The sequence below is a fragment of the Pezoporus wallicus genome, unplaced genomic scaffold, assembly GCF_028554395.1.
Source record: "Pezoporus wallicus isolate ANWC-B61680 ecotype Strahan unplaced genomic scaffold, APGP_CSIRO_Pwel_v1 contig_5958, whole genome shotgun sequence".
Classification (NCBI taxonomy): Eukaryota; Metazoa; Chordata; class Aves; order Psittaciformes; family Psittacidae; genus Pezoporus; species Pezoporus wallicus.
In genome coordinates, this window is record NW_026638491.1 from 2762009 (window position 1) to 2906187 (window position 144179).

At 40.1% G+C, this 144179-nt stretch overlaps 1 protein-coding gene and 1 long non-coding RNA gene across 5 annotated transcripts; one reads left to right on the forward strand and one right to left on the reverse strand.

Annotated features, from left to right (window-relative positions):
• Positions 1–615: 615 nt before the first annotated feature.
• On the forward strand, positions 616–33693 carry WT1 (WT1 transcription factor). Of its 4 annotated transcripts, XR_008972351.1 has the most exons (10): positions 616–1302; positions 5095–5217; positions 5380–5482; positions 10985–11062; positions 19935–20037; positions 21362–21512; positions 27776–27865; positions 29459–29542; positions 31617–31701; positions 32877–33007. XR_008972351.1 is itself a non-coding variant. In XM_057410976.1 (9 exons), exons 1-9 carry the CDS (start codon positions 879–881, stop codon positions 32996–32998), a joined length of 1287 nt encoding a protein of 428 aa, XP_057266959.1. In that variant the 5' UTR covers positions 620–878; the 3' UTR covers positions 32999–33693. The 4 variants fall into 4 exon arrangements, 3 of the variants coding, with proteins under 3 accessions (XP_057266959.1, XP_057266960.1, XP_057266961.1); XM_057410976.1 differs by lacking the exon at positions 31617–31701 and having other exon boundaries at positions 620–1302; positions 29459–29551; positions 32877–33693; XM_057410977.1 differs by lacking the exon at positions 31617–31701 and having other exon boundaries at positions 620–1302; positions 32877–33693.
• Positions 23915–55285, reverse strand: LOC130600033 (uncharacterized). Its single transcript, XR_008972352.1, has 5 exons — positions 55089–55285; positions 51674–51777; positions 44459–44609; positions 25639–25742; positions 23915–23962 (listed from the first exon to the last, which is right to left on the reverse strand). It is a non-coding gene; the product is annotated as an uncharacterized LOC130600033 (long non-coding RNA).
• Between the last annotated feature and the right edge of the window lie 88894 nt (positions 55286–144179).

Sequence of the window (144179 nt, forward strand, 5' to 3'; positions counted from 1 at the left end):
GCTGGCTCGGAGCCCCCTGAGGCGAGCGCCTGGTGAGCGATCGGAAAGACACTTTCCCCTTGCAGGGACGGGTCCGCCCGCTCCGGCCCGGATCACTTTCCCCACCTATTGCAAGGGCGGAGGCTTATCCGCCCGGTCCCGGGGCTTGCGACACGGCCACCCTCGGGAGTCCCGACAGACACGGCCGGACCTGGTGGGGAAGTCATCCACACGTACTTACTGGCCACCTGGATCCCGCTAACGGTCTCTCCTAAAGAGAAGGGACGTTAGGGTGAGATTTAGTGGCACTCGCACCAGAAGGGTGGGAGTGATGTGTAGGAAGATATATTCTCCCACAGTAACCTCTCCCCCTCCATCCCCGGCTCTCCTTGTCCCCCTTTCTCCTCCCCCACGTGTCTGTCCGGCTGGGTTCAGCAGAGCTGGCTGTGGGCAGCCCCTTGGCGGAGGTTGTGTGAATGGAGGATCGGCGTGGCTGACTCCTCCTCCCCTGCAAGCGCCTCTATTTGAGCTTTGCAAAGTTGAGGACGGGCAAGCATCCGAAGTTAGGCGTGCGAGGAGGCTGTGCCCCCCTTGCACAGACAGACAGACGGACACACGCGCAGGCAGGCAGACACGCGGACGCACAGGCACACGCACACACGGCCCTGCCCGGCCCTGCGCTGGGAGCGGGTGCAGCCCCGGAGGCGATCCTGGAGAACAACCTTTCCCTGTCGCTGTTGCCAGCTCCCGCCGGGCTGGACCCGGGGAGCTCCGTGCCGGATCAAACCTCTCCCAAAGGGCTGAGCTCGCCAGCCTGGTGCCTGCAGCCGGAGCCGGCCTCCGGCTTGGCGGGCAGAGGCCAGGTGTCCTGGAACAAGTACGGCCCGGGGACAGACTGGATGCCTGGCGGCAGGCAGAAGGTCTGCGAGCAGATGAGCTCCGATGTCCGCGACCTCAACGCGCTGCTGCCCTCCGTGCCCTCTCTGCCGGGCAACAGCAACTGCACCATGCCGGTGAGCAGCGCGGCGCAGTGGGCTCCCGTCCTGGACTTCCCCCCGGGGGCCTCCTACGGCTCGCTGGGGGCGCATTCCTTCATCAAGCAAGAGCCGAGCTGGAACGGGTCGGACCCGCACGAGGAGCAATACTTGAGCGCCTTCACCGTCCACTTTTCCGGTCAGTTCACGGGCACGGCCGGGGCTTGCCGCTATGGGCCCTTCGGCGCCCCGCCGCCCAGCCAGCCGCCCTCCGGCCAGGCGAGGATGTTCCCCAACGCTCCCTACCTGCCCAACTGCCTGGAGAGCCAGCAAGCGATCCGCAACCAGGGTAAGGGCAGAGCTGCCGGGCTCGGGGGGCAGCCCTCGGAGACCCCGCTTGGCCGGGCCGGGGAGCGCTGAATGTAAGCACCGAGCTCAGCCTTTCTCCGCAGGGGCCGAGCAGGGTTAAGCGAGACAGCCCTTCCGTGCGTCCTTTCCTTCCCTGGGCGGTAGCCACTTCACTCCGAGGGGGCTGTAGAAGCCACGACTTGCTCGCCCGCAGCCCGCTGCTCTGCCAGGCAGGCTGGACCCCCCGGGCCTTCCCCGGGTCGGAGCAGCCTCTCGCCTGGTTGTTCGGGCTGGGGATGGCACCGGTGCTGGAGTGGATGTGAGGCTGGTGCCCCAAGACAATTCCCTCAGCAAGTCTATGCGGGGGTGGGAAGAGGGTGTACCTCCAAACCCCATCCCGAATCCGAAAACCGCTGTCCTCACGTTAGTGCTTTCAAGTCCTTTAGAGAATTATGCACTGAATGCCCCAGGCCGTGATTTATCTTCATCATCCCCGTGGCCGAAATCGACTGCGCTGTCGCTCGCGGCGGCTGAGAAATTCCCGTGGGCTGCAGGGCAGGGCGATGGATGGGTCATTCCCTGACTGTGGCCCCGGGATCACCGTCTAGTCGTTTTTCTTCCCGTGGCTGCAGTACAAATATCTGCGGGTGCAAGGGGAGGAGGAGGAGGAAGGAAAGGGGGACAGCTTGCGGAGAGCTTGGCCGGGGCCTTTTGGGTCTGTTTCCCTCTCCTTCAGCTGCCCCAGGGTCGTCTGACCGAGGGGGGTCGGGCCTTCGCGCCTGCAGGCGGAGGGAAGCACGGCGAAGGGCCGGAGCGGAGGCCTAGGCTGTGTGTCAGCCGAGGCCGGCGAGGCGGCCCGGGGCGACGTTTGCAGTGCGGAGAGGTAACGGCGACCGTGGGGAAGTGTTTGTTCAGCTGCACGGCCGAATACGGGCCTCCTTCGGGCAGTGCATCCCTGTGCCACCGCTCCGCTGCCTTCGTTTCCAGGCCCCGCTGGCCGCCCGGCGCCTGGCTCACAGTTAATGTGAGGAACCGCAGAGCGGGGCTCCGGGGTCTTGCCGCCGAGACCGGCTGAGGAGATGAGCAGCAGCCCTGGCACTCCACGACAGAGTCGGCCTCGCCGGGTTGGCGGCGGGGCGCCGGAGCCTCTGCGTACCCTGCGGGGCTCTGAGATCCGCTCGGGAGCGTCCTGTGATCGCGCCAACACAGAGCGCGGTGGATCAGGGAGCTCTGCCGGGGAAATCTTTGACATATGAAAGGATTTTAGATATCGCAGAGGATTTTAATGGCTGGGCAGAAATAGCTACGGGAAGGTGCAGAGGAGGGTAATGGAATAGCTCGGCCCTGGGTGTGTGTGCGCGGGTAGGAGAGGGAAAAAATACCTGCCACCCCGCCCCATCCTGTAGCCTGAGTTTAACCACCCCAGAGAGAAACAGAGCCTTTAACGCGCCACTGAGCCGGTGCTCCGATTTACTTGGTCCCCAGCTCTCTGCGGGAGGCGCTCGGTCTGCGGCTCAAGGTCCCGCACACAGACCCCTTTGCGTGCCCGGGAGCCGGGGCCCAGTGGCCGTACACTTCTTTGCACCTCCCGGGCCCGGTCGGTTGGATCGAGACCCTGCGAGAGTGGAGTCCCGCTCCTCCCGTGATTCGCCGGGCCTGGGGGCTCCGCTAAGTTCGGGGCTGCTCCCCGCATGAACAGCGCCGCTGCTTAGCCATAGTTATGTTCGGCGGCAACACGCAGCGAACTCCTTCGGCAAGGAGGAATTCGGCAAAGAGCGTTTGATTTCCTTTTTTATGTGTGTGCGTATGGATAAAGTGTTCTTCCTTTGGATCTCCTCAAGGCTGAACTCCTGGGTTGTTTCTTTTAAGCCGGTTGCTCCGACCGTGGGAAAGATGCTACCTTGGCTCTGCGGTAACACTTCTGCCAAGTCTGGAGTGGTGTGGGGGTTAGGGAACCAAAGCTTTGAAACCTCTGCCCAGTTTTCCTCTCCTCGTTCGCCTGTCTCTTTCATCCAGCTGGGCTCCTCCAACAAATGGACGCCTCCAGTTCTCCACCAGATGTACAACTTTCAATTATTTTCAGCACATCTTAATCAGGACTGTCTCTGATAACGCCCTAATTAAAGAGACCTCACTATCGGCAGCTCGGTTCAGAACTCTACTTTCTTATCACATTCCTGAAGCTTTGGGTCAGGCAACACCGGAAAACGCGGCCAAAACCTCGTTCTGCTCCGAGCTGAGTTTTGAAGGTCACCGAAAGTCTGCGCCGGGCCAGAAGTAACGTGGAAAGTGTTAGCGCTTGCTGAAAGTTAAAAAAGAATCAGGAAAACGGCGAAAAGGGAGTTGAGGGTTGAGGCTCTACTCTGAGGGCTAAGGGAGGAGATAAGGAGCGAGAAGCAGCTGTGGGATGGGAGCCCTTGAGGTACCGGTCTGTCATCGCTGCCGCAGCGAGGCAGAGCTGGGCTCCTGGGGCGAGGGGATGTGGGACAAGACAGCCCCACATCTACCCCAGCCCCGCAGCCTCAGCGCCGGCTTACATTCCTCGCGAAGGGGAATGTTTCAAAGGATTATTTCTTCCTCCCTCATTCCCTCATCCCCCACCCCTCGTTGCCCCTGTCGTTGCTCCCTCGCAAGGTTAATGAAGTTCTGTAATGTCGCTAGATCCAGGCTGTCTGCAAAGAGAATGAAATCGAGAAGCAACAGTTGCACCGCTTTTTTGCCTCTCCTCTTCCCCCCCCCGTGATATATATCCATAGATCGGCGGTTGCGATGCAGACCCCAGCACCCGGGACCCAAGGGAGCTGAGAGGGGAGACTGAAAACAGCCCAGGAGTGGACTGACAAAATCCTTCCCGGCCACACGCCACATCCCGACGGGCAGGGAGGGTGTGCCCCGGCTGGATAAGTGGGGTTCGGGGGGACGAGCAGGGCTGCGTTTGGTTTCTTTTCCCAGCCCGGGCAGGAATTTTTGGTTTGTTGTTTTGGAAGAATGACTCTGAGAGGAGCTCGGCTCTCGGGGTAAACGCTGATGAGCCGAGAAGCCTCCGAGATAATATTACTTTGTAATTACTTTTTTAGCTGAGTTGTTTAGCCAGCTCCAAGTCATTAATGAGAGCTGGTGTCCAAACACCTGATTTACGGTTTGGTGTTGGCCCGGGGTCAGCAGAGGTGGGTGCTTTCCATCTAAATCTGCTCGGTGTAGGAAACAAAACAAGCTGTTTATTATTTGGGAGAGTAATTTTCGCTGAAAGAAGGAGTTTTATTTTTGCATGTAACATTCCGCCTTATTGCAGACTCTTCAGAAAGCGGCCTTAAAAAAAAAGAGAAGATTAAAGGGTAACTTCTAAATTGGAAACGGCAGAGGAGTACACTGAGCAGATGGGAACCTTCCTCTTTAATATGAGCATCAATTAATGAAAACATCCTTTTTATTACCGAAGCCAATCTGTTCTCTTTAAACACGGACGAGACTTCCGACTTTCCGCCCGTCGGAGAGGGCTTCCCGGCGCGCCACTCTCCACCGCGCGGGGGTTCCATCGGGGTCCATGGTGATCCCACCGGGCTTCCACCGCTGCGGCTCGGCCCGGTCCGCAGCCTTGCAAAGTTCAGGTGCTGGGAGATGAACGGAGGGACACTCGTTGTCGTTTTTCTCATGGTGGGCGGGCAGCAGCACCGGGGGAGATGAGCGTCTCTCTCGACGCCCGCCCGAGGAGGCTTGGCGGGAGGAAGGGGGGACTGTCAGCCGAGCGAACCCAAGGCACGTCCTAACCCCTCAATGCTCGCTCCCTCGGCAGGTTACAGCACCGTGGCGTTTGACGGGACCCCCAGCTATGGCCACACGCCGTCGCACCACGCCGCCCAGTTTACAAACCACTCCTTCAAACACGAGGACCCCATCAGCCAGCAGCCTTCGCTAGGTAATGTCAGCCCCGCGGTGGCCCGGCCCGCAGGGCAATCCGGTGTCATGCCGCTGTCTCACTGCAGTGCTGTCGCGGAGCTAGAGCTGCCCAGGCCCGGGGGACGGAGCCCTGCAGCCCCCTCCGTAGCGCGGGGTTGACTCTGTGCCGCTCTCTCCGCAGGGGAACAGCAGTACTCGGTGCCTGCTCCTGTGTACGGCTGTCACACCCCCACCGACAGCTGCACTGGCAGCCAAGCCTTGCTCCTCCGGACCCCTTACAACAGGTACCTTGCCTTGCCTTCTCCTGCGCGAGTCGTGGTCTCCTCCCTGCGTGCCGTCCCAACAGCTTTCTCCTTCCGTCAATGAAACAGATCTGGGGTTTCCTTTCTCAAAAGAAACAAAGATTCACGCGTTAAAAACAAACACCGACCCAAAACAAATCCCCACAAAACAAAAAAGGACACTGCGCCTCCCACCCTGAGCCACATCATGTCTCAGAGCTTTACGGGGCCTCCTACCCACCCCGGGCCAGGGTTTGCCGGGGTCCGTGGCCTCTCGGCGTGGGCACTACATCAAGCCCCCCGGGGGTCGGGCACTAGGCTACCGGTTCGGGGATCCTCGCTCCGGCGGCAGGTACTGACTGCCTTCGGAAAGCGGGAGCCGGGCTGCCCCGCCTGTGTTCTCTCTTCATCCGCGCCGGGGGGAAACGCCCGGGGTAGCCCAAACGCTGCTCCAGGGCATCTCTCACTGCCCGGGCCAGACGGGGGCTCTGCAACTGCCCTTGGCTTACGCTGCACAGTGGGGATAGCCCGCTCAGGCCACGGGATCCCTGCTCCTTCACCCACTCCACCCTGGGATTCTCCCAGCCGCTCTTCCTCCAGGCCGGGAAGATGTGAGAGCGCTCGCTGGTGAGCAGCAGCGATGGACAGAGAGTGGTACAGGCAATTAAAAAGCAGCCGCGTCCAGGGGCTTCGGCTTGCAGAGCAAGAGCTCTTCCGATGGCTCCCAGGAGCCACGGGGAATGACCTGCAGGGAGGTTATTTATTGAAAACGGGACAATAAACCCGTCGGGTTTCCCTGCGGGGAGAAAGGTGCGCTTGGAGCCTTGCTGCAGGCGCTAGCGCTCCCGGCCAGTAGACGGGTCCCTTGAAGCATGGCTTCCCGCTCTCTTCGGTCTGGCATGGGGGCTGCGAGTGTCTCTCGCGGTTTTACAATGTGTTTAGTGACCAAAGAAGTTCCCCAAAAATTATTCTTCAACTTTTTGTGAACTTGGAGCCAGTCCCGTAGCTCGGCGTTGCTAAGTGACCCTCGCATACAAAACAATGTGCCTCCGTGAAGGAAGCGGCGAGCGGCTCCTCTTGTAGGCCGGTTATATCATCTCTGATTAATCAACACTGGATGTGGGACAACAAAATTGTCACTTCCAGAAGCCACTTTGCTAATGAACTTGAGCTGACGTCAAGGGAAGGAGGGAATGAGGTAATGAAGGAAGGAAAGAAGCCTATCCAGAGAGATTAGCTTGCCGAATAATTGGCCGGGGGAGCTCCTGCGCTGGAACGGCAGAGATTGCTCGGGGAAATCTATAAATAAGGTTTGCAGGGGCGCTTGGGCTGGCCGCTCCCCCGCCCCTTCGGCCCTTGCCCAGCTCCCGTGTCGGGGCTCCCGGCTGCCGCGGCACCTCGGGCGCTGTCCCCTGCGGCGTTTGTACTTTCAGCTGTGCGGGCCCCGTTCCGGCACGTGTGATTCCGATAGAAAAGCGCTGCTTGTGCCGAGAGCTCCCTCCTCCGTGTGTATGTCCGTCGGTGGCGTCAGAGGGGGGGAAAAGCATCGCCCCCGGGCCGCCGCCTCCCGCCTAGGGCTCCTGCATCCCAGCACGAACGGGCAGAGCGGCGATACCGGAACGGTTTCTGCCCGACCTTGGCCTTGGTCTGCTCCCCTCCCTTGGTGGTTTGCTACTTCCTTCGGTAGGATAAGGGTTTAAGCCCTTAAATCTCACACCTGCACCGTGTGGAGGGCAGCTCCCGTTACACAGAGCTTCAGCACTGAAGCCCGAGCACAGGGTGACTCCCTTATCCCCTTCCGCATACATTCAGAAGCATCTTGAAAAACGGTGTTCCTACTACAAGTGCACTTCCTAGGAAGTGATATCGAGAAAGGAGACTAGCAGTTAAGGTGCAGAAACGGACGCGACTCCTTAGCCACTTCTCCAGCGGCCTGAAAACCGACCTCCTGTGTTAATACACATATATTGATTTGGCCAAACCGTTATTATTTTTTAAAAGACTGTACTTATTCCGTACCCATTCTCTGAAGTTTTCCCTCGCTTTTCGCCGTTCAGGCCGTTTGCCAGCTCTGCTTCGACAGTGGATGGCTCGGTGGCCGCGTCTGAACGGCGAGGCCGGCAGGGATGAATGGGATAGGGATGCGGACGGCACTGCTGCGCGGGGTGCGCAGGGGATGGTGCTAACTCCCGGCGTGACGCCCCTGTCCCTCCTTTCACCGGCTAAGGACGGCAGCCGTCGCCGCTCGCTTTTAGCAGTGTGGCGAGCTCGGGAACCGGAGGTGTTTGGAACCCGAGGTGCTGCCTCTTTCCGCGGCGGGATGCAACAGGCGGTGTTCACCCTGTACCAGCCTCCTCGGGTAGCTCACGGGAGTCCTTTGAGATCCCTATCCACCCCATTGTGGCAGAGGCTTGGAGTTCGCCGGCTCCCGCAGGGCCATTCCTCCCATATCCCCGTCTCCCTGATGAGCCAACCCGAGGAGACGAGGGAGGGACCCATCTCCTCGTGATGTTCTTTCTTCCCCCTCCTCGTCGCCCCACCGCTGCAAGGGACCGCCGCGAAGCCTGCCTGCTTCCCCGCCAGGGAGTAACGTGGGTGAGCGGCAGGGTCCTTGGGCCGGGGTAGCAGGCGGTAACCTAGGGCTGGAGAGCTTTTACTTTCCCCCATATCCAGGCAAAAGCGCTCGGGAAGGGAGCAGCTTGAAAGACGGTTAAATGATCGTAATTCTTTTACTAGGAAGGAAAAGTGTCTCCGAAATCTCTCGTCTCGGCAACTACTTGCTCTCGGTTTATAATGCAGTCCGCTCCTCTGCCAAGGAGCGCTGCGGCGTTGGTTGATAGCTGGATACGGATGACAAACCCGCGCAGATTGCAAGTGTGCATTAGATGACTAGCGTTTGTGGGACTATTAAAACGGTGATGTGAACTTTTCTACCTCGCGCTGTTTAATGTAGTAAACATGCTCGATGTTGAAAATTTACTGTGAGTCACACAAAGACTTTAGAAGTGGAGGAGTCTCGGTACAGATTATAGCTCTTTCTGTGCAGAGGTCAAGAACTCGGTAATACTGCAATGCAGGCCAAAACAAACTCTATATGATCTACTACTGGTTTCCTTTTGAGTTCCCTTTTTGCTCAGCGTTGACTTCCTTTTATTCCACTCCAATTTACATTAATCCCCGTTGCAGAAATGCCCCCCCCCCCCCCCCCCCCCCCCCCCCTTCCTCTCGTTTCTCTTTAAAAGGATCTCTGTAATGAAAATGTTATTTTTAGTGTCTTCTCTGTGGCCGTTTGGAGGGCCAAGGATTCAGATTGGAATTGGGGCAGGCGGATCCCTGGGGACACCGCTTTCCTTCTCATCATTCAAACTTCGTCCGAAGACGAGATTTCGAGAGGAGCAGTTAATTCCGTGAGATGATCTCACGGTACTGTCAATAACAAAGCATGTCGAGGCGTAAATGGAGACAGGGATGTCCTGCTTTCTGTCCCGTGCTAGATGTGAGATGTTTAGCCCCGATGGCCCCGGGCATGGTTTACAGCTACTGCTTGGGCTATCCAGGTTTTTTGAGGTGTAAACCTCGGAGGGCCGTGTGCTCAGCATCTCCACAGAAAACAGATCTCTCCCCTTGGCCACTGCGGGCAGCAGAGCTGGCACCGGTCCCCTCTGCACCCGGGTGAGGGGTATGGGGATGCCCCTCTGGGGACACCCAAGTGCCAGGGCACATCCCACCCGGGGCGTGCCGAAAGGCCCCAGCGCATCCCGCAGGGCCACAGGTCAAACCTCTCCTTCTCCCCAGCCTGAAGAGCGCCTCGCCCGGCCCTGGCGCCAGGGGGGGTCTAAGCGAGGCTGGCGTGGGGTCTGAACCGGCAGCTTACTGCGCCGGCACTAGCTCCTCCGACTGCTGCCTCACCGCAACTGCCGCGGGCGGCCGGGGAGGGCCGAGGGCTGCGGGTCTTTCCTGAGGCCACCCGAGCCGGAGGGACCGAGTGCGACAGAGCAGGGTTCGGCCGCCCCGGGCGCCTCCAAAGGCTGCAGCCAGCCCAGGCTCCGCCGCTGAGCTGCCATCGGAGCTGTAGACCCAGGGGCAAACCGGGCAGAGCGTGCGTTAGACGGGGCGGGGTGAGCAGCGGCTTCCCCTCGCCACTGGACAGGCGCTGGTTTCGGAGCTGTGCGGTGCGGTTCGGTTCGGTTCGGACGCCGTCACCCGAAGGCGGCAATGCAATACAGTGGCTGCGAGGTCGTGACAAGATGAATAAGTGTATTGCTTTATGAAAAAGCAAAGGAGGGGGAAAAGTGGATATTGTGGAGGAGGCTCTTATAAATGGACTGTCAAGCGAAAGAAAGTTAAAGGGAAATCTCCTGCTGTAAATGCATCGGGCGGGCACTTCTAATAAAAATCAGGGTCCTGGAGGAATTAATTACAGCAGCATTACAGGAAGAATTTGTGGAATTGCAAAACGTGGTTGGCACAGACCAGCACGGGTTGCTATTGCGAATGGGGAAACTGCAGGAGAGTTGAACAATTCCTGGGCTGATATGCGGGACATTGTAGTAGCATAATAGCACTTCAGACACACGGATGAATAATAGCGTCCAGTGATACTGACAAATGATATTGTGCATACTTCGAGATTGAAGTCACTTAATTTGTTTTTATATGCAAAAGCTTCCCACTGGAATCTGACTTTTTTAGGTCGCTTCTACCTGCCATGAAGAAAAAAAAAATAAGGGGAAAGAAAATATCTTTCTCTACTACCAGAGTGACAGAAATTCGCCGCGTAAGGCCAGCGAGCGGAGATGTCATTAATCAACCTATGGGGAGACCTGCATGGGCCGCGGGCCGCCGTTCCGGGAGCGCTCCCAGAGTCCGCCGCGGGCAGGGCGCGGAGCTGGGCCCCCCGAACAGCGGCCACGGCCCCTGCTCGGCAACGGGGGCTCCGCTGGGCTCCTGCTGCCCGCGTTTGGAACGCGCCCTCTCCAGCGGCGAGCTCCGCTTATCGCCCAGCCACTCCATTTTTCTCCGGCTTGTCAAGCCCCTCTGTGTAGCAACATCCATCAGGAGTCACGATAGCTGTTCCGCTCCATTAGCCGCGTGGTCCCTCTCCCTCCCGGTTACACCCGCTAACGGAGCTGCCCCTTTCGAAAAGATAACCAACGCCGCGAGCCAGCCGGGCCGCCGGTAGTCGTTTTATCCATTTCAATATGTCAATATCCGGTACGGCTTTTCTGCAAGGAAAATTTGTATGTCCCCACTCCCATCTATTTCCAAATCAACAGGATTGCTGATCCAAAGAGGCTTCTCTAGCCGCAGCCATTCTTTTCTTCTCTGTTTCCTTTTATTTTATTTTTTAAATTCACAATACATCGATAAAATGAATTATATAAAATATATTAACTTTCTGCTATTATATACTGAAAACCAATAACAAAATGTTGCTGTCTTGGCAAATTGGTTTTTATTTGACCGATGTGACGTTAGTTCTAATTTTCTGTACTTTCGCAACAGTGACAATTTGTACCAAATGACCTCGCAGCTTGAGTGCATGACATGGAATCAAATGAACTTGGGATCCACGCTGAAGGGGTAAGGTGTTCTATTCCTTTTTAATCTCTTGCCCTCGCATAGCTGTGTTGCTGAGCTAACTCCATCTTTTATTTCACAACCTGGATCCGATCACTAGCATGAAGAGCTACGGACAGTCCCGGCAGGGGCGCACCCCCTGGCCCGAGTGACTGCGGTTTTCAGAAACGGGAAGTGGGGCGTTGGGGTGCTGCCTGGTCCAGGGTTACGAAGTGAAGCCATAGGTACGAGCGAGCTGTTTTGCTCTGCCACGGGGCTCCACTGGGGCAGGGCCGGTCCCCGATGGGACAGCAGAGGCCCCTCCGTGCTCTCCTCGTCGAGTTGTCGCCTGTTCCTACCATCCCTCTTCCCTTTCCCTCCCTTCGCCAGGCCCTGCGTCCTGTGTCCCGGCCCTGCCGCCTCCCGGCTTCCTTCCTCCAGGCCATTGTCGCCCTCCCACCTGCCGGGAAGAGGCTCCGGCCCGCCTCCCCCGCGGGGCTTCCTGCCTCTGGGCGGGCAGGAAAGGCCCCGAGGCGCCGCGGGGCCCCGCCGGGGTGGCGGCAGCGGGGCCGGGGGGAACCGTGCTACGGGCTGCCCCAGCCTACCGCTGCCCCGGGCCCGGCGCTGAGGCCACGGCGTGGTGCTGGGGAGGACAGGGAAGGGGTCAGCAGGGCGGCAAAGAGCTCTCGGGCCGGGGCTGGGGCCGCTTCGCTCGGCAGCCGGTGCCCGGTGCCTCCAGTAACCCTGGCGCTAGGGGAGCGCGAGAGAGGACCGAGCTGGTCTGGTGCGCTACCGAATCTTCACCTTGGTTCATCTACCATGAGCAAAAGCCACCTTTTGTCCTTAGCCAAGGTAAAGCCAAAGATTGCCTGCTCTGCTCCGAGTAGGTAATTGGCCTTGAGCCCCTCTACCAAAGGTAGGTATCACCAACTTGCTGTGAGATCTCAGTGTCTAAGTGGTGCAGCCTCAAGTGTACAACAGGAGAGGTCTAGAAAAGCCTGTACAGACCTATGCTTTCATGTAGTTATCCTTAAACATGGAATGCTGCTTCAAGATGGAGTTGGTGTACCATGCTGTAGTGTGATAAAGGAAAAAATATTATGGGTCTGCTTGTAGTTCATTCACAAATGCTCCTTGAAGGTTAGAGGGAGAAGATAGTGGCATATTAAACTGTCTGTATTTAAATGAATGGGAGAATTAAGCCTGCAGAGCTCTCTCAAGGAGCCCTCTGGTCAGAGAAGATCCCAAAGTCCTTCAGCTGTGTACAGTTCAGTGTCTTTGTTGCCAATCCTCTCTTTTTAAAGTTTATTTCCTACTTTATTTTTTCCAAAAGTTTTTTTGATTTCCTTTTTAAGCTGTACCCTTTAAAGATCAGTCATTACAATATTAGACACTGTTTTGTCTCTTCTGAAGAAAATGTCCTGCAGAATGGAGAAACATATCAACCTTGACTGAGGTCCAAGTTATTAAGGCAAGGAAGACATTATTCTTTGGGGAACTCAGTGAAAAAAAAAAATAAAGACACAATAGAAATATTAAAGGAGTACTGAACAAAATAAATGGCTTCTTACTTGTCCAGATGTCAGACTGTTAGCAGTGTAAAGTATGTGACCTAGGATGCATAAAAAGGGAGGGGGAAGAAATCAAGATGAATGATCTATGGTAAAGCAAAGCTGAAAGTTTTGGTATAGGCCAAGATTGTAGAATCTGTGGAAAATCAGTGCTAGACATAGCCTCATCACTAGTAATATGAGCCAAAATAGTTATCTGTCTTTTCTGGCTGAGAGTTACAACACGCAGTACCTCCAATCTCAGTTGCCATGAACATAAGGTATTCTTCCCAAGATTTACATCTTTAAAATATATGAACTGTTCATAAGTGATTCCCAGGCGTTTAGTATTTCAGATGCTTTCCTCAATCTTGTAGTTGTAATTTAAGAATTTTGGAATCTATCTTTCTGTTGAAATATGGAGCTTCTAGATTGTGTCCAACGATGATGGTCCTTGTTTAGTTCCTTGCTTTGGGTTCTCCCCAGCACTTCTTCCTGGCCTTGTTAAGACTTTTGTGCATCATAAGAAGGTTGAAAACATTACCAGGAGGTTCTGCAAATCGCTAGAGAACTCTACAATTACATGAAACTTCTGGGTCATACACTTTACACTTGTTAGCAGACCAGCTCAGCAGCTTGCTTTCTGCGTTCCTCTTCAGCATAAATTTAATATACGGGAATGAATCTGTTGCCATCCATTTCAGGTAGAGTTAGCTAGCGGCTTCTGTACTTGAGTTATCTAGCAATTTATCTGGGAGCATTCTGGGTTTTAGCTGTTTACATTCTTGCCAATGTTTGCCTCATCTCCTCACTCCAGATTCTAAGTTTGGAATTTGGCAAGGAATACTGTCAGGTGGCCAAAGTTGTGTCCTTCTCAGGTATTGTGAAGGTCATTCCCACTGAGCTGCAAGCTTATGAACAGTCTGTTTGTGTGTGTTCAGAAGCAAGAGTCTGGCACCTAACCTATCGAATTAATTTATCTGCTCAGAGCCTTCTTTAGCCCATGGCTTTAAGGCTTTAGAAGACTGTTCATCCTGATTGTTTTTCCCTCTAGGGATATTTTCATGTTTAAACATCTAGGGATGTTTTAATGTTTCTTCATCTTGGTTTTAGTCTTCGAGTGCTTTCAGCAGGTGTAAGCATAAGAAAGCGCAGAAGGCATGGCTGGAATGACAGAAGTGGGCAGTAAAAGGTATGGAGTAGAGTGCCTGTCCAGCCGCTGCTAAGTGATGGAGAGAGACATGTAAGGTGATTAGAGGTGTCTCCTGGCAGAGTACATCCACGTGATAGACTGGCAGGGGAGGGAGAGAGAGGTGTAAATGTGGAAGAAGATAGAAAAGGCTGCATCCATGAATTCTAGAGGTTTCTATGTGATGGCAAACCAGCATGAGGTCTGGTGGCTCAAACTGAGCTCCTCTCTGTGAGGAGTTGTCCCTGGAGAAGAAAACCCACCACTGCCATCCTGTAGTCCAAGTGACTTGAATCTGTGTTATAGACTGTCACTTAGGTTCTGAATGCCAAAGACTGAGCTCAAGTTACACTTGTAAGTCATGTGAGGAAAGAAGAGTTCTGTGTGAGCTACGGTGTTGGTTATGTGCCTGTTTGTCCAGGGACTTCTCTGCCATCTTCTGAACTTGGGGTAGATGAGGGAGAGCTGGCTTGTCTGCCAGAGCTGTCACACAACCTGGCAGCTTTAAGGATCTGAAAAGAAAGTGGTGTGGTTATGGCAGTGAACATCACCATAGGACTGAATTTTATCTCCTCAGACTGTTTGAAGTTTGTTCCTCATTCTGTGGTATTTTGTTTGGAGCAGCTGAGATCAGATTTATACTATGGCAGGAAAGTCGCTGGATCCTTTGCTTATTACCCTGAGAACTCAGGTCCCAGACATCTCAAAACGGATGTCCCACACTGGTGGACGCCTTTCTGTCCTTAATATTTTGGTGTTGCTTTCTTATTTGTTCAGTGTGGAAAACACTGCTTCCCTTCATAGTGGTGTTGTCGAGGTAGACCTCGGGACTATAAAACCCTCCTTGATATGTCAAGAGCTCTTTATAAAAGTGACATGGAAAAAAACTTAGATCAAGAAGGAAATGATATGGCATGGTAGACAAGGAGCACAGCCACATACCCAACAGCAAGACTTAGCAGAAATATTGCCTAGTGGTCTCTTTAGCTGCTCAAGTAAAAAGGTTTGATCCGTACTTCCCACAGTCAAACAGTCATTTGAGATTGAGTATCTAGCCAGACAAATTTTGTTTGTTCCCCCCCCCCCTTTTGTGTTTGCTTGGATGTTAAATAGTTGTCACATTCCTTGAAACTTTATATTTGTTGCTGTTTGGAAAGAAGATTAGGCATGATTTGTATCGAACACTATTAAGGCTGTATCTAAAACAAGACAGTGAATGCTTATTTTGTCTAGGAGTGAATTGTAAAGTTTTTTCTGTTTAGCTTTGCTGGTATTGTTAGTAAAATTTGGAGGTTCAAAACTTCCTACTTGGGTTCAGTTCTGCAGTCAAGATGAATTGGAAGTGGACAATAACCTATTGTCTCTAATACTGAATTTCCCCTTTCCCACTGATAGCTGAGGGTCTCATTTGAAGGGAAGTGTTGGGTGAAATCCTTATTCCACTCAGGTCAATGGTAAAAAAAAACCAAATCGAACAAAGACTATTGAAGTCAGAGAGACAAGGGTCCCCTGAAGATGCAGTGCTTTCCTTTCCTCAGCCAGCTGGTTTTCTCATTGGAGATGGCAGAGGGGCTGTAATCTGTGAAATCACATGTTTTAATATTCCTTTGCCTTGGAAAGTGCAGATAAAAATGCAGCTTTCTACTCCACCCTCCATAATAGTATTAGACAAAAAACAGGCAGAAACATGATCTTCTCTATAACTAATCAGAATCTTTTTGCTGTCTCCGTACATATTTTTCCCAGGGTGCTAGGATGGTAAATATTTTAGCAGAGGGAATTAACTCTACTTCTCTTCCTTTATGTTCTGTTATCAACGGGACTAGCCCACACCCTCACTTTGCCTCATTTTTGGCTCTGTTTCTAAACCCTAAAATTCCTGTTCCTGCATTGAAACACAATTAAATTGAGGCTTAATGTGGTGCCTGGTTTATGTAATCTTGCTTTCTGGCTTTTTTTTTTTTCTCTTCCAAGTCTGAATCTCATGAATCAATGTGCATTCACATTTCATTTGAAATTTTCTAACTCTCCTCAGTGTACCTTAAAGCTTCCCTTTTTTGGTTTATGAAATAATAATAAAAAGCTTAACTCTTCAGATTGAGTTGTAACTGCTTTATATGTTAGACAGGCAGTTTCAGTTTAGCAAAGTAAAAATGGTGTGAGAGAGAAATTGCAGCTTGATTGTTTTTTAAAATATTCAGATTAGAATGTCATCTTTTATGAGTTTTTTTATAACCACTTAGATTGATACAGCTCTCTAAAGCTGTTCTGTTTTCCATCACACATTCTCATCTGTAAAACCTTCATTTTTATTAATCTTTGTACGATCTGTACAACTCTGAGATTAATCATTTTAAAAGAGCTGCTCTCCGAGTGTTAAGGATTTGCTGGGCTAATGGTAAATGTGAGCACTTTTAAACCCTCTGCAGCACATTGCTCCTGCTTAGCGGGTGCTGTTGCAGAAGTATCAGTCTTTGTTTCCCAGTTATCTAGAGACAGGGTTTGTGGCCAGGTTTCCAGGTCTGCTTCTGGCTGCCTAGAACAAGAGAACAAAATATAGTGAGCCCTTTTTTCACCAGCTAACTCCAGTTCTGTGTATTTATAGTCCAGTTCTGCCTTTGTGCATTTCCCATTGAAGCCGAAGGGAGCTGTGTACTTACAAGTAAAGGTGGAACTAGACTGTGAGGCTATGTCCTTTAGTCTTTGTTCCAGCAAAGATTTCTGTCAGATCCTGGTAGGCCAGTTTGGCTGCATCTGGCCTTGATTAGTTTTTACTCCTTTTAGGACTTGTGGCGGGATCGGTTTAATGTCTCTCCGAACTATAACTCTGGGCCTTACTGGGGATTTTTTGTTTTTCTCCTTTGTTTAATTCAGCCGTGTTTTCCCCCTGGCTTTAGCTGAGTTCCTCCTGGGGCCTGCTCAGCCCTTGAAGCAGGGGAAGGTGCAGTGTAGGAGCTTTGGCCATGCTCTCAGCCATGCTCTGAGTGCACTCACAGCAGGGCAGTGAGGGGCTCTGCTGGCAGTTCTCCAGACTGCTCTGATGTTGCCTGAGCAGCCCATCCTGCTGGGAGAGAGCTCATGTGTTCCGGTCCCAGAAGCCTGTCTCTCCCCAAGTATCAGTGTTTACCTACCCTGGATTATCAGTGTTCATGCGAACAGCACAGTGTAATCTTCTTGGCTGTCTTGGAGGTTGGACTAGATGATCTTTAGGGTCCCTTCAAACTCAAAACATTCTGTGATTCTATGGTTCTTTTTAATTTATAATGCATGTATTATTTGTGGATGTCGGGTGGGCACATTGCACTGCTTTGGTGGAGGTCTAGTCTGTTACCTAGTCCTGAGAGCCTATCAGGGTAATTTTTCATTATTATAATTACAGATTTGGTGGCCTAAGTGTATAAGGCATCATCTCTTTGCCTAGTTAAACATTGAATACCTTGAATAGAAAAGATGAAAGTTAAGGCATCTCCTACCTGCTTAAGATTTTCATTTAGTTAATGTACTGTTAAATTCATCAGTGACTGCTATTGCTCATGTATGTGGTATTGCATCTGATCATTACCTCTTGTATGCAGAATTTCAGTAATGTAGTTAAGAGATTTATAAATCAATTTTTCTATCAATGCTTTTATTTTAGCGCATAAATTTTAGCAGCAACATGCAATAAGCCAACTGAGCAACAGCGTTTGTGGCAGACATCTGGCTGCATTGGGCAAAGAAGCTGGAAGAAAAAGATTGTATTTCAGTGAGGTGACTATCAGGTGGAGAGTGAAGGTTGAAGTTCAAGGGAGCAGTGGTGAAAACTCCAGCACTCCTGTTTCTCCACCGACTGGAAAGAGGATTCACCTGTAATTTCTGTTACAGGTGAAGGCCAGATTATTCCATAGTGCTTCATAGTGAACAAATAGCATTTTATCCAAGAAATCTCATGTGATCCATTTTGCTGTCATCATCCGTATGAGCATGCTGAGTACCAGCCAATGTTGATGGAAATGTGCTCAGCATAACATGGGAACTGATTATTGATGCGTTTTTCCTAGGGGACTCGTTAAGCACTTAGCATGTGATGGGTCAAAAGGCTCAGAAAACAGGTTTTACTCTTCAAGGCTTTGCAGTTGTGTGTACAGTTTTAGTGAAGTATGACTAGAAATAATGGGAGGAAATGTGAAAAAGGCTGAATGCTGAGGAGGGCTTCCCAACTGTGTAATAAAATGGGAGGTGAAGTTTATCTGGAGGATACTTCCCATTCATAGAGCCATTCCTTAGGGCACAGACAGGGTCTTTGTCTGCTTCTTATTCCTGGGACGGATTATTTCAGAACTGACTGGTCTTTGCAGAAATAGTTATCACTGAAAGATAAAAACCATGTGAATCTGGAGGGAGAGTTAGGCTGTGTTTTATGGCATCAGTTTTTACTACACCTTCCTTCCAAAGTTTCTGCTCTGGGAAATCCTCTTATCTAGCTATGTGTCTCTTGTTTGTTGTAATGTGTAGGGTGGCTGGTACAGGCATGAATGAGAGGTTACGCTGTTAGGGTGACTAATGATGAAATTCATGGTACATATCTGGAGTTTAATCTGATAATGGCATCTTCCTTTATCTGTTATTACATGAGAGAGAATTTCCTGCTTCTGCCCTATAACTTAATTCAGTATGATCACCTGTTTGCTACTTAAAACTGAAATAATCAGAGAGTACCTTCCTAAAAGGTGTAGCCTTTGATTTGAATAGCCAGCTGAAGCCAGGGTTTGAAACTGGTATTTTAAGCAGCACAGGGATTGATGTAAAGGAAGTCATTTGCCAGGTGGCAGCCTGCAAGCCACTATGGGGACAACTACTGAGGAACACAACCTACAGGCTGCAGTGGGAGCTGTTCACAAGCTCTGCTCCCTCCTCCTTAGTCAGGTTCACAAACCATTTAGACATCTCCTGCATTCCAGTTCCTCTGACTGCTCTGCAAATCATGTAAGAGGTTTAAGACTTCCTTGTAATTCTACTCTGCACATGACCTTTGAGTGAAGAGAAAGGAAGGACCAGTGAAATGAGAGCCTGGGCCTCAGGGACCCTTTTAAATTGCTATTGCAAGCATTTGGCAAAGACTGGGATAACATCCTATGTATCCATCTCTGTCCCTAGCTGTGTGCCCCTGGGCTTTGTTCTGGCCTTTCTGATTTCTAGTGCAGTATAAAACATGAACACGTACCGCTGCCAATGTATATTAATGCGCGTGTCAATGTCCGCACTAATGTAACATGCACATTTAAAATTAAACTCTCAAATTTATTTGCGTAATTTTGACATTAAGAAGGTTGCACACAGGAAGCACAGCAATGATGCTAACATTCTGGGCAGGAGAAGACAGGTTTTTGAAGAATGTAACTAGATAGAACACATGGTTGTGACAGCCCCAGAACACAACAAGGGCTACAGACATTTTAAACTATTGTGATTATGCTGCATGAGCAATCTTGAAAATTTACCCCTAGAAGGATATATAAATACCTGGTAGGCAGAGGCTGGTTTGTTTTTTTAATTGTATTTTTATAAGGGGGTAATTTGTAACGTATCCTGCAAGTTGATATGTGGGATAAATAGTTTGGACACTGATTTGTAATCTCTGTTTATGAGTACATGACCGCTATTCTTATAAATGTCATCACTTTCTTGGTAGTATGTGGTAATATCTCAGTCATGAGGTGCTGACAAAAATCCACTGCACTTAATGTGAAACTTGAGGCATTTTGCTCATTCCAAAAGATATTAGCAATAGGCAGCCCCACATTTAACTGAAAAATAATGTGTACATGTGCACATTACACAGTCATGCTGCTGTGTGGATTTTTCCCTCTTACCTAAAATCTTCGTGGAAATACATCGGAGTTCAAATCATGACAATTTTTAAATTTTTTCTTTTACTGTGCTGTCATAGTGGATACTAATAGGTGTAGGGATGGAGTCAGGGCATAGAGCCAGTGGAAGCAGAGCTATCTGAAGGTAGAACAGGCTTCCTTTGGTGAATTGCATTTGAACTTGGATATCCAGGCTATGAAAGCAAACTCTGCATGTGTTATTACTGACTTAAGAAATGAAACCTCTCACATGGAGCTGAGTACTGAAAAATATCACATTTTCCCATTATTCCCCTCTTTATTTACAGCCATACGGCAGGATATGAAAATGAGAACCACAGTGCTCCCATGTTGTACAGCTGTGGGGCCCAATACAGAATACATACCCATGGAGTTTTTAGAGGCATACAAGTGAGTATAGTAGGATATTCTTCCTCGGGAAGTAAAACTGCTGCTTGTTTATAATGTTTGTGTACTATTTCACTTGTATTTATAAATCCATCCTTGGCTTGCGGTTTCCCTGTGTTATCGAGAAATGCTTTACATAGTGTCCTGACTCCACTGAAGCCATTGAAGTACAGTGTAAGATTTCTTTCTGAGAGTCATTTAAAATTGTTTATTTCTTCTTCTAAAGTATGCCTGTAGGGCAATATTCCTTACCAGACTCTCAGGATGTTCCAAAACATGTGACCCAATTTCTACCTCCTAGCTCTAGTCACTGTGGTTGTGTGAAGCTTCCATGGTTACAATGGACTACGTCTGATAACTATATAGAAAAAAGTGTTAGGCAACATTTATCTTTTACGGATTTCTGAGGCTTTACTAATGCAAATATATTTCCTTAAAACAAAATATACTAAGTGGTTGTTTCCTAATGACTAAGTAATCAGTGAATATTTGGGAAGAACTTACCATTCAAGGAAGTTAATTTCCTCCTTTTCTGAAAGTCATATAATCATAATCAATAAATACCACTGTAGAAGCTATACGTTCTTAAAACTGATGGCAAAGTCATTAAGAAGTATCTGTCTCTTCTGCATTGCTCTCTGTTGTCAACATACACCAGTGTTTGTAGATAGCATCTTCTTTTCCTTTTCTGTACAGTTTAATAAGTCATTATTCAGTGGCAAGCTCTCAGAAATAGGCTCGTGAGGCAGCTTTGTGGAGTGAGTAAAAGTAAGGTGTTGACATTCTTTAAGGAAGTTAATTGTTCCAGAAGGAGGAGATCATCTTTGATGGAACATTGTGACAGTGGTCAAAATGCATTAAGGCTGAGCTACTCACCAGCTCCACCTAGATGGGCTTTCTTGTTTTGTTTTTACCAGTTTGAATTAAGATAATACATTAATTTCCTTGTCCTTAAACTTCATGTGAGTATTTAAAATAAAGAGGATAATGCTACCCTGGCTCATGCTCATACCTCTTACACTACTGTAAGCCTGAAACTGCTTTATATGCCTACGAGTGTTCTTGCAGAATTAATTGTGTGGTTATATGTGAAGTCAGAACGTGGCCTACTTAAACTTGCACATAAATATTTGGTGAGAATTTAATAAACAGAGTTTAACAGATTAAAGGTATAGTAAGGTTGTACTTTGTTAAAGTAGAGTTTTACAGTTTGCAGTGTATTTAAATATCTCTGTCCTGGAGAAGTGCCTCTGATTGTTTGTCTTTGAATATGTTAGTAAAAGCTTGAGAACATGCACGTTACATTAGCAAGTCTCTGTCATTGTAGGATGTCCGACGGGTGCCAGGAGTAGCTCCGACTATTGTCCGATCAGCAAGTGAGACAAATGAAAAACGTCCCTTCATGTGTGCGTACCCTGGCTGCAACAAGAGATACTTTAAGTTGTCCCATTTACAGATGCACAGCAGAAAGCACACTGGTGAGTGTCAGCATTGGATGGTATAAATCACGTCACAGCACTGGACAGCAGAGTGGGTAGGGTGGTTTTAAAATAGCATAAGGTGCAAGAAATGATCTGCCAGGTCAGGGGCAGACAGAGTCTGTCAGCTGGGCAATCCCTCTTTTTGATGCAGAAGACTGAAACGAGTGAGTAAAAATGCAGAGCAGTGCTGACAGCAGGAAGATCACCTCCCTCCCTCTCTTACTGTTACAGGGCACCATTCAGAGCTGTGAATTGTCCCTGTCTCTGTTCCCTCCATTTGGCAGCATCAAGGCTTGCTCCATATCTTAACTGTTGTTAACTATTCAGAAGTTTCCTCTGCAAGAGGAACCTAGACATTAGCAGCCTCTTGTCCTCCTGAGGAAGTCTTTTCTGGCTGGGGGTAAGAGGCAGGGATTGGCAAATGAGTTTCCTCAAACGGCATTTTTCCATGAAGAATAGAGCCTGAAGCCAGTCATTTGTAGGCTAAGATCTGAATTCTCTTTGAGCTCAGGCAATATATGTTCCACCTCAAAATGTGAAAATCAAATGCTCTGATGCACCTTGCCGAAGAGTAAACAAAGTTATTTTCCCTATTGGGAGATTGATTCTGTTGGAAATGTAGAATTATGATAAAACTTTATATATGCTCCTTGTACATTTTTTGGACTGCCTATCATATTTTCATTTAGACAGTTCTTTCTGTGCTAGAAATCTGTGGATAAAATCTGTAAATATGGATGTTCACTTGCAATTAACCTGATAGGAAGTCAGAAGGGTGAAATGGATGAGGGCAGAGCAACTAATTCTGTGTGACCTGGCAGCTTGTCTGATGTTTCATAATAACTTTTCTTTTTGGAGACCATGTAGTGACATTAGTTAATTGTGTAAAATTCTACAGGTGAGAAATGAGCATTACAAAGGATTTTCAATCTCTGAATGGGCCAGTCACAAAATATTCAGATAGACATCTTCAGCATTGCTCAGATAAGAGCAATTCAAGATAATTTAAATTGTAACTGGAGTCTAATCTTTGGAGATGAAGATCTACAGAAATGCTATTCTGTTATCTGTAAATAAACTGGAAACAAGAAAATGTGTTCATCTTTTGGGGTCCATTAACTGCAGTATTTTTCTTGAGTATGGCTAAACAGTTTTGTTTTTTTTTCTCATAATCACAATTTCTTTCATTCCTAAATTGTACTTTAACAGTCATAATTTATTTGTCCTGGTCCTGTATTTTATTCCCTTTAGTTGCTTGGCTTTTGCAGTGTTATTCCTGGATGTATCACAAGGACTTCAGCTTAGATATTTTTTTTTTCTTAACTGAAGATTTGCAGAATTACACCACATTATGATCTAGGCACGCAGAGTCACGAAAGGCCCAAAACACACAGGGAGTAGGGGATTAGGACTACAGCCATCTGACACCCCTGGAGAGATTCCTCCCATTGTCTTTGAGGTCATACATGCCCCTCCTTTGGCTTATGCTAAAGTGGAACAAGGTAGGGGAAGAACTTTTCTTTCCTTCAAACATCTCTTCTGTACAGGTGGGCCCAGATTTTTCTGCCACTGTATTTTGGTGTGTTGACAACCTTTGCAAGCTACTTTCCATACCAAATAGGGCATCTTGATTTCCAAGCCTTGTATTTGCTGATACAAGCATTGCTATTAATAAGGCCATGTAAGCTTTTGAAGTTGGTTGCAGCTAAAGAGAGTAAAGCATGTGATAGTGCACTGCTGGTATGAGAGCTGCTTGGAAACTCACCTAGCTGATGCATTCAGATTTAGGAATAGAAAGAAGATTTCCTCTTCATCATCCTAGCAGGGTTTTGTCCTCAGGCTGTTGAATGGTTGCTAGACATTTCATATGATTATGGTCTGGAAATTTTACTTATCAATTTCCAACTCCTGTAGAGATTTTAGAATATGATTATTTCTATTTCTTGTCTCCTCCTGTGGTCTGTTAGTCCTAATTTTAAGGAGTGCTTGTCTTGTTGATAACAGTTAGGGTAGTAGTTGGCAGTCAGAACACCTGATACTCTTAATAAAAAAAAGGATGTTTCTTCTTCTTATGCTTCAGTGTTTTGATGGGGAGGAATCCTGACAAGCCAGTCTGAAGTCAGGAGAGCTGTCAGATGTCAGCTCAAATGGAGGACAATTTGTTTGTGTTTGGTATACCTCTCTACAGCCCTCCCGTACTGTGGTTAAGGATGCACTCGTGGGCTTGAAGCTCTTGCACCTTTCTTAGCGTAGTGGTAGGGCAGTTTTTAAAATTATGACCACAGGATCTGAAAACAAGCTGTTACATACATCCAATACAGCAGATAGTATCTTTGCAGGGCAATGTTGGCTCTTGATTTTTTTCCTTACTGTAACAGATACTTGCAGAGGGCCAGCTCGATTGTCTATTCTTCACTAGTTGCAGTATTGCAAAATCAAGCAAGGCCCTGAAACACAAAGCTGGATTCTGTAATCAGTTTTACCAATGTTTCAACATTGCATTCGTTGAAAATATGTTGACATTTTGTACCCTCCATGACTGCTTATCCATTGTTAACAATGCCTTTATTGAAACATGTTCAGCCAAAAAAGCTTTTTTTCTTATCTTGGTGTATTTCGCTGCAGTAGATAGGCCTCTGAAAGGAAATGCAAAAATACATCTAATTTTTCAACAGTACAGCAAATAATTTGAGTTGTCAGCCTGTGGCAGACTTCAGAAACTTCTTTGCAGAAACAAATTGATGTCTGGACCTCCATAAATTTCATTTACAGTGGAAACAATATTCTTGCCAGAGATCCTTTGGGTTCAGTGCCACACACTGGAAAAACTGGATTTATCTTGATGGAAAACAGCATTTTTGCAGAGAAAATACCCTCTGCCTGCTTGCCATGGATATTCCTCAGCCTAAATATGCACAACTGTGGGTGTGAACTTCTAACAGTGAGGTGTGAGAATCTGTAACTGATGAAGGTTGTCTTTTGTGTGTCAGGGACTCAGGTCTTGGTGGTGATTTTCTGGGGCTCTGGGGGGTGTAAGTAACGCAGTCTAATCATGACTTTTATCCTAATCATCTAACAATGATTTCTTTGCTTTGAAAAAAATAATTTTACTATGGCACGTGCCACTGTGCTGCTAAGTGCTTTACAGTCATTAGTGCAGTTCATCATTACACCCCCTTTGAAAGACAGAGCTATGTCCTCTGTGTACAGATATGGTAAACAAGATTAGTTTCAAAACAATAATGACATCTCACATCTGCCCTATGGTGTGACAATGACAGAAAACGTTACCTATAAAGGCTCCCTACTAAATAGAGACACACATTTTATCTGTGTTTGCTGAAACAAATTATTTTGAATAGAAATATATTATATTATTGAGGTAAAGTTGTGATTACAGGGTTGTACTCATGTGCTTAGGTGTGTATACAAGAAAAGGGGCTTAAATTGGTGCAGGGTGTATAGATTCTCATTCAGGCTTGCAGCCTCTGGTTTCAAAATCAGCCCGGTCTCCTCATGCTTTCTTGTTAGCAGCGGGCTTTTGCTCTTGTAGCACTCTGTAATTAAATGCAATGATTGTGAATATTTTGTGCAGCTGCTACAGCAGTAGGAATTTCTCTTTTCCCATGTGTCTGGGCAAATGAGTTTGCTCCAGAGAAAATGTGCAGGTTCCTCTGATTTAACCATTTTTGAACAAATAGGTTTATTTTATTTGAAGCATTTATTATGATACCTGCAAAGGCTGATTCATACTTGTTTGCCATTGTTGACCTTTAGTTTTTCCAAATATTTCCCTAAATATTAAAGAACTGCTATTCCCTTTGTCCTCTCCCAACTGCTTCATTATGCACTGAGTTTAGCCTTTTGTGTGCCCTCTCTCAATAATGAAATATAAGTAATCCTGGAAGCCTGCGAGTTGCAGGTGGAAGGACTGGGGAAGCTCCATCTTCACGTCCTGTTTTGTTTTGAAATTGTATGTGGTCCTGTAGGAAGGTGACAGCATTATGGAATAGTTTCCATACATTAAGAGACTTTAGTCTTTTACTGGAGAGGATTTAATAGGGCTGGGGAACTAGACAGTGCTCCACTCCCTCTTGGTATAGTGATTTAATGAGGTACTCACAGACTTTCAATCTGGGTCATTCATGTTGTGCTGTTCTGATGCAAGTTCTGGGCGGTAACAGGTATGTGACAGTTGGCTTTGGCAGGCATTTTGCTTGGCACTAGCTGATGTGGAAGGAGTAGAAGGAAAAGAAAATTAGGATTTCTGTCCAAATATTGTGCCTTTTTTGTTTCTTTGCTTTTTGTTTTCTATGCAGTGTCACCGTATATTTGTGTAAGCATCTTGGACCGATTCCTTTAATATATGCATTGGGCAAATTTGTCCTTAATTTAATCAAGGTTGTATTTCAAAGTATTTAAATAAATGCTTTTGTGTGCATGCCATTAGACCCGTGATACTGTTTTATCCAAATACCTCCTTAACCATCTTCTGAGTTTATATTGCAATTAGCAGACAATCATCCTGTCACTGCATTCTGCTCTGCTGACATTCCTCCTCTTAAATCTGCCAAAGGGCTGAATTCCTTGGAAGTAAGTGATTTCTGAAAAGCAGGCACCCCCTGGGAAGTCCACACGGTCAAAGTGTACGGAGCTATTTCAAACACCTGTGGCAACTTTAATCCCTTACTCTAATAAATTAAGCACAGCAGACATGGAAATTGTCCACACCTAGGTCTGAGAATCAGTAAACTCCTTTGGGTGACTGGCACAGGAAGTCAGCTTGTTCTTGCAGATTAATTTGCTTTTGTAAGATTTTGATTTTAGCTACACAGTATTTGAAATGTTGTCCTTAACATGCTACTTATGCTCTGTTGCCTAGGTCAGAAGGCTTCTGCTTTAAACTAAACTAGTTTGCGCCGGTATCTCAGAATACCAGTGCAACCAGAACACATGTCATCATAATAAAATCAGAAATGCAGACACTTCTGTGGAGATTTATGAAACTGATAGGTTTTTAAAAACATACCTGGAGAAATTAACCCCACTAAGCACCTCAGCTGGTGTTTTTCCTTAGGTCCTTCCTCCTGGACCTTTGTTTTAGATCTCAGCTTTCCACAGTAGACAAAAGCAGGTCCCAGCTGGTCTTGTGTGTAGCTTCCAGATAAAACCCAGGATTCTCCCAGCTTTGAAGCAAGAGATGTTTCATTACTTCTTGTCCTGAGGCCTCTGTGCAGGGCTGTGGCTCTGTCCCCAGACCTTATGTAGGGACAAAGGTGATTATATCTGAGGCTTTTGCAGGATTCCAGTGTGTGAATCAGATCTGAAAGATCATACAGCTACTTCTGTAGCAGCATGAGGACTATTGTTTTGTGTGCTGGCTGAATTTCACCAACTGTGTGGTACACTACATGCAGGCAGTGTTTCTCTCTTTCTTCAAGCTCCTTGATCACTGCATTTGTTTTTGCATGTGTATATTGCATGTGTATATTGTTGGTCCTTTTCCTTGGTTGAAAGCCACATTCATTTGAGACACTATCTTGTAGGCGGTTCATTTGTTTGAAAAGCCAGAATCTCACTTATTGTCCCAAAGAAAAGCCATCTCAATGGTCTCTGCTGAGCTGCATGGGAGGTGGAGGAGTTTATGTTTACAGGGGGCTTTGCAATAATTCACGGGCTTGCCTGCAGGAGGTGTGCAGCTACATGAGAAATGCTATTTAATGGTGCTTTATAAGAGAAACATCATTTGTGTTTTGGGGAAGAACATGTCTTTTTCTGTAGTTGAATTTTGCGCTGTTTCTTTTAATTAGTTTTAATTTAGAGTGGTTAAAATTGCCACCTACATGGATGCCATTTATTTAGGTTTTGCTTTAAAATAAAGTTGTTCCTTTGTACAGAATATGTATTACTGAAACAGGTGGAAAGGCCTTAATATGGTTTTCAGAGAAATATAAACCAAGAGATTTCTGTTCTTTTCATGTAGAAAACAGCACCAAAAACCATGCAGCTGGAAATTTTTTGTAGCTTTCACCTAATGGTTTGGTCGTTTTTTAGGATGAGCAGATTCATTATCAGTGCAGATGCAGTAGAATGATGCCAGCCTTTCCCCACTGATCCCAACACAGCTGTATGGGTTTATAGTACATGAGTCCTGTGGTACCACTAAGCTGCTTTAGGCAAGAGAGAAGTCTACATCTCATTCTAGCTGATGTGTTCCCTCATCTAGCCACATGTTCTGATAAACTGTTTGTCTTTTACAGGTGAAAAGCCTTATCAGTGTGATTTTAAGGACTGTGAACGAAGATTTTCTCGTTCAGACCAACTCAAACGCCACCAAAGACGACACACAGGTTTGTTGACACCACATCTCTACTCACTGGAGTTCATCTTTAGATGTGAATTGTGATCTAAAAAGTCTACTTCTGAACCTCTCTTTTTATGATGTGTCTGCTCATAAACAATGCCCATAGTGCCAAACAGCATTGCAACACTTTCATCCTGCTGCTGAAACAGCTTTCTTAATTTAACTGTTTGCTTTATACTGTACCCCCAATGTAGGGAATCAGTTATTTAAAAAAAACAAACAGTTCTATAAGAACTTGCCTGATAAACACTACTGTTGTTATTCTGATGCTTGTGTGGCAACGCTAACAGGTGAATGCTGCATGTGCCTCATCTGAAAGGCTGGCAGAATTACTGTGCGTGTCTGCATGGACAGAAGTGGAAAAAGAAAAGCCGTACTGTCTATAATGCTTAAGATCTTAATTCAGCAAACCACTTCATCATAGATTTGAACCTTTTCTGAACTCTGCCAACTAAAGAAGGATTCCAGGGGCAGCAAGGAGAGAAATGTCAAAGATCTGGCTGGTTGGATTGCAAAAATAGCCTGGAAAGTGTATAGCAGTTTATGTACGGCAGAGAGGGCGGAGCAGTCATGAGGGTCTGGGTCCTATCTAGGCTTGTGTCCAGGACCTGTCTTTCTCAGTGGATCATTGACAGGGTGAAATGTTCTGAGACAGCTGAAATTGCTTGTGAGTTCAGTCCAAATTCAGTACGTTGTTTTTTTGCACAGACACCATTTTCTGGAGATGTCAGGACAGCCTATTTCAGCATTTCAGGAGCTCTTGGAAGTCTAGATTAGATTGACAAGGAAGGCAGCAGCCTTTCTCTAAGTCACAGAATATGAGATGGTGATGAGTTCAGCCTCCTAGCCAAGAGTGGAACCATGAGGGAACAGTCTATGGAACATGAGAAAGGGCTTCAGAGTGCTCCTCTGAGTTGCAGCAAGAAATTGCATTTGGGTCTCCTATATTTCGGGGAGTGGCCTGACAGCTGGTTTACTCACTGTTGTGTGGTGGATTTCTGCCTACCACTTTTCTTGCTCAAGATGTTCTATCTCATTTAAATGGTATTACTGGGACAGGTAGGAAGTGTTTTTTAAAGCTGGTATAGAAATACTCTCTTGTTATGATAGTTTTTAGCAACTGCCTGCTAGAACGTATCTGTGATAAGCAGTCCCCAAGACTTCTCTGTAGTGTGTAAAGTAGTAGTAGAAGTGTAAGCCTATTTGGAGCATGTAAATATATACCTTCGTACTTCTATTTTTATGTCATAGTTGCTCATACATGATAGTGCTGGTGCCAAGCCACAGGATCAGAATTCACAACATTTGCAGATCCTGCTTAGTCCAACAGTGGGTGTTTGTTCATAATGGTACTGTTTGGATGCTTCTGACCCAAACATCAGAAGAAGAGGTTACAAAGGGATGGTAGCCTAATTAATGACTTTCTATCATTTGTAGGCATGAAGTTAGGAGGCGCAGTTACAGTAGCTAGTACAAACGCCCCAGGCTTTTCAAAATTCAGAAATAGCTGATTTCTTTCACTCTTCCAAAAGGTGTTGGGATATAAGATAGATTTTATTTTTTTCTTTGGTCTCTTCAGGTGTGAAGCCCTTCCAATGTAAAACCTGTCAGAGAAAGTTCTCCAGATCTGATCATCTGAAGACTCATACCAGGACTCATACAGGTAAAACAAGTGCGTAAACTTTTCTTCACATTTATATTTCATTATTTTTAAAGTTTAAATCCAATGTTGTTGTAAATTATATGATTAGAAAGTATCTTAACCAGGAGTTAAATATACAAAATAACAGAAAGAATTTCAGACTGTGTTGGTTTTTCAATATGACTACATTCCCCAGGTGCTGCAGTCACTTTTCACAAAGGGCTTTAGATGATTTTGGAAACTAGGCTTTCTTCATGTTTAAAGACATTTCTGCTTGGCAAAATCTATTCTGTCAGCTATTGTGAAATGAAAATCATAGTCTCAGCCCACAGATGTCAAGTTGATCTATTGCCTTTACTGAAAAAGCCCTACAAGACAGAAATTTTAATTCCAGCTTCAGCCGAAGGTCTGTAATCTAAAGTATTCATGCCTACTCATGCTTAAGTGTCTGCTGAGCCTAATGCAGGATAGCATGGCAAAGCTCTTGCTCTTGCTGCTTGTACTGTAATCTCCCCAGAAGATAAAAGGAGTGCCTTTTGCAAACTCACACTGGCAGACACTAAAGTAAAAGCTTACTCAAATATTCAAGGACGTTTTTGTGGAAAACACAGTAGTTTGTATAAATGCAGGGAAAAAATAGGAGGCCATTTTAGTCTACTCTGCTCTCATGTAAGTGTAAACACCGCTAAGGAGCAACTGCAGCAACCTCTGCATTTTAGTTTCAAGTTTCAGAATTATTCCTGTGAACTGACATTTTCTATTCCCTTCCACTATATCTGCAGTATTTTTACTAAGTAATTGTTTACCGAGCACTTTGACATGTTATTAGATGTCACAGGGTTTTCTATACTGGTGTTAACCTTTTAAATTCAGTCTCTGCACAGATGGACAAGGAGCCTGAAAATCTTTTTCTCCCTGCTAAGGATTCTTATTTCTCTTCTGGACCGTAAAACACATATTTAATACTTTCAAAAATAAAAGAGAAATTTTAATAAAACAAATGATTCACTTGAGAACATGGCATTTTCTGCGGCACTGGCCAAATAGATGCTTCAAGTAACGGCCAAATATATACTTGCAACCTGAAAATGGTGAAGTGCATGGCTGTGTTCCTGGGCTCACCCCATGGTCTCATGATGAGTTGCAGGGCCTTTCTTCATCAGCAAGAGGTAACATTCTGGTAGAAACAAATGGCAAGTGGTTGTCACATGCTAGCAAGCCAGGATAAGCTACATTTCCCATCACAGTTCTTTGCTACCTGATCTGCCAGTTCAACACTTTTGTGACTCCAGTAATTTTTTACCCCAGGTTAGCTAAATCAGTGAAGAACTCGCTCTTTTTTTAATAAGGAGGCTCATATCCCTGTTCTAGTTGTTCCTTGCTGCAAGCCCACACTGCTGTCATTGCTGAAAGCAGCGTCCCTTGCACACTGATGCCCTCACAGCACAGACCTTTGGGTGGTCTCACTGCCTGCCACAGGCTTAGGTTCTGAGGAAGCTCTGCAGCTCAGCTGTGTGCTGCTGTGATGTTCTGTTGGCTGTTTTGGATGTGTCAGGCTCTGACTGTAAAATACACATATTCCAAAGGGAATGAGCACAAGTGGTGGGTGGGGACTTTCCATCTCCATCTTGCCCTGTAGCTTTGTTCCCCTTTCTTTCTTGTACCCCCTGAATTTTGCCATGCTTGCAACATGACCACCTTGCTCAAGTTAACAGGCTCCATGTTAAATCTCAATGAAGGAAAGCATAGGTGACTTCCATCTAATTCCATCCTAATTTTAAGTCAACTGCCAAACTATTTCTTAGGCTAAAAATTCAGGGGGTTTTGTCTCCACAAGCAATTTTACTCTGACAGCAATCTTTGCTGTAGAAAAAATGAGTCAAAAAACAACTCCATACATCTATATACATTGTTAGAAATGGAAATGTGATTTCTGATATCTGTACAGAGAAGCTGTGCAAAGGAATTTGTGCCCAGCACAGAACTAATAGAGATAGCTGCCTCCTGTTGTGAGAGGACAACCAGAATTGCTTGTGAAACAGCCAAACTCTGCTGCTTTTACTGTGGTGGTTCAGTGATAGGTAACTCACATCAGTTCACAGGATGGTTTTGCTAATGCTGCCGAGATGAAAGAAGACCTCTTTATACAATCTGTGATTTTTATCAGTAGCCCTGACCAGGTAATTTTTTTTCTCATACTGTTTTATGCACTCATGTGAGATAGCTGATGCTTTTGCCAGCATGTGTGTTAAGTGGATAAAGTAGATTTTAAACACCCTTAAATATATTGCATGAAATTTTGCAAACAGAAATACATATTTACTCCAACCCCAGATCCCCTTTTGTCTGAGTTTGATGTTTGTGAGGCACAATGTGAGGCAAGGAAGAGGAGAAGATGCCTGGGTGAGCTCGTACCACCCCAGGGTGTCTTGAATTGGAGAGTACAAGGTGTGTAGACAGCACTGAAGAGCCCAGCCCAGAGCTGAACCTACTTTAAAATATTTTTGGGGAAATAAGAGAAAATGCAATTCTAGAAGAAACATGAATCACTGGGCACTGCTCTGAGCTAATGAAAGCATTCCATCAGCATTCCTGCAGCGTCACAAACATGGCCTGATATTCCACGTAAACATTGTAGAAAATCAAGAGACCAGATTAAACTGTAAAAAGGTGGTGGCAGTTCTTGTTAAAATTGAATTGTCTTTTTTAGCGATTATGCTCATGGGAATGTTTGAGCCTGTAACACCTCCTGTAGATGTGCATCTACTTTATTTAGACAGTAGTGGGAAAGTTTCAGTCTGGCTCAGCAGACTTCGTGCTGAACTCTATTGCTTCTACCATATTCACTTACACTCACCAGTTTCAAAGAACTTCAGCCAAAACTCATTGAACTAGCTGGAAAAACTCTCCTTGACTTGAGGTCAAGTTCTAAATAGTCACTGACAATTTTCACAGTGACTAACAGTATGTCTGCACCACAGTCCAAGGTGTGACTGAAGCTTGTGCAAATGCCAGAGTGACTTTTAAACTAGCTCCTTCAAGAGCTGAGAGTAGCACAGACATGGCGATGCGATGTTCAGTAAGGGCCTGTCATCAGGAATGAAACACTGCAAAAAGTTCTACATCATCTGAAAAGGCTGTTGTTAGAGATCAGCCGAGGGAGGTGTAGGAAAGCCCTGAGTGCTGATGGGATCAGGGATTGAGGGCTCTCCCACACTCTCTTAGGACAGCCCGGGATGCCTTTGCTCCTGACAGGGGCTCTGCCTGACCCCTTACAGCCCTGCAGAAAGAAAACAAATAGCAGTGTCTGAGGCAAGCTGTATACCCAGTTAATAACAGGGTGTTTTGTTAACAGGTGAAAAGCCTTTCAGTTGCCGGTGGCCCAGCTGTCAAAAAAAATTTGCCAGGTCTGATGAATTAGTTCGTCATCACAACATGCACCAGAGGAACATGACTAAGCTGCAGCTGGCCCTTTAGGCAGTCCAAACAAGTGAATAAACCAGTGGGACATTATGGGCTATTGCAAACTTTATCAGCCATCTTCGATCACCTCTGTCAGAAAGCCGCATCTGTCTTCGCATCCCATTTGACACAAGTTAACTGAACTGTAGGATTCTGCTCAGCCTTGTCTTTCATTTGGACTTACACAAGTTCCCATTCAATAAGTTCAAGAGATTTTTATTTGTACTTTTGTTAAAAAGTAAGCAAGGTTGCCACAGTTATAGAATACTATAAGCTATGCTTAACCTTTCTCATCTGTCTCTAGTTTTCTGGTTTTATTTTCACTTGAAGTTTTCTAGGTGCAAAGTCTTGTGCCTTTTTAAGTCCTACAGTGGGTGGGTGGATCCTCCCTGTTGAAGGTAAGCTTTATGCTTACTTCATCTGTGCATACACTGAGGTTTCCCAATGCTAGTACAGCTATCCTCACAAAATGAGATGGACCAATCACCTGAGATACTTCAGGTAAACTTTGTACTTGTACTACCAAAGGGCAAGTTTTTTAAATTGGAAAATCAGCTTTTGAATTTCACAAATCAAACGTTTTTAAAGGACATATTTCTAGAGCAGCTAAAGATAGATGACCCAGAGCCTCTCTGTACAGAAAATAAGAATCTTACCATTAAGTTAACTTGTTTTTAAAATAATCATATAATTGATCCTCCCCAAACTGTTTGTTTTTTTTTTTTTGTCAATTAACTCTCTCCCTTTCTCTGTCTCTGCTTAATGTATTGGTTTAAATTTATTCTGTTGTAAGATGCATAGATCTTCTTTACACAAACCTAATTGCAATCATTGTAGACATTTGGGATTTGTTTACAATGTAAAGCCACACTGGTTATGTGGCTGGCGAGCTGTATAAACTTAAAACTGAACTTTTAATGGGGCTGGTCCAGGATCTCCATTAGCAGATTACTCTTAAGATAAGTAACTTAAAAAGATTCTTTGTCAAGTATATGTGAAAAAGACATTATTAGTGTAACAAAATATATTGTTTCAGGGGTTTGGGAGGAGGGATTTATTATTTACTTTTAATTGCTTGAAATTGTGTGTATATGTATATCTGATAATGTATTGCTCTTAGACATCTAAAATTAGAAAGTGTATAAATATTAGATGCATCACTGTTCTGATGTTGTTGCTGTTACAAACTATTGATAACACTAAGAATGTAACCTGCATTTTTCACTGAGCTTTCAATTAAAGCCCATTCAAAGAGAAACAAGTGAGCGTCCAGCAGATGTCTTGTTTCATGTCTGGTATTAAATTTCAAATGCCCTGTCCAATAGTATCTTTTCATTTTTTTTTCCCTGTATATAAAGGTACCACCATCACTGATGACCACTAGTTAACCTGTCCAGGTCCTGACCACAATTTATCCATCTCACTTGGGAATCATACTGGCAGGAGCAAACAGTGTCAAGTTTCGTATTGTACTATAAAGCAGTTGCTTCAATCCCTCATCTGCTTACCAAACTGCTCCTTTTCTTTTGACCTGTAAGATTTGCGTAAGAACTTTATAGAACAGTAAAATCCCATTTATAAATAGCAGTGCTGGCCTTCTGTAGGACCAAGCTGAAACTCAGCGCACAGAGAGCTTCGTAGGTTAGGATGTCACAGGATGACTTTTAAGTAAAAGTTAACTTCTTAGAGTCGGGGTGGCTTAAATCAGTTCAGCAGGTTGAAAAAGTCTCTCTGAGATGATGAAGTGTGAAAATGCAGATAAAAAAATATTTCTGTTTCTTTGTCATACTGCCTGCTTTCCTTTGGATGTAAGTACAGCCTGCCTCAGTGCCCTCTGACCTTGCAAAATATTTGTATCTCTTTAGCAAAAATCTTTAATGTATCTTGCCAAGCTCTTTTCTCTAATGTACACAATGGAGTTCTATGATGGGTTGAGCTTTCTATCTTAAAGAGCAGCTGCATCATCAAGAAAACTCAACAGTTAATTCTTCAAGTCCTCTTTTTCGCATGGGTATTGCATCACTGTTAATTAACAGTAATTACTGTTGGGGTACTGTGACTCATTTGTATCAGTCAGCTTTATCTTTGGCTGCCAAAAGACAGCATCTCTCTGGAGAAACTCATAACAAGTGGGGCAAACATCTAATATTTGGAGCGAACGGTGTACATAAAACTACACAGAATTAAAAAATGAAGCAACTCTTCTTGCTTTCTTCAGAGAAAGCTCAGTCGCAATAACAACGTCCTCTGATTTACCCAGCAGCAGTCTGCAACAGCTACAAAACAGTCTGTTTTTCAGCCTGCACCCAAACCAGAGAGCTGCCACGAGTGCTTGTACTGAAAGCCAAAAAAAAGAAAAAGCAGCCTCCCATTGTGTCTGCATTAGTCAAACGTAAATAAAACTATTTCCTGTGAACTCCAACCAGAACTCCACTGCAGCACGGCCGCACTTCCAGTGACATGTAAGTAACTACAGCCAGGGGTTTGCTGCTTGGTGAGTCGTGTGCCAAAAGCAAAAAAGTAGGTGGCTACCAGAAACAAAGCAGGGCTGATGAGTGACAGAGCTTGTCCTTTTGTAGCTGCTGTCGCCACTTTTTCAATGAATGCATTTACTGCTATGCCACTAGTTGATGACTGTCACATCCCCCACCCCACCGCGTACAGTGAGGACAGTGTGAAATGATTCTTATTAGATATTATTTTTATTCCTAGTTATTTTACAGCCTTTGTCATGGGAGACACTTTATGTGATTCCCTTTCATTTCCTGGTTTTCAGGATTTCTATCAGCAAGGTAAGCCACCTTTATGGCAATGCTTTACTCCATGAATTTCTCAGAAGCAGCCCCCAGACACTGGTTCTTGCAGCATGCAATACCTCATTTTGCAGCAAGCAGGCTGAGTTTCTGTGAGCTTGACCTCCATATAAAAGATGAGGGGGCTGTGCTCTGTTGTATCTTACACGTACCCTTAGCTCTCTGGAAAATTTTCAGTCCCGCAATTAATTGAGCAAATTTTTTATAGCTCTGCCCTCTGTTCTTAAGCTGGAAATGTTATTTTGGCTGATGGTTAATATTGTATCATGATAGGCATGCTACTCCTGTCCTGTAGCTTTCACAGCCCCCCAGGATGGAGAATGTTAATTCTATCTACTTTTTCTTTGTGGTGTACAAGATGTGTTAGGTTGGAAAGGGAATGTGGTCTCTTCTCTCTCTGGTGGTGTCAGCTAGGATTCAGGGGTTTACCTGCACCAATTATTTTAAGGCAGGTGAATGCAGCAGTGTCCCTTCTGCTTTGGGAAAATGTGAGCTAACGTGTCTGAATGGTAACCATGTGCTCTGCTGCTGGTGCATGTGAGGTTCTTTAAGGGTACAGACTGTACTGACCTCAGAGAAGGCACAAAGGTGTTATCTTGCTGCAGTTAGGCACCCAACCTGGAGCTAGTTCATCCTTCAGGTTCCTGTAAGGAAAGGGGGGACTTGCAAAGATATAGCTCTTTCCTTCTCTTTCCACGGTGGATTAGGTGAACTGTTCATTTTAGGAGCCACTCCAACCAAGCCTATCTATTTCAGGATGTCAGTAGGATTCATTTCACTGTGCCACCAACCAGCCTTACAGAGGCTGGGAACAGTTCCTGAAGGTGCAGGTAGGTGACTTAAACCAGTGTTTCTTCCTCCTTCCCTTTCCCCAGACAGGAACTGGGAAAACCTTGTCATGCAGTCTTTTCCCATTATCAGTGTGACCTGACAGCAAATCCAATATGGTGACCTTGTCCAAAAGTCCGACAAGGCTCTGGCATGGATTGAGGGGCTTTGGGAAGGTGCCTGCAGCCCCACACCTTAGAGCCACCTGGACATGAGGTAGGTACAAAAAGGCAACCAGCAGGCACATGTTTGCTACTGCCAGAGGGCAAGAAAAAGTTCTGCTGCTCAGTCCCACTCAAGCCTTGTTTGTACCTTCCCCATGGGATAAGTATGGGCAGGGGGAGTCACTCAGTTTTTTAGGTGGGGAACTCTTCCTTCCTTGGGGAAAATCCTCCTTCCCTCTCCCTCCCCTCCAATTAATAACAAAGTAATTAAAGGCAGTGTATGTAGTTCAGAATGGCACTAATGGATGAGAAATCCCAGCTGCAATATTTGGGAAGATTCAATAAAAGATTCATTTGGATTCTTTTAGTTATTGGAAATCCTGGTGACACAGAGGAGCCTAATGAAACAGAAGAACGATGAGTTAAAAAAAGCCCAAACCCAAATCCCAACCTCACTGACACCATACTAAAAATTAGACAATTAAGAGTAAAACCAGGAATGTAGCCAGAACTGTTTCACCTCAAATAATAAACACAAGGATAAGTTGCCAAGTGAGGTCAAAGAAGCAAATGGTAAAGTGAGTTTAAGAGACAGATAGACACTTTTATGGGGAGAGAGGGGATTGAAGGATACAGTGACAAAACCGGGGGTAGAGCTGAGATAAACCTGGAGGACAGTGGTGGGCCAATAGCCTCAGAGAGTACTCTGAGTCCCGGTGCTCAGCAGAGGAGCAGAGCGGCTCTTGGTGCTTGCAGAGAATTACCCGGCTGTCGGCAGCCTCCTGCAAGGGATGAGGGGCAACTGCCAGAGCAGTCTGAGGGGAAGGTGAGCCTGGCAGACAGCAGTGGGTGTGCTCTCACTGTGCTGCTCCCAAAAGTTACCCTTGGTTTCACAGGTGAGATGACTGCCAGGCTTGCTGAAAGTCAGGTTTTTGAAGAACTTCCACCCAAGCAGCTTGTCTTCTTGCAAGTTACCAGTGGAAAGCACAGAAACACTGGAACACCGGAAGAAAAAACAGAAAGGAAAGAAACTTTGGGTTGTTTTGTTTATTTGTTTTGTGTATTTATTTATTTTTTTTTTTTTTAAGACTGCTTGTAATATGGGAAAGAAAAGTTTGGGTAGAATATGAGTCAAATGAAGCAAAGACAATATATACAAAGGTTATGTTGTTCTCTGTTTGTAGGAAGCTTTGAATACTTTCATGATGTCAGCATAGCTTGATTCCTATAGGAAAAGCTGGCAGAACTTCTGTGGCTTCAAACAGTGGCATGAAGAAGCCTGGTTTTACGTGCTTGGTTTTCCCATCTCTGCCCTGACAAGCAGGTGTGGTTCCACTAGCCCAGTAAGGCTGTTAGATGGTGGTGGTGAGGGAACCAAGGCCAGCATGGCCACTGGAATCAAGCCAGCACATTAGATACACAAAGTCCTGTTTTCTATGTAAGATTGCAATCCAAACACAAACACCAGCTTCTGCTGCTAAAAAAGTTTGCTGTGATGCCTCAAAGGGCTCTGAGCAGTGAGGACGGTGTGAAAGGATGTATTCTCCTGTCCTCTAAAACACATAATTTGGACAGCTCTTGTGCTAGGTGCTGTAGAAACCACGAATACCAGGAATACTCTGCCCTGAATAAGTTGCCAGCCACAGGTGAGGGTTTAAAAGACCAAGTGTATAAAGGCACTGAAAGTCTCGAATGAGAAAGTCTAGTCCCCAGCAGGGCTTTCCCGTTCCTAATGACTAAATGCCAATCCCATAGGTATTAATATGATTTAATAGCATGAAATATGATTTAATATGATTTAATATGTGAAACAGGCAAGTTATGTTCTGATGAACTCGGGCAGAACCAACATCCTAATCTGCAAATGAGAATGGAAAGACCTGGCTGATCATCCTGGCTTGAATGACTAGGTAAATCTAATATAAAACTAGTTGCCGCTCCCCAGCAATGAAAGAAGCCCTTTTGGCACAAGGGGATTATAAAAAACCCCAGGGCTCTGAGACACCTTATTATGGAGGTGCGGGAAAGAACTAGAACTGTGTTTACTCTCAGGCTGGTACTTTTTATGCCTTATTCTCATCTGAGTCATGCCCCATAACTGCCATTCATTTGAATAAAATGCTGAAAAACATCTACCAAAAAAAAAAAAGAAAAAAGAAAAAGTATCCTCACTGCCTGGAAAAAGTCCTTCCCAGGAGTTTTTTGGGAAACAGCATGTCCTTGCACACGTACTGTACTCGCACAATAATCATGTCTGCTCAGTGTTTCCTCCCAGGAAGGTCTCTGACATTTTTAACCATATTGCTGAGGTTTTTAGGTGAAGTTATCGGTCTAGCTGCACAATAGAAGTACATTGTAAAGTCAAATAAAGAGGTTTTTATCTACTCCAGCCCAACAAAGACCCACATTTAGAGCAGGAGAGTTGTTTCGCTCTCAGCCACTAGACGGCTTGGCCTGGCGGGTTTGCTCACTTGTGCGACTGCTGCATCTCAGGCCAAGCCACTGCTGGAGGAATTGCCTAACCTGCAACAGAAAGTTACAGGACTTACAAAGCAGCAGTCAGAGCTGAAGACTGTCATGTAACGACTTCAGATACAGTTCAGTAGCCTGAGTATGGTATTGTGCTGTTATTGTAATTGCAGCATTTATCCAAGTGGATTGGGGAGCTATTGAGAACCAGAGTTTTAAACATCTGGTAGCCTGGGGCATTCTTCAAAGGCCAAGCACTTGCTGTCCTTCAGGTTGCCTTGGACACTGCTGGGGAGAGGTGTGCTTTAAATCACTCACTATTCTGTTACCTCAGAACTATGGAGATGCGTGTTTCTGGTATTAGAAGGAAGAATTAAAAGAGAATCAAAGAAAGGAAAGGTCACATGGCAGCAGGATTTGAATTGCCTGCAGTGAATATTGCCCTGGTGAATGTCCTCTGGACTGTCTGAATTACAAATCTCAAATTAGCTTTGGTACTGCTGTGGGATGAATGAAACCCTCTACTGGCGGAGCCACTTCCTCAGCCTGCTAAGAGCTGCCAGACTTCAGTGCGCCTTGCTGCAGGCTTCCCCTTTGTGAATCCAGTCTGAAGAGGATGAGCTGCAGTTCCCAATACTGAAGATTATCACACAGTACAAACAACCTAACAACAGCTTAATATTTCTAAGCTGTATAAATTCCTAGTGTCTGCTACAGGCAGAATCCAAACACTTGTGTCAATTCTGTACCATGCCCCAGACTGCCAAAAAACATTAATATAAGCATATTTATCTGGGCTGCAGTGTGTTACCAGAATTCATTAGGACAATATGTGATATGGTGCTGAAACAGAAGGCTGGGTTTCTCTGGCCAGAGATGAGGAAGTCTAGTCCCTGTTGAACTTTTTCTACTGATAAAGACAATGTCTGCTGGCAGCATTCATTTTTTACTAGGCCATCTGCATCTAGTCAAGGATAACTTGACTTTGTGAAAAAGCCGTTCATCAGAATCAACCCTGTACAACTTTCTCTTGATGCGTAAAGCAACACAAAGAAAGAGCAAGATGGTTAATAAACTTCTTTGGGAGCAAAAGGTCAATGCTGGTGTAAACAAAGCAGTGTCATAGTACTATACAGAAGCATTGAAGTTTCCTGCATGTTTATATGGCTGATGCCCTGTTTCTTTTTTTGTCAGTGTTTGTTATCATTTATTTTGCTCTGCTTTAGCTGATCTATAAATCTTTATAACAGTGTTCTTTATTTTCTTAATTTTGTCATCTCTCTTAGTGCCTTTTATCACCTGTTTGTGTCCAGTATGTTTGCTACTCTCTGCTGCTTGATGGCTGCCTACCATTAGTTTTTTTAACCCTTTAGTTCTCATCTACCGCACACATCCAGTAATTAAATCTTTCAGAACATTCCTTTTCTTTTTCTAAAGCTGAATCAAACACTGAAGACATTCCCATTTTCTCCTTTACAAATCATTAACTATTAAAGGCAAAAAATGAATATGAGATGGGGAAATACTCCTTACCCAAGTGGTAGACCCTTGCTTTTAGCTATGCAACACAGACAGACTAGGTCGTAGCTGTATATTTTTCACACCAGGCCTTTATCATTGTTCTTCAGATCCAAACTGGAGAGTCCTGGACTCGCATCCTATGGAGAGGCAGCAGGTTCCTCCTCCTGCTCTCCCAGTTTTTGGTTTTCATGCTTCACAGCCTCACATGTGGAGAGCACAGCTGCTAGAAACTGGACCAAAGGCCCCAGGCTCCCTTCATTTCAGTCACAGATCACCTAGCCAAGCATTTTATTATGGTCTAAATTAATGACAGCCAGCTAACAGGAGGATATTCCATATCCACAATGACAAACATGAAGCAGCTGATACCTTGGTAGTGTTATTTGGCTGTTCAGAGGTACTTGCTTTAGAACCACAACGCTTAAAACCTCATAGATAGACAGATGGCATTTGCCTAGAGAACAGGTATTTTCTTGAGCATACAAGAGTTAAAATTCTTCATTAAAGAATGCCAAAGAAAAAAATGATGTGAGTTTTTCTTAGTGAAGAGCCTCTAGACTTCACATTTTTTCCTTTGACCTGCTTCGTGTTTTGAATGGGCTAGACATCCAAATCATACAAAATATGGAATTGGCCCCAAACATTTCTTGGGGAATGTCCTCAACAAAATGTATATTGCCCTTTTTAAGAGATTACATCTTGAAATGTTTTGTTTGGTAGAGACTTATGCAATGTAATGTAATGGCACCAGAATATTTATTGAAACTGGGTACTACAGGGAACCAAAAAATACTAAAGACTCTGAATGTCACAATTAACAATGAATTTTGAGACCACCCAGTTAAAACATTAATCTCCCTTGTTAGTAAATGTAATATAAAGTAATGCACTTCTAATATTATGAGCCTCTGCTGAATCTGCAGTATTAGACTCTTAGTTAGAAAAGCCCCATGGTCCTGAAGCTAATACAAGTAAGACTTTTACCTGACCAAAAATTGCTGGGTTAGGTTCAAAACCCACAGTTTATTCCAAATTTATTATCCTAGTTATACAGTTAAAGGGTGTTCTGTCACATTGATAACAAGAGTACAGGAAGGTCTATGTTGGGATTATATTCTGTGTATCATGTAGTTCAGGTGGATTCCAGCACTTCTGTGTAAGTAGAATGAAAATGCAGGTGACAAGGAAACCTAAGGCAGTTGCTTTGATGGGTTTTAGCTTTTATTTTGTTTAACTTCCACTCTTTGTATAGAATGAGCATTTAGTTTCAGAGATTTAATTACTTTAATAGAAGATAGGAGTGAGCTAATCTTGAGACTCAGTTGAAATACTGGCCCCAAACATGAACTCACTTCAGGAGCAATATAGAGAATAATCATGAATTGTGTAACACTGTAGTCAGGGGAAATTTTGTCATTGTGCATTATTTAACTTGGCCATTTGCTGGAAATATTTAGTACATTCCTGGCTCTTTTTGCAGAGATCCATCTTTAAAAGCAGGGCTGTCGTTTTACATTTTAAATGTAAAAAAATACCCTAAAAATATAGTAAACTCAGAAAAAAAATCTCAAGTTACCCTGCTGGATTTTTCAATTGCATTTTTAAATCAAAGATTATTGGGATTGAATGGTTTAATTCTTCTCTTTTATATCAGTGCATTTAGAATTCTGACCTTTTCTGAGAACATTAATAACTGGTGAAAACTATTGTGCCTTCTAGTTGAAATGCTGATTTCTGTACAATGTGCAGATTGCTTGAGCTGACTGGTATGAAATTTGATTTGCATTAATCAGCCACAGGCAAGGGCAAAATAAAATGACTGTGACCCATGAGAATTTAGAATATTTACAAAATTATGCTTCTGAGCAGCATGGAAGGCAACAGCTAACGTAGGGCATGTTCTGTCTGATTCATGAAGTGAATCACCGTAATCCAACCTGGTTGTCAGAAGAATTTGGGCTGTGTTCCTTGAGTAAGAGGCCCTTCAGCTGTGATTTGACAAGGAACATAGGGTGTGATACTGAGAAAGAATATGCCGTAGTGAATAGGAATTTAAATATTCCAGCTTCAGCAGGTGTGTGGGTCCTGGCCCCAAACACCCACCTAACCAACCAGCCAGTGCTAATGCTGCACTGAGCATTGTCCAGATAAGGAGCAGTCCCGAGGGTCTTGGCCACCTCTGCACACCATTGCCTATGGCAGTGGTTACCTTTGACTAAACAGCGACTAAACTTTCCCCTTCTGTGTGCTGTAGCCTGTAGCTGGGTGTGAATGAAGCACTTCAGGAATTCTGCAAAAGGTATCTTTGAGGGTGTAATTTTGGCTTACATAGGTGAGCCACTGAAATCAGAGTTTGAGGTTTCCTTGTGCCAGATGGGTTGCAGAAATGTGTCTGTGGAATGGCAGGTTCTCTCTTGGGCTTTTCTGCTCAAAACCCAGAAGGTGGTTAGTCTAGACTTGAAGTTTTCCACCATATCCCTGTGCTAAATCCAGCCAATAATTATACTACAGGTAAAAGTACTTGCCTGACTAAACTGTTCCATGAGAACGTTTTCAACCATGGTTTTGTTTCTATGCTTTACTTAAGTCTGCACTAGTCACAGAGTTGGTAACAAGTGGTGGATAAAGAGTGTTTTTAAGACACAGAAGGTAATTATGCACTGTCAAAGTTATGTATACCTTTCTTTCCAGCTGAGCTTTGTGAACACTTAACACAGCTAAATGTTATGATGATTGTAAATTGCATGTGATATTGCATTTGGTGCTGCTCGGCATAGCTGTGCAAGTAAAAAATATCACCGCTATGTTACTATCGGGACATACTAATTTTCTCCATAATGTTAGTTCATCTTGGTTTCTTGTGTGGAGTTAACCCATTCTGATTATGTTGATGTGGCTTTGAACTCTGAAATATTGCAGTATAAGGCACACTGCTAAGTTAATTAAAAATATGAATTGATTTTTCATATGGGCAGCTAAACTTAGGTATCTGTCCCAGATTTCAATGTCACTGGGCCATGTTTACATTTAATCTTTTGGGTCTTTTTTTGTAGAAATAAAATGCTGAAAACTGTGAAGGCAACTTGAATGTGTTTCTCTCAAACCGCAACTGGAATGTTTCATTTCAGTATCTTGTGAGAAAAGCAAAGGGGTTGAAGAGTACAGATCTGCCTAAAGAAGAAGTCTTGTACTCAGCACTGTGGAATAAGAGCATTTGGGCTGCAGGAAACACAAGTTCAATTTTCTCCTTTGCCTGATGTAATCCCAGTGAATGTTTTTCATAACAAGCAAGTACAACATGGAGATTTTCATCAGGCAAGCAAATCACATTTTTATCTGCAGATCCAGTAATGCTGCTTTTGGGTTTCTTTGTTTTTTTTTTTATCATTACACCAGATAAATCAGAAACACTGATACTGGTGGCACTGGATGAGGTTGGCCAGTAATGACCTACTACAGACCTGATGGGTGCTGAATCTGTCAGGTAACAAGACTGTACTCACTCATGGTATAGTTAGTGAATTATACCTTAAATCACTTAGTTTGAGTTTACTAGTTGAAACCTCAGTCAGAACAAAGATGAACAGAAGTTGCTGCTGTTAGTGATGTGCCTGAAATGAGGCTTATAGTCTATGCTGAATTCTTCACACCTGGTTGTTAATACAATGAAAACTGCATACCTGAAGAATTATAGAAGTAGCCAGGATCTCAGTCCATCTACACCTGTAGTTAAGAAACTATCTCAATGATCAAAATATGAAAGATGCAAAATTAACACCCATGGAACAGTAATGTTTCACTTGTCAGAGATCTACTGTTTCCTGCAATAAACTAACAAAAATAGATCATGGTAAAACATAGATATGTGATACAATGGGAGAAATCTCTACTACAGAAAACTTTGGATATGGGTCACTAACTTGAGGGAAGTGCTTATCTCCTTTATTTATTTCCATTATGTAATGAGCACCACAAGATAGTATCCCATTATCCCATTGTGCCTTAATTTTTTTCAGAATAGGGCTAGGAGATGTTTTTATATGCCAGTTCTCTGCAGGGAACATATTTTTCTTGTGTAGGAAATATATTGTTTAATGTATATGAACATTTTAATAAAAACATAACTGATGGTCTGAAAGGCTGTTTCCCTTTACATGAAAAAACCTCCCTCTGAAGCAAACAATTTTTGTATATTACATCTCTCGTTGCACTCTGCTCTGGTAATTTATAAAGGCTCACAGTCATCGTTATTTCAAAAGATTAATCCTGTTTAACTAGTTGATTGAGCAGAGCAAGACATTAGTGGGATAGTTAGCTCTGTGTCACAATATACTAGATAAAGGATTATGCCCCACTTAAGAATTAATAATATTTTAAACCTCTACATAAACTATTTTTTTATCAATAAACATGTCTCTGTCAAAGGGCCAGATGCACTCACAGGTCTTAATTGTTCAATCCAGTGTCTAATCCCCACTTGATCAAGTTTTTACCGACTTAGCAGCTGTCTGGAGAGTGACAAATTTATGATTCAATTGCAATTTCATCTTAAACTTGAGACTGCATGATCATTTGTGGGAATTAGCTACCTGATAAGATAACAAGGGTGGAAGAAGTGCACATAATTCTGTGCAGCAGAATTGGAGTGTTGCAGAACTCCTTAGGATGCATTGGAAAGACACAAATGGCCATTAAGGGATTAGCCCATCACTGATTGAGTGGCTGCACAGAGTTGAGGTTTGCTAAATCACTGGAGCGGTAGGTCATTATCCTTGGATACAGGAGACAGTTGAATCTGTGTCCAAATGCATGAGCTGTAAATTGGAGCAAACAGAGTGTGCCAAAAAAGAAAAATAAAAAATGCTGAACCCTCGTTCTTCAACTGTTCAAATTTCCAGGTCATACCCCAAGCTTTTTTTCTCTCTTGGCATAAAAAATATTTTTTCACTGCCTTTAGTATCAGCATATTCTTGTCTCTGTAATATCTTTTGAGTGTATTGCTTCCCCTTCAGTGCTATCAAATTTGTGCTTAGTTAACAAATCCTGAAACCTAGATAACATTTTAGAAACTGATTAGGAAAGCAATGTTAGGAGTTTCCCTCTCCAGTTTTGATGTGTTGCACACAGTCACTGCTAAATGTGTAACTAAAACAAATGAGTTTTTCTCATTTGGGTTTTGTAATGACAATATTTTGTAAGGTCTCTTTTCTCCAATAGTTTTACGAGCTATTGAGGTAAATCAGCAGTGTTCTGTTATAGTTTTATTTTCAAGAACTGTGAGTAAAGTAATGTCTTTGTTAAAAATAAATACAAATCCTTTTTTATTTTTTTCATGAAAAATCATAAAAAGCTGCAGGAATAACCCAACATTCCTGCCTTCCTTGAACATGTGTTGATGCAGCTGATGAGTAAAACTAATCACTGAGCAATTCCACTTCAGAGCTCTGTAATAATATGTCTAAAGACTATTTGGCAGTTCAAGTTAATAGCTTAAATATGTCAAATTTTGGAATTTCTGCTGTGCTGACTATGGCTTTTGGCTAGCCTGAATAAGCCCAAGATCCCTTGCAGCTATTTCTCTGAGAATTGAATGTAATGATCTCTTTTCCCAAGCTATAGATGCGTCTAATATTGTTCAATTTATCTGAATCTAGAAGAGCACTAACTTTAGAGGGACTCGTTTCCTGAAGCATAAAGTATTTTACTAGAAACGCGTGAGCTGGTACCAGCTCCAGAGAAACATGGTTAATTTTTATCATGCGATGAACAATGTTACCTTCCTAACACAACAATAAAATCAGCAATACAGAACAGAGATGGAGCTGGAGGCCAAAGCTGAATACTGTACTCACCTGTAAGTAAATGTTTTTAATATAATTATACTTCACTGAAATTAGCAGAGAAGGCAGGTGAATGTGTTCAGCAGTAAAGGTTTTAAGCCAGGTAAACTTATGCAACCCCAAACAAATGTCCTGTTTTGCCCAACACTCATCAGGTGGTATGAGGAATATTATTTCCCACATCTTTTACGCTCTACCAGTCTCAGTCTAACTGCTGAAAAACTACTGAGGCACCTGGGTCTTTGGAAAATGCCCATACCTAATATAGAAAGTAGAAGAATTGGGACAGTGTAGCTGTCTTCAGTGGGACTGGGAACAAGATAAAGCGGGGGCTAACATAAGTTTGGGGGAAATAAACTGAAAGGCAAAATAAATTGAAAGCAAAAATAGATAGATAGATAGATAGGTAGATATGAAAAAAAAAATCAGAGAGGAAACGACAGTTTTCTAGATTTGGAGTTAACTCTAATGGCAAGCCCAAGAGTTTGAATTACCTCAAAAGCTTTATCAACCTTTTAAATGTTGAAATCCTTGGCCAGCTCTACTTTCTAACGTTCAGCTGATGTCCAGAAGTTTGGACAAGGAGATGGTGAGTAGAACTGTGAGAACTAAAAGGAAGGAAAGTGCAAGAAGAAAATCAATCTGCCAAATTAGACAGAGCAAAGGAACAGGAAGAAAAACAGGAAATAACCTAATAAAATCTATTGGAAAATAGATAACTTCCAGTGCCCCAACAATTTCCTCTCACAAAAAGTATTGGCAGTATAAAACAAATTAGAGGCACATTTCTATCTGGCTATAGAAAGTAAGCTATTTAGGGATGACATATGGCATTTTGCTCCCTGAAAAGTGCAAATAACTGTGTCAGGCATGAGTCTGAAAGCCCCATAGGTGAAGACGAGAGCACAAATATGACCAAAACAATGCAAGCTGAAAAAAGAACCAGACGGTTAATGAAAATGAACTTCTTCACATGCAGTCATGTGTATCTCTACCCATTTTTATTAGTTCTGCCATAGAGACTGGGATCACAGGGAATATAGGAAACCTGAAGGAATAAGGGTAATGCCTCTGTGCCACAGCACCCTGTATTTCTGGAGATCTCCTAGGCAGCCAGGCATAATAGCTGTTTGGGACCAGAGCAGAGAAGGGGACATGTAAGCTAGTCAGTTTTATTAACTCACTAGGTTCTGATCTTCACTCTATTAGGTAGCAAAGAGGCCAAAGAGACTTACTGTCCCACAGTGGGTGGGCTCTCAAAGATGGCATTTGTTCAGGAACGATATCACCGCACCAGTTGCTCAGTGCTACTGAGTTCTTGCAACAGTTTTCCCAGCAGTTACCTATAAAGACACCTTACAGAGAGTAGCAAGTCCTCCCCCATTTGCATAAAGTTTGGCAAATAAGTAATGAACCTATTTGCAAGTGGAACACTCATTCTGCGGTGTTTAAAGTTTTTGCACGCTACAGAGTATTATTTTAAAGAGGCTCAGAGCTTACTTCAGCTTATTAAAGTAAATATTGTAGCATTAGTTGTTAGCCAAAACCAACAGAAATATAATTAACTTGAGTAACTCTGTACTGAGCAATAACACACATGATTTACTTCACTGTGTTTAAACTGATCTTCCCTAGAAGCAGAAAGTGTATTGGAAGCCCAGCTCAATCGTGTGAAAGTTAAAATGTGCACTTAAAATAAAAAAAAAAATTCTTATGCAGGATTCCACAGGTGAATGAAAACACTGTGTTAATAGTGTGACTTATTTATGTGTGTTTTTGTCCTGTGCATATATACTATGGGATATAGAAGAAAGCAAATTAATCACAATTAAAGTGAATCCAGACTATGGAATGTACTTTATAGAATCAGAATGTTTAAAAACACACATGTATTTTCAGCTTCAAATTTATAATTGATTTTAGTGGAATAAAATTAGTATCTTTCACAATACTATATAAAAAAAGAAATCTGCTTTTTTGTTTACATCATTTCCAGCTTTAGAATGACAAAATGAACCAGGGCGTACCATGCAATGATTTCACCCGTTGACACAAATGAAAAGGATAGAACAGACATAATACATCTGGTTTAAGACTTTTAATTGCCTTTGTGACCCAGTTCATACCAAATCCTCTCAAGGCAAAGTCTTTTTCTTTGTATGCATCATGGGGCTAAATCTCTATCTGAAATATGTTGCTTAAAAAAACATCACCATGTTAAAAAGTAACAATATTTCTTGCTCACATAAATCTTTAGTACTTGCAGGTGACCTGAGAAAGTGAGAAGTGGAGAGTTCAGTTGTCTGGTGAATGAGTATGTTAAACTTTCCAAATAAAAGCTATTCCTAAAGCACCAGATTCTTTTGGCAATTAATCACTATACTGTTGTTTATTAGGAAGACAAGCCTGGAATTTTTTAGTAACTCAGGTAACCTTTCATGGTTTGATGGATACAAAAGATAATTGTGTCTGGAGTGATTTAATGAGGCTCTCTGATGTAATATAGTAGTCTGTGACTACTGAGTTGGTGTCTCTGTCCTGGGAATAGGGAAAGGGTATTGGAGGAGGGCATGTGTACAGGAACACACTGTTATAAAAACAGTCTATTGCTAATCAGTTACTAGAAATATTTTCTATGTCGCATAGCAAGCCAGAACAGACTGCTGGGATAACAGCTCTGAACTTCACTGGTAGACTGGAAATCCTGGCGCAATGTTGAGTGGCTTCAACAAGGGAGATCTTATAGAATCAAGAAATGAACAATATGCTCAGCACAATATCCTTTAGAAGCACAATACTTTGACTTCCCTGAAGTCTGAGTATTTGCACTTTTTCAATGGATGGAAGTATGGATCCTAAAAACTTTGCTGTAATCAGGGGCTGAATCACTGTGTATACTGTGGAATTGGCATCAGATAATGCTGATGGTGTTTATTTTTGTAAGAAATACACAGGCTTCTGAAATGTAAATAGTATCTTCCTTCATGGCAACTGTCCTTTCTACAGGGCAAGCACTAGACCACTCCCTCACACACATCACAGATGGGATTTAACTGCGCACTGTGTCCTCAGTGCTGGTTTCCTAACAGCAGTGTCACTCACTACCACTCAGGCTATGAGAATGTCAAACATAAGTTAGCAAGATCTTACTGTCTCCACCAGAAAGTCTGTTTAAAATTAATTCTTAACTCCCAGTTTTATAATGTCTTCATTCAAGTAATTCCTGCTTTTTTCCCAACTGTTCAACTCCAGTCTGACTTTCAAGAATGGCAATGTAAAATTGCTTGTTCAAGGAACCTGTTCCTTCAGTTGTATCTAATAACTTCATTTCCAAACATGTTTGGTTTTGTTATTTTGGATTTTTTGTATTCCGCGAACAGTTAACCCCAGGAAGATTTGATATAAATTTGATATAAGATTTGATATAAAACTTCCTCATGTTGCATGACAATATGTATTTGGTGGGCTCCAGATGTATGATCTATAAGAAAACATTCCCATTCAGAAAAATGTCTGTAGTCTACACACTGCTTAGAAATGATGGATTTGCTGAAGTGCATTCCTGAATTAGAACTGGAGAGCCTGAAATGAAGGTAGCGAGCTCTCACAGATGTATCCGAGCAATTACCATCTGTGATAATGTGAAAAGCATGAAAAGTCTTTCTTGTAAATATTAAGATCCAAATGAGCTTAGAAAACCGACAGTAAGGGAAGATGAAGTTCCTATTTACAAACGGAGCACTTTTGGACGTGGAACAAGAAGCAGCATAAGAATCCAGAGTGATTTTATGCATGCCCAGCTTATCCATAGAAACTAAAAACTTTGCTTCCATTTTTAAGTAATCAAGTGGGGGCACACTGAAGTTCTATTGTTTTCTAAAGGGAAAATGTATTGTTTTCTGAAACTACTCATCTGTCTTCTGAAAAATCACAACCTTTTCAAGGTATTTCATATTGCAGAACCAAAATCATGTCCAATATTAGGAACTTTGGAGAAATCAGCTTTTACAGAGGAAATACATTTCAAGTTATCTACATGTGCTCTGTAAAAACTTTTTCACTTTTAGTTTCTTCAGAAAATGAAGTATTTCTGAATATTTAGGATGTGTATTCAGAAATGAAAACTTAAACGGTCTGCAAATATCCCAAAATTCACAGTGCTAGTGAATCCAGGAAATGGGACATACATCAAAGCACTGGTATTTTAGAGGCAGCAGGAGCATTAAACCCACTGGGGTTTAGGAATTCTGCAGATTCCAAGGATTCTCAGCCTTTGCAGAATATATGTCCTCAGTTGCAAAGTCATGATTTGCCAGTGTTTTCCCAGGTTTGTCATTTTAGAGCATCCTTAAAGCCAAGAATACCAGTTCCAGATCTCAGTAAATTGATAATGAGTCTAAAATACTATGTAGAGGAAGAAAAGCTGAAAAAAATAATGTGGTCTGAGAGCAAAATTGAGAGAAACAGTGTGTCACAAAGCAAAAATGAGAATAAAACCTTAAATTAAATGCAGTATAAAATGAGATCTATCCTATTGAATGCATGACAGAACAACTGCTGTCCACAGAATTTTCTAGAAAATACAGGAGAATTTGAAGTTAACGATATAAAAAATTTGCAAGAATTCCCAGTGTGATCTTTTGATACTCCAGAACTGACAATTATTATTATATATAAAAAAAATTAAAAACTTAAATGCTTATCTCTATTTTTCTTGTCTCATTTAGATATTTAACATAGATTTTCAATGCTAAAGATTTTTGTTTTGATTTCAAACAAACATGAATTTATTCTGCAAGATGCTGTACACCATCCGTTCCCATTCATATTTCACAGAAGTTGGAACCTCTCAAGTTTTGCTTTCTTGTGTGGATAAAATCTTTGCAGACAAGAAGATGGCTTTCGGATCTATTGCTACTGTCTTTCACATAGCAGCAATAAGTGCTGAAGATGCAGATCTACTTCCAAGAAACGCTCATTACTTTGCTATTACAACCCATACAACCTCTTTGCCCTATGCCAGGATTTTTTTTTTTCTGAGAAATCTCTACTCACATGGGTAAAGTTGTCATGTCCCAGAAGATATTTTTGAGGGTGCATCCAGGCCACAGCTGATACTAGATCCACATGTGTTAACATACAGGGTAGGATTCTGCACACTCTGCACACTATGGGCAACGAAAATGGCAGTCAGTCACCACTGTACTCTTGTAAGGTATGCATTATAATTTCTACTTTACAGAATAGTAATTTCAGTTTACAGAGGAAAGCTAATCTAAGTCAACAGCCTGAGCAAGCAAAGCTTCCTTCCCTTTTTCCATGTAAACTGTGCAAGTGTTACAGTAGTTGGGAACTTGGAAACACTGGATGAACTATTTGTACATAGGTCACCTTCCATGTCTTTTCCAAAGTGCTGTTATGTGACAAAATGGTTTATATCTTAATTCATGAAATTTATTTTTTACTGTAAAACAAATGATAATGAGTAGCTCTTTAAACTAATGTTTTATTTCCAGTGAGTCAAAGTTTTGGCATTAGTTTCATGGAAAAAAACATTAATCTTCACAATTGAAATGAAGAGCTGTTGACTGAACATGTCCTGACAAAATTCATATTCAAAACTGCTCACAGATCTTTCTCATCAAATTTTAAGCAATTCATATCTGTTATTGACTGTTAAGGACTAATAACTATTCTTCCTACTCAGGTTCCTTTCCTGTGTCATTTGAAATATTCACTTCCAGAAGCAAGAAGAAAGGCATGTTTAAATATCTGCTGAGATGCTTGTGTATGTGTAAGGATCTGTCGGGTGTAATAGGAACAAACATTTGTTTCTTACCCTTAACCTCTGGTTAACTAATAATGTTGTGAGTTGTAGTTCACAGGAGGGAAAGATGTTTGTTCCCAGCTGTGTAATACAGACAAGCCTTGAGGGCTGTTGTGAAGTTCTTTGAATAATTTTTTCTCCTCTGTCCTTCTGGGAAATGTACAGAAATTGATACAAGACCCTGCTATCATTCATATGGCAGCAGACTAGGAATGACTGCTAGAACATCCGGGACATGCTTTATGTTTAGCACTGACAATCTAAGCAAGACAAATATGATTTATGGGACAACAGTTCAGATGGGGAATGAATGGAGATGTCTTGGTGAAAATATCAGCATAAATAGGCTGTGTGAAGGAAGTAGGTTTTAAAGAAGGATCTAAAGGAGATTTGGCATGTGGCAGATGGGAAGTTATTCAAACTATAAGAGGCAGCATGGAAAAAAAAGTGAAGCTGAGAGCGGGAGAAAGACATGAAAGGAAGGGTAGGACAAGAGGGGCACTGGAAAAGTCTGCTGATCCTTTCCATATAAATCTAAACAAATACATCTTCATAGCCTGAAAAAGGTGACTAATGAACTTCTGGTGAATTCTGGTGTATTCCTATGGATAATCCTTAATAACATTTCAGAAAATGTCATCAAGTCTTTCAAATCTGGATATTTTGTCTTAGTAAAGCAAGAATTTGCAGTTTGAAAAAAACTCAGAAATTATTATTTTCATTGCTGCAGCACTTTTGTGCAAGAGACTATGCTTCTTCAGAGAGTTTATAGCCTGCTTAGACAAAAAATGGGCAAAGGGAAATATTTCCAACAGATTTGTATTACAGAAGGAGACCTGCCAGCATCAAGTGATTTGCTCAATGACCTAAAGGAAGCTAAAATGGTGGCAAAAATGAGTCAGTCAGTTCCCGCAATGCTTCCATCAAGATATAATGGCAGCACCAGATTCCTAAAAGCTAAAGATTCATATTCATTCCTGTTTTGAATAATGGACTCAATTCGCTCACACTATACACCTTAGGAGTGTCCTAGAACATTTTTGAAGGCTGATCCATTGTCAGGTCTGTAAGAAACTTAATACAGTTTCTCAATTGCTCTGGTAGATTTTTATTCTACTTTAATTTTCTTTGTTGGCTTAAAAACCATGTATAGCTTTGTTTGCCTTTTTCCTAACTAATCGTGTTCTCAGTCCTTCTTCCCTGCCTTTTTTTTTGCCAGTGATACAAGCCTTGTCAACCCATCTGTTTGCTGCTTCTCCAGTTAATTTGCAGTGCATGCAATGCTTATCAGAAAGCAAGGAATTATTTTCTTGAGCTGGCTCCTGTTGTCCAGGACTTTTCCTTCCCAAGATCTCCTTCTCCAATGTATTAACTAATTATCATCTTTAGGCCAAGATATACCTGGGTAGAAATGATATGTATGCAATGAAAAAATGAAAGAAAGTTAACATTATTTGTATGTAAGAGGTTACGTGGTTACCACCCTCTTTGTGGTTATTTCCTTTTCTTGAGGGAGAGCTAAATACCAAGTGACTGAGGTAAAAAACGTACAGTAATGAATAAATTTAATGTCCATGTAGATGAAATCAGAGAGGGAAATGTAAAGAATACAAAAATTGAATTCTACCACAACTCCAGAATAAAGGCTGCCAGAATCCCAGCACTGTGAATGTGCGAGGATTTACATCCCACAGCAGCACACAGTGTGTACCATAAATACTGTGGTTCCATTTACCCTATTACTTAACTCAGTAAGAAATTTTCTGGTTTGGGGTTAGTGTAGCCGTAAAATCTTTCTGTGCGCTACCCTGAGATTGAACTTTAATCTATATCTTATCTTCTGCTTGAAAATGAACATCCTTTCTATTCTTATCAAGTTTCTGCTTTTTGTGAATTGTTGAGCGTCAGCCATATTCTGCTTGGCAGTTACATGACGTTGTTGCTGCTCAGCCGTTTGTTGTGCTGTGTTACCTTTGAAATTCATCCCTCTTTTTATGACTGCACTCCAGAGGCCCTGTTAAATAACCTGCCCAGGGCTAATGTTTTCTTGAATTTTGGGCTGGCTCTCATACACTCACTGCTTTCTCATTAGATTGTACAAATCTCTCACTGTGATACAACATAATTTATAGAGAAGAAAACCCCAGATTACCACGTACTACAGATCTCCTTCTTACTGTTGGCGAAACTAGCCTTGGACCAGGTGATAGGAGACTATCTTCTTACTATCTAGACTAGATAAAATAAGTGTCCTTTTTTCTTCATAGGCACATCACGGATCTCAGCACCATTGTATGAACTGGATTCATCAGGTGGACAGTGTTGTAGTGTAACATACCAGCTACTGTGTAATAAAAGTGAATGGTTTGGAACACTCTTATTCGATTTACTTATCAGTCCGTCATACTGATGATGACACGTATTTAGAACAAACTATCCTTGAAAACAAAAGTGCAGTCCTTCAGATTATAGCATTTTCCTCATATAAGGAAGACAAATGCAAGGCCTAAAAAGACTGCCCCTTTCTTTTTAAAACACACACTGCAAGGTTAAGACCTTTCCTCTACCCCCAGCCATTTATCAGCCCTCTCTGGCAGTGGTTCCCCTGTGCTCCCCCTTATGCCTCAGGCACCATGTCCATACCCATGGGAGGCGATGGTATTTCTGAAGAAAAATGCTGGGTCTTCTGCACAAAAATGCTGAGAAACAACCTGTGAATGACGCAGGAAGCAATGTCATGTGTGTATGGCACAGCCAGAGCCTCAAACACCAGGCTGTCTGAGCCCCCTTGCCTGGGGCTGTGCCCTGAAGGGGCACAAAATGGCTGCCCTGCCCTGGGGGCTTCACCACCACCAGAGTCCCCTGGGGTGCTTGGAGCTTTTCCCCGTCCTTGGGGAAAGGTGTGTGTTTGTGTTGGGCAGTGAGCATAAGGTTAAAAGAGAGAATAAATTCCAAAGGAAATGTTTTATTTTCTTTAAAAAAAGGAAAAAAAAAATTATGGATAGATTTCCTTGCTTACTGGTAGAAAGCACATCTCTTGGCAAGCTGGGCCCTGTCAAGGGTTTACTTGGAACTTCAAACAGATACTTTGGTTAAAAAACCTTAAATCTTTCCTTCTAATAACTTTGTGCAGTAAGTGAAAAAGAACAGTGTGGATTTAAATGAGAGAAGTTTTTCTTCCAGATGAAAATCTTCATGGAACCTACAGAAGTAAGAATACAGTTTACGTTCACTTTATTCTGAGGGAAGATGGTAACTAATTGGCCTATCTGTAATGTTTTTGGAATGATTCCACTCTAAATATCCTTTATAATTAAACTAACTGGCTGATTTATTGGACCTGCATTTCAGATTCTGCTGTGCTGAAGGGATTCTGTTACATTACTTTCAATGATGATCATGGTCTTCTCATCTGGTGAAACAAATTCAGCAATTCTGTGCAGATAAAACTTGCTTGCAGGTGTTGCCGAGTAATGGTTTTCAAGTATTTAGAGTAAATTATCCTATGAGGGTAGTCCCTCAGATTATAGAATTTTTCTAGGGTGGAGAGGTCAAGTCCGAGGTCTAAACAAACTGAGGTAATGATCCTTTCAATTTATGAAAGAGCTTGCATAAAACTGATTGGAAGGATTAAAAAGGTATGGGTTGCTTCGGTTTTTTTTTGTATCCTACCTGAGTATGAAGCTCTAGTATTTTAGTGCATTTCAAAATGTTAATGGACAGATTGCGGTCTGTGGTGTAGTGAACAATGTGAAGCTGGTGAAGCTCACTCAGTTTCTGTGGAAACAATCACCTTGGTTTCTGTGGAATTGAGGTGGGGTTTTGCACGTATGAATTTATTTTATAAAGCTATCTAAAATGTGGAATAATCACTAGTAAAATGGCTGGATGGAGGATTTTTCTGTCTGGTATTTGCAGTTTTCTTTCTCAGAATTATGAAGACTTAAATATAATAATAGTACAAATTAATTTATGAAAGATATCTCTTACGTAGAAAGCAGTTATTGATTGAAGCTCTGGATTAGAAGTGAACTCTGACTGTCTGATTCACTGCTTCTAATCTGTTTGCTTGATGATTTTTGTTTTTCCTTAAAATCAGTTTTCATTTGGCACTTCAGTATGAATGGTTACCTCTTTTATAGAGATAATTATTTTTTCAGTTTTTGTTCTAAATGGTGTTTATCTGTAGTAGCAAAGATTGCTAGTCATGGACAGAAGGTGGTTGTGTCTAATTCTGTGCTTTACAAATATGAAACTAAAAGAATTCAGAGTCCTTATAGAGCATACAGTCCTGGGTATTGGAGAAGGTGGTTTCCAGACAGCTAACACAGGAAGTGCCACAGCTGTGTTAATCTGTAAGAACATCACGGTAGACTGTGACAGTGAACATGGACTGAGGATCTCCTTCCAGATATCTCCAGAGGGATTGCTCACAGGGCCAATGATTTACAGAGTCCTTTTAATATATTTCAATGTGTGCTGCAACTAACTAGCTCCCTCAGGGTGGAGTAAAAGCCGACATTTGGTATTTCCTTATAACATTTGAAATTAATTGAAATGCAGGAGCACACAGAGACTGACATGATACTCTCTGATGTCTTGTAATTCACTTGATTTGCAGTGTTGCTGTATTACCAAAATGAAATAATTGTATGGAAGTTCTCCCCAACAAACATTTGGGTATTGAAGCTAAGGGAGAAACAGAAACCAATTGCAGCTGTGATTACTCATTTTGACTTTTAGAAAACAGGTGCAAACATTGCATCAGGCATTGCCATTGCCAAAGCTGTTTTGGAGTACTCATATGGAGAGGATGGTTGTGACAAAGTGAGCTTTCTGGTTCTTTTGGTAGGTGCTCTTCCGAGGGCATGTCAGCTAGTCCGAAGGCTGAGTCAGCCTGCGAGCAGGCTCTGCAAACCTGAATCTTGAGCCTTTCCAAGGGGGGTCACAAGCCTTGTTAATATTACCCGACTGCTCCCCCTTGTGCCAGCTACCACGGGCTTTGCTTGCACACCTTCGGATGCCTAGGCATAAAGGTTCTAAAGTACTAAATAGCCTTAATACTTGATTTATGCAATATACATAGCTCATTTTCAGCCTTGTTGCCTTCTGTAAGTTCATGTGGAGGGGTTCACTGAGTAAATATACTTCAGATTCTATGTATTGAAACGTTTGATGGACTTTGGTTTTGCAGTCTGCAATTGACATGAATTTCTGATAGACAATAGTTTTGTATCCTTACACATATGCATGTACTTACTGAGGTGAAAAGCACATTGAAAAAGATGTTATTTTAAAAAACAGTTAGATGCTGTGAAGGCATACGTACTTGTCTTATTCTCTTGTTCCTCAGCAATGCCGCAGTTAAATGACCTTACGTATTTCTAGTTACATTGAGTAGTCTTGATGTGCCTGTATATGTTGAAAATGTGGTACTGAGATTATTCATGTAAAAATGAATGACAAAAAATTTCCTTCTTGTATTTAGAGGGTTGCATGCATGGGAAACCTGTCTTATAATATTTACTGTTATTATTCTATTACTGTCTTATATTATATACTATTACTATTACCTGTCATACTATTTACAGTTTTTACTAAGCATTAGATTAATCGTCTCTATTTTAATGATATTTTATTGTAATGTCTTTTAGAAGATTGGATGTTTCTTAATACTGCATGAAATACTTTTTATTTTTCTTCTACTGCAGGTTATTGAGGTATACAAGATTTTTATGAACATATCATATATTTTGAGTAAAATTGATTTGAACTCCAGTCCTTTTGTATTTGATCTGATAAACATATGTTAGAGTTAACAAACATTTGTGAATATGCCAGATGGTTCTAACGTATGAAACTGGTGTTTTTAAAGACTGTTGGGTTTTGTTATTTTTACTTGTGTCTGCAAGAAGTTGCTCCTGATGATCGTCATGTTTTTGCATTTTTACTTAGTAGAATATATGTGTATTGTATAAAAACACATAAGCTCAGTCCCTAAGTGGTTTTATGAAAGGTTTCATGACAGATTTTTGTTTAAAGTGTCAGCATTTTATTTATGGAAGTGGCTTTTAAATATATCCATTTTTTGCTGCTAAATGTTTCATGTTGTTTAATGTGACTGGTTACAACCTTTAAGAGGTAACATTAGACAGAAGGCAATGCAGATTAACGCAGGTGCATAGGAACCTTTGCATGGTAGTCTGCCACAAACCAAGGCAAATATTCACTACTACAGTGAGGTCTGCCATCTGATGGTGTGTGGTTAACATTTTGGTTGCTCACAGCTGAAGTAATTTAGTAAATAGAATTCTTCAATGTTTTCAATGTATTAATGGAATGGATTTCTTTGTTAAAAGGTTAAGGGGATACTGCATCCATTTAGTGTCTTTATTGCTGGAAAAATAATGACAAGCAGAAGTTTTTTGTGTTACCTTGGTAAAAGATCCTCTGGAAGTCAAACACTATTAACTTTAATGAAGTAGCTTTGTTGGCAGGGAAGAGACAGCTGATACTACACTTCCCTAACAATAAACCATGTTGACAGATAAAAACAAGCATATGTGAAGTAATATATAACATTTGAGAGAATGGAGCCAGAAACTAATGTAGACTGATGGGATCTTTGTTTTCTTTTAAAGTCTGTTACTACTTTTGAAATGGTTAATTCTGAAAAGAATTACAAAATAATTCTGTTTTTATGGAAAACTTGTATCATACTGCTGAAGTAGTTGAACATAAGTAGCTACATGTGCCTCATATTTTATTGAGCTGTAATTTTTTAAATTGGTTTTAATCATTTTGCCTAAAACTGTATGCAAGGGCTGGTAACTTAATCAGAAGAAACAGTCTATTCTTTTATTGCGATGCTGTGCTTATTCCTTCCTCTCTAGATACTGCTCAATTTTTGAACTCAACTCTGGACAAACTAGAATTGCTTTTTGTCATTTTTTCCCAAGGTGAAGTACCATTGTAGTTTTCAGTTGTGTCTTTATATTGAGGACAAACAGACATAGTGCACTTGCTTATATAAATAATACTAAGAAAGGAGGAGGAAAATGGTATTTTGGGCTTCTGATGTTCAGAACCTGTGTATGTGCAGAGATGCGCTGTCATAGAGCTGGCAGATGTCTTTGCTGTACTATTGCCTGCAACCTAATGGTTAGGGCAGTCTTGTGGAAAGTGTTTTGAAATCTTTTCACTGAGGGAGTAGTACACTCAGGTTTCTTGCTTTTTGGACACAGTGATTCCTGTTAGAGTGTTGTTTTCACTGAGCTTACTTTCAAAGAAAAGTGAGCCAGTCATCTACATCCAACAAGATGACAAAGGTATCTGAGATACAGGATGGGGTTTTGGGATGTAAGAAAATGTCTCTCCTAGGAAGAGGGTAGAGTTTCAGACACTTCTGAGCACTTACAGCCAAGCTTCTTGATACTGAGCTTTGCCATGTGTAAGTCCTGTTCTGAATTGAACCACGTTATCTGATGTCTCATAGGCAGTCATGTCTGACAGGGGTGTCTTTCCAGTCCAGTTCTTGCTTCTTAAAATTTTAATAGTAAAAGCAAAGTATTTACTCACGAAAAAAAGTGTACTAAGATCAACAATGTAAAAAAGGTTTTAAATCTTATAGCCAAAGCTGTTTTCAGATTTGTGATATACCATAGAAACTATGGAATTTGTATGGAATCTCTGCTCTAATCAGGTATGTATGTTATAGCACTTTTTAGAGCATATTTCCACTGTAGAGTTGATGTCAGCCCCTATTTCCATTTGCATGTTCCTTGTGAGCTGCTTTTCAGACTGCATCTTTCTCATTCAGATCTCACAGTGGATTTCCTTAGCCTTTACCTTCCTCTTGAAGACAGGTGCTTTTAAGCTAAGAAGACAGAGCAGTTTGTCGCTTATATGAATTGTCCACACGCATAAAAAACAGAAGTTGCCTGCATCTGCTAATAATGTTACCATGTGTTGTAAAAGCACCATTCTTTGGCAAGGTAAATTTATGTGCTTGACTCCTCCAAAGGCAGGAGTGACTCTGTAAATAATGCAGTTTTATGGGAGGTGTGCTGTATCAGGTGCAGGGTCTTAGTAGGTGGGTGAGGAGATAGCCAAATACCTGGTGGCATTTACCTGTCTGATTCTGCTTTGGGAGAAAGCGTTTGCGAGAAAGTGCTTGAGCTGTGAGTGGAAGCACCCCTGTTAATAGTCAGCTCTGAATGGTATTTCTTGTCAGCCCCTGACTTCTGATTAGCTTCTTGGTGCTTGCACGTAGTCTCTGACTGTATGTGTGGCTTACCTGCACTACAGAGTTTTTCCCTTTTTCCCTGTAACTTCAACAAAGGCTAGTTCTGTTACTATTACCTAATTAATAATGTATTTAATTATTGCTGAGCACAGAAACTAGCAAGTCTTCCAATCTCACCCTTTTTTAATCATTATGTTAAAAATAAACTGATAAGCTTAGCCTCAAAGGATTAACGCAGGGAAGAATTCTATACTCTCACTTTGCTTCCCTTCTGTTATCAGGCTGATTCTTTTACTGAGTCATTCCATATTTCCTTTTCCAGGATGCTTTATATTCAGGATCTTTAGGTGTTAGTTGAATCAGTGTCATATTTCCTGAAACAAATATTTTAAGTTGTACATGCTACATGTTGCTTTTTGGGGTTCTGATTTACCTTTATCACATGGTAATCTTATTTCACGTACAGCATTTTAGTTTTTGTATAGTATCTGAAATTATTTGTACATAAGATTTTTTTGGTCTTCTGCTCTGCCTTATTTTGGCATTTAGGCATTCCACGGGGGAATCCTTTGCATGTAAGAGGAAGTGATTTTAATTTGGCGTATGCTGAATACAAACACAGGCTGCACAAGAGCTGTGCCCTCTTGTGTTCGCTCGGAAAAGCAACAGAAGTATAAGGAGAAGAACAAGCCTAATGAAATTAAGTTAGTAGGAGTTGGTGGATCATACATCCTCCGTCTCAAATCCTCGTAAGAGTCTACAACTGTGGGAACACTGCATTTGAGGATTCCAGAATTTGGTGGTTTCTCTTCTTCCTTGTCCTGGGCAGTACAACTTAGATCACTTTCATTTAATCTCAAATAAAAAATAAGGCAGAGTGCGAGAGCACAAAAGAAGAGAGTGCAGCAATAAGTAAAAAGTAAATATCTACAAATTCATAATTGAATCAGTTATGAACCTCAAGAAAGTAATGTGCAGTAACCAAAATTTTGCAACCTAAATCTTACTGATCTTGTTCTGTCAGGCTTTAGAAGGTGGTTGCTATGTTTTGTGCTTGGCCTGTGAAATTATTTGATTATACAGAAGCATTCTGTTAATTAAATCCTTATTACAAAGTAACAAATATGGATATGAATCTAAAATGTATTGAAGTGTGAGTTCAGCCTGTTTTCACTGGGGCTGTATTTTGAACTTGTCTCTATTAGGCTAAAATCTGCAGTATTACTAATGACATTCTTCTCACATTCATCAACATGCCAATTTAGTTTATCCACAGCTGCAGTGGAATACACTTATGGATTTTTCCTATGCATTTTTAAAGTACTAACTTTATATTGATGCATCTACCGTGTACCTCTTTCCACATTTTTAGGTTTCTTTCCTGTAAAAATTTGCAATACATGTAAGTTATGTCTTAGGTTGACCTCTTCTTTTGCATGGAAAATATATTTTGGTTTGCATGAAGTAGAATTTCTGAAGCAGTATGGTTATGCTCTGCGAGCATGAGGCTTTTCACTTGTGATTTTTTTGAGAGAATTACGATTATAGTACAGGGTTTTTGTGAATGTTGTGACATTGCCAAATATGTATCTAACAGTGTAATTTTATATGTAATATTTATAACACCTCAGTAAGGATCTGTTTATTGCAGATCAGTTGTTGCCTTGCTGGTTTGTGGTGCTGTGGGAGGAAACTGGTCTGGGTCTGGAAAAGAAGTGGCTTTGCTTCAGCTGGAGTGGCTCAAACATGATTTTAGGTGTCATTAAAAATCAGAAACAGCCAATTTGGCTAAGTCTTTGTGAACCTTTTGCCGAATCTAATCTGAGTTTCTTGTCACACTGACTGATTTCAGAGGTTTTCTTTTGCAGGAAATAGCATTGTATACTCGCCTTGTAGGGACTTGGACGCAGATAGAGAATGTGCGTATGAAATGAGATCATTTACTGGCTTGGAACGAGTATTGTTCCATGGCTTTAGCTGGTACTCTGGTAAAAACCTGAGGTGTAGGCTGTATAAAGAACAGATAAATCTTGAAGTCTGAGTGAGCTGTCAAATACTACAGAGGGCAATAGTTTAAGGAAGAGTGAGGCTTTTGAAGTAAACATGCAGGATTTTGCATGCTTTTATAGAAAACAAAATATATATATACCTGACATATTAAAAAAACATGTCCAGATTGAGAATGTGTTTTGAGCAGTATATATATGAAAACCCTTTCCCATTTCAAGTATAATCAATGAAGCAATGTGTAAAAATCCTTAGTCAAGAACAAGAATAGAAACTTGGATGGCATAAACTTGATAGTTAACTTTCCTTAATGATACCCAAGACAGATGAAATAGCTGCAACAAGAAGATAAGAGTTTTTGATAGGGCTACCCCTTTTCCCTCATCTTGGCTGGTGTAACATATGTAGTCAGGTCAAAACAAAGCTCTTTGCTTCATGTTTGTTTTCTTTAATTGTGGGACAGCTTTGCTGTATCTTATTAAAGTGACAGTCCAGCTCTGAGAAAACCATTGTGTTTAGTAGAATACTGTGCAGAACAAATCCTTACAGATTATACTTGTAGATCACACATACTGCAACAAAACAACCCAAAAAATCGAGTAACTTGCAGTCATTGGTGAAAACATCCCCTGTGGCTTAATACTAAGGATATGCTGAGGACAAATCTTTTGTGATCTTTGCTTTTGTAACTGAGAGCAGAGGCTAGTTTGAGGAATTTGTTTCCTACCAAAGCCTGGAAACAATAACGTTTTTTGGAAATTTGAGTGAAATGTAAGACTGTTTCAGCTCTGTGTCTGGTCTGGGTTATCCGTTTATATTGCCAGTTGATATTGGTTTGTGGCATAACACCTTGGAGACTGAGGTGATGACAGACCTCAGTTTAGAACTGCAATTATTTTTGCAACCTGTCTATAAGCTGTATCTCATCTGAGAGCTCAGGGTGTCCCACTCGCTCATAGTGTGGGAGGACACCACCTTCTACAATTCTCAGGGACAAGTTTTCCAGGAGAGGAAGACTGGTTCGCATAGATCTGTGTCTATGTCCATGCTTTCCAAAGCTTAGCATTTTCTGTGGAGGCATGGGCTTACTGATAAGGCAAGATTTGTAGTCCTTTGGGCAGACTGGTCTTCAGTTGTCTTACTGTGCTGGATCCAGTGTGGCCACTTCCCAAGGCAATTATGCCTGCCCAGCCTTCTCTTGACTATGTTCCTCACCTTGGCTGATGTTTTCATTCTCTTGCTTGAGCTGGTCAGATCCTGCTGTGGTACCTGCCAGATGGCTGTGGTACCTGCCAGAATGAATGGTGAGTTTTACATCTTTACTGCCAAGATGTTTCTGCCCGAGATTGTTTAAGTGTCCCTAAGTAAAGGCAGTGAATTGCTGTCAACAGGAATACAGAGTGCCACGTGGTATCAGTGTGGAATTAGAGCACTCAAAAAAAACCTAATTTCCTGTATAGATCTGCTTTTTGCTTCTTCAGATATTTCAAGGCACATTAGCTACAGATAAGTGTCAAAGCACATTAGCTACAGGTAAGTGTATTTTCTCTTCAGGTATCCAACATAACGTATTGCCCATGTGTGGTTAAAATGTTCTTATAACCCTTTGTTGTGATCTTCCTTGTCCTGTAACTGATAGCATTTGGAATTGCTCTGTAGTTGGGTGAGTATCTAAAGCTTCTGTGCTTGCTCAAAAGACAAAAATGCTGCTGAGTTCCAGAACTGGGGTTCAGCTCCCATGCTTTTGAAGAAGGACTGTTAGCCTGTAAAGTGATAATCACTGACGCTGGTAAGTGAACATTGTCAAGACCATGCTCTGTAACTTCAATGGCAGCAAAGTTGCAGGACCTTGAAAAAGGATACATTGAGAATGTGAGTTGGGAAATACCATTTTATATTGCAGATTTTCATGGGCAGAGGAGGTTTTGACAAGTTTAGAAAGGACTGATATAAGCTGCTTGATGAAAATTTTTATTGAAAAATCTGTTTTCATTGCCTCTGGATTGTAGTTAATCAGTTAATTTGAGTATTTCTAAGGTAGAGTGAAAAGAAATAGTCTTACTTATGAAGTATTATCAGAGATATGTGAAAACACTTTGGTAGTTTAAGGCTGGACTAAGTGACCCAGGAGTCTATATATCCTTAAACACTGTGTATGCTTTGGGCATATAGATCATTTCAGATCTAATACTCAACATTGTTATATGGTTTCAATAGAAACCCCAAGGGTCCTTTTAACCTTTATGCTCTGAAATAACTTTTTCTGTGTTTTAGATTTAAGGGTTGGTTTGTTTGCATTTTATTTTGTAGGGAGAAAGTTATATACGAGAACACCTTAAATTTTTTATTAGTTCTGAGGCTTTCTTAGTACTGTGGCATATTCTCAATCTGTTCAGAGTTCTTGCTTTATTTAAGCATAAACATATCAAGTAGGAGTTAGAGTAATACTCTCCTGTAATTTCTGAGTTGACATTAATCATGATTGGCTTTTTGCTGGTGACACATGTGTGATCCCTCAGAGTAAGCAGAAATGAAAACACAAAGAGAAGATAAGATTGGATCATGCCTTAAAAAAAAAAAAAGTGTAAATGGGTTCTCAAGAACAAAACTGTGATCTTGAAAACCCCAGCACATGTGCTGCTTTATTTCAGTTAGATTTTAGCAGTTTTATTCCAGTTTGATTTTTGAAGTTCTGCAGATATGAGCATTGAATATTTCTGCATCGCCCAAACTGCCTCCTCTTCACTGGTCTGAAGAATTTAAGGCTGACTGGATCTAAGGTGAAGGATCTGACAGGTATGCTTTGGGAGCTCCTGGTGAGTGGCTGGGTGATCAAGCTCTTTGCTACATACAGAGGTCAATATCAGTGTCTTTTGAAATATAACCGAAGGAGATGAAAACCAATTTATTTTATCAATCCTAATAGCTGGAGCCAGTGACCTAAAAATAGAAGACCCAGCTTCAGTTTCCTGTGCTGCTTGACAGTAATGTGAGGTTCTAGACCTGGCTTTCAAGTCCAAGTGTTTACAGGATTAGTGCTTTAGTGCATAACTTCTAGGCACATTTTGTGTGGGATCTAATTGTAACTCTATTCCCAGTATGCTACTAGTTTATCCTCTTTTTTCATATGCAGGTCTGTAAGAAATCAAAACATGTACATTGGTGTTAGCGGCAGCTTTCTTTTTGCCTGCATACCCAGGTTTGATTTATAATCTTGATGTTGTCAGCATCTGACTCTAATTAACTGGATAAATGAAGCTGAGATCTTGACTGAATTAGCAGTTGAAGAATGCATCTTACTAGAAGCAGATGGAGAGAAAAAACAGTGTATTTAGTTTATGGCCATTTCCCTGGTTTATGGCCATTTCCTTTTTTTAAGGGAAAAAGTTCTGCCAAATCAATTCTTGTCAAATACTAATTAAATTATAGTGATGATTAATCCTGATGTAAACACATTATTTAAGTGTTTAGGAGAGTTATAAATAGTTTGAAGACTTAAGAGCCATTGTGAATACATACTTGATCTGGAGTGCATTTGGCAGAGTGAAAACGCTAATTAGATAGTTCAGTAACAGTTTATATAGTTTAATTCAGACTTTATAAATAATGTTTGTTGTTGTTAGCCTCTGTTGTAGATAGAACTCAACTAAATCTTTTTTCTGGTAAAAATATTCCTTATAGTGACAAATACAGAATCCTTTGTAGCATCTTTCTTTTCTTACTAGAAATCTTAGTTTTATTAAAGAAAAAAAAAAAGCGAGTGTTGCTATTTCTAGGCTGTGGAAAAAGAAATTGAAACAGGAAGGTACTCAATAGGCTCACTGAAGAGGCTGAGAATAAAATCCATGTCTGCTAGCTAGCTCCATACAGTGCCTTAAATGCTGTGGAAGGAAAATTCTTTCATGATGTTTTCTACTGCATATGTTAAGAAAGCAAGAAAGCAGCTTCAGTGGTTGCATTACCCAGTGTGTGGTCTGATTCTTAACTGTGATTTAATATGTGAACGATGCTGGGGAAAAAAAACACTACGTGAAAATGCTGTACTATTAACTAAAAAAAATAAAATAATATCCCAAGCCTTGCTTTCAGCGTATGTTATCTGCTTCAAGGACAGGTCAGCCCCTTGCTCAGTGCTGGTGAACTCCCCTAAAGAGGAAGCGGCTCTGGTCACCAGTCAGTGCTCCTCAGGAATGCATTTGGAGCCAGCCTTCAGGGAAAGCTGCATTCGGGTTCCAGATTGATGAGGTAAAGCAACAGACCTTAGCATTTCCTTAGTCCATCACAATGGCGCCTGCAACACCTCAGTTCACCGCTGTGCTGGCAGATGTATAAAACAAAGTTGGAGGTTAATTTATTGGTAGCAGAGAAAAGAGATCTCTGCTCCTTCATCTCTGGTATTCTATGAATTACATTCTTCTGCAAGGTGAAATGCACCATGATTTATGATGCATTTGCCGCTAACAGATAAGAAAGATTTGCCAATTTTTAGTCATACACATTATATATACAAGCTGAAAATTAGGTTTTTTTTTTTGTTTGTTTGTTTGTTTTTTTTTTTTTTGTTCTTGTTGGAATGTTCAAATTTATCTGGAAGTGAAATATAAGATAATATTATACATCACCAGTATCTGTAGCCTTTTGAAAAGGTTTATCTTTTTTGCCGCAGTGAAGAAATAACTTGACATTAGAAGAAGAGTTGTTTCTAATAAACAAACAAGAACTCCTGGCAGTAGACTATTGCATGTGCCGTAGCTTGGAGACAAATAGTGTGTGTGTGAAAGTGACAGCTAATGCAGAGAACACAACAGTATCCTGTTACACATTTGCATCAATTATGCAGGGCAAAACACTGTGTCACTGAAGGAGTGTTCTGTGGTGGCCACCAGTGTTTTCCTAGGTGAAAGGGTAATTATTTTGCTGTTAGTTCTTAATTTATTAATAGTCAGCACCAAATGTTGGGGTAAAGGATTATTCTAAACAGTGACAGATCAGCTGGGTGGAAGATGTAGTGATTTTGCTGCTGATAAGAAAAGCTATTAGTGTAAAGATAAAGGGTCAGTTTGGGATCTGAATGCTGTTGAGTGGCATTTAAGAAAAAAAAAAGAGAAGTGAAATGAAATTCTGTATTGAGTATAAACTGGCACACATCTATAGAGGCAAGGCAAGTGAAACTAGGTTGCCATTCCAGGTAACCATTTTGGTCACACTAGTATTATAAAAGAAACAGTCAAGAGCCTCATCCATTTTACATCTAAACCAAAAAACCCCCAACTCTGAGAATTTGGGTTAGCTCTTGTTAGGCCAAAGTATATGTACTTTGGCTAAAACAGATGTTTCTAAAGAAGGTAGATGCTGTCTTTTATTGAGTTTATGCTGTTTTTTTCAGAGAGACTAATCAACTTTGAGGTTTGCTTTTTTGAAAATTGTTGACTTTTGAATGTGAAATGGGAGATGCTTTGCTTTGAAAAACAAGACTACAAACCACAGTACTTTTGTTACTGGAATTCATTGCACCAGTAAGGATTTTCCTAAGTTGTTCTGGATGCTTCTGCAAGTAGTAATCATGTTTTTCCATCTGTTTTTGAAAGTGCAGCCTGACTAGTGGCGATTTTACAGGGGAATGGAAGGTTTAAAATATGTATTTGTCCTTGATACGTTATGTCTGAAGATCAGATGAGCCACTTTCTTGAGATAATATGCTTCAAAGTGCCTGGGAAACCAACTGCTTCTAATTTTGTGCTAAACTTAGGTGTCTGTGTAAAGCATACAGGATCGTATTGAGGCTTGTCTAAAAGGACAGCAGGTTCACTGTGTTCTTCCAGGGGTGAATTTTGAAGCCAAGATTACTCCTGTAGTGCACTTCCTTTTAGCCATCTCTCATTTGAACCAAGAGTGCTCCAGCAATGCAGCTTTTTCTGCTGGAGAAAATCTGTGTTCAATGAACTGGCTTTCACTTTACAGATAAAGAAAACCTGAGAAAATAGTTTCACATTTAGCCAAATGTCTATAATGTTATTTGTAGATTACTTGCATGCTGCATACCTGTATGCCGTGTGGCATTCACACCTCATGTGCAGAGTACACAGCTCCTCGCTCTGGTGCATGTAGAAATAGCAAGGTGTGGGGTTTTTTTGTTTCTTTTTTTTTTTTTATGTTTTTCAACATTTGTTTTTGTAAAGGTTGGTGATTAGAATACAGAGAGACTTGCTTGCTTTTTTTCCACTTCTTGGACTTGGTTTATTTTCATCAGATCAAATTGGGAATGACTTGGGTAAGATCCAACAGTCAAAGAGGAATAAACAAAGCTTTCAGAAATTTAGGTTTGAAAGAATGGTTTTGTGCTGGACTGAAGTTATTCACTCAGCCTCCTTCAGAATATCTTTATTTGCTGTTGTTGCTTGCTTTTTTATTCTCGGATGTGTGTCCACAGCTAAAACAGCAACCTTGGCTGGTAGCTGGCATAAAAGAATTTACTTACCATGTTATATTAACCTGATAAAACCAAATTTCTGTTCAATTTTTCTTGAGATATTTGCTTTTATTGTGTGGGGTGAGTTCTCCTTCACATACTATGCTGTTTTTTGTTTAGTGACAGATTTATTAGTAAGGAGAGAGGCTATATGGGAGATAGAGAGGAGGTGAAAGATATATAGAAGTACATTATTTGATTTTAAAACTGTGGAATTACTTCCTTGTCTAATGAAGAATATAATGAAACTGTTGCCTCTCCCTGTCTCCTGTGGAAGAGAACTGGAGGGGTTTTGCCCTCTTGTAAACACTCAGACAAGTGCCAGGGCAAGGAGGGTTGTTCTACACAGACGTCACAGAATAATGGGGCAAGGGTACAGGTCAGGGTAGACCGGATGATCTGTCTGGCAGGAGGGCAGCACAGAATCAAGAATACTGTAGTCAACTACTAAGTTTAAACACAGTTCAATAGGTGCAACTGAAGCACACTGGAAGTAACTTCTCTTACTTCATAGGTCAAACGGCTATGCTTACATTAGCTGTACAAAATGGGCCTCCTTAAGAAACAGGCTGGATTTTAAGCATGACTTTTAGATGTGCTACATTTATTAATTTTAAAGAATTTTATTTAAAAAAATCCAAATATTATGTAGTAAGGTAGGAAAAAATTATTTTTTGTTCCTGGTGAAGTTACATTCTGCAGAAGTTGACTGAAAAAAGGTGAGTTTTTTGAGGTACTGCCTTTCTTGCTATAGACTTTTTCTTTCCAGATCTTCCTTTGTGTAAAATTTCCAGGGTTAGATTGGGGTTTTTCATATCATCTTAATTCCAAAGTGTCTAGTAAGTGTTCAGTGTGTCTTAGTGCTGGAGGTTTGGTCATGCTTAGCCATTTGCTAACTCTGCCAATGAAAAAAACACAGGGGGTTGGCAAAGCCATTGACAATGCCTTTTGCAGTGTTTGAGAACAGTAATAATAAACTGGGCATAGCTCTTCATTCTGTCTGATTGGAAAAATTGCCTGTGAATTTACATGAAACAGCAAACCAGCTGCTGTGGAATTGGAGTCCAACCCACAACCTTGCTTACCTGAAATGCTTCTAATTCTCCTGAACCAGCTGGATAAACACAGTGAAGGTGACAGTTTGAGAGGATAAAGAGAAGAGGATATGGTACGTATGATAAGACAATTGCATAACTTTCTGTTGCAGTTACTGTAGCTGATATTGTGGAAAAAAAGAGAGTATTTAACTTCTGTTTTGCTTCACTTAATGCAGTTGGAGAGAAAATAATGACAGTCTGATACCAAGTGGCCAGCAGGTACAGGTCACCTTGATAGCTGCTAGAATAAACAATTCAAAACAAAAGCACAGCTGTGAGGAATGGGAAAATCTGGAATTCTGAAATTAGGTATGTTAAGTGCTGGAAAGAATAGCAATTTATTTATTACAGAAGGCTTATGCACACTAATGCAGTTCAGGAATTTCAAAAGTGATATGGCCTTCCAAACAGCTATTACTGTGAGTAACAGTATGTTTTGTAGTAACAGCTTGGCCTTCACTAATGTTTCACTTCAGTCAGTTGGTAGCATCTCAAGGAGTACTGGTGAAATGTGCCTGTCTAGTAAGGCTCTGTGTAAGTAGCTGGTTTCTCATTTGCTGGCATAAGTCAACTGCATGAACAGTTACTAGTCAGAAATTACTTCTATGAGGCTGAAGCCAAGTGCCAAAGCAGTCACAAAGGATTGTTTTAAAACCTAGGGCTCCACAAAGAATATTTATTTTGAATGTAACAACTTCAGTTTCTTTGAAGGCTATTGTTTGATCGTAGGGCTAATTTGTGATCGCAACACTCTATTCCCATGAAACCAAATAGAGGCTGTTCCACAGAACAGGGTATAATGCTTGAAAAAAATATTACTTGCAGGTAAGCAGAAATGATTCAGATTGATTCAAATGAGTGAAAAGAATAAGAGAAACTTGTACAAACACTACAGATGCACAGCCATTATTCTGATCACTCAGCCTGATGCTTTTGCTCTTGGCAAATTATTTTAGAGTGCATCAATGAGAATAAATAAACCATATATTTACTGGAATTTCAATTATCAGCCTAGTGAAATGTATCAGAGGTGCTGTATTGCTAATGCTTACAGCACAAAGGTATGTGTAAATAGTGAGAAATTCAGTTTTTGATGAGGGTGCTGTCATAGATGATTGGAGTTGTAAATACCAGTGGGGCCCTTCTATTCAAATGGCTTGACCTGTGCCACTTGAAACAGGCATTTTTGTTAATACATCATCATGGAACTTGTAATTCCTCTTGAGCTAAAGCAGCTCTACTTGGAAAATCTGATTTTAAAAGAAATGTTTCAGGTGATGAAGAATTCTGTGTATATTGTTCCAAGAATTAATCACTGTCACTGTTAAAGCATTATTTTAGTCTGAGTTTTTCTAGCTTTGGCTTTCAATGACTGCGTCTAATGAGGTCTCTTGTTTCTGGATTAAAGACACATTGCATATCAGAAGCCTCTTCCCTGTGCAAGTGTCTACTGGTCTCTGAATTCTCTTCCTCACCGACTGTTGAAAAAGCACATTGATTAGAGACTTTTCAGGCTTATGGGCAGAAGTCATATTTCCCACAGTGGCTAACTCATTGAGCTGCTTCTAGACTTCCTGAAATTTAGGAATAGTTGTTAGGGCAGCACTGTAAAAGATGTAGTTTCAGTGCTTTGCACTGATTGACTCTCACCACTATATCTTCTCAAGATTCTTGCTGCTTATTTAGAACAAAGTTTTTCTCTAGGAATTTATTTTCTAGGTTTTACTAATCATTACCTCCAAATAATGTAATTATTCCTGCTTTTTACCTGTTGGTGGGGTTGATTTTATACTTATCCATTTTCTTTTCAGTTATTGATAAAAATAGCAGCACTGGCAGAAAGACTCCAAGACTACCAAAACCATCCATCTTATTTCATATTTGCATATTTTTTTTTATATCTCTTCACTGTTTTCCAGTCTTTGTGGTGAACCTCATTATTCTTTTTGTATAGTGACAAATGTCATTACAGAAATGTCATGCTTTAAAGAAAATGTCATGCAGTCATGCAGTCACATCTGTTACAGACCATGGTTAGTGTCAACACAGTTACCTTACCAGTTGTTTTTTTTTAATATTTTACAAGGTTTTTCAAGCTCTACTTTCCGCTATGTTGGCTATGGTTGGTTATCCTGTATGCACTATCTCATCACAATTTATCTTTGTATTGATGTTAATCTGACTAACCGGTAGTAAAGTGTGTCATCTACTATTAACATTTTTAAGTAATGACAAAGCATTAGGATTTTTCCAGCTCTAGAATTCCTGTTCTGAGGAAAAAAAAAAAAAAAGTCAAATCTCTTTCAAAGAGCTGCTTGTCTGGTCCTGGGGAAATGAAGTAGTTTTTTGTAGTTAGTGTTGCTTAGCAAATGGTAGTGTAGAAACCACTTCCTCTCCATGGTAAGAGAATAATATCTCATTCTGCCTCTTTCCAGTACATCTGTACTGTTGTCTAAATTATTTTAATACTTAATAGCAAAGCCTCACATATTTCAACCCATTCTTATTTTGAAAAGCAGCTCTGATATTTCTTAATATGTTTGTAAATGATTTGCAATTGTTTCTTAACAGCTATTTCAGATGAAGGCTGAGACTCTCTCTGTACCATTGTGGGAACCCAAAATTTGAAAACCAAAATAAAAATTAAGGAAATGCAAAACCAAACAGGAGCTGCAGAATTGAGACAACCAATGTTTCTGCTAGCAAACATGGTACTGTGGTATAAATAGAGCTATAAACTATATTTACAGATTAGAGCAATTGCTGCTGAAGACCTCATGTGTATGCAATACATGGTTTTAGATATTTTTGAAGTAGCTCTACTCTGTCCTGCAGAATAGATGTCTGTTAGCATTTGGAGTGCAGCTTCTGGTTTCATTTCATTCCATTGACATGCTCTGATACTGTTCCATGTTGTAAATACAAGCACAGTATGCGAGAATGGTGGCAGGATTCCACTTAAAAAATAAAGTGCCATCTGAATAATGTTAGTATAGACATGCTCCAGGTTGATGGCTTCTGGGTTTTATGAGCTAAGCTGTCTACCTTGAATCCTGTACTATGTAAAATAAGATCGAGTTACCATGCTGGTAACTTTATGTAGTGTTTTCCGAATGCAGGCTGTGACCCGTACTACATTGGAACAACAGTTTCCTGGCACGTATCAAATATCCTCACAGATATGTTGGGATGGTACATGCATACTGAAGGAAATGGGTCACTTCAAAAGGGAGGTATTTGTTCACACTTTTGTTGTACTGAGTGAGGGGCATTGGGTTATCAAATATACTGAGTTTGGATCCCTCTGAATTCTCTGTGTAAAAATTGCTTATTCTGCGCAATACAGTCAAGTTCAAATGTTCTGAGAATAAACTTTGGCTTAGAATATCTCTTTGTTAATTCTTTGCCTGGATAAGAATATTTGTACATGTTGTGCAATGCCTTACCAAAACAGATTTTCTTATGGAAGTTGAGGTATGTTATGAATGCTTCATGAGCTTATTATTTATTTATGATAGTTATGGTTTCATTAAAAATGGCAGTACCTGCTGGGCAGCACAGCTATGCTTTTAACAGTTTTTATCAGGCTGTTAAAATTACACAGAGGATGAATATTTCAATAGTGAAAAAGAGCAAACCATTTAACAAACTACGTTTCTTCAGGAATCTCATGCTACCTGAAATGGCAATGCCAGTTAGTTGGTATAAATAACCAAACATGCATATTAAGAAAGGGAATTGAAGGTTGCCCACAGCAAATTCAGCAAGTCAAAAGGGTGGCTTTCTGTAAGAGGCAAATGAGTGTCTAGAGATGATATTAGTTCATAATGGATAGAGCAAAATTAAAGTTTTCAAAGGTGGAGATCTAAACAGAGGGAAAATGAATTATGTTAATGATTTTAAGATTATTTTTCCCCACTACCCCCATCAATAATGTGATTAGTAGACATAGGTAAAATAAGAGCTTATAGGTATGAATAGCCAGTTTTGCTGTTCTCTGTCCAGAATCAGACCTGGTAGTATTGCTTATAATTGTAACATGAATTTTTGTTCATGAATTTGCTTAGTGTAGTTTTAGGGATTTCCACTTGGTGGAGCTTTATGATTGAATTTTTAATATATAAAATTCTAAATATTTGTGATTCAGACTTCATAACTTCTTCACTGTAATGAAACAAAATGAATTTGAGAAAATGAAGAGTAAATTTCAGGTGCTTAGTATTCCGTTTCACTTGATTCTTGGATCAAATTATGTCTTTTACAAGCTATGATTATATCACTTCAATTCCTTGATGTGATTAATCCTTTGAAAACAAGGTGGCCTAATAGGTACTCATAGGTATATTCTATTCACATGTTTAATATTACTACTCTGTGAATGCGTATAGTTATATACATACATATAAAACCTGCCAAATTTGTAAAGTACTTTAAAGCCATGTAACAGTTGTGAACACAATCTTTTATTCTGATTGTATAGGGCTTTATTATCCTGAAGTATTCTAAAGAATTTTAGAAGTTACTTTTTCAGAACTGAATGCTTGAAAAGTTGGAAGACTTTACTGGAACACAGGGCTAGAGAATTCGAGATTTCTGTCCTTACACTCAAAACTAGACTGAACAAGACCATGCGTAACCACATTTAATGTCAAAATTAACACCACTTTGAGCAGACTATTGGACCAAGTAATTTGAAATACAAATTTTAAAGACTAATTTTAAGCTGTGAATTGTGAATGGACACATAAGCACTAACTTGACAGCTTCAGTTTTTGGTTTTATTAGTAAAGTTGGAGATTTTAGAGCAAGTAACATACTGATAGGATTGTGGATGAATGGAGAATTTGGTATATAAATAAGAAGAAGGCTATCTCTTGGGAGCAATTAATACAAGCTATGTGATAGAATTACTTTGCCCATCATTAAAACAATTCTGCATAAAATGTAGCAACATTTCAACAGTCATAGCAGGTAATGAACAAGGTCATCGCCACATTTCTGCAGCCTATGTGAGTATTGCTGCAGGAGATCTCCATTTCCCCTTATGTATAGTATCCATAATTTAAAGATAATGTGCTGCTTAGATCTTTCCACTCCGGGCTTTCAACCAGTTGTTCCAGTTTTGAGGGGCTCTTCCATTCCTTGTGATCCTGACTCAGTCTATTTGCTCATTTCCTAGACATCTGATATGTTTCCCTGTCTTCTCTGAAATTAATGTTATTTTTATCAGATAGTGTGTTGTTTTATTTTTAATGCTTACTATATATATTAAAAATGGACTTTTTTTTTTTTTTAACTGTATGAACTTTGAATAGCTGGTAAAAGGATAAAGGAAAATTGAATGCTCTCTAATACCTAGTTACAGATCTCATTCAATGTTCTCTATTTTCCTTTGTCCTGTTTCTCTAAGGTTGCCAGTATTTAAGTATTTAAATCCAAGAATTTACATTAAATTAAAATTAATTTTAAATTAAATTTTAAGCTTTAAAAATTGCCATTTCTGAATATTCTTTCCTTCAGCATCTCAAGTAATATATTGGGAAAGAGGGAAGACGGATAATTATAATAAAGATGTGAGGGGGGTGAGGCACTGGCACAGGTTGTCCTAAGTAGTTGTAAATACTCTATCCCTGGCAGTGTTCAAGGCCAGGTTGGACAGAGCTTTGGGTGACATGGTCTAGGGTGAAGCATCCCTGCCCATGGCAGGGGGTTGGAACTATATGATTTTAAAGTCCTCTCCAGTGCAAACTATTCTGTGATTCTACGAATTCTTGCTTTAAAACAATAACAATTTTTCAAATATGAGATACAAAATATCAGCTACAAACACGAGAAATCTATACAACAGGTAATGGATGGCCCCCAAATGATGAGTGGATAGAAAAATGTCTTGGCAGGTTGAGAGCAAATCTGAATGCGTATATGACAACCGTTGTCTGAATGCCACACAGTGATAGAGTAAACCAAAAGAAAGGAAACCAGGTCATCTTGATCAGGGCTGTGCTTAATGCCACACAGATGTAGTTTGACTGTCTTTAAAAGAAATCAGTCTGGATCCCTCAGGAAGGGAAGTCACATCACCATGCTGAGACTCACGTCCCTGCCCTGTATGCCTGCACTGGCATAACAGACTAAATTCCTACACTGGTTTTTCCTCTGGATCACCAGAAGAATTATTATTATTCTATTATTTAATTATTATTATTCTATTATTTAATTATTATTATTCTATTATTTAATTATTATTATTCTATTATTTAATTATTATTTATTTTCTTTACGTAAGGGTGGGTTTTAAAAAATGTATAAGATGTTCTTAATGAATCTTTAATGTTTTTGGTGTTACCCTGCCTTCCAACTTTACCAAACTAGAGAAGAAGGGAAGAAAAAAGCAGAAGTGGAATAGCTGACAACAGGGGTCTTGAGGGAAAATATCTAGAGGAGTAAGAGCTTTTGAGGCCTAACTTCTGTTTATAAAAAAAGTATCTATAAGAAATGCTGTGTGGGCATTTATGCAGTGTTATGTATCTCTATGGCATGTAATTTATGATACAGTTAAATAATTTTAAAATGGTGTAATGAAAAGTCATTGCAGGAGTGACCTGTGGGAGATAGGTTAGAGCAGATTGAAAGCTGTTTCTTTCCTCTCCTCATGCCTCTGAACTGCTTTGGAGATGCAGAAGAGTGTGATTCTTTATCAGGCATTGATAACATAGTTGAAGTGTATGTGGGTTTGCTGACTACATCAGCAGGGATTGAGCTGTTTTCAAGGGAAAAATCTACTATTAATCAAAGTATCATACTGACTAGTTCTTCAATAACTTAAAAGCTGCTTAAATTCTTAACTTGTGGGAAAAAAAAAAAAAAGCAACACACCACCTCTGCTGTCCTGAATAACCACCACAGCAGATGGAGCCCAATGAGAGGGACTGTTACATGTGACGGATCCCCGCTTTCCTAGCCATGGCTGAATACCCACGTTAATGTCAAGTGCTGAATGCATTCCTTGCTTTGCTTTGCTTGTGTGTATGGCTTTTGCTTTACATATTAGAATCACAGAATAGTTAGGGTTCGAAAGGACCTCAAGACTGTCTAGTTCCAACCCCCCTGCCATGTTACACTGCCTTTATCTCAGCCCATGAGTTTTCTCCTTTTTATCCTTCTTCTCTCCCCAAGAATGGGCATATTTTTAAGGAGACAAGAGTTCAGATATTCAACTATGAGTATACAGGCAAAATACTTTTGAGCAATACAACTAAAAAAGAGTTTGATGATAACAGAGTAGCAGCTTTCTTAGTTAAGGATGGATTTCTTTTTACTGCATACCCTTCCCATTCTTCAGCTTGTGTGTAGAATATTGGACACCAGCAGCATTACACACAGGAGAGTTAAGTGATTTTTGTCACCCAGCCTGAGGTACAGTTGTAATGAGATGTTTTGATATTTTGTATGAAGGTAGAAGCTAGGCACTGTATTCCAGCATGGTACATCTGTGGAGCAGGGTGCAGTATAAGAAGGAACAAAGGCAATCTGGTGATCCCGTAAGCTAGGTTTTAGCCTGTGTTTGATAGAACAGAAGGCAGAAGTGTAGTGCCATTACAGGAAGGACAAGGTTTACTCTGGAAAAGCAAATCTCAGTGCATTGCTCAAGTTAATAGCGCAAAATGCTGCATGTAGTGGAATTGCAGCTGTGGCAGGTTGTTAGGAATTATTCACAAGGATTAAACAGGGTCTGGGAGTAGAGATAAGAGCATCTGTATCTGTGAGGACTTGAGAAATGCCAAGCTCTGTTTTTGGTTACCTTATGTGTTACGCTAACAGTAATTATCAAGTCTACAGGTGTGCTGTTTACTTAACATAGAGGCTGTGTTAGTTCACTTTTGATTTTGTTCCTTGTAAATGAAGAATTGCCATAGCAACTCCATGGTACCTGAGGTAGGTTTTTGGTATTCAAAAGGTTGATTATTTAACTGTGATGTGAAAACTTTGAATTCTCTTTGCACTTCAGATAATAGAGAAAAATTCCTGTAAATAAAATTATTTCCTTGTTTTTATATTGTTTTCCTGCACAACAGTATCTTGATTTTTCTTTAGATTCTTAACTTGTATCTTGAATAACTCTTGCTCTGCTCTGTTTTATCACTTGTATTACTGTTAACTGGCTGGTTAGGAAACCAGGCAGCATATGAGGGTTTTCCTGGTGTTTTGCAGCTAAGAAGTACCTGAAGATTTAATGGAAAATATGCAACTGAAAGGCTGGCTCTGATATTAAGTGTTGCAGAAATTAATAGAAATCATGTCATAAATCAGGGTTAGGGTTTTTTGTGTGTGTTTTGGCTTTTTTTGTGGGGGTAGGTTGTTTTTCGGTTTGGGTTTTGTTTTCTTTTCCCCCTCCATAAAATGCCTTGACACTTTAGACAGCAGTTGTTTTCTTGTGTTTCAGCAGTTTCACTTATCAGAAGCAGAAATTGCAGAAGTGAGCAAAAGCAACATCAGCTAAATAAGCTCTTTCAAACTCAGAAGTGTACTTGAAGGCTTCATAACTTAATATCAGTTAATGGTTCACATATAATCTAAGATTAACAAATTTAAATAATTTGTTTTAAGACAGACCCATAGAGCAAGGTGTGGAAGAAATTCTGCTGCTGGTGCTCTATTAAGACTCTTCTGTGTATGCATGAGCTTCATGTGTTGAAAAATGTCAATCTTTTTTAGTTCAGCTGTAACTGAGCAGAGAATGCAGTCTGGAGACAATATGAACACTTTTTAAAGATGTAATTTTCTTTCATTTGATACATCTTGCTTCTTGGCAAATGACTCATTCTGAGATTTGGCTGGCTCATTTTGTTGGAGACCTCATAAAATGCATAAGTCTTTCAAACTCTAGGAGTAAATGGTGAAAGAGGACACAGTGGTTGACACCTATGCACAGGTTGTCTCTCAGAAGGGCTTCTCTCCCAGGAAAGTATCTTGCATTTTGTTTTGAGCAGATTTACAGAAGAGAGAAGCTATATGATGGTGTAAAGGATAGAGCTGAGCAGCAGTGCTGGTGGCTGGGAATGGTGCCTCATGCCTAAATTCCAACTTTGATGGGTGCTTAGCATCCAGTGTTTTCCAATATCTGATATAGTAGTAATGCTTTCTGTAACATTTCTTCGGCATTTAACAAGTTTCAGCTCAAGTCACTGCTAACCACTGAGTAAAAAGTTATAGGTTTGTTTGAAACTTCTAGTCTCTAGATTTATTTTTTTTTAATGACAAGTACTGCCAGTAGAAAGCTTTTGCCGCATTTCATGTGTCATCAGATCCAGTGACTGTCCCATCTACACAGGTGTGTGCAGACAGGAATGCTTTATAAATGCCAACAAACGAAGCATTGTAACATCTCTGAGGCCAGAGAAAAGTGCTACCTGCTTTACAAGGTACGAAAAAGCATAAAAAGACTAGATTTCTCTTTGTGTTAATATAGTCAACCTGTGACAGAACTGGGGAATTGTCATCTTTCGACTCGCAGTTCTCTGCTTCAGCAAGAGATTGCTCTTTTTCAGTTGCAATTATTTTGTCCCTTCTGCCTTTTCATTCATACCTGTTCCATGTGTATACAGAACACAAAACTGTGTTGCAATTGCATAGTTATGTTGGATTAAATAGCATATACTGCATATATATATAAAAATTATACTCTAAAATGGTTAGATAATTATATCTTTTAACAATTTTAACTGACCCATTTAAAAAGAATAAAATTGTATCCACAGGAGAAAAAGTTTTGATTTTTTTGTATGCTTTTTTCAGCCATAGTAGCTGTTCATTAAATAACTGAACAAGTAAAATATCCCATGTATAAAAGGTAGCATTTTTAACACCATGAATGAACTAATGCTTACCCAGCAGAACTACAAGGCATTTGGAAACAAAAGAACAAGAGTTAATGATGTAGAAATTGTATATATGCACTGTCTGAAAATCATGCTAAATGGAATATGTGGCATTAGGTATTTTTTTTTCATTGAAATGAAAAAAAATAGTTTACTGTACAGAGTTTGAAGTGTTTTGAGGATAGTTTATTTACTGTAGTGTTTGCTTCTCAAAATATGAAATAATTAAATGTAATAAAAGCCTTTTTCATGCTATTAATGAAGCATTTTGTTGCATGCTTGGCAGGTACTTTTGAATGTTCCACTGAGCACTGTGTATAATTTGCTCTTCATGTGTCTTTTTCTTTTTGGTGTGAAGTGAAAAGTGGAATTCTGTGTGCATCTCTTGGGAAAAGAAGAGAGGCTTATTTGGTTTGGGTTTTAGTTTTGTTGCCAAGTTTGTGGCAGATTTTGATTCTGCTGTGATGGATTTTATGAGCTCATGCTATGTTAGCCTGGAATGAAATTTGCTTGCAGGGTGGTAAAACTGAATATTGTATTGCTGAATATTTCAGATGCTCAGATGAGGGAGCTATTGGCCTAGTGACACGCTAGTGCCTGAGAAAACTAGAGAAAAATAGTCTATTTAGAGACTACTCTGCTTATATGTAATTTTCTGTATTTATCTGACCTTTTTTCATTCTTTATTACTAGGGCAATTTACATAAAATAGGATCTATGTCATTTATGAGTTCATGTGCTCCTGCTGCTTATTCTTCCCTTGAAGTTCTAATCCTTTGTGGCATTTCACCCCAAAGCACTTTACAGTAATTGCTAATTGATATAAAAGGATCACTTCATCCACCCTTGACATGTAGCACCTTGGCAGTGAAACTCAGAAGCTGTTTAACAGTGAGCAGTAGGACTACATAACGTTTTTAGGAAGGAAAAAAATATAACCCATCAACCTGAAAATGTATTACTCTTGACATTTAATATCTTTTTCACAAAGCTTATATATTGGATCACTGGTGACTTGGAGGAAAGAATTTTGCTTACAGAATCACAGTCTCACAGATTTTCAGGGTTACTTCAAGACTTCTCAGTTAAGATACATAATTTGGCTACCTTAGCATGTAAATAGTGGCATTATGGAATTAGATGAATGCCTGCGAAGAAAGGGTTTTACACAGACCTGGCCTGTGAATGGCAGCCATGAAAGGGGAGCAAGCTACATTAAAAGCCCTCTGGAAGGCCTCAGACAGTAACATGCTGTTTCCAAAACACAGCCTTGAAGTACAGTTCATCATTCATCACTGCACAAGAGTTTCATCTGTCCAATAGGTATGAAGAAGATGACATTTAATTTATTAGAAAGGCTATAAAAAGAGATAGCAAAAAACAGGCCTGGCAAGCTGTTAAAGGACCTGCTTGAAAAAGTAGGATGAAACTGCTCCAGCAAGTGCAGTGGAACTGCTAAGATGTGAGTTAATAACTTAGGTTTGTGCGTATGCTGCTGCTTAAAACAAGCAGATAGCTGTCTCTTTCATGGTGTACCCCTTCACTTCTCTCATGGCTGCATGACAGGTTTGATAGCACATTTTCCCCACTTGTTGGATTCAGTATTGTTTATGCCTATATTACCTGTGTATTCCTGAATGATTTAATTAATTTGCCATATAACTATGTAGCAGTCAGTGGCACTTAATTTATTTTACTGATTTATGTCTACCATTAAGAAAGAAAGCCTGTACAAAGCTTTGAGTGACATGACTGTAATTAAATTTTAAGTAACTATAAATTAAAATATAACTGCAAGTTAAAGTTAACTATCAGTTAAAAATAAACTTCAGAAGCCAGCAGTCTTTGCTATTCAGAGAGGTGGTAATTTATTGGCAGACAATCTGTAAAATTTGATTTGATCTCCAATTGGACTTGAATCCTTGCAAATAGAGTGACTTTTACAGGGTTCAGAGGGTTTCTACTTTTTTGATAATATCAGACTAAGAGGGTGTGAAAGTTCAGAGTCCTAGGCATACTTGGGATTCCCAGTTCTTGAGTTTCTTAAATACATTTCAATAAACATAGAACTGGTAGTAAATTACAAGAAGAAAAGCTTTCGTTCACTTAATTGATATTTATTGTGAATATCTTAAGTTCTATTAATAAAAGGCTTGTGCAGATTCTAGAGCATTTGTCATACACTCACAGTGTTTATAATATGGAAGAGCCTTATTAAAGCAAGGGTCATTCTGTAAGCCAGTACTTCTGAAAGTAGAAATCTTATCTGAAGCTTGAAATCAAAGTTATGTGAGACTACTAGAAAAGCTTTTAGAAATGTTCTTTTCTAAAGAAGATGAGGAAAACATGGGTGTTTCTGTGTTTTGCGAGGACCTAAGAGCAGGTCAAGCAGCCTTCACTACTTTCTTTAAATGAAATTTGGTTATTAAAGTCTTAGAATATTTTCAAGTTATTTCTAAATTCTACTTTCCCAAATCTGAGAGGAATAGTCCAGAGAAAAACATTGTAAAAGTATTCGGATAGATGTAATGTCAAGAATGGCCAAATCTTGGGGGGAAAACACCAGGCTGTCTCCACTGCTTTTTTCAGGGGTCTGAGAATTTCTTTGATTTTTGCCTGTTGATGTGCATTGTGGTAATTTTTCTCATTCTACTTCTACAGCACAGCAGAACCTGTGCTAATGTCTTTATAGTGCCCCAGCGTGGTCAGAAAGATGGGACTTGATGAAGGAGTATTCAGTCAAATGAAAATAGAGAAATCCACTAAGTAATATCATAAAAATGCTCTGGTTTAAAGGGAAGGTAAAAACCTCTTGAAAGAGTGGATGCACTCCATTGTTTGGCACTTCCACAAACAGAAAAGTTTCATCTTTAGGAAATATCAGATTGTACAAAACCAGGCTGAATTCCTGTTGTCTTGTGTGTGTGTGGTATTTTTTTTGTTTGTTTGTTATGTCTTTTAGGGAGCTATTGTGTGATACTAGTAGATTATTAAATATACACAAGAACTGCTTAGGTTTGTTGCAGGTTGTTTCTCTGGAATAAAAGTATTTAGAGTTGGAGCTGGGATGATGGTATATGGGGACTAGTGGTGTGAGTGCCATACAGTAAATGAGGAGACTTCAGAGTGATTTTAAGCTAACTTTCCTCATCTGTCCCATCTGCTCTGCTCAGATTAGTTGAATCCACTGTTTGATTTTCATCCAGTATTTAGAAGATAACTAACTACTTTGTTCTTGTCAACGTATTTAATGGTCACCCAGTAATGGCATGTATTTCAGTCAGAAAAATTTATGTTTCAGAGAATGATAATATTTGTCATTGTAAGTTTGAGTAAATCGGTGTAGACCAGACAGCGTTCTTTTGCAAAGATTAGTTTTTGACATGAAACATTTAGTCAGGTTGTTCAATGCGAAATTCATTTTGAGCAGTGTGAAACAGTTTATCTGATGCTGTGTGACTTCTAAATAATACAAGGCTGTTGCAGAAAGGTTTATTCTGTTTATTATTAAAGGTTTCGACTTTTCCCCCTCCATTGTGCTTGTTTTAAAAATACAGCATTTGTGTTGTCTGAGTTTCTGGTTGCTGTTTGGCCAAAAATCCCACAGGAAAGCTGTGGAGTCCACCCAGCCTCCAGCCTTCACAGCATCATAAAATGACATTATCTGAAAGAAAACAAACCGATTGGAAAGGTAGGGATTCCCTGAAGAGCTCAGTAGTGGATCTTTGTTCTTCAGAACGTATTCATATAAATTCATAATGTAACTGAAGACTATAACCTGTTGGTATTTTAATGGTTTACACAAAATAATGTAGCTGTCCCAATATCTTCCTTCGGTTGGATGTTTTTGAACCATAAAAACAGCCACTATGAATTCAGTCTTGACCTGATAGAGAAACCCCCAAGCTTTTCCTATTAATAAGAGACAAATGAGGAGAATGGAGAGTTAAACATGCCTTACTTACACCTGAATTGAGGTTGAGGCATGCTGATTTGCAGTCTGTAATAAGTACTGGATAAGCAATTTAGAAATTCACTGGCAGCTCTGCTACTTCGGCTTCTTCTGTTTGAGCTGCAGTTTTAAATAACTGATGAAGAAGGCATTCTTGTAAGATTGAGCTGTAAACAAAGAAATTTTGACAAAAAAAGACTGTAACAAACTCACGTTTGCAGTAGTTTTATTTACACAAAATTACTGATTTTTTTTTTTCCTTTTTAGCACAGCATATGTATCAGGTGAGTATGTGATGCTGCTCTTTGAGTTCTTAAGCATATGCAGAATATTGTGACTTCCTACTGACTTCAAGAATTATGCAAGGTCGGTAGGAACGTGAAATTCTCCAGACAAATTCTTATATATTAGCATCATATTTTCTGAATAGTGTTAACTCATATCATATGTTGTGGAGTAAGTTAATCAAACTTCCAAAACCCTTTTGCACTGGTGGCGTTTTAGACCTTCAGTTTACATTCTCTCTTATATGTATGATAGACATCCCATATACATATGAAGGATGGTTCCTGCATTCTGCTACATGATTGACTCACTGAAGTACATACGTTTACTTTTCTGCTTTCAGCATCAGGGTGTGTTACAGCTTGTTGCAGCTAGCTACATCTCAATTCTTTTAACTTCTTTTAAATACTTAAAATTTAGGCTTAGTTGTAGTGCAGTTAGATCTCTAAATGCTTGAATTGAACTACTGTTGGAGTTGGATTCAGACGTCATATTCAAGGTCCAAAACATGGAGCATTATTTTGTTTATCATAATGAGAAATTTTACTCCTTTGTGTTTAATTCAAAGCCTTCTGGAAGTGGAACTGCTTGAATAATCTACAGTGGGATGGATTAACGAAAATACTACTAGACTATTATTAATGTTATATCTTGTTTGTGTGACATATAATAGAATTTCAAAATCTTGCATCCTCATTAGGCAGTGGTGTTTTAGGATACTACTTTATCTTCAGAAAAGTTGTAAACTAGGATGCTGTCACATAAAATGTTTTTTCAGGGCATCTGCTTTCTAAAGTTTCTTCTACAGTTCTTGATCACTTAGCATCACTGGTGTAATTCAGATACGCTAGTAGTAAAAGTCAGTTTATGGTAGAGGTTTAGCACTCAGTAAATTATTGAGGGGGAAAAAAAGTTATGTAAAAAGTCACAGAATGACCTCAAAAGTCAGTACTAGGAATGTCAGCCTGTCAGATTGCATTATTAGAATGAGCTCATCCTCATTAAATGCACTTGAGTTCTGTAAATGATGATTCATCACCCAGGTGGTATAATGCCCACTCACTAGACCTCAGGAAGAGTCTTCCTCGTTATCTGTTCTAGAAATTAACTGTCAATGACTATTACAGGAGCTCCAAGTTATCCACTTCTAGTTACAGCCTCTGTGTGGAGCTTTTGGAACACGGGATTGAATTTTTTTTTTTTTTTTTTCCTCCTTCTTTCCCACCTTTTCTTTCCTCCCTGTATTAGTAACTCTAACCTGAAAATGAATCCCACAGTCCTACAACTGGGGTAAATGATGTCTGGGTAAAGTACTATTGCTTTTGCTGGCTTCTTTCCTCACATTTGTTATAGTGCTAAGGCAACTAAGGTAACATCATTTCCCTTCTGAATATGTAATTAAGTGTCCACTGCTGCTTAACACATCTCCAGGTGAGTGAGTTGCAAGTTTGTCTTAAATGCCTTGTTGCTTGAACCTGTCCTCAAAACACTTTCTTCATCCTTTTAAGGTTTCCAATTTTAGCTAATTTTCATTTGTTTTTGATAAAATTAAGCAGCTGGATGCTGGAACTCCACAAAAAGGAGTTTTGTCCATTTTGTTGTGATTTCTGATCTCTGAAAAGTCCATTCGACACCTAAAGATACTCTTAAAGAATTTCTAGCTGATATTTTAAATACCAGTCAATATATGTCATCTTGTCAAAGCATACCATTGTGTTTGTCAGTTATATTGTAACTGGAGTGCCTGGATATTAGACTGTCTCCTTTGCTTGTTTTCTTTTTACATAAAGAAATTAATTGTCTATCTTTTATAATGTGATGAGAGATCAGCTCGAAGCCCCAGTTGCTCTCTTGAGCTCTTATTTTACTAACCTTTCATGTTGGTGATACCTCCCTGCCTTAAGAACAGACAGCGCTTCCTTTTCATGGTAAATTCTTCCAGTAGCTATTTTATTTGAATTGGTGACTGACCTTAGATCAGCAGTGTTACATGAGCCTGTGGAAAATACCTCTTGGTTTAGCAGAGTTGTCCAAAATGGTAACCAAAGAAAAGATATACTCAGATATTAATGGTAGGATTCTGTCTTCTCACAACTGGCAGCAACAGTTGATTGGAGTGAGACAACTCTAACACGCTTCCCAGGTGATCTGCCCAAAATGAGATGAAAGTAAAGGGGTGCTGCATTATGTTCTGAAGTACTGCATTTCCTCTCCCTAACCCAACCCACAGATTTCTGCCTGCCTCTAAGTGCACAATGACCTGAAGCCTTTGTAATTGCTCCTCTTATGATCTTTCTTATTGATTATGTCTAGGGAATCAGAAATGGGGGTATATTATGTTGGAGTTATATTTAGTATATTCAGTATATTATTCAGTATTCAGTAATATATTCAGTGTTCAGTAATATAGTATTCAGCATTATAGTATTCAATAATATAGTAATCTGAGTAGCAGTGATAGTATTTCATTACTTGATTGAAATTTATTGTTAAACTCAGATAAGGTTTTAGTAACAGATGAATTGCATTACTGTTAAATTGAAATCCTACATTGACTTGGAAGTTGTAAAAATAAAGATAAACCTTAAAAAGCCAATAAGCACAGACAAAACCCCACCACCAACTAAAAAACCAAACATAAACATAACATCATGTGTATATTGAAAGAACAGGATTATTCTCATTGTTCTGGAAGCTGCAGTGCGATTCAATGTGTGATTGCTTTGAAGGTTAACAGTGTTATTCATTTGTGTTTACAAAGACTTTTTCCTTCTGTATTGCAGTTGAAGAGGGTAATACCTGGAAGAATTCTTCACCTCCTTGTTAGTTCGCACAGAGCACGTAAAGCAAAATTTTCATACTCAAGAAAAAGGCAAAGCATATTGACATAACTTATAAGGTAGACTTAAGGATTGCATGCTTACTTTTATATGGAAGAATCACAATAGCTAAATTTTCATTAATTTTCCAGCATTTGGTCTTTCTTTTTAAGAGTAGCCTTACCTCCCCTGTCATTTTAGTATTTCAGGATTGAGATTTGCCAAGGAAAAGGAATTGGAAAGGACTACGCACTCCTGAATATAAAAGCACATTAAATTTATGTTTGGAGTAAAAAAGTCAGATGTGTATCTGTTGAAGAGGTTTAGATTTTAATGTCTTATAAAGAGCTTGTGTGGGTTTTATGATATATCTGTTATATAGGTGACTGGATTTTTCAGTATTTTACATGCATGTAACTTCACAGGGGAATATGAATAATGTTATTGTGTGTCTTTTATGGCTGTCAGGTGAATTAGTTTTCCAATTAATAACATATCATTGAAAACCTGAAAGTAAATTCAGGCAGATGTAGTCTGATTAACTCATACACCATTATGAGCGCGTGGTATGTTGTGAAAATTAGTACTGCTATGAAAGTAGGCAGATTTTGGTTCAAGAAAACTGCTTTTCCTGAATATAATGGCATGATTTTAATTTAAAGAATATTGATCTTTTTGTTGCATTAATTTCCTTTTCAGACATCTGACTATGCACTTGATGTCTGAAACTCCTGACTCTCTCTTTAAAAGTAAAACCTTAGTGCTTATGTAGTTAGTTTTCAGGGAGAAGCTGACAAAACCAAAAAATGGACCCCCCCCAAAAAAAAACAAACCCTCCTAACTGCTTCCTACAAAGCAAAAATCATATGGTCACAATTAAAATTTTCCATCAAATAACAAGTTTTGTTCTTCCCCTTTCCCTTGCACTGTTTTCAAACTTATTTTCATTGTATTTTGGGAAATGAAATACGTAAGTCTTTCAAGACATATTTCACTTCAAGTTTAGAGAATTATAAATAACAATTTACAAAAAATGTTATGGAGGGAGAAATGAGGTTTAAAAAGAAGTTAATCATATCAAGGCAGCTCAGTATGATGAGACAACAAATGACCAGCATCCCTTTGGTGAACAAAACTGAATCATAGTGAGGAAATGAGGTTGCCAAGGCAGTGAAAAACAGAGCTAGAAACTTCTCTGCTAAGTCAAGTCCCAAGCTGTGAGGCATTCACGGCCTCTGGGAAATAGTGAGTCCATTGCATATTTCTCTTAATAGACAGGGTCTGCACCTCCCATCATTTCCTGGCAAAGAAGCCAGTGATGTTTTCTGTACAAAGGATGAACTATGCCCTCACTCATAGGCTTTTGCTCATCATGGCTGAGGTACATGGAACTTCGACTAATACTGTGCAGTGGCTTTTTTGTGGCTGTAAGGAAGATTTTCCTGGGGTATCAGACCTGCCCTATGTAAGACTGACATAGTTACTGTGAGTGATGTAATGCTATAGCTGATTTTGAAGTTCTTGAAATTAGTGGAATATACTACATTAATGGCTTATTCCATAGTACTTCTGCCTTTCCATCACTCTGCAATGTAAATCCTGCATTTAAAAAAAAACCCAACAAAACTATATTGATGTTTACTGTATTCAAGACTTCGGCTACTTACTGTGATCTTTCTTGATACTGAGGAAGGAAGAGTTTCAGGTCATGAGTGAATGAGGTCTCTGCTCTTAACCATATCATGCCACTGACCTTGGGGGAGTGTTTGTGGCAAGTTGCTGTCTCTGTTTCAGCTTCCCTGCTCACAGGAATAATAAAAAATAATTTTACAAAAACCACAATAGGATTAATGAGTAAAAGCAGCAGTGTAAATATTTGGTAGACAGTTGTTTGCTTATCATTTGACTTTGTAAATGTTTTAGGAAGCTAGAGGTATGAGAGAGAAGATCATTTAGATGTTACATTGAGAGGGAAAACCTTGATTTCTTTCAGAAAACAGTCAAATGCCGCAGACATGGAAAAAAAAATAAAAAGAAATCTGTCAATCAATGCCACCTTTTTGAGCTGTATAAGTTTTTTTGCGTTAAGCACCTCCTTGAAACACTTTCAATGAAGTTTGTGTAGCAATACTTGAGGCTGGGAAGGGAAAGGATTGCTCAAAGTTATCCATGGAGCTGCTCTAATTCTCTGACATTTCTTATTTTGCCATGACTCCTGCTTTTGTGGATGGGGACAATGCCAGACTCTGCCCTGTAGCTGTCCCTGCCGCCACTTCTCTAGGAACTGCAACTGCAAAGCGTGTGGCCAGAGTACACAGAAGGGTCTTCAGCTCTTTTGAGTAGGTCTTGTTCCATGCAGGGTTGCCTTCCTGGATCCTCTTTCAGCTAGTGAATTTCATTCTGGGACTAGAAGGTAATTGTTTCTGGACACTGCTGGAGTATACCAGCCCTTATTTCCTGAATTATCACTGCTGGTTTTGGTGGTGATCAATACCTATGGTCACTGGTGCTCTTACTGTTTTGCTTTCTGAAGGTAAGGTTAGACATTCACTATGAAAATGGCAGCAGTGGTGGAAAAGGTTAACATGTAGGGATAGAGTACCAGCAAGGGGAAAGGGAGTGGTAGTTAACTAAACACAGTTAAATGCCATTTTGGATTTGCATGCAGTATTGTTTGTCTTATTTTTCCTTAACCTGCTTCACTCCTAATCACCTAAAATAGCAAAGGCCTCTCACTGAAATCTCATAATTTCAATAAATAAGGCTGACTTCAATTGCAATGAACTAGAGCTGGTCCAGGAGCAGGTGTGCTGGCTGACCTGAGGGATGGCTACCTCTCACCCTCCCCTCCCCAGAGGCAGAGAGAAGTGTTTAGGTGTGCTTAACCTTTCCTGCCACAGTTACTTCTGAAAAAGGTGTTAGGAAAGGTTAGATGTTGAAGATAATGTTGGCAAGGCTGTACAGCCCGCTAGGACACCTGCTGCTGGAGCTGAGCTAATAAGCATGAGGGTGAAATATTCCAGCCATAAGGTGAGTTAATAAGGAAATGGGACCCAAAGAGAAGTGCATTCGGTTAACACACCTCTAGGAGTTAAATAGGCATGACTGAAATCATATTCTTACTCATGTCTCAGTTTCATGTTTTAGCATGAAAAATGAAAGCCTTTAAACGAAACAAATACGAAATGCTAATATTGAAGACAAATAACATTTTTGTTCTCAACACTTGTGCATATTTTATGCTTCCTCTTGCTACTGGAATATCTTAACCTGTCTTGTTCCTTTATGCTTTTAGCTGTAAAAATTGCTGGTAGTTTTATTTCCTTTCATTCTTCATGTTTTGAAAATTATTTTATGTGGGCTGAATATGTCTTTATTCGTTAAAATAAGTATGTTCTTAAGCATTAAAGTAAAGCATGTCCAACATGACCCTGAATGCTTGTAACTTGCTGGCAGAAATTGTGACAATACATATTGCCTGAGGAGACACCCTCATTAACAATTTATTTCTTTCTTTCTTGTAAATAGATAAAATTTCTGGAAATCCAATTAGATTTGATGTATTTTTCCTTTCCAACTAATTTTGTAACGGATATAAACCAAAATGAATTATGACTTTTTCAAAATCCCGTACTTTCATAAAGTTAAAATAGGCTTCAAAACCAAATTAGTGCACTGCAAAAATTAATACATGCGAAGTAATGTAAGCACATGGCACTTTTAATTTTTCAATGGCCTGGGGGTACTGTTATCTGGTCTTTTCTGGGAAATCACTCATCATGTTGCTATCGGGGAAAGAGCGAGCTGCAGCCCCCTTTCTGGGAGCAATCCAATGCAGTATGGATATTAATTAAATTTATTAAACAAATAACACAGCGACTCAGGGAAGCAGGGGTCCATCTGCCAGCTCTGTAGATTGATCTCTGCAGAGACGCGAGTTGAATGGTAGTTAAAGCTAAGTTGCAGAGCTCAGCAGATGGGCTCTTGTCTCTAGTGGGGGGAGATTTGGTGGCGGTCCAACAGCTTTTTTCCCCCTCCAGGTTTTTGTTCCTTGCAACTGTGATTGAAGAAGCACTTCCCTGCCTTTTCTCAGCCTTGCCCCCCCCTTTTGTTTATCTGAGCAATATTTAAGTCTGAGTGATTTGTTAGAGAGGTAAGTCCCGGCTGATCTCATTTTGTGTATGTGATGTAAACCTAAAGCAGAAAATAATTAGGAAAATGTAATCCCATTGTCTTTATACCCCACTTGTGTACACTGCTACATCTCTGCCTGGTGCTTTAGAAAAGGAAAAGTCTAGTAGCAGTGCTGTACTTACTATTAAAAATCACTGCCCATCATGCATATATTGTTAAGAAAACTTTTGTTGGAAGCTTGTGCACCCAGTATGAAATTACTTCTGCTTGTAGGTCTAGGCTGTGGTGGTGTTCTTTAGATTTCACTTTAGTGCTTCCTGTTTTATCTGGTTCTTGAAAATATGTGTCTTTTGAAACCCTCTGCAATCTTCCTGTAAACTGATGTCAAGTAATAATGATCTAATGAATTGTTTGGTGTATGCGGGCTACCTAAAACCTATGGTGGTGTCTGTTGTGGTTTAAACTCCCTTGTAATTAATTATGCAATTAAGCCCTTTATTTATTATATATTTGCAGGTGCATAGGTCTTTAATCAAGTGATGGGTAATATCTGCTGTTGGAGACCAGTCATCATGCCACTTACATCCTTGGCAAGACTCCCACTGACTGTAGTGGGAGCAAGACTGGGCCTTAATGCTGCAGGGAATCCCACTGGCTGTGGTTCAGAAAACCTTCCCAGAAGGTTTTGTAATGTCTAATCAGAGCTTCACTATTCCTCATTGAGTGCTTGCAGTGGGAAATCTGTAACCATATAAAAGTCACTGCTCTATGGCAGTAAGTAAGAGTAAAGAGACATTGAGCTACCAAAGTGGTCTGTTCTGCTGTGTGTCACAAATATTGCATTTGCCTTTCCTGGCCCAGAAAAAGCCAGGTAAAATGGCATCTGAAATTGGTGGGAATTTTAACAAAAACAAGGCCTGGGGGATTTGGCTGTAATAATGTGTGGTTTATAGAGTAAACAACAGAGACATCTTTTCTGGATGATAGTTTACACTTTTGTAGCTCTTGTGCTTTCCCTGGATTGATTTTGTGTGTGTGTGTGTGTTTTGGTTTTATTTTTTGTTTCTCCCCCCTTGGATCAGCCTTGGTTGGAAGAACAATATCAGTGTATAACCCCACTCATGAATATTAGGCTTTATCCAGAGGCAAAACCCAGTTTTGTTTCTGTGAGTTTACTCTGTTTTGCTATTGGTATGTTTTCAATTTTAGACCATGCTGACATTAATAACATGAATGTTTCAGTTACTGTAGTAAAGGCCAGAATTAGTTGGGTTTTTAAGTGCTCTGCAAAACAGTACTCAGAGTTCTAGAAGAGACATTAATGATCTGTGGTTCTTTTAGTGTTTTAAACTGACCCAATTTGATGTAGAGAGGAGACTACTCCTGAGAGTCTTGTTTATCAATGTGTAATAGGTGATCTAATAATTTATTTATCCATCTGGCTTGTTGGAATTGAGACACCTCAGGGTTATGCAGCCTGTGTTTGAATTTACAGACTATTTGCCACTATCTGTTGTTTTCTACTAGGGCTAATTCTACTCTGAGTAGCTATCCAATTTCTTGAGTGACTGAAGTTGTTCATGGAAGGGTTGTTTGGAGTTTTTCTTTAATTTTTTTGGAAGCATATCTTCCATTTAACTTCAGTCACTTTTAGTATAAGATAGTGATCTCTGTGCATGCTCTAGGGTAGAAATAAAATAGTTAAAATTATATGAATTCCCATAAACTAGATAGGGTGAGGAGTTAAGGGAGATGTGCAAATTGGTTGCTGTGCTTAACACCATGTTGTTTAAAATCAGTTGTCTTTGAAAGGAACTTTGCACGTTTTAGGAGCAGGCAGACTAACAGAGGGGCATGTAGTAGGGGTCATTTAAAATGAATACATTTTTCACCTGAAATATTCTGTTATCACTTCATCTAGTGGTGCTTAACTCCAGTTAAATGAGTAGAGCTCCCATCAGTATTTGTGTCATCTCTGACAGAGACTAAAGTACCAGCCCTACATGTTAAATTTTGCTCCCAAACAGTATCGATAGGGTGCTGTTAATTTGCATGGCATTGTAGGGGTAGAAGCAAGAGGCCTCTGAAAGTAAGCAAACATACTGCAGTTCTGCTTATGACATGGGAACAATGCTTGTGTTTTTCTTAGCAAGCTGTTCCAGAGGCCTACTTATTTCTAAATTCCCTCATGCTTTCATTTCTTCATTAACACAACACCCCTCAGTCTCATGTGTATTTCCATCAGGGAAGGCAAATAGCCTGTACTAGCTACTGAGCAGAGGCTTCCCTAGAAGTCTCCTGGTGTTTCTTCCTAAAAACCTGTAATATATATATATATATATATATATATATGATCATAGCTGAAAATTTATAACACATAGACATTGCAATAGCAAATTAAAAGCTAGGTAAGCTGATGACAAACATTTGTGGATGTTGCATCACTTATTTTGAAGCTTTACCTGGATGTGGGTAAAGGTTATGTATTGATTTGCTACAGTTAACTAATTTTTTTTTTGTCCTACTTGAAACACTAGTGATTCATTTATACAATTACTAGTAAATGTGGAAGAAATTGAGGAACTCTTGAGCCTGGAAGAAGCCTAGACATGTCTTGTAAAATATATTAAGAATTATGATTTTTGCATTAATGTGAATAGTCCCTAATAACATGATGTATGCTTAAAGAGGGCTTTGGCTTTATAGTGTCATGTGAAGTACACTTAGCTCTTTAATAGCACTTTTGAGTTGCATGCTTTTAATGTTGACAGCTATATTTAGTACATTTGATATTCCATAGGGTGTTCTTAGAGGAAATGAACACATCTGATGGAACAAACCCATTCTCCATGTTCAATTAGCAACTATACTGCTCAGTGGCAGTTAGAACAGATAGGTTCTTAGATGTTACTGTGCATCTGTGTATCAGTGCTTAGGGACAGAAGATCATTCTATTTAACTTTGAACTATCTGACTTTTACTAGTAGCTATCCTTCAATATTAATAGGACATTCCATTTTGGCTTTGTATATTTCAAAAAAGATAAAGAATTTCAGTCTTTAACCTGGAACTAATTTCACTAGATTAATGTAGGTACCAGACATTAAATTGTTCTAGCAGATAAGTTACTGAGTATGTAGCCTGAGTCTATTCAGGTAATTCATATTTTGGTGTAGGTAATGTCATTTTGGAAATGTATGCAACTAATCAGATAAACAAGGACTTAGAAAAAGTTTTTTTTGCCACTGGCAGGCATATCTTTGGAAATCACCTGTACTCTTACTTGTTCTTAATTTCACTTCACGGTGTTTCCATTAAATGCATCTAAACCTAACAAAATAATTCATATCTGTTTGGATTTGTGCATCTGAAGTGGTATTTATCAGAATGCTAAACTTTTGTTTTTCTGGCATTGTTCACTCTTGGAGGGTCAGTTTCTGATTTTGAACCACTTCGGTTTGTCAGAAAAATGCAAGGTTGGCCAATGAAACGACTTGACACCTTGGGATTAATCACAGTTACACAAGGAGTCCCTTTGCCTGCTGAAGCAGGGATACAGTTCCTGTGAGCTGCTGCAAGCTCATTTTACCTGGCAGCTTGCAATGCAGCCCTCCTTTCAAATCCTCTGCAGACTGTCAAGCTGCGCTCTGCAGCTCTGAGGCTCCCAAAGCATGGCTTCAAGGTTTAGGTCACTCTGAATGCTCCCTTGCCTTTCCACTTGTCCAATGTCTCTATAATCATTGCATTCTAAATGTACCATTTTTGTCTCTGCACAAACCAGATTTTAAGTAAACCTTTTACTCAGTTTCACTTCAGCAAGGCTCAACAGTTTTGGCATTTAGAGATAGAAGTTAATATAAAAAAAAAACAAACCAAAGAATCTGAAATTGACTATTTCCAGTAAAAGTCACTTAGTCCTCAGTCTTTTGATATGCTGCACAGCTTGAGAAGGACATGAGCAATGGGTTTTGGTCCAGTTTTCATGTAGTCTCCCTATATTCTGTGAGGAACCAGCTCAGTTCTAAAGAAGCCTTTCACTCTTCCTTTCGTGAGCTGAATTTGGCTTCTGTACAATCCAAATGCAATCCCAATTACTTGTGATGCCTCGTGTTTTCTTATCTTCTAGTCAACTGGAGATGGCAGTAGCATCTCCGAGGAGTGATATCCAAGAGTGTTTTGGCATACTAAATCAGAAGTAGTACTCCATAGCTCATTCTTTAACAGTGGACTGGATTAACCAATTGTGTGTGTGCACCTCCAGCCAAGAAAATTGTGTAGCAGCTCTAAAGTGCTCAGCATGTTTTCCCTAACCTTCTCTTGATTCAGCTTCACCTGCCTGACCAAAGAAACTTATGCAAAGCTTAGGTCAAGCTATGTGGCATCTTTATTTTTGTGGTGTCTGAATCATGTTCAGTCTAGGTTACTAGTTTCAGTGAGAGCTTTGCTGTTCTCTTATTTTCATGACTTAGGGGAGCAGTATTTGGTTACATTTCAAATAATGTAGGAGGCACCCTTTACTGAAGCTGGTTATGGTTTGGGACAGGCATCACCAGTTTTGTGATTCTGGTGTCAGATTCACCACTCTCAAGTTCTGGGATTTTGTCAATCTCAGCAGTTAAGGAATCAAATATGAATTGTGTACTTTCAGGATGCACATGTGCTATTGACTGTGGGGGTATAGATTGAGAAGATCAGAACCAACACTTGTATAGTGTTTCTACAAATTGTTGAAGCCATCTCAGCAGAGGAAGTTTTTGATTTTCTTGTTAGCGCTTGCTTCTGTTCCAGGCAGTCACCATTAAGCTGTTATGATCTTGAATAGGGATCAAAGAAGTTGTAAAAACAAGAACTGGACTGTGCTCAGTGGTGACTGGGACTGCTCTCTTCTATGTTAATGTCCATGGTGATGAAATATCCCAGTGGATAAAATATCAGTGAACTCCCTTTTGATTTCTAGTATTTGAATATATATATTTAATGTACAGAATGTACACAGCATTGTTAGCCTGTCAGGTGATTTTATTTGCTATATATTCTCACACATATATTGTGTCTATACACATACATATATATATATATGCCATGTATATGTGCATATGCATGCATACATACCTGGTGTGTGGTGTGTGTATGAATATATATGTGTGTGCACAGAGAGACTTGATTTTCTGCATCGTGTAGAGGAAAGCAGAGCTCAGATTTAAGTGTCTTGGAGTCCCAGACAAGCTTCAGGACTGAAGATGAAAAGAGTGGTGATAGCCACAGACAAGTGAAGAACAGGTCCTCCTCCCCCTCTTCACACTCTCTCCTTATTTTTTTCAGATTAGACATTTTGAACTAGATTTTGGGGAGAGGAAAATGACTTTTGAAAGAACATTCACACTACTGTACCTGATAGCAGTGTTCTGTAAGATTCTGTCCTCACACCACTTAATTTTACTGAAACTTGGCTAGCGTCTCTGAGACTGTGTTAGGAAAAACTGAGTCTTAGTCTGAGAGATACCATGGTTTTGGATTAGTAAATTGCCTTTTGCACCTCCTTTTCTGGGCTTTCTATTAATTTGTGTTGCACATATCCACTGTATGAATACTTCCTACCCAATGCAGGGCTCTGTCACTGACTTTGACTGGGCTAAAATATTGAAGATGCTAAAGTCATTAGAGCTGTGTTGAGATAGATAGGCAAAACCTACTTCTAAAATGATGTCTTTAGTGAAAACTCCTCTTTCTCTGGATTTCCTTTATTTAATGAGGCATAACCTTCAGGGAGAAATCCATCTGTCATAATTTTTGTCTGATTTTCCTATATTGTTCCTTTTCAGAGAATGGGAAAATGTTGCAGTAGTTTGAGAAGCAGCTATTGGGATATGCAAGTCCTTTTCTGTGAGCACAGTCTGTGTGCCCCAACTATTTTGGAAAAATAGAAATGCTGTAAAGTGAATAATTCAAATCAGATTTGCATGTTAATCTGTTTTTAAATGAGTTTTCTCATGTCATAGTTCTACGCATAATTCTCTGGAGGTTTCAAGCAAGACTGAACTGGGTCAGATTGGCTTGTATATTTTCCCTAAATTGGATGGAAATAAGATCTAGTAGTGGATTGGTTATATTAATCATATGACTGCTGAATTGGAGCCATTATTGAGCCCTTGAAAGCCTCTAAGGTAACTTAGGTGTTTCTATAGTATCAGCCATGTCAGTATGTCCACTGTGTATCCACTCAAACATTTATGCACGGTATTTAATTCCTCTCTTCCATTATGAATAGTGTGTCATATTCATGTACTTGGAGAAAAGTGAGAAAAATTAAAAGAAATGATGTACCTAAAGGTATGCAATTGAGGATCCAGAATATCTTTATGCCTCAACTTCATTTTTCTTAACACTGCTTAAAGTAATATATCTGAACCCACCCATTTTCTGTTTGAAATACAGTCTTTGCTGTTTTATCACCAGTCTAATATATCAGCTCAGTAGAGCTCAAGGTCTGTGCCTCTAGAGTTGCATTTCTAAGCCTTAATGCTCAACATAAGTGTAACTTATTTAAACCTGTCATGGCAGCTGATCAGCTTTTCTGTCTTTGAAATTTAATCAAAAGTGATTGGGTAGAACTGAAATAAAGGTTTATTTATGTGATTATGAGTTAACTTTCAGGGATGTTAAGGCTGCATTTTCCTTCCAAAAGGAACACTTCATACAAGAAACTTCACTGCTTTGGTTTTGTATTTTGAATCATTGCAGTGTGATTAACACAATGCTCAGTTAAATACTGCATAGGTACACCTTTCTCTTCTGTTTATGACAGATTAATGGTTAATTATTACTTATCAAAAAGATTAATAGATTTTCATTAAATTAAAACATTTTAAAAGCATACTATTTCAGCTTGTGAATAAAATCATCAAAACAAATGTGTATTTGCAGCTTCCTGGAACTTCTGTTTTCTTACTGGATTTTGGTTTTCAAAAGTGGAGCATAATTCTCTCAGGAAGGCAAAAAGCAAAGCCATGGATCTTTTTCCCAGCCTCTGTCTCTGGGTTCTTGAGGGCTACATAGCAATTTTTTTTCCCCTAATGGAGTGAAAAAGATCAAACTGTGCTAGCATGCAGCTTCTACTAGCTTCAACAGCTTCTACTAGCTCAAGTCGTTTTACCTACTTCTTACTAAGTAGCACCATTGTCCTTACAGCACATGTCTATCACAACTACCTACTGCTCTTCACATGCATGCAGTTTTCCTTTTATAAGTACAGTGATGTGTCCACATGGGTGGACATTAGTGTATATGTAACCTGTAAGAAGAATCGATGGATGTAAATTGCTTTCAAATGGTTATGGTAAATATGCTAATTTTTAAATATTGCCTCTTAAAATCCCACCTGGAGTTCTAATCTATTTTAAATGCTAAAGAATGAAATAAAAGTTCTGTCCCTGTAGATGGACTTGTGTTCTGTTAAAAAAAAAACAAAACAAAACAACCCAAACCTCCTAATGAGAGAAATTTGCACTAAAGTTACCATTTAATGCAAGGTATTGATCTAGAGTCAAAATCCTCAAAAATTTGGGGATATTTGGATCTAGACTCAACCTCCTCTCCACTCTTACGGAGGTCATTCTACCCCTTGACTACGTTTGATTTAGTGAATTTAGTGAATATAAATGCCCATTGTCCCAGTGTAAGCAAAGACATTTAGAAATCCATTCGTCAGAGCCAGGGCTTTAATTTACATCTGTTTTGATAACCTCGTTTGTATGAATTTGGGGGGGGGGGGGGGGTTTGAACCTGCATCAAACCAAGTGCCCTGTGTTCACCTCCAGGTGTACACCAAGATTCACAAAAGGTGAATGTGCCAAACAAAGTAATTACTGCCCTGAAGCATGTCAGCTCTAAAGAGGCATGAGCAGTTGCACAGAACAATTGCAGCATGGCCAATAGGCATTGCATCTGGAGTGCTTTGTGGAGCAGATGTGGCTTACGGTTTTCTTTTTTTTGTTGTTGTTGTTTGGTTGAGGTTTTCTGTTTTGAATAGAGGAAGAAGAGTAGGAAATTGGGACATTGCCTATACCTTCTGTAATCAAAAGGCTGAATGGAAGACAGCAGTGGGTGAAGAGCATGAAATAAAAAAAAAGAATATTAGAGAGGCAGGAGTAGATCAAGGGAAAATATGGCTGAGTATAGAACAAAAAATATAGGATGGTATTTTTTGGTCTTTGTCTTTTTTTCTGTTTACATCACTGTATTTTGTACATTGTGTATAAGAGCTAGTCACATGAGATATAAGAAATACTGGGTGGCAAAACAAACGTTGTCCCTCCTCAGCCAAAATGCGAGCAGGGATGAACAGTGACAGAATACAGGTGCTTAATGCGTTGGAGGAGTGAGAAAGAGAGGTGATTATTTCTCCATAAACTACTAACAGTGTGATGCCAAAGTTAATACGTCTTTCTCTTTTAATATAGAATTGTGTGGATGTTGTTTAGAATAATGAAGCTTTTACAATGGTTTCTGGGACCGATGCACAGAAAGGCCTGTTATCTGACTAGCTTGTAGAATCAGGGACTGAGGACTGCAATTGCTAGTGTATTCCCTATGATTACTTCTTACCCAGTACAAATAAGATGGAAGGATGATGATCGACATGGGCATGTGAAATAGGGCTGTCTATTTCACCTACTTTGACACAAAAATCAACCATTATGTGTGTGTCTCTATGGGGATTAGCATGTGTATTTATTTACATGGGTGATTTCAAGGCAATAGTGTGTATATCTTGCACTGCTGTGTTAGGCTGATAGAATGTGAAGAATGCTAAAGCAGTGAATTGAACACGCAGACTGAAGTGGATCATCCATGAAGTGCTGCTTCGGCAGACGAGGTTCACTCTTCGCTTTTGCTTCTGCTGCTTTTCAGCAGCAGTAACTTGCCTCGGTTTTGTTTTCTTTATTTCTAACCAGAATCATTTTAGTGGTGGGTTTGTACTGTGAACCCACAGACAGCTGTGTTGGCAGCATTTTAAGGAGTAGCAGCTCTGCACATGTGGGAACGAGCATGCAGAGAAAGTTTCCAGCTTGTTTTACTGTACAGTGTACCATGAAATGGCAGTGTACCATGAAATGGTATTCTGATGGTTATCCCTGTTACAATTTCTGCAGTGTATGCAGTCTAAGCAATTCTTTCCTCTATTCACTTTTCAGCTTCTTACTCCTATTAGAGCTGCCAGGCTAAGAGTTGCTTTGTATCTTCTCAGATGTCCGTTGTCTAAGCATGATCAATTGAATTATTTGGTTTAAAAACAACCCAGAAAGGCACACATCAAAATGCTTTTTGTATATGTCATGTTGTTTCATATGGTAGATCTGGCTAAGGTATGGCCACAAAAAATTTGAATTATCATAGCCCATGTGTGGATCTTTACTACATTCATAGCTCATACAGAAACACCCAGGGTAGTTGATGTACTGTTAAATAGATACGTGGCATATGGTACAGACCAGCTACTGTTCACACAAGATTCAGGAATGAAGTTTGAGATGAGTGACTTAGTTGGCTGTGGAGCAGTTCTGGTGTTCATATGTAGTATTTACTTTTATCTCATGTGCTAAAAGGCCCCACATTACAAAACGGAGGACTTCACATGTACTGCAGGGGGGTTTCTCAACATTTCTGCTTTTAGCTAAGACTACCATAAGGGAAAACATAACCTGTTGGAACTAGCTGCTGTAAAACATGTTTCCTTAATTACTGTACAATTTTTTTTTCTTTTCCTACAGAAGACAGCCTTTTAAATTTTTATAAGGTAAAAGGGTATAGTACCATTAAAACAGAAAATGTTAATGAAAACATTTCTTATTTATGAATATTAAATTGGACAACAGGTAAAACCCAGGCAGTATGGAAGACATTTTCATACACCATCCTTTACTAAAGTGTGATCGTCTATCATGAAACACTAGTGCACACTCAACTTCTATGTATAGATCTGTGTTCAGAAAGCCAAGAGTGCTGAAGTGTCTCTGACTCTGCACAGCACAACTGACCATATAGTACATCCTTAGAGGCCTCCCTGCCCTGACACTGCATGGAAGGTCAGGTCTAAAATGAAGTAGTGTGAGTGATCTTAACCTGTAAATGGATTTTTTAACTACATTTTTTTTGAGCTAGTGAATATTAAGTCTTAAAATGCAGAATGAAAATGAGGTTATTTTGATGGGAATCTCTTCTGAAATGATAACCTGTGGTTTGTTTCTTAAGATAATAATGACCAGGGTTGAAAGATATGAAGTGGTTTTTTTCCCTTCCCTCCCCACTATCTCTTCTTCTGCCCCGGTTAATGTGTATCTCCCATTTCAATCTGAAGTTTGCAGGGGCTGTTATGAGTTTAGGGTAAGGCCACAGTAGTTCTAAGTAGCAAGAGACAATGCTGAAATTGAGTAATGCATGAGTCCTGATACTCTTTCTCTTTGTTTAGCACATCAGAGCTTCTACTTGCTACAGGGAACACTATGATGAACAGTGAGGTTACATCATTTTCTGAGGTCAACAGAACATCTGAGGAAAGTTAGTGTATATTTTGCATCAGTCACTTGAAGCTAAAGATATGCCCTTTTCCCTTGCTGAGAGAAGCTAGCTGTGTAAGTTGTTTACTAATTATCAGTAGTTGGGGAAATGGCTGGTGCATTTGTAGAGAGTAAATGAAGTCAAGTGCTTGCTGTGTACCAGCAACATCTATTCCTTTTCTCCCTATGCACTGAGGACACTGGCAATAATGGCAGAAAAGTTTTTGGAGACCTCACCTGCATGTCAGAAATAGAATTTGGTTTTGATTTTGACTGTTTGTAGTTCACAAGAGTAAGTACAGTTGGAAAAGCTGTAACTCCAACAGCATAACTGAGTAGATTTAACCTTCTGGATTCAATGCAACACAGAAAAAGCAGTTCATCAAAGTTTGCTCATCAAAACTGTCAGTTTGTTCAGGCCACGAATTTGATCTTTCTGTGGAAGTGTTATCTGGAAAGCATTTTTGACACATGTTGGGGGTTTTATTGCTCAGGTTTAAATCCTAATAATGGAAACTTTGAAGAGATAATAATCACTAAATATTTGTCCTCAACTAAATTGCTCTCCATCGATGGTACTCTTTTTCTTGGGATTATTTTTACCTCAAGGAAGCTTAAAAAGTTTAAAATTATTTCAGAACTTCTTTGTAGTGCTGAATGAAGACCTTGCAAAGAAAATTATTTAATGCACTGTTGTGATGCAATAACAAGTTACTATCACAGTTCTGTTGCATCACCGATGGTGCTGAATCGCAAAGACAAGAATAAAAACATAGAGTTCTTCTGCCACAAACACAGAAAAATAATGTTTGTGATAAGAACTTTTTTTTACAAATTAAAATTATTAAAATTAATAAGAATCTGCTAGAATCAGAAGAGTAAATAAAACGGAAAATAAGCTAATAACTACTCTCTGACTACAGGAATTAAAGTAGGTAGCACTCGCTGTACTTTATTTGGCTGTATCTGTGGAATGACTCACTTGTCCAGAAATTTAACATGAATGATTAGAAAATAAGGAAAGAGGAGTGCAGAAAATTAAACTCTTCATGATTTCTCTTGAATTAATTGTACTGCAGCCTACTCAGCTTTTAGGCAAATCTTTCCAAAGGACTTGTTATTTTGAACATCGCATCAATGGCAGCTGTTTTTTTCACAGAACAGAAATGTTGCAGAGTTTCTATATATCATTACCTAGGGAGTTGTAATATAAGTTGCTAAAGAAGATCACTGCAAAATGATGAATATTGGTTATTTTGAAGAAATCCAATATAATAATCTGTAAATAGTTGAAAGGACTAGAATTGTATAGAAGCTTTTAAACAAAAATTGAATTGCTCATCAAATCACCAAAGATATTCGTAACTATTCTGATTCTCTTTGCTGACCCAGTACCTCTAAGGGATATGCAATCGTTTTAGTCATAGGACTAAAATCCCTGATGATCTTCTCTCGCATTCTCTCAAGTTTAAGGTTAAAGTGTATCTTTTTACATTTTTCTTTCTCTCTCTCTTTTTTTTTTTTTTTTAAGAGATATCACCTCACAGGATCTCCTCCCTTTTCTTCTTTGTTCCTCAGTAGCCCTATCGTTAATGATGTGACACGCTAAATGCCTGTTCTATTCTGAGTGGGAGCTGTGGGAGCAGGCTCAAAAGAAGATGGCTTTACAGCCTTGCCAGAAATGCTGTAGCTGGCTGGGCATACTGTGAGGTCCATGCTGACCAGAACTGTTCAAACGTTGTGTAGGCTGTGCACTGCAGATGCCAAGGGTCAGTGCTAAGTAAGGTGTGATACACAAGGATTCTGTATTCTGCATATAACTGTAAGGGTGGTTGGTCTGGGAAATAGAATCATAGAATAACAGGATAGTTAGGGTTGGAAAGGACCTTAAGATCATCTAGTTCCAGCCCCCCTGCCATGGGCAGGGACACCTCACACTAAACCATATCACCCAAGGTCTCGTCCAACCTGGTCTTGAACACTGCCAGGGATGGAGCTTTCACAACCTCCCTGGGCAACCTATTCCAGTGCCTCACCACCCTAACAGGAAAGAATTTCCTCCTTATAGTTTTAGGCTTGTGTGCACCTTTGCTTTAGGCCTAGATTTCCCATTTCTCTCAAGGCAGCAGGCTTGTTTCTTTCGTGCCTGTTTGAAGACAGTGGAGAAAAAAGACTTGCATTCTTAAAAGAGCCAAATTACAGTAGAGGGCATATGTTGTCTTTTAAGATCATCTTAATTCCACCTTTCTGACGTGATTTCTCCAGGAAAACCAATGCTGATACCCGTTTGGTTTAATATGTACATTAAAGTGCTCCCCATTGTGAGTAGTGCACATTTCTCCTTTTTTACTACTCATATCACATGCTGTCTTCAGGATCACAGCACACCCAGCCTCTCCTGCTTTCTTATTTTTTTTCTTTTTTTTTTTTTTTAAGTAAGTGTTGGTCAGATACAAAGCTTTGGCTTTGTCAGTTGTCAACATGAAAACATTCCTGCAAAGAGAGACGTAGTTAAGGCACAAAGAATTCACTGACTCAGGGCCCACAGGCAGCAATTTTTTTCATGCACATGCATGGCCAGACCATGATAGGAGAGGAGGCCTTAGGCTGTGAGGTGCCCTTATGTTGTTCTCTGTTTTCATGGAAGGTATAGCCATGCTTCTGATCAGAAGGGCTGGAGCATATGTTCCTGGCTGGAAAAGTGAAGCAAGGGGTGACCCTTTCTACGAATGGGATTGCAAAAGAGGAGCATAAGGAGACCAGGTAAGCTCTAGGATTCTTACACTTTGAGCGAAATGTGTTCCCAGGAAATCACACTTTGTTTTCATTCTTTTTTGTCAGAGGGGTTAGCTTGTCTCATTTCTACCATTTGTTGCCAACATAATGTTTCAAGCTGTAGCAATACTGTTGGGATCTTCCTTCCCACAAATAGGGTATGCACAAGGAACGACAGTGCTGTCCATTCAGAGAGGAGTACCCAGAGTGAGTATGATGAAGGAAGGGAATGGTTAGGGTCAGTGCCTTTGAGGGCCTACCAGCTACACTGTTAGGGCAGTTTGGTGTCTTATCCAATGATTATTTCAAATACATAGGAGGGCCCTTGTGTCCCTTGCACTCTTGGAGCAGGCCCTTGTATCTGGATCCAAAGTGATTTAGGAAGGAGCAGAGGCTCTGTATTGCCTACCTTTGATAAGATAAGAAGAACTGAGAGCATCTTTGGGAAAACTACAGACACTAGGGAGCTACAGATGCCTCAGGGTTGGGTGGCAATTGTGATGGAAGTTTTTAGATAGCAATTTTGGGCTTAGCTGCAATTCTGTCTAAATATCTTACTGGAGCTGGTCCTGAATTCTGTAGTATGCTGTCAGTTAGAACAAGTTTTTGAATTAGACTTAAATAACATCTCAGTAATTTAGCTTTCCGGTCAGAGCCCTTTCTTAAAAACGGAGATTCCTAACCTTTCCTACCAACTGTGGCTTGCTCCTAAATTTGAAAGATATATATGAAGTTCCAATCATTTTGACATGTGTAAGGGGTTAAGTTATTCTTGAACAGTTTATCGCTCATCAATTGTAATTAAATATGTTTATATTAAATTATGTGCTGTAATTAATGTAAAATCTTTTCGCCTGTGCTGTTATTAGAACCAGATGCTGAAGTATCAACAATATTTCAACATGACTGTGCTGCCTTGCCAGCTGTCTGACTGTAATTACTTTAATCTCAGCTTGTTATCTAATTATCACCTTTGTAAAGGGAAAAGTACTCTCTAATGCGTACTGATTGTTTCAGATGATGATGAAGAGCGTGAAACAGCTGTCAGATATCTTAGCCTGCTTATCTACATTAGAAAACTTATTGGGAGGCCTACATTGCTTTAAACCTCCCTGACAGGAAGTGGGGAAGAGAAGGGGATTTTCATCTTGTTTACCCTGGCAATGTGATGCTGATAATCAGTGGAGGCAATAGAAATAGATGAAACAAGGTAAACAATTCCTGTTCCTAGGGAAAAAATAGCAAGGCAATGGTAAGGCACAAAGCATGAATCATGTATGTATTTGGTAGTGGATTGTGTATTTGTCTGTTTAAAACTTGTGTTTTCATTGTACTGCTGGAAAATTGCTCTTTATTTAGTTATGTAGATTGTGCCAAAACGTGGTGGCAAAGTGTATTGTGTAGTTAATGAGTTTTATATAACACATTATAGGAGCCTTCCAATACCTGAAGGGGGCCTACAAGGATGCTGGAGTGGGACTCTTCAAGGGACTGTAGCAATAGGACAAGGGGTAATGGGTTTAAATTTAAACAGGGGAAGTTCAGGTTAGATATAAGGAAGAAGTTCTTTACTGTGAGAGTGGTGAGACACTGGAAGAGGTTGTCCAGAGAGACGGTAAATGCTCCATCCCTGGCAGTGTTCAAGGCCAGGTTGGACAGAACCTTGGGTGACATGGTCTAGTGTGAGGTGTCCCCTGTCCTTTCCAACCCTAACCATTCTATGTAGTTAACCTCTTCTTGGAGAATCTTGAGTGCTTTAAGTGCTGAGGAAATTACACCAAGCTGTATATGATTTGCAGTTTTCTTTGGAGGCCTAATACTGGAGCAGTTTAGAGAGCACTTAAATATTGTGTAGCTTTTAAGGGCAAGACATTCTCTGCATCTAAATAAAATTTGGGGTGGGGAAAAAGGTAGAATGCTAAAGCAAAAATGTTATTAGATTACTCAATTAGTAAACTTTAAGGGTGTTTTTTGCTTAAAGTTCTGCTTCTTTGGGGTTTGTTTTTGTTTCCATCTGTTTTTCTGTCCTCCACCTCTAAACAATATCGACAGTGATGCTAGTTCAAGACTTCCTGGAACAGTCTGGATTTTAATTGAAGTATTTTGTTTGGTGACAGTAACATAATGGGTAAGAAATGAAGCAATTCTATAATAATGTCTTCGTATAACAGTTGTAGCTTTTAAAAATGGAGCTTTAATAAGGTTTCTTGTGATTGAAGTACATCATTGTGAGTGTTTTGGTTTGAATGTTGCTGAAATATCTGAAAGTAGATGTGTCTTTCCCTTACACACTATACCATAGCAATTTGTCACTCTAACTATACTAAGAATAAATATATATATGTGTATATACAAATTTAAAGGGAAGGTAGATGATTTCTTGTGTGCTCTTTCTCAGTGTGATATCAGGACATAACTCACTAGTTACACAAAAAAGGTAATTTTCTGTTATTGATTTAAAGTATTTGAGTGTCTCTTTAGGAGCAATGGATGAGCTCAAGTGAGTCTGTGAAACTGCTGAGCACCTTCAACTTGTATAAAGGCTCAATGATACATGGAACTTCCTTGAAATCGTGTACAAGGGCTGTAGGAGTAGCCAGGTTTCAGATGTGCTCTATTGGCCAAAAGTTTAACAGCTGATTTTTTCTCTCTTCCACATCAGGTTGTCATTATAGCTCTAGTCTACCTTGTACATAAAATGTGGCAGCTCCTAGAGGGATACAATAATGTACCTCCCTTTAAAAAGGTGGAGCTTGCAGAATAATTGCTTGAGAAGTATTACCTCATTACCTCTGTATGAAGTTTGTTTTAAGCATTGAGGTATAAATACTACAGATTATAGGTTTTCCTCCATGCTCAGGTGTAAATGTTGAGGTTTTTTTCAGGCAAGTGTACATGCTTTCATGAAATTATTCTTCCTTGTTATGCTGAAATAGGAAACAGGTTAATAGTTTTGTATATGTGTCTATATATATATACTTGCTAAATGTGTGTGTATATATATATACACTATATCTATTTGACATGTTGTTTGATTATTTGTGTGTGACTATAGAGCTGTAGGTGAAATTGTGATGCTTTTCAAGTTAGTGGGAGCTCTGACTTTATACTGAATTTTGTTGTGTATTTAGAAGAAACTGTGAGTGATATGTTCAGTGCCTCTCTTGAGCTGTTTCTGTTAGTCTGCGACACAGACTCCTGAAAGCTCATATAACTTATTGGCTGTCTTTAGATCAAATATTGGAACACTAAAAATAAACTGTGACAGAGCAAAGTGTTTTCTTCAGCTCTTAAGGCCTTTTAAAATTCTGCTAGCTCTTTGGATTAAAGGCTAAACTGTCGAGGTTGGAGGTGTTCACTCATCACAGGGAAATTTTTTCAAAGGTCTGTGGATGAAGGCTTCTTGTATTTAAGACAAGGATCAACAGGGGAATATGCAACTGCAGGGATGAAAGAAACTGAAGGAAAAAGATTCTTGCTGCTTTCAGAGTTGGATTCCTCTGAGCCAGGACACTATCATACAGATATAGGAAAGGAATATGTCAGCTTTCAGAAAACAGAAAGAAAGGTGCTGGGATGTGAGAGGGAAGAGGTGGAGGACTTTGCCTGTTCATCAGCCGGGTAGTCTGGTCTGCCTGACAGCTACAGATTACAGCAACAGGTAGAAAAACCTAGTTTTTCTGTTCATAATCACAATATAGCATTGATTCAGTTTGCAAATGTACAGAAGTAGCTTTTTCAACTTTTGTGTGTTTCCAGAAAACTGGGGAGGGGGAAGTTTTCAGTACTTATAAAACTGTAGGAGTTGATCAAGTGAATGTTGTATATGCTTGGTGTTGCCTTGTAAGGCACAGTCTAAAATCAAGAATTTAGTTGCCTGCTTTACATGACAGATTACAAATACTGCTGCATTTCCAACTAGTGATTGATGGCTTTGATTATTTTTCTGTAACTTGAATAAAATATTGCAGTTTCCTTTAATAGGATTTTGGGTAGAAGGACCTCATTCAGTGTTGTTGTCTATATCACATAGATCTGCACAAGCGGTGAAGGGCTGGTGCAGCAGGGCTTAGAAGTGAGGCTGTCAGCTTAATACATTGTGTGAAAATTGGGGCCGAAGGTCACCAATCTCCTGGTACACAAATCTCCCTCTGAGAATCTCATTTCATTCAGACTATCAGTTAGATTAGAAATGCCCTAATTATCCCGCTGAAATTAAATTACTTTATGTAAGGGTGATATAATGAACAACCATAAAGAAGCTATACAACCAATCATCCTATTAGTCACAGCAAGACTAGACTGTACACTAAATGGCTCTGGTTTGATTATTGTGGGCTGGTCTGTGCCACATAAACTGTGGGGGGAGGGAGGGAAGGACCAAAGTGAAGATTAGTTTTGATTTCTTTTTCTATTTTACTGGAAGAACAAAAAAATAATTCACAGTGCATATCTTCTAGGTGAAAAAGATGTAAGGTTGACTGTCAGAGCAGACAATAATGAATTAAAGAGGTGATCAAGATCTTAGGGCACAGTAATACATGGCTACAGAGAGCAGGAGGAGAGCTATAGTAACGCAGGTAGATTGCTTCAGCACCTCAGCTAGCAAACTTTGTCACAAGGTCACTTTTACCTAGACACACTTGCAGACATGCTCAATCATCACTGTTAGAGGAAGGTGAGGGTTTAGCTGATTGTGAAATTCAAAGAGTAGAATACTTTAATGGCTGCAGAAGATCAACCATTAGGATATGGTCTTTTCAATTTACTCTTTAAATCTTGTTTAATCCAGGACTAAAAAACCCATTCTGTTTTAGCAGGCGCCGCAGTGTACTGGCTGAACCACTGGGTGCATTTACAAGCCCGTAGTGGGTGTTTATTTCTATCAGAAAAGCCACTACTGTGAGTTGTGATTTTTCACTTCAGGTGGAAATATCCATAGAAATGTGAAAGGGTGCAGAGACAGAAAAACACTTGGTTATCTCTCTGAAGTTAAGAATTGCTTACTGAGCAACAATTTTGAAGACCTAAGAAGTACTGCTATATAAGGACAGACAACTATTTTGAAAAGGCAGAAGATTTTCAGAGACATGCTTAATCTCGATTTGCTTATTTTAATAGCCATACTTCAAATACTCTATTTAGCATGAAAGGATAATTAATAATAATTTAAAATCCTACAAATCTTACTGGAATGGATACTGTGAGCTACTAACATCCAAAAAATATCTAAAGAAGGGGGTAGTTATAGCTGGAATTAATTCAGGTGTGAATGTCACATGACTATTTTAAAACATGGACATGAGAGAAACATGAATATAGAGAAGTTTCTTAGGAAACAGAGGAAAAGCAGGAATGTCTTACTACTTCTATCTTCTCACAGTTTGTCTTTATTTGGCTTATTTTATGCTGTGCTACAGGGCAGTGCCACTTGGCTGAAGTTCAGTCGTGCACAGATATGGACCGGGTGTTGAAAGAATATAAATTGGGTTCCAAGTACTGTTTCATAAGACCTTTCTAGTCTGGAATATGATGCTCTGTAAAGAAAGATGTTAACTTCATATTCTATTTTCTTCTTCTGTTAGTAGTTTTATGCTACCAGTTAATAACATAAAATGTGTTATGAGACACTGCTGGCCTGTATAGTATTTCTCCAAGATTTATATTTTTTCTTTTGGAGTTCACTGTAGGAACTAATTAAAGTGTGCTATGTGTTATTCAGGGTTTATCTATTAGCAGTTATATAATAGAATCATGTTTTGGAAACTATCTGAATACTCTACATTGATATATTTCTTTAAAAGAAAACAAGCATTCTAGGATTTAGTTCAGTTAAATATTTGATTGCAAAATCCCTCATTTGAATGTGAATAGAATGAAAGTAGGAAATGTACAATTTCTGTTGATTGGCATTACAAAGCATAATCTGTGATGAGCAACAGATCTTGACTGGTGTGATAAAAGTTCTAGTTTTTCAACTCAATAGGTAATCTACCTATGCACTGGAAACTAAAATCAATTTTCTTATTTCAGACAATGCAGAAATAAAATATTTTGGTTATCATGCCATTTAGGGAGAGGTGGGAATGGAGGAAGAATAGTTTCAGTTAAGGTATGAAATTAGCCAATCAGTTTGATGCCAGGAGACAGTAAGTCAGAACTCAAAACATGTGAAATCTTTGGGGGAATAAAAGCTGGTTCTAACTGACTATATGTGACTTCTATCCAAGCCTGACGGTAGTTAGAAACTGTGGCACTTAACAAATTTTCATTAAAAAAAATTGTGACATTGGAGTTTTTAATTTATGAAAATTATCTTAGCTTGAACTAATATGCAACATTTTAATAATGGTGTCTGGAAGAAGCAGAGTTTTCCCAATTGCTCTGAACAGAAATTCATGATGGTTTTGTAGATTGTTACCTGAAAACCTGTTGAAAATCTTCAATTTTTGCTATGCTCCTTTCTGCATACTCCCTAATATTTGTGTGTAACTATGAAGTGGGTTTGGGGTGTGGTGGTGTGAGAAATTAATGCTGAGCCAGCTGGTGAAGGAAAATAGCTGTAAATGATAGTGCTTTTGAAACTAAATATGTCAAGAATTTAAATTGTTCTTTCTAAATTATTATTATGGAGTTACACAGTCAGCAACCTGTTCTGTGGGGGCTTAGAGAGATCCTACACAATAACCTTGCTCTGGCAGCTGAACAGCTGGAGAGAACCATCAGGTTTGTCAAGGATCCTCAGTAAACATCATTATGATCATTGAAACTGATGATGGAGGTAAGTTCAGTATTGTGAGATTTACTTCATGTAACTTCCTTTATGCTTGGATCTCCCAGAGCCATTGTGCAGACTGCCACGGACCCTCCACATGGGCAGGCATTGTATGCCAAGCTGACATACTGTGTAGTAAGATCAGAGTCTTCTTAAGATCTTAGGCTTTTGAAAAACATCAATTTCACCATTTGTGTGAAGTTTCCTGTAACATCTATTCCATGTAGATGCCCTATATGACCCTTTAGAGAAGAGGAGGGGGAAAGTGTCTGGAACAGGGTGAACTGTACACCTGAGCACAATTTATCCCACTGTGTCAAAGCCAGAGGAAGGCAACAGTGCAATAATTAAATGGATGAGTGATAAGCAACATCTGGGTAGATGGGATTTTTAGAAAATGAATGCAGAAGTATTTAATGGTGCAGCCTAAAATCTTTCATGAGTGCACAAGTTTATGTAATAAGCTATTTTAACATTTAAAAGGGTCATATTCAGAAGTATTTGTAGGAGATGTATCAGTGTAGCAAGTAATTATGTTGATCTGTGGGACAAAGAAGAAGTTTGTACAGGATTTGACCTGTCTCAAGTTAGCGTTGATTATATGAGAAATTAGATATTGTAAATGGGAAACTCAGTTGAATTTTAAAGCTTACATTGAGCATGCCTCTGGAGTGGGACCATGTTCTTTTGCAGATTGGCAGAGCTGGGGGTTTTAGCTATTACCTGAAGAGAAGGTAACAAATTTAATTGGTACTCCCAGGTTGCTGCTTTTAGTGTTTTCACAGTAATGGAAAGAAAAATTAGTAAGGAGCCCAGTATAGGCAAACAGACTGGGATGTTATGCAATGTTCTCAATTCAAACTGTAAAGCTTATGCTAGACCAAAATTAGTTACACTTGTTTTGAAAGAGCCTGAGATGTATGTATGAAAAGTTCTACCTTTCAAACTGGCAATGATAAGCAAACTGGCACTTTGCTTATCAAATTTAAGCACTAATCTGAAGTTTTGATTTGTCTAATGTTGGCATTTAGGATGGCTTATGTTGATGCTTTCCAGCTGTCTACAGGATTAAATCATATCAGCTCTCCTATGCAGATCATTATTGTAAGGAATAGCTTGTATTTAAACAAAATTGTATCAAGATGTAATTGTTCCTGTGCATCTGTGACAATGTGTCTTGCTTGCAGTTTATTGGGAACATGAGTTCCTTTATACTTCAGCATCCAAGCAGAGATTTCGATTTAATTTGTGTGCTAGAGGTTTTTGATTGTGAAGCAAAAGAATTACACGTCTCATCTGCTTTTCTAGACAAAATGGTTTATGTACTTTGTTGCTCTGTGTTCTGGCAGCGGTGGCTTTCAGATCGGTATCTAAGTTTTAGGATTCTGGCTTTTTGGAGAGAAAGTGTTTAACCTGGATTTTTTTGAGTAGCATTCACTGCATGAATTCTCCTGATCATAGAGCTTTTGTGGTAGTCAGGTAACATACTTAATGTTATAGAGCTTGTTATATGTTGAGGTAGAGGTGGTTCTCTTTCTTGTGGTTAACCCAAATAGCAATTAGCCCTTGTATGATACAAGAAAGGCTATTGAATTTGAAGGTAAAGGGTGATGATTCTTCACCTAGTTTTTCATATATTAATTTTCCCTGGATCCATATCACAGGAATGTTAGAAAAGGGAATTAATCCAAATCTGAAGACTTGGATTGACAGGAAGTGAATGTAAAATTCACACAGGTGTTTTAATGTATAAATACAGAAATTTTTAACATACGAGAGAAACGTCACCTAAACATTTAATATGGAGACAGAATATGTAAATATATCTAATAAAAATAATATATCTGAGACTAATGTGTAGAAGACAATTTGATGGTGCTAGGTATTTTTAAAAAACTAAACCTTTTTCCCTTCCTGGGATACAGGATGCTTCCTCGGATGGACCATTTGTCTGACCCAGCAGAACATTGTATGTGTTCAGAAGAGAAGCTGTATCATGATAAGCCATGTCTTTCCTCTTTGGCCACTGGCACTGTATGAGCAAGCACTTCATTCCTCTATCCTTCTGCACTTCAGAGGCAAGAGAGACGATGAAGCAGCTCCTTCAGCTTATGCAGATATATTTGAACTTTCCCTTCTAATGAGAGCAGGAGAACCTCCAGATGACATAGCAACTGATTTTATCTGGGCTTTCTGGAGTAAACCTAAAGGGATGAACATGTCCTAACTTTGCAAAAAGAGCAGGAGTGGTAGCTACATGAAGTTTCTTACGCCCCATCAAGTCTGCCAAGTTTAATCTGGCATTACAGAGAAACATGCCTGTGAAATGGTTAGGACTGACTGACAACACTTAACTAACCACTGAGAATGATTTTGTCTTTGTGGTACAATTCATGTCTTTACATCATGTCTGTGTATGTAGTGTCTTCAAATGAATTTGAGCGATGAATACTAGCTTTATGAATGTGTTTTTTCTCTGTAATACTGTAAGTGATTGCTGCTCATCTGGACTTGCCACCAGTGTTCACAACTGTCTGATGCTTGCACTTGGCTGCAGTTAGTTAAACTACTGCAGCTTCCTGGGGGAAGTGGATTTCTTTTGTTGTTTAAATCCTGAGAAAAATTTGGGGGTTTTATTTTGTGATCACCCAAGAATATTTATTTCTGGTTGGCTAAGTGGCAGTTAGTTTCCTTATTTTCATTTGTGATTTGTCAGAGTACATACTGATTCAATTTCTGTTCCCTTGGACACTGCTCAGTAGTGAAGAAAGTCAGAAATATCAGAAATGCTGGTATTTGTAAAGGTATTAATCTCTACATATGCTATGGGTATGTGTTAGACATTTCCCTGTGACATGAAAAATTGAGATGAAGTCTCAAGGTAGAAGCAAAAATTCATTTTCATTTCAGGAAAAATTTCTTATTTTTCCACTTCCTGGTTGATTCATATTTAGCTCAACAGCTTTTAGGTTGTGAAATGCAGCATCCCAGGGAAGCAAAGTAGAAGACTCTGATGGAAAGTACATAAAGTTAGGTGATAAAATGTATAGAAATTACTGCTATTACTGTATTACTGAACTGTTATGTGTTATTTATGTGCTCAAAAGAAAATGGTGACTCCTTTTCCCTCCAGTCTCCACCTTTGCATTTGCTTGCTTTTGATTTCATTCCTGATACTAGTTTTATATTGAAGCTGAAGTGCCCTTTGCATGTAACACTTTTCCAGGTGCTGCCTACTTTCACACCTGCAATGACCACTATTTGCATTTCTAATAGAGTAAAGCGCTAAGGACTAATTTCTGCTACCTTTTCTATCAAGATTTGAAAATTATGCTCATCTAAAAGGAAATGTGTTGGAAACTTCCAAAATATGTAGAATCAACCTAAAAAAAACCCACCAACCTTAAACTGGGTAGTAAAAGGAAGAGGGAGTCAGATTTTGGACTGGGAGTCAAAGGCAATGGTCTGAGATTTATTCTCTGTTTACACCACTGCTGACACAGAATAATTCCTACCATTTTCATGGAGTTTCTCTGTAGTTATAGTAGTGCATATAAGAGACTTTTAAATAGTGTAAATGCTAAGGAGTTTTTACATGGTGGGGAGGCTTGCTGCACTGCTGAGCCAGGTGAAGTAAGACGCAATCGTCATAATTCATGAATGTAAGAGTATCTAAGGCAGAATTGTTGTGGTTGGGAAAGGGCTTCTTCCTAAAAATGCTAGCCAAAAATAATAATTAAAAATTGTAGAAGAAATGGAGCTTGAAGGCAAGTGGAACAAATTCGTATACATGGACATACAGGGAGAAGTTGTCATTGTGGGCTCACATGGCCATCTTTGTGTGCTCCATCTGGTATGCAATGTGCTCATAATGTTTGTCTTAACTGAGGGGAGGAAATGTAGGAGTTGTATTAATAACGAAACACTTAAGCCTCCTCCCTTTGATCTTAACCATTTTAATGAAATGTTTAAGTGCATTTGTTACATTGGTGGTGTTAGTGTTACAAGTTATCTGCTTTATTTTGTGATGAGAGATACTCATTTTAGCTGCTGAAATACGGTACAGGTCAAGGAAAGGACCACAGAAGCTGCCTAATTACTAATGTGGACATCTGCACAGAGCTTGAGAGGCCTTGGTTCACAGGTCAGACTGCTTTTTATGTCCCATTCTCACAAATTTGATTTGGCACATGTTTAGGTCTTTTTAAGTGTACAGTTGCTGTTAGTCTGTCAGTTACTTACAGGAGGCATCGTAAGGGTTTGAGTCTAATTGGTATTAGTGATTTAGAATTAGAAGCCAAGGTATGAAACAGTGTTTCATACAGCCACCAAATGTAGTATGCAATACTCAATTATAGCAAAAAAAAAAAGCTATTTTTTTCCAAGTCTTGTCCATTCATCAATCCTTGTCCATCCTTCTGTTCCCTTCCCAAATCAGCAATGTCCCCTCCCTGCTCACCTGGCACCAGATGTGCTGTCAGGCACTCCTGTGTGTCTCAAGTCCTCAGAGTGGCAGAATGCCGGCTCTCCAGTGCCATTCACCTGGAAGCGCTTAGCCCTCACCAGCTGCAGCCTCGTGATTGCCTCGCCGCCTCGGCGTGCTGTGCCACTACCCTGTCAATGGCTTGTCAATTCGGCTTAGCTGGGACTTTGACTGACTGGAATGAGGGGAGTGGGAGTGGGGTGGAGGCGAATGGTTAAAATTAATTGCTACATAAGAAAAAATTGAAAGATAATTATTCCTGCTTCCCTGTCAGTGCTTGAGGGTAGATGACCTCATTAACTTGCAGCTTGTACACAATTCAATTACTAGGAGATGGAAAATACATTTTTAATTACCTCGGTGGCTGGTGCTCCATTCATCTCCATTTGCATGGCTTTTTTTACTGTTGTGTTCTGAAGTAGCATGGACTTACTAAGGTTACCATAAGACCTTGTTTCTTGCTATATTATTCTTATATGAGGTAGGATATTAATTTGGTGAGATTAACCCTTTGGTGCCAAGTGAATTGAGAGGTCCTGTGCTGGCACTAATGTGTTTTAAGTTGGCTTGGCATGTCAGGATTTTTAAACTTACAGTGTCAAATAATTACGTCAAGTAACTTCATTCCTTTGTGCATTTTGTTGCTACATATTTTAAGAAAGCATTAAATTGGTGCATAATAAGTAGATCACCCTGTTAGACAAATATCATATCTATGTATATCATGGGAAAGGATTTCCTCTGTAATTTTAAAGGACTATTATGTCATTTACTGAATTAATGATGACTTAATTGTTTTAAATACATAGTTAGACAATGATTTTAATGCATGAGCTTTTAAAACTGTCAGTAGTGTGTTGAAGTGTACAGTACACGTGGAAAGAATATTTGTTTATCACCAATCACTTAATTTAAAACTATTGCAGTACTGAAAGTCTTGGAGCTCAGCACTGAGGAATCTTGTGACTTGGTGCAAGGCTTTTTTTAAGAAAGACTTGGCAAGGATTAGAGTTTGCTGAAGCTTAAGATTAGTGGTTGTTAGAGTTGCATCCAGCAACTACTAGAAAAAGATGCAAGAACTGATATTGAGTCTTTCAACTCCTGCCAGTCACAGTGTGACACAGACTGTAATGCCTGCTCTGATGGGGCATGCTGTGTTGATGGGGAAGGTAGCTACAGGCCACACAGTCTAGTTGGCTGTTATGAGGAAGTGCTGAGGCAAGTTGTGATGTACAGAAGTATTAACTGGTGGGAACAGAAAATATTTTATATTATCTATATCTGGTCACTACTTTGCTCTGCAAAACAACAACAAAAAAATGGGCATAATGCAAGCATTCTTGAGCTGATATAAACTTCACTGTGAATATGTTAGTCGTATTTAATTCTCTAAAGAGCATTAAAGCAAATTAAGATGCTTTAAAAGGCTCACTGTCAGAGAGCTTTATAATGGTATTCTAACGAAACTATTAGTCCATGGTGAGATTTCAGCTGTGACCGGCAAGTCACAGTCATTGTGGGAGATCTCTGAGGAAGCGGTGGCAATGGTTTAAACAGCCAAACTTCTTGCTGGTTAGTGCCTTAGTGTGATCCACCAAGGGACAGTGAGATTCAAGCTCCTTCTTACTATAGAGTAACATTTAAGATGTTTGTTCTGCAAAATTGCAGTTTGGAAAAAAACAAAACAAAGGACAAAACCATGGTTGGACTAATATACACCTTAGTGTAGCAAACTTACTGTGACAGTTTTCATCAATGATATCTTTTAAAGAAAGAGACATTTCACTGAGCAGATTTAGGATTAGGTTTGATGGACCTACTGCCAGCAAAATCTACAAAATTCATGGCATTTGCATGAGATGCTATGTCTGTTACCAGGTGTGCTATGTTACTGTAACATATAGAAGTATTTCTACTGTTCTTCGCAAGATAAACCAGAACATAGTCCTGAACTTTCTTAGTTTGTTAACAACAGTCAAGCCAAAAGATATAGCACAAAGTATACAAACATCTAAAGAATATTGACTGTACGTTGAAGTGACTGTGACTTCAATGTAATGTTTGGGGGAAATTAACAAAAGCTTAGCTTGCTTGGAATACATCCTGAAGCCTTCTCCTCTTCCTCCATCCATTATTTTTATTTATATATCGGTTTCTGTTGATCAAAAAACATTTAGGTCATCTGAAATATTTATAGGGCTTCAGTGGCTATCTGGCCTGTCAAGTCTTCAAAATGTGTGTCGCCACAGCAGGATTTTTTATAGTGTTCTGACAGTGCTCTCATTAAGGGAAAACGAATATAAATGGCAAGATAATAATTGGAAACTGACTTGAATGTGACATTTGGCCCAACATGAGTGATTCTGTAGTGTTAATATACTTTCAGATGACACAGGTAAAACCTTTCAGGATCTAAGGAGAGGGCTGATTCAACTTGAATTTCTTTGTGGATTTTTTTTTTTTTTTTTAGTTAAACATCCCTTGTCCGCACCACTGAGTAGCAGGGCAGGTTTCTGTCCTCTACCACCTACAAAAAAATTACATGTACTATCTGCAAAAAATGGATCGTATCACGATATCTAGGTCTGCATTTTTCTTTATCCTGTTTGAGAAACTGTTTTTCCTGACAGTTTTTGTCTCTTGCTGTTCTTCTGAATCTTAAAGTGAGTTTGTGGTAGACAAGTGCCATTTAAGACTTCTGCTGTCATGTACATGGGTATACCTCCCAATTCACCAGTAGTTTTTTTATGTGAGTTTGTGTGTGTTTGTGGTACAGTTTTGTTCTCTGTTAGTTTTGAGCTGCAAATGGTGGTGAAGAAAGTGATACTTCCCCCCCCCCCCCCCCCTTTTCAGGACTGAACCGTAGAATCCCAGATGGGTTTAGATTGGAAGGGACCTTAAAGCTTATCCAGTTCTAACCCCTTGTCAGGGATAGGGACAGCTTCCACTAGTCCAGGTTGCTCCAAGCCCTGTTCAACCTGGCCTTGAGCACTGCCAGGGATGGGGCAGCCACAGCTTCTCTGGGCAACCTGTGCCAGGGCCTCACCACCCTCACAGGGAAGAACTTCTTCCTAGTATCTAACATAAATTTCCTCTCTGTCAGTTTAAAGTTTCTTAGATGATCTTGAATCTCATCTTCTACAGTGGGTGGTTCTTCATTCTCCCAGTCCTGGCTTTTGCCTCCTGTGTCTTGGGCAGCATGGTAGGAAGGACCTCTGTCCAGTAAAGGCTGAGGCAAAAAAGTCATTGAGTACCTTTTCCTTTTTTTAATTTCCCTCTACCAATTGTAATAAATGATATTGCATTTCCTCCTAAATTACTATAAGATTCAGTTATTATATCAAATATGCACTATTGTCTAATTATTGTGTTTAATTATGGTAAGGAAATTGCAGTCTCACAAAATATGCAGTTTAAGGTTCTCAATCTTGAGCAAGTCACTGTTGATATAAATTACAATACGTCTTGTTTAAATTGCAAAGCCCAGTTATCTTTTACTACTGCACAAAAATGGTTCATTAGAAGGATTTAGAAAAAAAACCCCAACCCATATAAAGTAAAAGAATATGCTCATTAGAAAATGTTTCACACATAATCTAGCTAATTAACATAATAAATTGCAGGGAACCATATTGGAATATCATATAATTAAATAAATTTCATACAGGCCACATAAGTTAATGTTTTCTTTTTGGAAAATTGTATGCCTTGGCAAATAAAATATTCAGAGGATTAACTATAAAGAAAAAATGGCTTTGTGTAATTATTTTCCCTTGTAATTTGAATTAGACATAATTACATTTCCTAAATATGAAAGGAAAATAAGTGTGATCTATAGAGAACAGACAACACCACCGAGACAAGTCTGTCTTTGTTTCCTGACCCATTAAGTGACAATTATGATACTTGTGTTAAACATCTCAGAAGTGGCATAAGCTTGTCATAACTCTTCACTTTTTCTGCTTGAAAAGATCCTAATAGGAAAAGCTCTTGGTCTTCTGTTTTTAAATAGGGTTCAGACTATCACTTGTGCAATAGAAAAAGTTCATAGAAAAATGTCATTGTATCTATACTATTTTCATCATGTGCATAAAACAAAGGAGTGCTCTTTTTGCAACTCTAAAGCCACACAGCCTTCTGGAACATACTGATGTAAAGCTCTCTAAAATGCATGTATGCTTATGTCCTGTCATATGCCATTGGTAACTGCCTGTGTGGTTTCAGTGGAAAACACACCTGGAGTCTGCAGATGTCCAGTGTTTTTTACCAGCTAACAAAACATGCTTCAGAACACTTTATATACTTGCAGAGAGCTCTATTACTTAAGTTCACATATATTCCAGGTATCAGTGCATATCTTATGAAGAATATTTTATGAGCTTGGGGATCTACCCATGGGGTTTACAAACTTTGCCTAGTAGTTATGTCGCTCCTTCTGTGTTTAGACTGAATCCTTTTGTCCTGGGTTCAGCAGTAGCAGTCATGTTTTTCCTTTGTGTTAACTGGTGCAGTGCTGTGTTTTGACTTCTAGCTTGAGAACAGTGCTGGTGAAGCCGATGTTTTCAGTTGTTGCTAAGTGATGTTTACCCTGACCAAGGACTTTGTGAGGCTCATGCTCTGCCAGGGAGGAGGGGAAGCTGTGAGGAAGCAGAGACGGGGCGCCTGACCCGGGCTAGCCGGGGAGGTATTCCATACCACAGCACGTCATGCCCGGGGTGGGGGGTAACTGGGAGTTACCCGGAAGGACAGGGGCTTCCGGGTGGAACTCGCTTTCTTGGCCGGTGGTATCGTATTCTCTTCCCTTGTTATTTTCCCTTATCATTGTTTTAGCTGATAGTAGCGGTGGTGATTTGTTGCTGGACTGTTCTTGTCTCAACCCGTAGGAGTTGCACTCTCTCTCGGGGAGAGCCCCGGTGCGGGGGGGGGGGGTGGGGGGGGGGTGGAGATGGACACGGACCTCGATTGTTGTCAGCTCGGCACCACTCACTGGGAGTGAGTGAACAAGTTACCTGACTGGGTTTAAACCACGACACCTTTATGCTATCGAAAGTATAGCTGCTCACCTATTCTTAGATATGAACCATACATTTTGGGTTTTGCATGGAATTTATCTATGGATCACCTATTTATGATTTATTGTGTTGTGATAAAAAGCAAATTATGAGAGCAAATTATAATTCCGTGGCTTAATTAAATAGTTGTTGAGGTAACTTCATTATTATTTATCATTTGCTTTTTGATAGGAAGTACTCATATGTGAGGTGAATAGGTGGACGTCTTTGCTGAAATTCTTCAGTGTCACGTAGTGGTTCTTACAGACCCTCAGTTTTCTCTGCCAAGAGACTTGGAGATTTCATGAAAGACGCCCTTGTTTTCATGAAATTTTAATGCTATTTTGTTTCTGAAATGCCCATTGAAAAGACACACAGGGAAATTCTGTAGAAAGTCCCTCTGCATGTTTCTTTGGCCCCTTTAGGCACTGGAAGCTGACCGAAGGTCTCCTCGGAGCCTTCTCTTCTCCAGGCTGAACAAGCCCAGCTCTCTCAGCCTGTCTCCATTGTCGAGGTGCTCCAGCCCTTGAAAGCATCCCTGTGGCCTCTTATGGACTTGCTTGAGCAGGTCCATGTCCCTCTTGTGTTGGAGGCCCTAGATGGGAAGGGATCTCTGGAAGTCATCTAGCCCAATCTCTTGCTGAAGGCTGAACTAACTCAAAAGCTGCATTAGGTTACACAGGGCTTTGTGCAGTTGAGTTTTGGAGGAAAAAAAAAAAAACAAAAAAAAAAAACCATGGAGATTGTAGCATCTTTCTCATTTCCTGTTTTATCTGCTCATCTTATGGAGGATCACCAGTTCCTTCTCCAGACTGTCCCCATTACTGTGGGTGTTCTTGGAATCCACAGGGAGTATGGCTGTAAGCTTCTCTTGTACTGCAGACTGGAGATGAGTGGGACCTGAGGTCTGGTAGCTCAAGCGTAGTAGGTGGATATAGTGGCTTGATTTCTAACAAGCTGCATGTAGGGTTGCCTGCTTTTTATTCAGAGAGAATTCCCTGTCTTACTGACATACTGACATAAACTAATTAATATGTCAAACCTAGAAAGGCCACGGGACCACTTCCCACTCACAAGACCTTCATTAGTTTGTCAGTTTATCTTTGTGTAGAGCTTGGATATGCTATTCAGGTAAGAGGAAGAAGGGGTCTTTTTATCTGAAATGGTTGATCTGAACCCCATGTGCCTACATTTTTTTAACTTGCTAAACATGAGACGCTTTACTGATAGTTTAGTGATGCACAAAATCAGATATTTGCTACTCTGCCTTCCTGGTCTGCAGTTTTGGTGGCTTCATGGGACCCACCTCTGTGTGTAACTGTGTGGCTGGTACCTCTCAGTGCCTCTCTGTGCTGGAAATGACTACTTCCCTGTAGGATGTGTGGGACACCATAGTGTGGGGGAATGCCCATGTGTGAGAGCCTGATGCAAAATCTGATGAAGTTTCTGAGAATTTCTCTTTCTTTTTCAGTATTACTTAAGCCAGGTCCTCCAGGCTGTGATTTTTGTTTGGCTTGCTAGTTGTATGTGTTTAAAATATCATCTCTTTTATTCACCTTTGCCTTGTCTGTTTGGTGCCTTTCCTAATCCTCTTATTTCTTGAAAAGTAATTGGCATGGGCAATACTTTGAGGCACAGGAAGAAGCTTTGAGCTGTTTGTTCTCTTACTAAAACAAATGACACAGTGGAAAAACAACATCAAGACATGAAAGGGAAGGAGGGGAGGATGATAAGAAGGCGGTGGTAGGCAAGGGCAAAGGGAAGTAGGGGAGGGTGAGGGCCTGACTCTTGCCAGCTCCCTTGCTCCCGCCTTACCCTCCTGAAGCAGGGACCTGGGGACTTGGTCTGCTCCTGTTTTCTTCTGTTTGTTGGCCTCTTGGCTCAGGATGTTTTGTCTTCTCTATATTTCAAAGCATTGTGGTAAATAATCAATTCAAACCAGCACCAAGTCTCTCCTTCTGTAATTCTGAGAACCCATTAAATTATATTGTTGGGGGAAAACAATAGTTGTGCTAATCATGCTCTGTGCATGTGCATCTTAATTTCCCCAGAGACCTGAATATGAATTTTTACTAACATGTTAATTTTGTGTGTTAATCAGTAGCTGTAGGCCGAATGAATGGATTGACTATGTAAAACTGTTTGATATTGAAACAACTCCTTTTGACCCACTTAAATTGGCTCCATTCCCCTAAAGACGGTTAAAGTTAATTAAGCACTCAATAGGTTTATGGTGTTTAAATTAAAATATATCATTCCTCATTGTGTAGTCATCAAGCGAGGCCGATTCCTTTCCCTTCCCCTTCCCCCGCCCCCCCGCCTGGTTAATGGCCTCTCCACAGCGCGCCGCGCCGCGCCCCTCCGCGGAACGCGCAGCGTGCCGCCAGGGGGCGCCGTAGTGCTGCGCTCGCTGCGCCGGAGCGGGGTCAGGGCGGCCGCGCCTCCTAAGGGGTAACACCCCTCCCCACTTTCCACCGGGACCCCTCCTTTTGTATTCGATTCCCCTCTGCAATTAAACCTCTGTGATGAAATGCTAGAGCCCTGGGATATATGTTTACTGAGAAATAACTGAAATTATGCATTAAAAATATATAAAATAACACTTAACTCTTCCTTTTAAAAAGATGCCTTGAAAGCTGTAACAATTGATGTGGTGGCTTTCCCTCTGGGCCCTTTGAAAGGGCTGGTTGGTGGCTGGGGGTTGCGAATGCTACTTTTCAGAAGTCATGACAGTTATGTTAAAATCTCTCAAAATAATTGTATAATAGGTAGAGTGCAAAAAAATGAGGTAATGGTAATTCTCCAAGGAATACATGCTTTAAATTAAAAAGCCACAGTGCTGCTGATGTGAGCATTATAGTAATGCGTGTATGACACAATCCTCAAAGCTCTTTCTTCTTCCTTAAGCTATTTACCTCACCCTTGCAAGCGACGGCTATGCGGTGCAGTGCCCTGCCAAGGCCGGTACAGTGTGCATGGATTCCCTGTTTACTCAGAAAACAAAGAAAACAAAAATCCACAGTGCTTTTGGCAGGTTTAATTAGAAGCTCGGCGCTTGTAGCTAATTAGAGCTATTTTTGTTAATACAAAAAAAGGGGGGTGGGGGTGTTAATAAAACCCTGAAAAAAAAAGCCAAACAAATAAAACAAAAAAAAAAAACACCAAAAAAAACCAAACAAACAAACTCTAACCTCAAAACCACTCCAGCACCAAAGCAAGCCCAAACAAACAAAAAACCCCAACAAAGCATACACATCCTCAACATTTCAACTGCAGTAACATGCTTGCATGCAAGAGTTTAGAGGCAGAGGCAGTATGTGCTATAGTTGTAGATACTTGACGTTCTCTGAAACAGTCAAGCTTTTGTAGTACACTTTTCATTAATAACCTGCCCTTTCTATGTGGGAGAAAATACCATTTTGAGTTTGGGGAGGGCTTTATATGGCTGTGCCCTTGGTGTCTGAAGCCCCTGGTATCTGCAGCAGCAGTGGAGTGCCCCTGCTACTGTGCTGCAGCCACCTCTCAGGTGGGAATGCTGTAAGACCGCTCAGCCCCTCCTGCCCAGTTCACCATTGATGACAGCTCATCTTTTATACTTTGGTAAAGCTCAGGCTGCAAACCTTCTCCATGCCTGGCTTAACTGTTAGGGCTTCAATGTTTAAGCAACAGAATTACACGTTGCTCTAACTGCCCTGTCATTGTTACAGAGAGGCTTGTCAAAAGCCACCCCATTTGTCAGATGCCCTTTGTAAACATAGAGGTTAGAAAGGATTGTCTTCATGCTGGTCCTCCTTACCTAGAAAACATTTCTGCATTTTTCAAAAACTAGAAATGCTGTATGAAGATGGAGGAGTGATCTATCCTCTATCTAGGAGGCTACAGAAATTATCAGCAGTTTAAATTCCCAAAGTAGCATGCTGTCATAAAAAAAATGGATTGCCCTGAAGGGGAAGGAAGCATTGTCACTTGTGTCGGTCAAGTATAATACTTGCTTTCAAAATGCACATTGGCTGTGTAAGAAACCACATGTGTCTATATTTCATAAATGGTAAACATGGAAGTGAAACCCTATAACGCCTTTGTAACAATTCAGATTGATTTATCAGACTGAGAGCCTCATGTTCTTCTCTTTACTTTTCCAAAACAGCTAACATTGTACCTTTTGTGCATGTTGGTGTATGTGCAAGAAACTCCCTAATCTTGGATGGCTTGCGTGTATATAATTTCATAAGACGAGCAGAGTGGCATACTTTTGTCTGTCCCTAATTCTCTCCTCTGTGCAGAACTGTGGAGGAGAGCATTAAGAGAATGTCAAAGCCTGCTTTTGCGAGGCTGGGCAAATGAGCCAGAGGCAGGGCTATAGCAAGTGCATCTTCCATGGCCAAAGCCAAGAGATGACTTCTTGCCTTCTGTACCCTTTTATAGAGAGCAGTCTGCTCCATTAAATGCTGGTGACAGGAGAGGAGGAGGTCTGTGAAATGTTGCTTCCTGTTGCAACTCTTTAGTTCACATTTACAGCTGTCACCACAAAAGGCAAATGACATTTTTACATGGTAAGCTTCCACAGTAGTGCTCAGAGGGCTGATAGGTGTGCTTTACAATTCTGGATGAGGTTAGACTGACTCTGCAGGAAGAACCTAGTGTAGTGGACAAACAAAGTGGTTTTATTTCTTAGATATCTTCAGATATGATTGTATCTACAGTGGAGATTTTATCCAGCAGGGTAACTGTGCAACTGATGCAAGTACCTGATAAACAGGGGTAAATATTACTACAAAATGTGTCTTTTTTTTTTTACCTTACTATTGTACTGCTTGAAATCAGGACTAGAGCGCTGGCACAGATGACAGTACGCAGATGCTTTACTTCTCAAGGAGTTGGTGTTCTGCAGCTCTGCCCACCATAACCTAGCCATGAGGTCAAAAAACTTGCAGCACATTTTTTTTCCTTTGTGTCTCTTCGATAGCACCAGCCCAGTTACAGTTGTTCTGTGAGCCTATATTCAGTGTCATATTTTTCATACAGCAAGGGTTCACCCAGATAGGAAATCTACTTTGCAGAAGCAAAATCTGTTTATCAAATTAAATAAGTGAAACCAGGGATTTCAGTAATCTCTTGAGAGCAGCTTTGTAATGTAAGTGAGTTCGATTGCCACTGATAGTCGTTTGCCAGAAGAGCTTGAGCATTTTGGAGATGGCACCTAAATACTATTTGGAAGGTTCATTGGCTGCAGAATCATGCCTTTGCTGTTTTTCCCATGCTGAAGGACAGCTATCTCTAGGACACCTGAATGTGCATGGAGACATGAGCAGCTGAGTGGGCTCTGACTGGCAGAACTCAACATGGCTCAGCAGGGACACAAGTTGTTATGTGCTGTTTCTTGCCTGCAGTTAGTCACTGTGTGAGAACCTGACACATAACTGTTGGTTAGGTGGTTTAGAAGAGAAACAATTCACTTAATAGCCTGATGAGCACTCTGGCCAGCGGGAATAGGAGAAAGCTATGTTTTTTCTTTTTCTTGAATTATCTTGAATTATCTTGAATTATCTTGAATTATCTTGAATCATAGTATTTAAAAGGAAATGGACTATTCTGATTTTATTGAGTATAAGCATTTTTTTTCTCTCCTTAATTTTGTGTCTAACTTAATTAAAGGGCAGTGCAACAAAGAGTTGGAGTATCACATGCAGATTTAGCCAAGGCATAGTGTAGAAACCTCATTTGCAGAACTTGCTCTGGAGTTTACTGGGATTTACACAGCTAATCTGCCTCTTCCTAGTGTACATCCCTGTTAAGAAGGCATATATATATATTGAGTATGCATGATATGCTGGTAGGGTCTTGTCTGCTTCAGAAATCAAACGTGTAGAAATTGTAATAGCTCTATCTATTGTTTTAATCATGGGTTAATTAATACAGAGAAAAAGAAGATTCTTTTTTTTTTTTTTTCCAGCACATTACGCAAGATATTTTCAGAGGGGTGCCAAGCATGTTCTCATCCAAGCATGTTCTCATTTCTACTCAGTTCTTGTGTAAAGGTATTCTAGACAAGAGCAATCAGCATCACAGATGATATAAAAGTAGCCCTGTATTTTCTGCCTAAGAATTTTAAAAGAGCTTCCCACTGGAGGTATGCATTGAAGTTACTACAAGTGTACATATAGCCTTGAAAACATGTCATGATGCTTGCATACTGATCTTTAACTACTACTATTTCACCCAAGAAATGTCTGCAAACTTTGATGCGTGAAATACTTTCCAGATTTGGACCATTCTGGGACCCTACTCTGTGTTTTCACACATTCGTCAAGGAACAATAATATATTTGATGGATGCTGGGTGTTAACACATGTTGAGGGAAACTTTCCTCTAGCCAGACCATTTTGAATTCTGTTGTCATCATTCTGTTCCTTCTGGATTGACGTTAATTTCCTGTGATGCTGTTGGGGCTAGAACTCAACTTTCAAGTTCTTATGTAGCAAGTGAAGGAAACAACCTTGCTTATTTTGAAGTTGTGCTGCCATACCATTCCAGACAACCAGCAATTACCACTTGTTAACTTTTATTTTCCATCTTATTTGAGTATTTGTTTAAAATGTTGAGAAAGAGCAGATGATGATTGGCAACCCCCAAGGGAAAGAGGGCATCTGTAATTCAACAACAGATGATTTTTGTTGTTTTTTCTTGTTTTCTTGCATTGTGTAACCTGCCTGTGAGAACTTTTTATCCCATGGGGTTTGAATGTGTTTCTGTTGGCTTCCTCATGTCCCCTGGCATACTCTGTTCTGATAAAACATGACTTGTAATTTAGAGGAAAATTATGTAAATGAAGATGTAAAATTCTTACCAGGGCATTGTAAACTTCAGTTTTAAAGGTCAACTTAAAGAAAACATAATCTGCTTAATGTTGTACTTTTGGCGTGATTTTAAGTGGCAGAATGGGCAAGGGGGGCCCATGCATGATGATAACATTTAGCAGATAACAACAGCTTGATCTATGTTAAGTAAAAGTGGACAATAAATTCCTCAAACACTATTAGTTTCTACTCTAAATTTGAATCTCAGTATAAGCTGATTTAGCATGGTGTGAAACTAATCAGTTTAGTACCTATTATATTACTTTATATACTGTGTCACACAAAGTGTAGTCTAGAAAGAGCTATGGCCAGCAAGGAGCATGTGATACCTCTAGTCCTGTGGTAAAATGTGCTCTCCTAGTGTGATCTCAATGAAGACTTTTTTGCTAGGAGTTTCATATTGTTGCTGAGGATCAAGCTGGCACTTTTGATATCCATGTAGAGGAGAAAATGTGGTGTTGGTGTTGTGGTTGTCTCTTCCTGTTGCATCTCTGCTGGTGGTACCCAAGCACTAATATGAATAGATGTACTTTTGCTTTTAGTAAGTGTAAATGTTTTATCTTTACCATTATTTTTTTAAGGCTGAGAAATTTCCTTGCTAGCATATTAAGGGGTTTTTTTTGGTAGTTGGGGTCCCCCCTGAAAGCTGTGTGAAACTGAAATTTTTTTGGATTGAATTGCCTTGAAAGTTTGTTTCTAACACCACTCTTTGCTGCCTGCCATCTGCTCTAAGGGCTGTTTCTTTTTTCAGCTATGAAACACAGCCAATTTGGCTGCCGTTCCTCAGGGTGTTGGAAGGAAGAGCTTCTCCTCAGCTGTTGCTGAGGGGAATTCCCTGCAACTCCTTAATGTCCCAGAAAGGGGTGAAAGCAGAATGAAGCCTGACAACAGACATTGCCAGGCAGAATTGTGCTCAGTGAACTCTGCTCACTTTGGGTCAGAATGTCTGTCAGTTCTGGGCTGAGCTATGCAGCTGAAGATGTTGGTCTTGAGTGTGAGAGAGACACTTGGAGCTTTCTGTGTACTTCCCTTCCCCAGTTCTGGCAGAGCAGTGTGTGCGATACAGAGAAACCAAGACCTGAGTCTCAGGTTAAATTTGAATGCCTGGATCTAGCTGTGGTCTTACCGTTCTATGTGAATTCTTTCAGATCCACACCAAAAGTGACAGCAAGACCTTGTAAACAAAGTATTTTTCTTCTGACTTGCACTTTTCACTTAATCTGCTGTTCCTTTTTATTGCTGCATCTCAGTTGTAGGGTGTTCAGTCAGATATTCCTCCTGCTCTTTAGTGGACTACATCGTCATACAGAAACTTGCAGGTGATAGCTTTCTGAATTGTCCCAAGTCTGTGTCTGCACCACCCACCCACCCCTCTCCTCTGCTTAGTTTATCACCTTTGAAAGGAAGAGGTACTCGTTTGAATGCCAGGACATCTTTCCATGCTGCTGCTATTATCCCCAGTCACTGCTTGCATTCTTAAATGGTGTCTAACTGGACAAGTCGTTTCCTAGTGTTTTATCTGGCTACCGTTTCAACTCCAACATGGAAATTCAATAAACAAACTTGATATTTGATGATCTAATAATCAGGGTCTGACTCAGAAGTGTTCTGCCCCCAGGGCTGTCTAGTCTGGAAGGAGGAAGGCAGGAACTGGTGGCAACACCATATATCCCAGATATGCTCCCTTTGTATAATGTTATCATGATGGGAGCATGAAGGTCCTCTGTTTGAATACTAACAAATGCTAGCTGTAGTTCTCCTGACAGTACCTAATGTTATTTTACAAACACAAGAACTTTTGGTTTTTACCTGTGTCATAGTTGAACCCCCGCTGGCAACTAAGCAGCATGCAGCAGCTTGTGTCAGGATGGGGGAGACAATCAGAAGAGTGAAAGAGAAAATTTGTAGGTTGAGATAAAGCCAGTTTAAGTGAAGAAAAAGCCATGCACAGTAGCAAACCAAACCAAGCCATTCTCCACTTCCCATGGGCAGGCAGATGTTCAGCCATCTCCAGGAGAGCAGGGCTCCATCATGTTTTACTGTTACTTGGGAAGATAAATACCATCACGCCAAACATCCTCCCTCATCTTCCTTCTTCTCCCAGCTCTATATGCTTAGCATGATGCTATATGGTCTGGGACATCCCTTGGGTAAGTATGAATATATGAGTCCAAAAGCAAATTATTATAGTGGTCCTGACTGACAAATGACGATGTACCTGAAGAAATACATGGAATGTTTTATGAACACTAATCTCAGAAGTTGATATGGATATATATAAAATATATCATAATCATTAAAAAAGATGTAATTTTAATACAAAATTAAGTTCTAATGAAATCTCCTAAAAATAAACCAAAAGGAATGGTGTTGCCAGGAAACAAGAAAAATGTTATTTGCTAAAAACCAGAACGTGCAACTGACCTTAATCCTATAACTTTACATGTAACAAAGTTAAAATTAGTTTCCATTGCACTGAAAAAAGTAAGAGGAAGGGAAGAAAGTAGCAAAGTTTCCTAAAGTGGGTTTAGACTACTAGAGTAGTAAATCCAGTGTTTATTGCTCTGTGTTTGTATCACAAGGTGGAAGTAACATGCTTACCATATGCTGTTTGTTTTCTAGTTTAGATTATTGCCCTTTTTCTCCCTTTGTTGTTTTTTTAATTAAATTAAGAAAGAGTTTTATTGTGGAGATATTCTTGACGCTGATGCTCTGTTTCTTTCTGTGTGTGTACATTAACTGCTGTAACAGGTCTAAAAGGGTTGTTCGAATGTTACTGCAGCGATTAATACAAATGCTGCTGGGAGATTATTACAGCAAAGGCAGCACCAGCTCACAGACACAAGTGCAGTAATAGCATCCAGAAATTCCTGTGCTTTCAGCTCAGACCAGCTACCAGCTCTCCGCAAGTAAATTGCATCACATCTTGCTTCTCTCATCTTCTTTACTTAGAGAAAATAATAGTTTGTCAGTACAGTGTAAGACAGCTGCAGATGAAAACCTCTATAAGCCTTTAAATGGAAGAGAATATTATTATTGAACAGTTTTCTTACTATTTTGCACATCTACATTAAGTCTTATTTGCTGAAAAAATTCCATGACTTGAGAAATTACACTTATTGTCTGTTGCAAGAATTAGACTGGTATGGTTTTAGCATTAGGCTGACATTAATAACCTGGAGTGTGGTTTATAGTTGGGAGCTACTGCAGAGAGTGTGTAAATATGGAGTAGTGGAAATAGAGCAATTCCACTATGATCAGGCGATAACCAGTGAGAACTGGAGAACAGTACATCCTGAATAGTACATCCAATATTCTGCCCATATGACAAACACTAAATCAAATATATTCTGGTCAGCTGCAGAGCAGCAGAAATATCCTTTCCCAGTTCCTTTTCCCTCGGCCTCCAAAATTGTTTTGTACTACTATCAAATTGTATATTGAACAAATACATAGTTATTCTTTTGCAAAGACGTGCAGTTTCTAATTAAATTATTTTAACAATTTCATTTCAATCAACCTACATAAATGTCAAAGATTAGAAAGGAATCTGTTCCTGTAGTCCTTCCCTGTCTCTACAGAATTGTTCTTAGCAATATAAATGATGTTTGTCCTTCTGTTACTGCATCTCCAGATAATGAGCAGTTTTGCTATAGTTGAAGCATTATCCCAGCATGTATTTGAAAGAAGCATATGACAATGAAAGTAATTTTTCATTATTTTTCTTAATATCTTTAGACCATCTATGCATCTGATAAATATTTATGCTCAGCTTTGTATAGAAATATATTCCTCTTTTCTAAATTACCCTCCACTGCAGTTGCTCTATGACTTATTTTTTTTTATCCATCAGAAAGCTATTTTTAAGGTCAACTCAGTATTTTGCATGAACACTTCTTCTTCCTTATATTTATTAGGAATGTGTGGTATGGACATAGGAAGCATTATTTAGTTTAGGTAATTGTAAGTTTTACTTTAGATCTATTTTTTTTTTCTTGCAATACATACCTTTGTTACTGTTAAAATTATAATTATACTTCTATAAGCACTACTTAATGGTCTTGTTTTCAAGTAGACTGTCTCAGAAAAAGGAATATCATGAGATATTTGAAAGTATTCTGTTTCTGACAAGATTTGTCACTTTTTAATTCGAGCATCCCCCCCCCAGTGTACAAGGTTTATTACAACTAACTATAGAAAAATATTCATTGTATTTACATTTGGATTTATGATGTAAAAGGGAGTGAAATTTTAAAATCTCTATTTGACGATAATGTTTTCTGCAAAGAGAAACTCTGAGGCAGCAAGTTTGGCTGGTCTGGGAGAGTGACTGCATCAAAATGTTTTGTGCAAGTCATAGTGTCTGCATCATTTTCAGGGGTAAGAAATGCAGAAGGAAAGATCTGAGTGTCAAACAGATGGGTGGGGGTCTCCTGTTTGACATTATTTTTTTACACTGTCTCCTGTTTCGCAACAAATTTTTAAAGGTGGGACCAGGTGTGATGTTGGCATGGTTTTCTTCTGCTGTTACATTTATGATTACTAGGGTGATTACTAGGTGGACAACACACATGAAATACACTCTCCCCTGTTGCAGAATGACTCTAAGAGCAGGACCATAGAGTTCTGGAGGACTGTGCAAGCAAGGCAGGGGGTGGCCCCCACAGGTGGCCGGAGACCAGACCTGGGAGGAGAATGTGGAGGAAGCTGTGGGGGCTAACCAATACTGTTGTGCCAAGGAGGACTGGCTGAATACCACTCCTATATATGTGTGAACTGCGTCACAAATAAAGTAGAAGTTGCTTATCACCCATATTGGGTTGGCCTGTCTGCTTCTTGCCGCTTACAAATGGCGCCCGAACAGGGACATGGATGTGAAGAGTTTGATGGAATGCGTTGTATGAGTCTCTCTGATTATGCTAATTCGATGCACGAACAGCTGAGAACCCTGGCTCAGCTTACCCAGCAATAGTAAATGAGCAATATCCTAAGAATAACTAGATGGTTGTCTTCACGGGGCATTACAGGTTGAGTCAAACACTGTTGTTTGAAGTATTGCACTTATGTATCATTGTTAGGTTAATCATCGTAGCTATTAGTCTTGTTTATAGTTGTGTGATAAAACAGGTGAACAGAATAACCCATAATGCCTTGCTTGCACAAAGAAAAAGGGGGGAATTGCTGCAGAATGACTCTAAGAGCAGGACCATAGAGTTCTGGAGGACTGTGCAAGCAAGGCAGGGGGTGGCCCCCACAGGTGGCCAGAGACCGGACCTGGGAGGAGAATGTGGAGGAAGCTGTGAGGGGCTAACCAATACTGTTATGCCAAGAAGGAGTGGCTGAATACCACTCCTATATATGTGTGAACTGTGTCACAAATAAAGTAGAAGTTGCTTATCACCCATATTGGGTTGGCCTGTCTGCTTCTCCTCGCCGCTTACACTCCCCATTTTAATTTCAATTTTATCTCAAAATAGAAACTGTAGTAGAAAAGCATCATGGAAGATAATGGGATGATATGCAGAAAGGAAATATCAAGCAGCAAGGGAAAGACCAGCTATATTCTGTCCACAGAATCTTCTCTCTGTGTAGCATTTAGCAGTAATTATGAGGAGACAGACATTGCCCTCAAAAATCTTTACAACTAAAATCCGTTTGTTGCTGCATCTTAATCCTTTTTGCTTTATAGGTTTCTGCAGTGACAGCATTTTAATTTAATGGATGTTTAGTGAATTTATTTTCAGAATTGTGAAACTCACTGTCACAGATCTTATTAATGCAGATTAAGCATAAGGAACATTGTCTTAGTGACCAGGAAAGGGCAAACTGCTGTTTATTTATTGCTTGTCCCTTGTTCCATGCAAAGGAGGAGTCACTAGTGATCTGAGAGATACAGAACACACATGTGGATGCATCTGTTTTTTTCTAATTTAAGAAAGTTAAGATGTGTGTCTTCATCAATGACAATTTAAACTGTAAGGAAGATGTGCACATTTTATATATTTGTGATATTTTTCCATATTTTCTATTCATATACCATTGATGTTTGGATAGTTCTCAAGTATTTTTGTTATCTCTTCTTCTCAAGTGGATATTAAACATGGTCTTGCACAACTCTTGGTATGTTAAAGGTCGTAAAGGTAAATACTGCCAGTTAGGCAGTATTGTTGTTATTTGCAGGCATGCACTGTATCAAAAGATTGCATTATAATGAATCATTTTTCACTTTATCATCTCTTTTCCTCTGCCAAAGTAGGCTAAATTAACACCACTGATCACTTAATGAGGATTTGAACCTCTGTTTTATTGCCAGTCATGTCAGAATTCACTTGAAGGAATTAATATGAACCCTGTTATATACTTAGTGGAAAAAAATAGTGCAATGAAAGCTACCTGGTTTTATGGTAATCTTGGTATTGAGAAAAATCTGTTAAGCCTAATAACTTCTCATTTTATTATACAGGACCCATGAGTTTGATGCATTTGGCAAGTGTAAGAATGAATGCAGAAATGTTTCAACAGGTGTCACAACTGTGTGTAGATTAGTATTTCTGCTGTTTCCTAATACTTTGTGCTCTTAACAGGACACTTCTCCTGCCAGGAGAAAAAATAACTTCTGTGTGTATGCCTCAGTGTTCACCAACATGGTGCAAGGCAGCTTTGACCTTACATAGTGCACTTCATACCTGCAGCACACCAGGAGCACTGTAGCAGCTGTAGACACACAGCAGCCCAAAGCCTGGATTTAAAATTCCCAACAGCTGGAACAGAGCTTATTATATTTACCAGTGTATTTCAAGGCCCTTTAACTACTGTAAAGGAACTCCTTTTGTTGCTGTTTTCAAACAGAACATGACATCTGCTAAAGAGGTAACTATATAAGAAAAATGAGGAAGGAGATTATTAGGCAGAAGTTAAGTGGTATGGCGACTGTAAGTCAAAGAAAGTAATCATGGTAAAAGATGGTAGAGTAACCTAGCACGTATATGGATGATATTGAGTCCTGTACGAGTTATAGAAAGCATTTAACAAATCAGTAATTTCCATGTTTACCAAAGTATATACTTCTAGCTTGCTTCACTGTTGCATTAAAATGATGGAAGTGTGGTAAGAGTTGTCAGTTAAGAGAATTAGTTTTAGCAGAATTATACTGTATCAGAAATTTGGAGATGTTGAAGTCACTTTTCGTGTGTCATGAAATTGGGGGTGTTTAGTTTGTGGGTTTTGGGATTTTTTTTTTGTTTGGTTGGTTTTGGTTTTGTTTTTTGTTTGGTTGCTTTTCTTTTTTACAAGGAGAAAAACTTCATTTATGTTTGTATGTGTGTGTATGTTAGTTTGGTTTTGTTTTTTTTTTTTTCCCCTGAAGTACCTAACTATAAGCTGGTGGTTCTAAGCAGTTGTATTTTGTCTCTAAATTAATGTTACAAAAAGTTATTCCTTATGCCTAGAAAAGAGACTTCTGAATGCTTTTCAAATGTGTTCATCTTCCCATTTGTGGTTAGAGGTGAAAATGGCCTTGAAAGTGCGCACTTCTTAAAGGTGTATTTTCATATGTGCTTTTACTTTTGGTTGTAGGGCTGGCTGGCTTTTACCTGTACAGATTAATGGAAAAATACACGGTCAATATTCATCCAGAATTTTGATTGCAGCATATAAACTCATAAACTTCAAAATTTCAAGTAGGGATCTAGATACTGGTGAATAATTTGATGCTGAAATGGTACTGTTGCGCTAATGTCATATCACTTTCCTCTTGTTGTGTGCATAAAACTTCCTTGAATAGCTGGTATGCTCTTTGTGCCTTACTGCAGCACTGTTGTATCCTGTGCCTTTTATTGTGTATTAATGTAGCCTTTGCCTCATCCAGTTGTCTGCACTTGTTTCTTTCAGGCCAATGTCTCTGACTCCAGAGCAAATGCTTAAGTTCTGAAATTAGTTGTAATGATCAATATTTCTCTCTTCCCTCAATAGTTCTTAAAGAACTTTGAAAAACAAGAATAACTTCCAAAGGTGATTGAAACTTGTAATTTCTTCTTGCTCAACGTGAAGTTCTATAATCCTCCAGCACATTACATGGTTGTCCTGTGGCATTAGGGTATTAGTACTAATGGAAAGACATAGTTATTACAAACAATTCCAAATTTCACAGTGTGTATCTTAATAGCAGAAAGGGATTTTCTCATGATTAAAAAGAAAAATGGGTGGCAAAATAAGGAAGAAATGCTTGTTACATAGGATGATCCCCTGGATGCTTAATTACTGAAAATACAAATAGCAGGTAAACCTTCAAGATGTTTACAGGTTAAACATTCCGTAAGTATCTTTTAAATAAGAGTATCTGCAGCCTTGAAGCAGCTAATTGCTCAAGAATCACAGCCATTTATCCTGCCTCCTTTTCCCCTGGGACCTACACTCACAACAGGATAATTCTTACCCTGATGTGTCACAGTAGGGACTCAGTGTAATTTGCTGGTATGATATCAAAAATAGCATTAAGGTAATTACATTTTGCACTTGTGATGTTTCACGGGCAATAATATAACTGAAAATTATGACTCTTTTTTTGGTTGTAGTAACCTGTCTGCTCCCCAGAAGAACAACTTCTCTTTTTCTTTTAAGGAACAGCAGAGAAGTTACTTGACAGTTTGGGGGCTGTTTTAGTGTCCTCATTGCAGAAGTGTACTCAATAATCAGAGGTAAAGAACAAACTGGAGTTAAGTATTATACTGTTTGACTTGTGGGGTGTCCTCTAAACTAAGCTGATCCGTTGTCTGATTTGTCTTCAGTACTGTTTTACAGCAGTTTAAATTGAAACCTTTGGTCCTCTCATTTTCTGGAAGCAAAATGAGTAGGTTCTTTCTTGTTGTTTGGGTGTATTTCTATTGATAAATTCAAATCTTATGTTGAAAAATTCTAACAGTTGCTTGAACTGTAAATTATACAGCCTTATAAGGAAGTTCGGTATTTGCAACTCTTAGGATGACCTGATGGTACTGCTGTTCTTACAGTCCGGGGTAATGAGAGTTCAATGAAGAAGTGACAACACCAAGAAATCCAGGCATTAGTTCCCAATGGGAATTGGCATAAAAATTTGGTTTTAAATTGAGCTCCTCTAGTTTACACCAGGTGACAGAATGACCCAAGTGTTCCTCAGTTCCAGGGACAAAGGAAGTGTATTTAATTATCTTTTAGACTCAGCATGACCAGAGAACTTGTAAAGCTTTGTAGTAACCTGGTGGTGTATCTTACAAATCTTTTATCTGGGAAATGCCCCAAAAGTCCTGAGAAGCACTTTATTTACATGTGATACCTGATTTAGATGATCTCTAATCATCTTTTTAGATATTTTACAATATATTTACCACTTTGGTCTTGCAGAAAGGATGATTGCTCATTAAATCTATGTCCTAACAAGCAAAGAGACTGCAGAGATCGCAAATATGTGGGATCAGACCTTAAATAGGAAAAGGCACATTCGAGTAGAATTTTTATTTTGCCATTGAACAGTGTTAGCGACCCTTTTTGCAGACAGACAAATGCTTGCCATTACTTTATGCTCAAAGGCGACATTGAAAGTGACCTGGAACAGGCAGGAATTGACTTTTTTCTACTAATATGATATGAAAGTTTTATCGTATTAGGAATTTTCTGTCATGGTGGATTAGTATCAGGTCATATTAATGTTCATTTTTACTAACTTACAATGAAATGTGTTAACATGACTACACTTTGCTATCACCCAAGAAAAAAGCAAAATGATTTTATATTAATGTGATACCATAGAAAGATTTCGATACCTCTGTCCCATGACATGTAGGAAGTACTTAAAAATAAAATAAAATATACAGTGGCTGGGGAAAAGAATGTTGTGATTTTTTAATTTATTTTTTTTGTTCCCCCCAGGGATGAACCCCCTTCCTCTGCCTTCCCAACCTCCCCAGCACTATGTTCATAATGTTTAAGAGTTCCTGGCTTTTTGAAGTGATGAATTTTGAAGCAATTTGGGCCTGATTTAGTAATAATGATTGCTCTTGCATTTGTAGCTAAAAGTCATTTGGAGCTACAAATAGTGAGTACCTATTCAAAACAGCCCAAGGTGTTCCAGGTTGATTATCTCTTGGCTTTCAGCAAAGCAAGTGCTGACTTCTCAAAATGGTGACCTTGAAGCCAAATAAAAAAATAATAATTTTATTTTTTTTTTAAAGGAGGGGAAGAAAAGCCATCATATTGTGTCCATGCTCCATTATGCACAGAATGCTGTGGCCAGAAATAATTAAGAGGCACAAAGGGTGGCAGTTAGTCATTTGGCTGTATGAGTGTACCTGCAAGGTTTCTTTCATCTGGAGCCAAAATCTGATCAAAATGACTAATATCAGGAAAGTTCAATCTTATCTGAATTATGACCAGAAAAAAAAGAAAAAGCTTGGTTTTAATCCTGTCTCCAAGCTTAATACAGGACAAAGTAGGTGAGTTTGGCTCCTAGATTTAAATTCAAGTAGTCTCTAATTCTGAAAGTTTGTATTGTGGCTTTCAGTTTTAACTTCTGACACAGCTAACATTCCTAAAAGCTCTGGTTTGAAATAAAAGGGGACAAAACCCTTCAAAAACTCCAGAGAGGTGATAAATAAAAATGTACTTATTTTCTGAAGTGCAGGATTTCCTCATTATATGAGATCCATGACTAAGACTGTGTTTCCTGCTAGAAGGTGACGAAACATGGTTACATGAGGTCAGAGGACATGTGCACTCTTTTTGGTAGGAGAAACCCCCATCCCCTTTTTTCAGTGTGAAGGTGAAACCTGTATTGTTTAGCAGCTATTCTAAGTAATGGAAGTGCCCTTGTGGCTGGTCTGGAATCAGTTGTCCTTTTGCGGTTTGTCATACTTGCCCTGTGTGAGTTGTGTGGTGATGATTCTAGGAGGACTGTGGAGCTGCAGGGCAGGGCTGGAGGTGTTGTGTGAGTTCTTGTGTTTTAACACCTACAAATGAGAGAGGCCTTTGTGTTCCAAAGGATGAGAAGGTCAGGCAGGCACAGTGGGCTGTCAGCCAATGTCACAGGACTGGGCGCTCTCTCAGTGGATTGAACCTCAGCACTGCTGTCAAAGCAGGGCACAAGTTTCCCTCTGATTCAAGTTATTCCAAATGCTTTTATGAGTAGGTAATGGCATGGTTGAGCTGATCGGCACTCAGACGTATAAGAAAGGTGGACTCACTCCACCCAGGGAATTTGGAACCTGAAATGCTCTTCATCATTCAAAATGCTGACTTGAGATACTAATGACAGCAAGTCTCCTAATCCTTGGCTCAGCGCAGGGGTAATAGCCAGCTGGTAATGGATACTGGGGAGGAGGTGTGGAAAGCCAAACTGAGCTTGCTCTGTCTGAGAAAGGTAAAAAAACATTGAATCAGAGAAGAACTCTGAAGTTTTAATGTCAGTATATTGGCAATGTGTTTAGAGTCATTTAAAAATTGTCAGGTTTGACACCCTAGCCTCTTCATCCTAGTGCTATCTCCATGAGGTTCAGAACCATCAGAATGGCCTTGATTAAAATGGCAGCACCACTATCTGTAGATTTGGGCTTTCCATCACTAATACCATGTTATCTCTCTCTTCAGACATTCAGACTGATTTTTAATTTTTATGTTTGCAAATATAAGTGATTTATAGGAAAAATCATTGCACTACCTGTCCGGAGTCATTAAATTCACCTAGGCTGAATAACCTGACGCTCATCTGGAAATAACCAAATCAGAGACATTATCTTACTGAATTTTCAGCTGCTTTGAAGTATACAGCTTTTCTTTTTTGTCTTTTTTTATTTTTTTCCTCTCAAGTATAGTGGCTAGTGAGGGGGACACAATTTTAATTCATAAGAGGTAATTAGCCAAGTCTGAAAGGTGTGCGTTAATTACAGAATGCTGTATATCTTGTGTAGCTGATTGCAGCACAGATTTCTGAATGGTAGCTATGATTTTTTCCAAACACTGTTCAGTAATTTGAAATGTTATTAGGGGATTAACTTTTCATACAAAAAGCTATACTAATACTTATTATACAGATTATAACAGTGAGTGGCCTAAGAAGCTGTTGAGGTCATTATTTTTTCAGGCTGTAGTCACTGCCAAAGTTAGAGGAGAGTGCAGGATAACCAACCCAACTAGGGAAATATGCAGAGCACCATCCTCTGCTGTTCCTCACCCTTCCCACCTATGCCAACAGGAGTCAAGCTGATGGGCTTCATTTATGAACACGACTCTTCATATAAGAGGCAGAGGAGAAGAGGTGTAGGGTTTGATGTGTATTATATTGTTTTGCTACATTAGAAACTATGTTCCATCTTATTGAATTTTTAGCTGTTTTGGAATGTGGTTGGTAGAAGATAACCTTTGGGAAAAGGCTAGGTGGGTTTACTATTTTGAGAAAACAGGAGTACACCTTTAAATATTTATTTCAGTTTGATTGATACTGGATAAAGTTAGTTTTTGCAGACACTGTTTTAAAACCCATTAAATGGCTTGTTTTGATTTACTCTTTACGGCGGTGTTAGCTGTTGTTTATTCTCTCTCCTTCCTCCCCAGCTTTTATGTTCCTATAGGGCCATATATTCTCTTTATGTGACCTCTGATATTTGTTTAACACATGGGAAATCAAGCTGGATTCCTCCAAGCATGAAGCTTCTAAAGCATATGAGGCTGCCTCCAAGCTAAAAGCATGAGGCTGCAGCTGGAGCTAAGGGCTTGTAGTTACAGTAAAAACCTCCCATCCCCTGTGAAAGGGGTAATAGCCAATGCAGACCTAATTTTAAATGAAGGCCATACCATCTATGAACATGGAGAGTGGATGTGGGAGTATGTGTACCAGTGGTGATGGAGAAGGAAGCTCTTAGATTTCTCTGCTGAATAAGTTGGCACTTAAGTGTGAGGATCAGAGTGGGGGCTACAAAATGCACATTAATCGGTGGATGGAAACTCACTGTGTCCAGTTTGAGCTTCTAGGGGAAATGTAACCCTGTTTTGGAAAAGAAAGGACTAAATGATAAAGCTTGCTCATGCTTTTTTATTCTGTACCCTGGATTATTGTTAAATTCCAATACCACCTTCACACACAGCACTCTTCACCCTTCCAGAAAAGTCAAATAACCCTGCCATCCTTGTTAAAAGAAAATCTTATGAAAAAATGTACAAATTAAATCATATTTTTTACACTGAGTTGTATTGTTTGTCTTGGAAAGTGCTTGGTCAGTCCAAGCATAACTTGGGTTAGTAATTTAAAGCAGTTTTCCTTATGACAGTTTTTTCTCTACTTTTTTGCCTTCATTTTGGCTTCTTTGATGGATCAGCTAGCAGATTTCTTCCCCAGAGGACTTGTATCTTGTTTTTAACAAGTGTCCATATTATTCTATGAAAAATAAATTATCTGTTCCCCCCAACCACCTCATTCATCATTTTCCTTGTGTTTCAGTGCTATTTCTATTTGTAAAATTATTAGCCTAATGCAGTTTGCATTGGTATACGATGAAATAGCTTATTGAATACATTTTACACAAATGTATTACACAATTCTCAAATACATTTACTGTCCTAAAATTTTAATGCACATTGTTCCCAATATGAAACTTTGGGAAATGATCCTGAACATCTCCACATCAGGCTCCTGTTGCTTCCCTTTGTCTATCCTAGAGGTAGGGTACTTAGAGAATTTTTCCTTTAGCCACCTCTGAAACCCTTACTTGAAACACTAGTGTGCTTGTTTAAAGTGTTACCCTTGCTTCGTTTTTTTAAATGATTTTTAAGCTTTCCTTACATACATTTTCAGTTTCCCCAGCTTTCCCTTGACTAATGACATTATGATGGTCTCTTGTCTTCAGGGATGATCCTGCATTGCATAAACTTGTAAAGTGTCAGTGAAGACTTCTCTTGATTTCTGATCTCGCTTTTTTTTCTCTCTTGGATATCTGATGTCTAGTCTGTGGGCCTCCTTTGGGCTCAGTTATAAGTAGCTGTGTATCCTTTTGCAAGAGAAGAAAGCAGCTTAAGTCACTCCCTTACTCCTTTGAATGGGCTGTTCAGGTAGGAGGGCAAATTCAAAGGAGCAGTCGCTACTGCCACTGAACTGATAGGGAAAACGTGTTGTACCAGAAAGAACCTGGCATAGGTCACGTTACCAGTGGATCAAGCAGTAAATTATTTTGACTGGTTATATCAGGATATGTCAATGCAGTGCTTGTATCTTTAGTTTTGTTGTCTAATCAAAATTAGAATGCTGAGACTAAAATAGTCGTGAAGTCTTTTAGGATAGAGCTCTGGCTTACATGTAAAGCCAAAGTTAAGGGGAGCCTTGAAGAAAAGATTAAGAAAGATCTATAGAACACCTAGCTTACTGGTAATTTTAGATTGTTCATCTCAAATGGTTACTTTGATTTAGACAAATTATGTGAAAAAACAATGATATAATAGGACTTTTAATTCAGTAGAGTTCAGTTACCATGAAAATCTTCATCTTTCATTTTTTGCATGATGGCAGAATAGGGATTCAGGTAGATCTGTGAAAGCCATTTTGCCTCATAACCAGCTGCAAAGCAGTCATGGTGAAAGGCTGGCATGGTCTGTGCCAACCACAGGTAACATGCTGGGAGCACTCTGGAGCTGAGATGGGGAAGGATAGTGTGTGTGCAACAAGTTACAGCCCCATTTTCCATCAAAGCTCTGGAACGACCTTAACCAGGAAATGCATACAGCTCCCAATCATTATGCACCCACAGCTAGAATCTGCTGCTACCTTCACTCGTGCTGAATGAAGACATGGTGCAATAACTGCACAAACCAAGGGAAGGAACTGCCCCTTAAATGTCCGCTAGTGCAGAGGTGAGTTTGGTCATGTACTGATGGCACTTCACTCAGTGATCACCTCAACTCTTTATTCAGTTTGCCTGAATGGGAATCAAAGTACTTGCCCTTGGTGAGTGCTGTCAGTGCATAATTTGCATTGATGCAAGAAAGCAATAAAAGCTGGAAAAAAGCCTTAAATCTGCCTATTGGAGTATTCGGGTGTGTTGCACCAGGTACAGTTTTATCTTAGAGTAGTTGCAAATTAAACCTTTAAATATTCCAGGTAGTCATTGTGTTTTAATTTGATGTATTTCAGTCTCATTCTGGAAAGTGAATTCTTAATTCTTTGGCTTTATCCTGATCTAAAATAAAAAAAAAATATAATATTAAAGAAGGAAATTCAAAGAACTCAAACCTGGAAAAATTCTCTCATACTGAGAGATTTTGAACTGTATGATTCACTTTTGTGTTTCATTTGGTTTAGCCTTTTTCTTTTAATACTTAATCAAATCTTTCACTTCTCATATTCTATGGATGGGTTCAAAAAGACATTTTGTTTATCTTACATATTGTTCCATATATCAGTCTCAAGCCATGCTGGCTTCTCTTGTCATTTTGACACTGATTTACTGGAATGAACTTATATTTTAAACTCCGTTACCATTCTTTAAATGCCTTCCATTCCACATTAACATTTCTCAACAATAGTTAGTTCTAATTAGTTTTTTCCAGCCTGTTTGCACATCTAGCACAATGCCTTCTGAATATAAACTTACTGAAGAATATCAGACATTACAAGATGTGATGACATCTTATAATGAGCAAGTGAGCAAGTGACTTTGCTGCTGGTAGCTCATCTATGTTCTCTGTGTGCTTGTATTTAACTATATATGTAGTGAAAAATAATTTAAAACTAATCATTTTAAAATCTTAATTTTAAATTAATCATTTAAAATCTTAAGAGAAAAGGTTTAATTCTATTAGAAAATCTGCTCCAGAAAGTCAGATTTTTCTTTTCAGTGACCTATAACATGGAGGTCGTGGATTTCTATAAGGATGTTCCAGAAGAACCTTTGTATTCTGCTGTGGTTTAGCGACAACAAAGCAACACAGAGATGCTTGTTCACTCTCCCCTGGTGGGATAAGGGAGAGAACTGAAAAAGTAAAACTGCAAAAACTCATGAGCTGGGACAAAGGTAGTTTAATAGGTAAAGCAAAAGCCATTCACACAAGCAAAGCAAAACAAGGAATTCGTTCCCCACATCCCATGGGCAGGCAGATGTTCAGCCATCTCCAGGAGGGCAGGGCTTCATCACACATAATGATTTCCCTGGAAGACAAACACCATCACTCCCAACATTTCCCCTCCCTTCCTCCTTCCCCCAGCTCTATATGCTAAGCATGACATCATATGGCATAGGACATCCCTTGGATCAGTTGGGGTCAGCTGTCCTGCTTTTGTCCCCTCACAGCTCCTTGTGCACCCCCAGCCTGCTCGCCGGTGGGGTGGGTGAGAGGCAGA

Excerpts from the sequence above, each read along its gene's own strand:
- WT1 (XM_057410976.1), top strand. The coding sequence starts at position 879 with ATGCCTGGCGGCAGGCAGAAGGTCTGCGAGCAGATGAGCTCCGATGTC. Across the intron at positions 5,483-10,984 it reads CTCCGGACCCCTTACAACAG|TGACAATTTGTACCAAATGA; the intron begins GTACCTTGCCTT and ends CTTTCGCAACAG. Across the intron at positions 27,866-29,458 it reads CCACCAAAGACGACACACAG|GTGTGAAGCCCTTCCAATGT; the intron begins GTTTGTTGACAC and ends TGGTCTCTTCAG.